The sequence below is a fragment of the Heloderma suspectum genome, chromosome 5, assembly GCF_057233095.1.
Source record: "Heloderma suspectum isolate Gila_16-S chromosome 5, 16-S_ref, whole genome shotgun sequence".
In the NCBI taxonomy this organism is placed as follows: Eukaryota; Metazoa; Chordata; class Lepidosauria; order Squamata; family Helodermatidae; genus Heloderma; species Heloderma suspectum.
The window spans coordinates 100,588,268-100,710,163 of NC_139462.1; the positions used below are offsets into that span (position 1 = coordinate 100,588,268).

The following is a 121,896-nucleotide window of genomic DNA, read 5'->3' on the forward strand; positions in this document are numbered from 1 at the left end:
ACATCTTTAATTCACTCCCAACAGGTTCATTACAGATGCAAACCCCCAAAAAATTTCAGCCTACAAAATAATAACAGCAGGGAATCCACCTGGGAGCTACGATGTTGCCAGCAGTTTTAACAGAGACTTGCTGGCTAGAATAACTTAGGGAGTGATGCCCCTCCCTTCCAGTCATGCTCCCCTATGTTGACCCCCACACATCTCCAACTGGGCCGACCATCTGAGCTCCACCTCTAACTTTTCCTGCCTCGCTCTGCACTGCAGTCTGGCATCCCTCAGGTCATGCCCCGCACTCCCCTCCTCCTCCTCCTCCTCCTGGATTCTCACAGAGAAGGGAGGGGGGCTTCAGGCCCAGCCATCTGGGTGCTAGCCTCCTGAGAAGCATGCCTAACCATAACTGAACTGGCTGGGGAAGATGCCTCCCCCAGTTCTTCCTGTTCCCCTTCTGAATCTGAACTGGTAACTATCCCCATGCGCTCAGAATCAATCCTGACAGCGGGACTCACCACCTATGCAAGGGAGATTTAACACTTCCTTGAGGAAGCCCTGAAATGAGAGGAAATGCTCCTTTCTGGAAGGAGGCAGATTGTGAGCTCTGCCGACCTGCCTCCTTTCAGACATTAGTGTTTCCACTTGTTTCAGGTTGCCCCAGAAGAGCTAAATGTCCATTGTGCAAGTGGTGGGGGATCCTTGCGCAATGCAATCAGTGGGGAGGAAGAGAATCAGCAGGGGAAGAAGCGCCCTGTTGGATTCTGCCCTATGGCCTCATCCATTGCCAGGGGACTAAGGCTTGCTGCATTGCATGGATTTGTGGTTGGAGTATTTGTGTGTATATATTATTACAACCTATTGTAAGCTGCCTTGAGGACCACTGGATTGAAAAATGGAAACTAAATCTTCCAAATAAATAATAAATCAACTATTAAAAGTTTTACTCACCACCACATGATGAGTTTTCCCCCTTTTTATGCGGGGATAAGATTTATACAAGTAGACGTTTGAATTGTGCCACAAGTGTTTCTTCTGCCACCACAAGTACATGGGTTGGGAGCCTGTAGCAGTCGCTTTTCACCATGCAAGGAAAAGAAAAATCATATGCAGAAAGAATTACACAGAACAAAAGCTGGGAAAGAGATTATTCACTGATTGTACATCTGATTCAGTTGGTCTTGCCCATGGAAGTTAAACATGTAAATCTTTAAGGTGGCACAGAAGTTTGTGTTTTTGTTAGGGATGGATGAGAAATTATCTCGGTCAAGGCATTTTTTTAAATGGATTTACCCATTTTGTACCTCCTGGGCCTTTCACAGAGCTGTGATGGAGATGAATTCTGAAATCCTCATTTTTACAAATTCTGATGCAGCTTGTTTTGGGGCAAATGTGCACAAAAAATACACATATTAGGGAAAAGTGAACATACATTTGACAAATGTGCACATGAAACTGTATTTTTCAGCCACGTAAAGTACGGGGGGGGGGGGATATGCAAACATTTAAAAATGCACAGAAAATGCATTATATATATATATATATATATAGTTGTATGCTGCACTTTGTGGTGGTTTTAATTTTTGTGTATTGTCCAGAGAGCTTCGGCTATTGGGTGGTATAGAAATGAAATAAATAAATAAATAAATAAATAAATAAATAAATATGGATTTTTTAAATTAAAAAAATCACAAGCTCATGCAGAAACAGGATGGAACGATCTTGATCTCAAGAAACCAGTGATTTCGGCAAGACCAAGATGAAAGAAGATCTGTCCAGCCTTAGTTTTTGTTACAGCAGGCTAACTTTTCTGAATTTCCCCTTGATTTTCGCCGTCATAGTCTACATAAATATTTACGTAGATTAAGAGGGCAAAAATAAGGAACGCAAATGGCGGCGTACGTGGTTTTTGGGGGTTTTTTACCCAGAGCCCTCCGCGGCTGGAAATCCGGCTGCGGATGGCTCTGGCCTGGCCAGGCCTGGCCAGCTGCTCCGCAGAGCTGCCGCGGAGCACAGCCGGCCTCGGAGAATTCCGGGGGGGAGGAACGGAGCGCCTCCCCCCCCGGCGAGGATTTCGGGGGGAGGGACGGAACGCCCCCCCCCCACCATCAACATAATCTGCAAACAGGTAAGTGACTTTCGTACATCCCTAGGTGCTGCTATCAAGAAGGCCCTGTCATGTGTTCCAGCAAGCTAAGCCTATGAAGGTAAAGGACATGGAGCAAGAGCTCCAATTATTAATATATTGTGTAGGAAGACTCATAGGAAAGATGGTTGTCCTTCAGATAACCTAATCCCAAGCCATTTAGTGCTTATAGGAATAAATCACCCAATTATGTCTGAAAACAAACAGGGAGCCAGTGCAACTCACACAACACTGGAGTACATATGTTCCCAAAGCTGACCCCGCTCAACACTCTGGCTGCTGCATTTTGCACCAGCTGGAGTATCATGGACAGCCTAACATAGAGCATAATTGCAGTAATCTATTGTGCCTGTGACTAAGGCATGTGTAACCATGGCCAGATCTGACTTGTAAAGGAAAGGGCACAACTGCCATACTAGGCCAATGGACAAAGGTCCAAACAACAGTCCTCTAATGCCACCTTCTGGGGCCTGACCTCAGATAGGGCCAGACCCAGTGCAAAACAGTGCCCCCTAGTCCCATCCTAGTCAGGAGGCCCAGAAAGTTACTATGATGAATGGTTCTGTAATCCCTCTAGATCCATCAGTTTCTTGAGGGGCATTATTGTAATGGGCCCTTCACCCCTGCAGTGGTTAGGAGACTCAGTGAATCAACACTCTGTTATCCATGACAAGGGAATCCTCTTGAACTTCCGCTCCCACAGATCACCATCATCCTGCCCAGCAGACGTCAAATCAAGAGTGTATCCTATAGAATGCATAGGACCAGATATTAATTGAGATAGGCCCATGGTTGGCATGGAGGCCATGAAATCCTGACCTGCACCAGATAAGGAGGCTTTGGCATGGATGATGAAATCCCCTAGCATGATCAGCTTGGGAGAAACCTACACGACCCCACAAGGCTGGCATCAAACTCCCAACATCAGATGCACACAATCGAAATTAGGAGACTGCCGGACAGGGTACCATGACAGGGGGATAGAATCATGATAGACCACTGTGACTGACTTACAGTGTCACCTTCTGTTGTACCTGGAATCCTGTAAGACAGAGCTGGGTCTGGTTGACTTCATTTTCTCCACCCAGTCAGATATCTTTAACACACTGAGCAGCATTGTGCAGTAAGCTAAGGGGCAGGAAGCCCAGACAGGTGAACAGAGAGTCAAGGGGCACATAGAATCACTTGACCATGCAAGGCTAGGCTGTTCTACTGTTCTCCTGAATTTGACTTTTATTGTCACTACTTGACAGTAAAAGGGGGGAAGAGCAACCAGGGCTGCACAGCAGGTGTGTGGGAGAGACTTGAATGCCACATTGATCTGAACTAACCACCTAGCAGAAGTGTCATCTCTCTCCAGCCTTATATTTGGATACAAAAATCATGTAGCAGGTCTGTAAAGTCACATAATTAGCATACCTATAATGAGACTGGAAAAGATGATGGCATTTGGTGGGCTTCCCAAAATGTGCCTTATGGTTTCTAAGCATTCACACTTTTCCCCCTGGCTACATTTTCCAAAAATATTCTCCATAACAAAAGCTTTATTGTGACAGCCAAGAATCTTCAGATTTCATCAAGAACACCAATGCCAAGAAATAGCATATTGGGTGCTGGCTATTTCTCCTACAGAAAAGAGAAGATCGCTTGGCAGTTGGTTGCCAGTATAGGTTTAATGTGATACACTATTTAAAACTGTACCACATGTGTCATGACAGAAAAAAGTTGGAAGAATATTTCTTAAGGTATTTATATGAAAAGGAGTTATACCGCTAAACTACAAGGCAGAATTTCAAAGGTAATTTCAGTGTAGGGATGCTCTGATACTAGATATAAGCTAATTAATAATATATAAGGTATATAATATACAACAGATAGATAGATAGATAGATAGATAGATAGATAGATAGATAGATAGATAGATATATTAATATAATTAATATATAATAAGATATAAGATATATTAGGAAATTTCATAGTAGGGATGATCTGGTTATATATATTGAAGAACATATATTTTTTCCTAATTTGCCAATTGCTTTATTAAATATTGATTCTTATTGTGGTTTGTGACATCCCTAGGGGACTCAGGGTCGGCCTGACCTTTGTCTATTATTATAATGTGTGTATGTGTGATAGTATATTGAAAATCCAGGCTTCAGCCCTAACTATACTTATGAGAAAGCAAGTATTCCAAGTAATTATGTTTAGGATCAAGCTGTATAATTTTAAAAAGTAAGAGAATACATGAAAAGAACTGGACTCCTTTGATAACATTGTTTCATAGGCAATCTCAGAGGCCTCCTCTGATAGTTTGCATTGCAAATGTGATAATTGATATTAATTGTCTCTAAGGTGAGTGCAGGAAGGTGTGTAATAGTATTGCTATGGTCTATCTCCCTTACATGCCTTGCCTTTGAAAAAATAAACAAAAGCATCAGGGTTGTCACATCTTTACATATTTGAATCATAAAGCCATGTTTCTTGGACAGGAGCCTTTTAAACAGGTTTTAGGTTTGGTATCCAGTCTCAAAACTGCTATATTTTACTCTCTTTTTTAAGGAAGTGTAACAGGATTCAGTGTAAGCTAGACTTTGGGCTTAGTTCTGGACTCAGACATAGATTGGCTGGGTGGTCTTGACCATGTACTTGTCTCTTAACCAGGCTCATTTATTTTAGCCAATCTGAAGTTATCTTATGATCAGCACCATGCTCTCTGCTACGCAGTGCAGTGATGATAAATGTTAACACATCAAAGGTGGTCATTCCATAAGGGGGGGGAGAGAGAGATAATTCAAAATTCTCTCTCTTATCTAGTGACCAAAGTATAAACGGTATGGAGCTGCCGCCATGATTAGTTCCTCTAAATTCTCTTTTTTGCATTGTCTAATAAAGGTGCAGCAAAACCTGTTTGGACCTCTAGAAGTTGTTGGAATACAACTCCCATCTTCCCTGACCACTGGCCATGCTGGCTGGGGCTTCTGGGAGATGGGAGTCTGACAACATCTAGAGGGCCACAGGTGTGCTAATATAAGCAACACTTGATGTGATGCCATTGTGTCTAGGGATGGATGGACTCACCTCTGTCCATCCCTGCCAGTTGCTTGCCAAACCATGCCACCAAGACATGGGGCAGGGCCAGTTCACTGTCTCTGATAATGCCTTTGGTTTGGTCCTGCATCTATTGGCCCTGCTTAGTGAAAGACTGATGAAAAAAATGAAAAGAGAAAAGAGTCTAGTCTATCTCCTCTTCCATTACACACTCTGCAGTTTGCCATTATACAGTCTTAAGAGGGTACTTCATGCCTGTATATCTCTCCAAGCAAATATAAAAAGGTTCACTAAAATTTCTGAGCCAGATTCCATACTAAAACTCCCATGGGACAGTCAGAAAATGGCATTTCTGTGATGTTGTTTTCTATATGCTAATATTTAAAATTACATACCAAATGGGCAGCTGCCAAAGACCACTAGGAGGATGGATTTGAGGCATTTTGAGGCATTTTACACATTATGCAGAAGGTGGTAAAAAACACTGAAGTGGTAGAATTCTGGACAGTGTTCCACTTCAGAAAGCAAGCCTGTTGTCTCACATTCTGAAGCCCCTCTTGTTTTCCCCTCTTGTAAAATTTGCTGTGTGCATGGTAAATAGCACATCTAGAAGAGAACTGTACTAGACTTTTCTCCCAAGGATTTTATTTAAGCACAGGAGAGCAAAAATATGCTTCCCTCTCCCCCCACTTGTAGCCTGAAGCGGTAAAACCCTGAATTCTATCACCTAGATTTATAGGGAGCTCACATGATCCATCCCATGCATTGAAAACATGTGCGATGGGGATGTGCTGGCTAGCTCCACCCCTGATACACACACCAGCATATCACATCCCCCTATGGCCGTGTACTTGTGTCCATGTGACGGCGCTTTATATACATATCAACACATATGCATAGGGCTCCTCCACAGGTGGGGGAATCCTCTGCTTTCAGCATGTGAGGTGTATTGTGTAAAAAAAAAAAAAAAAACCTCACCTATATACTGTGTAGATCACCTCAAATAAGGGCCCTTTCTCACATTATCTTTCTAGAGTTGCACCAGGTTTTGAGAGGGTCCACAGTCGAACCATGTTAATGGCTCCCCCTCCCCACCCCACATAATCCAGGGGGTGCTGAAGTGGCTTCCACACCACAGGGTAATGTCAGATGGCACTGTAAGACTCTCCACAGGATAGCATGTAACACAACACCCTAAATTATATAGCTAACTGGTGATGAACCTGCCACAGGCATGCTGTTTTTGGCAACCACAGAACATGCCTTTCTGTTCTCTGATGGAAACATTTCCCTGAACAGAAATTTTGCTTCATAAATTAATTTTGAATTAATTAATTTTCTCACTCCAGGAGAAAAATGGAGTGAGAAAAGAGGGTTCACAAACCATTTAGTTTGTTGTTCAGATATAACTCATTGTCTGTCGTCTTTATACCAAGTTTGATTGTTGATAAGTAAATGTGTATAGGGATGTTCGGACTGGGTAAAATCCATTCTGTCTGAGTTTCGCAGATTGTCAGGCACCTTTTGTTCCATTGTCCACCCATCAATGAAAGGGGGGGTAATTATTTATTTATTTGTTTGTTTGTTATATTTCTATCCCGCCTTTTTCCTCAAGGAACCCAAGGTGGCATACATAATCCTCCTCCTCTCCATTTTATCCATTTTTGTTTCTAAATTTTTGCAAATGCGCATTCGCACAATCTCGCCCATGCAAAAATGCACAAATTCCCCCAAAATACGCATTTTCACACTTTAGCCTATGGGAAAAAATGTGAATTTTTGGCTGTTTTTTTTTATTTTGCGTATTTTTCTACAACAGAATTTGTGCAACATTCAAGAAAGTTAGAAAACCAGTCCATAAGTCTGCGGAATCTGCCCAACAGGGGAAAAGACGATCTGCCGAGGAACCTGTGGGTCAGATTCATGAAAATCCAAACTCATTTGGTTCCATTGCAGTTCTCCAACATCCCTAAATGTGTACAAAGCAAAGGGACACATTGAGAGAGGTGGGTGTCTGACTGGGGAGTGGGGAAATCCCCAGTAAAATCTCACATTTCTGGGGATGAAGGCTCCATAGGTCTCCTTTGGAAATACATGAAATTCCAATCCAGTCTCTGGCTCTGCTATGGGAATAGCAAGCTCAGTGACCTCCAAAATGCTGACAGTCCCCTTGGCTTTCTCTTCACACCTCTTCCCTAAGGAGGATGAAGATGTGTAGAGATTTAATTGAATGTCTGAACAAATTTCTATTTGTATCGATACAGACATCCCATTGGCCTACCAGAGACTGTGTCCTGGAAGAATCCCCTACTTAGCAGAAGCGTGTAGCAGCTCCCGGCAGTAATAATCCCTCCAGAGGAATTTAATTTTTAATTAAGTGAAGCCAAGTGTTTACTCTTGTTCTATAGCTGATTAATCAGGGCATGGCTATTCGTGCAAGCAAAAGAGGCTGAGTTAGATAGACTGTACCTTCAATTAGATGAAGGAGAATTGGCATTCACCGTCATCTAGAGGGTAATATAGAAATGTAGCCCATCAGAAAGAGTGCTCCAGAGTGTACACACAGCACTCTTGAAAATGTTCATAAATTAATGGTAGGCTGGTAAGAACTTTAACCTAGATTTTTCCTTGGGTTTCCTTGAATCTCATTGTGTGCAACAACAGATCTACAGGTTTTCCATGCAACAAGAAGCAACTTAATTCTATAATTAAGGGAAGGCCCTCACATATACCCCACCCACAGAGAAGGCTTTGGGGCAAATATTGGGACCCATATTGCCCAGCCTGGCCTAGCTAAGCAGTTAGGAGATTCCATGATCAAATGCATCAAGGGATATTCTGCATTAGGGTTTCGTGATTTTAATCCAGCACCCAGTCCCACACAACTGGGCCTCTTGGGCCAAGAGTAAAGTGTTTTTCTAAGTACAGTCCCATGGGAATCTTGTTGTGATTCTTAACCTTCTGGGAAACATCTGTGCCAACATGTAGAGTGGTGAACAGCTGACAATGGAGGCTCTAGTGCCAAAAGAGGACCATGTAAATCAAGGGGGTCATAATCGTATTATGTTAAGAGCAGTAACAGCCATAAACTAAAAATGCTATCAACCCAGGAAGGGATGCTTGAAACAGGGAATGTCAGATCTCCCAGGCTAAAACATAAATACAACTATTTTGAGGCAATCAGTTCATTTCTCATGGACATATCAGCTAAATATCATGATGGTCATGGATGTGTTTGTAGCTAGAAACCCAGTTTTGAGTCCAGGAGATATAGATTTTTAGAGACGATTTAGTAATGTGTTGATATTTCCATTGTATTAAGAGGAAACATAAAATCTGAATGGACGTAAGCAGATAAACATGTGTAAAAATGCTTAACATGTATAAAAAGCAGTGCAAGGATCAAAGATTTTAGTTCTCCATGGGAAAATTCACCAACTTTGCTTGATTTGGGAAAGCTGGTAAGATGCCATATTTACTATGATGTTTTGCTTTTCATAAAACCTTGTTTCTAGAAATGTGTCTTCAAGTTGTTTTGATTTTTTTGTGCTGGCATTGTGTGCTTAGTGTTTATTCTATACTAGGGATCTACATAAAATAAGGAAAAGGCAGAAACGGCAAAAGCTTGGTCTCCGAGAGTCGTTACCAAACTAAAATTCTGTGTGTCTAATACCAGAAGTCAGTAAAAACCTGCATTTCCTGATGACAACTTGTGCTGGGAAAAACTGAGTAGGAGTGGTTCGCTGGTGGGCTAACCGCCTCCCCCAATACTGGAATTCCCTTTCATAGAATTCTTGGGCAAGGACAGATTTGTCACTGCTTGCTGTTCCTCTCCACAATTCAGTCCTTTGGGCTCGCCTCCTTCCAGTTAGTAGGTTCTATCCATGATCAGCCTTCTGTGAGAGGAAGGGACCTCAGCCTGATTGTTGGTGATCCTCCCCCTCCCCCACACACACCACAGTGCACCTCATTCAGCAGGGTCTCCTGACGCTCTGTGTAGCATTTTCAGGGGGCTGGCGAGGCTGCCATGGGAAGGAGAAGTCCACCTCTGTCAGCGCAGCTGATCCAGCTTAAATCTGGATCCTTTGTCTTCGGGGGTTGGGCTGGACCCAAGTATCATTTCTCTGGTCAAACCATTCACTGTGATTAGAAGCTAGAGTGACCAGTCACAAAACTACACACACCCTCCTCTCCCTCCTGCCTCTCCCCACCCTAGGGTTTTCTTTATATGGAGAGCCTGGGGAGAAATGTATCAATTTTTGGAGACACACTGTCCATGTCTATGTCCTTCTGAATCCTGAATCTTCAGGACTGTTCAGATTTGGATCATTTTGGAGGAGCCCTGTTTCATTCTGGACATCTCCCAAATCTGCCCAAATCTGCCCAATTCAGTTTGGGATGCAGATGACTCTGAAGCTGCATACCCCTAGCTTGGAGCTTTAGGATGTCAGTCACAGGACTTACATCCTTCCATATGGTATCACTATGGTCAGGTTTCGCTTTTACAGGAGGTGCTATATAAGTGAACTGGCCCATAATGGATCAGTATCAGTTCACACATTCAGCTGTGAGTATTCAGTGCTTGTAGATGCATGTCTGAACCGGTCCTAAGCATGAACCTGTTGATAGCTATGCCCATTTCTGAATTATTTTGTCTCCATTGGGAGTCACTTTTTTTACCCCTGAGAATGGTAAAGGAGTAACCTCCGCATCACTTTGAGGTTACCATGGTTTTCCAGCTCCCTAGACACCATTCTAGGGTTGCAGCCAGGAGTTAATTATTGAGTCCACGGGGAAGAGGAGTTAATGAACTGGAAAGCAGCATTGGAACATGGCCTTTGCTAACTTGTACATGCGTTCCAAATTCTTTCCAGTTGTGTCCTTGGAAAGTTATGCAGGTCTACTGTTGCAACACCTTTAGCTGATATTGCATCAGGATACGACAGCATCTTCAAAGACTTTGGGATGGATATACAGAACCTGACATTTCATGATCTGGCTCCTCTATTCTCCTAAATATCACCAAGATAGAAATCACCTTATTAGGATGCAGTGCATGGCCCACAACATTTCAACACGCTTCAGTTCAGAATGGCCAAGAAACAGAACCCAGGAGGATGGAGCTATACAGGTAAGATCAAGCTTGATTCTTAAGGAACAGGGCACCAGAGGCAGAGAACAGTTTAATCCCTGCCCTAATGGTGCCCTGAGTGTGTTCCCTTCCTTTCTCATACACGTGAATGGCTCCCATTCATTTCTATGGGAGTCATTCCCATGTGTGGCTGGGGAAAACTCTGTGGGTGGGAAGAGAGAAAGAGAACCAGAGTGAGGTAATGAGAACTAGGGTCGGGGGTTAATGAAGTAAGAAAAGAGTCAGGAGTTGGGGGAGGGAGATCCAGCACCAGAAGAGTGTTGAGGGGAGAGAGAAAAAGCTACAAATATTTCCAAGGAGAAGGGAGAGGAGAGCTGGAGTGAAGAAGAGTAGGATAAAAGGATAGAGTGTAAAGCAGTGAGGGAAACCTTCTTCCTGCCAGATCCATGTTACCTCGGTCAAAACCTATCAGGAGTCTGCGTTCCAGCAGTGGCACGGCCAGAGTTAAAATTAGCCAGAGTCAGAGCCAAAAGTGGTTGGAACCAGAGCCAAAGTAGACAGGGCTTCCACAGTGGGTGGAGTTTGCAAAGTGGGCCAAGGTCCACATGAAATAGGCCAAAGTCCACATGTGGACCTTGAGACATAGGACCCCCACCCCTAGTGTAAAGGGATTGTTGTTCAGTCGTTAAGTCATATCCGACTCTTCGTGACCCCATGGACCATAGCACGCCAGGTCTTCCTGTCCTCCGCTCTCTCCCGGAGTGTGCTCAAGTTCATATTCATTGCATCGGTGATGCTATCTAGCCATCTCATCCTCTGCTGTCCCCTTCTCCCTTTGCCTTCAATCTTTCCCAGCATCAGGGTCTTTTCCAGGGAGTTTTCTCTTCGCATTAGGTGGTCAAAATATTTGAACTTCAGCTTCAGTATCTGTCCTTCCAATGAGCACTCAGGGTTGATTTCCTTTAGGATGGACTGATTTGACCTCCTTGCAGTCCAGGGGACTCGTAAGAGTCTTCTCCAGCACCACAGTTCGAAAGCATCGATTCTTCAGCGCTCAGCCTTCTTTATAGTCCAGCTCTCACAGCCATACATTACTACTGGGAAAACCATAGCTTTGATTATACGGACCTTTGTTGGCAAGGCGATGTCTCTGCTTCTTACTATGCTGTCTAGGTGTGCCATAGCTTTCCTCCCAAGGAGCAAGTGTCTTTTAATTTCATGGCTACAGTCACCGTCTGCGGTGATCTTGGAGCCCAAGAAAATAAAATCTGTCACTGCTTCCATTTCTTCCCCTTCTATACGCCAGGAAGTGATGGGGCCAATTGCCATGATCTTCGTTTTTTTAATGTTGAATTTCAAACCAGCTTTTTTGCACTCTCCACTTTCATCCTCAACAAGAGGCTCTTTAGATCCTCTTCGCTTTCTGCCATTAGGGTGGTATCATCTGCGTATCTGAGGTTGTTGATAATGCTCCCGGCAATCTTAATTAAAACCTGTGATTCATCCAACCTGGCATTTCTCATGATGTACTCTGCATATAAATTAAATAAGCAGGGTGACAATATACAGCCTTGTCGTACTCCTTTCCCAATTTTGAACCAATCGGTTGTTCCATGTCCGGTTCTTACTGTGGCTTCTTGACCCTCATACAGGTTTCTCAGGAGACAGGTAAGGTGGTCTGGTGCTCCCATCTCTTTAAGAATTTGCCACAGTTTGTTGTGATCCACACAATCAAAGGCTTTAGCGTAGTCAATGAAGCAGAAATAGATGTTTTTCTGGAATTCTCTTGCTTTCTCCATGATGCAGCGAACGTTGGCGATTTGATCTCTAGTTCCTCTGCCTCTTCGAAACCCCGCTTGTACTTCCGGTAGTTCTCAGTTCACATGCTGCTGAAGCCTAGCTTGTAGGATTTTGAGCATAACCTTGCTGGCATGTGAAATGAGTGCAATTGTGCGGTAGTTTGAACACTCTTTGGCATTGCCCTTCTTTGGAATTGGAATGTAAACTGACCTTTTCCAGTCTTGTGGCCACAGTTCGCAAGGGATTTGAGCTCTTACCCCTCCCTCTTCTCCTGCTCACAACATTCATGAGCCTTTCACAAGTAATAAATAATAGACCCACCTGTACCACTGTTACAAAAATTGGTAATTAAAGGCCACTTCATACTTAATATTTTTTTTCCACATGGTCATGGAGATAAACTTGCTAGTTAAATGGAACCACCTTATGCAGGGGCAGAATTCCTCTGATTATGAGAAACAAAGAGCAGGGAATGGCCATCATCTTCATGCCCTGTTTGTGAACTTCCAGAGGCCTCTAGTTGACTGGTACTGGAAACATTATGCTGGACTTGAAAGACCTTTGGTGTGATTGAACATGATGGCATTAGCAAAGTTCTATATCAGAGAAGTCAGTGGAGCAAACCAGCATCTCAGTGGCCATATGGGTGCATTTGAAGGGGGAAAGAGGCCACGCATCCTCATGTGAGATTGGGGGAGGGGCAAATGTAACCCCACCCTGCATTATAGTTTGTGGTAAAGCAAACTCCAAGTGTAGGTGCCAAATGCAAAACTGGGCAAATCCCACACCATCTCCACCAAAAATGTTTGCATCACATTGCTGAACAAAACCCATTCCATTTTGATGTAACTCTGCTCTGGATTCTAAGGAGTTTTAACATCGATTTCAGTGAAGGAAAATAAGAAATTTAGAAACACACCGGGGAGAATTTGCATGCATGGCAGCAACCACATTTCACAGCAATTCTATGTATCACACTTTGGCATCAGTATAGTACACAGTTTTCTGTGTTTGTCCATGAAAAGTACAAAGACATTCATCACTTCACAAAGCCCGGCCAACTTGAAAGTATCGTGTTTGTACTTTCCCAATGTGTCATTTATAATTTCCCCATGTTTGGGGCTTTAAAGGCCTCATCTTTAATCCCTTATCTTTAATTTAGACAACTAATTGCTTCAGACAAATTACACCCTTCGCTTTCATATTTCCCTATATGCTAAACACTGATAAGTAACCTCCATTTATCAATGATATTCAGCTCCACATTAATTACATTTCCTAGGCACACAGAATTTGTTCTGTTGTTACACTTCTTTAGTGATGCACAAATGAGCCACATATTTAATTGCAACCTGATATAAAGAATTAAGCTGAAACCAAGTTGAAATATCGAATCCTTTGCAACGGTTAAACGAATGCATTCAAACTGAATGAGGTGGGGGGGGATTGGTATGAAGTGTGTTTTTATTTCAATTAAGTCTCAATATTGCTTGATGTTCAGCAATTAGAATTAAAGATTAGGCCACATGGTGCCAATCTGAATCCTCTTTGTCTGGCCCATGGGAGGGGCAAGGAGGCAATCCGGCCCCCAGAACCAACATGGTTCCACATACCTAATTTTAGGGGATGAGATTGGAGAAAATATTCCTAAAGAATTTGGGAAAATCTATAGAATAGAGCTTATACATTTTCTTTGAATTAAGGATGGGGGAGAAATTTGTTTGGTTGGCGTTTTAATATGAACCGATCTGATTCACACTCCCCAAATGAATACACAAATCAGAAAGCAATTATCATTTTGTTTCACACATCTCTCAATTTTGCGATGCAGTTCCCAGGACATAATGCGTACAAAAATGCATACATCAGGGACAATATGTACAAAAAGTGTGTTGTTGGAACTTTCTTGAAAAAAATCCTAGTGGATTGTTTAGTGGAAAATGCATACAAAAATGAGCCCAAATATTTGTGCATATGAAAATGCACACAAAATGCATACACATTTTAGAATGTGCCTTAAAAAAAATTGCAAACTGATGTAGAATTGGAAGGAACTTGTTGCTTGAAGAAACATTGAACATTATAGAAAGTGAAACAGAGACATTCATCCAACCCTTCTTTGAATAAGACAGTAAGAGAGAACTGTGAGAAAGTAATGCCAAGATGGTATCATTCCAGTTTTGATAAGCAAGATAAAATAAAATAAAAATTACCCACTTGTTGGAAATGTCAAAAAAGAAAAAAAGTACCTACTTATTGCTTCAATATTCCTCAATTGTAAAATGAGACCAATGTCCTCAAAACGATACAAACACAGAATAGTGCATATATGTGTAATGTATGTGTGATATATTTACATGCACTGTGGAGTTTGCCTCTGTGTTTTTGTCATCTGGGGCCATTTGTTTGCATGCACATTTAGTGTAGAATCCACCTGAAGTCCTACTTAGAGCAGACCCATTGAAATGAAGTTAGTCATGACTAACTTAAGCCCCATTCATTTGAATGGGTCTACTCTAAGTAGGGCTTCAGGCGGATTCTACCCATAGTTCACACTTTCTGAGCACCCAGCATAGTTGGGCAAATGCCAGAGCTCTCACCACCTAAAAGGCCCACCAGGTCTGATACCAGGACTTTTTAATGTAAGTTTTAACATTTTGTTTTGGTAAGGCTAGCACTGAAAAGGGCAGCACCAGCTTGGGCAGCTGCAGCTGCCGCCCTCTCTTCCTTCCCAAGTGCCTCTGGGCCCCAACCTCAATGTGACAACACTATGAGGGAGACCACAGACTTCATTTGGGTGAAAGAACATGGCAGCTACTGTAGAGTTGGCCAGCAGGGTGCTTATCCTTTCAGTGCCACCAAGTTCTTAAGAGGGGAAAAGTCATGTTGGTCTGGGTGGTCCCGTCTGTGCCAATATGACTCCATCCCTCTTTTAAAGACCCAGTGGCACTGAAAGGAGATGGGCTGTGCCGATCGACGTTGCAGAAGCCTCCCACCACTTCTTCCTGCTGCACAGCTGCAGCCTGCCCTGCCACAGTCTCTCCACCCAGGAAGCTTGCTGGGAGGCCCCTACAGGGGAAGATCGCCATTCAGCTGGCAGGCAGCTGGGCAGGTGAGGGGGACTCTTTGCCATTCACTGAAGAGGCAGATGGGGGATGGATCACCCAGGAGGTAACTGGGGGGGCGGGGTGGATCACCCAGAAGCCAGCAGTGTGGGGGATGAGGGATCCTCGGTTGGTCACCCTCAAACCAAGTGCTGGGCCTGCACTTGAGACACATTGGAGTCTGGATTGGGTGGCATAGCTACTGTCTGCCAGGCCAGGAGTCTGCCAGACTCAACCCCTCACCCCACCCACTCATGCTCAAGAGTGTCAAGATTTTCACCTGTGAAGTGTTCAAAGATTTTTTTTAAAAAAGAAGAAATCTCTTCCCCCTCGTCTTAAATGATGTCCATTGTCTCTCAGAATGGTAGCCACCTCCTTGCCCATTCTTGATGCACAACCTGCTTTATGGATGGTCCTCTTGCACATTTCCTTTGAAATGTGGAGGGGAGCATCATTCCTAAATACTCCCAAATATCCAAATGTATGAATCCACTACAGCAGTGGTGTTGAACCTCAGGCCCAAGAGCCAAATCTGGCCCCAGTCTGGCCCTCTGGGTTTTCCTAGAAGTCCTCACCCCCTTCCCCTGGCCCCACCCCTGCCCCCGCAGCCACTGATCATTTTGTGGTTCCTGGCGTTTGTGCCATTTTCCCCCAATCTAAAAGGTTTAAATGCCTCTCCTCAGGCTTAGTGACTGGAAATAAAAGCTTTAATCTCAAATATGGTGGCATTTTATGCATTTTTTTTACCCCCACAATTTTGCCTTTGGTTCCACCACCTTTTGCCTTGCCTACCACTGGAATGCCCCCCCCCCCCGAGCACCTCCAGAATGGAATTTGGCCCTTAGACTGATGAAAGAGGTTCAATGCCCCTACACCAGGGTTTCCAACTGATCAGAAAATAATTTATTGGCCCACACTTGTGCCATGAACGGCACCTTCATTTGCAGCCATATTAGGAGGTGGTGATGTTTACCTGTATGCTGTAAAACCCTTTGGTTGTTCCTACAGGTGAAAACAACTGCTCAAAGTTCAGCTATAGAGGTAAGTTCAAACCCTGGCAACCCTACAAGACACCACCTAAGTGGGGCCATTATACAGATTTTTAAAAGGAAGAAAATGCTAATCAACACTTAATGAACCATTTAAAAATGCATCAACTTTATAAACAAAGGACTTGTCTGTACTTAGAGCATTAAGAGCAAACTTCAGATTTTGCTAATGCAAGGTGAAACAGTTGTCAACTACAGCAGACAGCCAGACAGGTTACCTGAGGGAAGAAAGGGAGAACAACGCTCTATCCCCACCTAGGGTTGGTTTTGATTGGTATTTCTGAGATTAAACGCTGCATCTTCCAGTACCTTTAGTTTTCTAAAAGAAAGAAAGGAAAGCATTTTTTTATTTTCATTTATTTATTACATTTCTGGACCACTCAATAGCCAACACAAACTTTTCTTATAATGTATACAACCCCACCCCCCACCCCATCTCCTACATATTATGCAGAAGCCATATTCAAAGGCTGCAGTGGCTTCCTGGGCCCAATCTACATGGAAACAGTAGGAGAAGTGCTTTCATGTTATATCCAGATTCTCACGAAATCGCTTTTGGTCAGGGCCTCAGGTGTACATTAAGCAAAAAAAAGTGGAGCATACACTACCTAAAACCCAGCTTTCACATGTCACACAGCACTTGAAACTGCCATACACTTGAAACCAACATACTTCGGGGTTGGGTGGGCTGAGTCCAGCTGGTAGAACTGAACTGAATGTCATCAACATGTAGGTGCTGCTCAGCGAATGAGAGGGGCTTGTTCCCAGCCCCTGTCCATGCTCCCCTGCTCAGGGAAGTTTAATGGAAGCACTGAATTAAGCTCCTGTAGTTTGCCCCACACCTCTCCCCTCTCATCGTCTTGTGCATTGAAAGGTATTGTGCTATTGTGAATGAGAAAAACAGGCTACATAATCTGAAGGGGTAAAGCAGGTACTGCACTATTGTGAATGCTTGAAACACCACTACTGCACTATTAAGATGAGCAAAGGGCTGGATGTGCCTGATCTTGTCTGATCTTGGAAGCTAAGCAGGGTCAGCCGTGGTTAGTACTTGGATGGGAGATTGCCTGGGAATCAGGCTTCCTACATTGAGCAGGGGGTTGGACTTGATGGTCTTGTAGGCCCCATCCAACCCTATGATTCTATGATTCTATGATTACAGGAAAAACAGGCTACCTACTGTGAATGGGTAAAGCAGCTACTGCGATATTTTGAATGACTGAAACAGTACTACTGCGCTATTATGAATAGGAAAAACAGGCTGCATGCTGTGAATGGGTAAAGTGGCTACTGCGCTATACTACATATTGTGAATGAGAAAACAGCACTATTGTGATATAGTGAAAGGATGAAGCAGTGTGAAGTAGTGCTAAGTGAGAGAGAAAGCATGAGTCCAAAAGCACTCTACTGCAAATGGGGGGAAAGAGGGAAAGGGGGGGAAGGAGTGGTCCGATCCCTTGACCGCATCACTGCCGGGTCACAGCCAGATCATAGAGGCATGCCCGGGATTTAATGCAGGGGGACGAGGCACTCTGCAGCAGAACTGCGTAGGAGCCACGCTTAAGGAAGAAAGACGCACTAAAAGGACTTTCCAAAAATGCACTAGAGGGAAGCTGTGTGGTTGCTGTGGTTTGGCGACAGCATCATGTGTTATGAGCAACCATGAACTGCTCTTGCTTCGCACTAAATCATCTGTGCCCCTGGATTCTTCCTGGCATCCCAAATGCCAAAAACTATGCCACTAGCAGTGTCATAGGGGCCAGTGTTAGTCAACTGTTGGATGTTTCCCCCCACCCCCATGCTAATATATCCAGGAACAGAGGAGATAAACAGTGCATCATAATGGTTCCAAAGCTTTAAACCCAGAAGTTCCTGGTTCCAGTCTCCCTTCAGTCAACAGTCTGGTTAGGCTAAACCTAAGTTTCCTTACAGAGTGCATTTCCTATATCATAAATGCAAGTCAGTGTAGCTAGCCACCCCCACATTTAACCCGGGTGGCAGGAGCTAAGGTGCCCATTGTTAAGATAATAAAATCCAACCCTCTCCTAACACCTCCAGCTTGGCTATCAAGAGTAGCAGTGAGCCTTCTTCATGGCCGCTGTCCCACTTCGCAAAACAAACATACAACAGGGCAGGTGTCAGGTGGTAATGGATGGGAGATGGGAAACCACAAGATTTCTGGTCAGCTAGGGACAAAGCCCCATTCTTCTTTCAGAGGAAAGGTGGGGAGGCCACAGTCAGATGCTCAGCCAGTCTCACAGTGGCTCTCTGAAGCCTGCCAACATCCTTCCAGCAAGGAAGATCCTCTGCTGAGTTGGGAGAACAACAGTAGAGCATTATCTGAGCCTTGCTGGCTTTGCCCGATGCAAGAATGTCATTCCTCAGCTCCCAGGCAGGAACAGAAACAGAGAAGTCTTGCTGGACAGCCCTCCTCCTCTCCTACCTTACTAGTGCCTGAGGAAAAGCTCCTTTTCGCTACCCCTGCTCCAGGGGCAAGTGTAGAAACTCCCCCCTGGTCTTGCTTTTATTTCTCTCATCTCTCCCTCCTCTTTTCCTTAAAATACCAGGGTGTTCTGTTTATCTTCCCCCCACCATAAACAAGCACTCTGCTACAAGCTGATAAAGGCCAACATCACCCTTAGAAGTTGGGGTCCCAAAGTGCTGGGCTAAACTATAATTGGCCAGCGAGGTCTCCAGAACCTGCTTCTACCAGAGAAGTCCACTCTGGGGCCCTGGTACACACATGTGCCATAACAGCTACAAATAACTTTAGAAAGTTGGTTGAATGATGGCATTGAACACTGCAACTTCTGCACACAGTATATGCTACAAATGACCCATTCAACATGAGTATTGTCAGAGTCCCATAAGAAAAAAGTAGCTAACCATGAGGGGAATATGTCACGTAAACTGGAAGTGAGGTTGCTAGGAGTGTTGGGGAAGGGATATCAAAAATTAAGTTGCTAGAGAGCACTAGTTCTTAACTGGTAGATGCATATGATCCTTTAGCTTCATTCATGGCTTTAAAGTTTAAACTGAGCATCCCAAGAACATCTCTTCACAAGTTTGCAAACCTTTCTCAGGTTTGGTCAGTAGCACTTACCCATCACCTTCTCTTGTGCCCTGCCAAGATGGATGTTCGGCCAAAGTTTCCAACTGGTTGAGCATGGGTAGACAGGGTAGTACACAAAAGACAGCAAGGACTGTCTCTCTCCATTCCATTCCGTAAAGAAGTTTCCTGCTTGGACTTTCTCAGTTCCAACAAAGCTGGTACTCATAGAACAGAAGAAGTCACAGATGTGCAGAAGAAATTGTGCATGTATCAGCATGTACACACATGCATGTGTGACAGAGAGAATGGTTGTACTATGGGCTGAGAGTCATGCTGTATATGCAGAGTGACCCTCCAGTTAACTTTGAGGTGACTTGATCATTGATGGGTTACCGTGGATATTAATGGGCAATTTTTTTGCAGCAACAAAAACAGTTTGCTCCGAGCATCTAGAATGTATCTTCAGACACACCAAGAGACCAAGGTGTATGTAAGTTCAGGCAATGAATGGGGCCATTATTTATATTATTTTATTTCTACACTGCCTGTAAGGGCAAAGGCCTTCCCAGGGGGTCTTAGAGATGCACATCCCATACAATAATCAAACAGCAAAAATTCATAAAATCAATAAACACCAGTAATAATAACAGACATCCAGACCAGAAACTACTAAAATCTAGCACACAATTGCAGCTAAAAGTCAAGAACAGTCCAATAAAACGCATCCAAGAAAAGGCCAAAGACAACAGATGGGTCCTCAGAGCTTTCCTAAAAGTCTGTAATGATGGGGCTTGATGGACTCAAGGTGACAACCCTTTCCAGAAGTGTGGGGCCACTGCAGAAAAGCCCCTCTCTCTTATACCTGCTGATCTAACTGCCCTGAAAGGTGGGCACATGAGAAGGGCCTCCGTTGCTGATCTTGAAGTGTGTGCAGGCTGATTCAGCTGAAGAGCGGGGCAGAGTGGCAGCTTCAGGCAGAGTGAAATCACTGCTTCAGGCAGCAGATTTGCAGGGCCAGGGAGCAGCAGTGAGCTGTTGTGTGCTGTGTGGCCCATTGCATTCCCCCTAAGGTTTACCGACTAATATTTAGTCTTGCACAAGCTGCTTTGTATTCTAGAGGTCACGGGGTTAGCCCAGCTCCTTTCTTAAAGTTAGCAAAGAAAGCAGATTCAGATAGTATCCAAGAAAATGCACAGAGTCAAGTAATAATTAATCTGACAGAGAGACTTGTTTTTTATGTTTGTGAATGTGCCACTAATCTACCTTAATCACTCAGAAGGCCTGCGAACTGAACTTGAATCTCTCCAAGAACTGGTAATTCTTTGTTCAGTTTAAAGAAGGAATCCAGGAGTTAAAAGCCAAATGGTTATCAAACCTAGGATTTGTTGCTTGGTTGAATAATAGTAAACCCAGAAGGTTTGAAAAGGCAAAGTACATTATTTGTGCCCCATGTCGATGTGCAAGGCTTCATATGATTTAAGGAGAGGGGCAATGGTATTCCACCCTGCCCCACGGAAGGCCTGCCCTACTCCCAATGTCTGCATATTGCATATGTCTAAGCATATCTGCGAGTATTTTACAGGGGGAAATAGGGACATGTCTATTCTTGAGACTCAGTCAGAGTCCAGCAGGACAATAGCAGGGCCAATACAAGCCATTTCCCACAATCAGTAGGCTACTGTCAATTCAGCTAGGACAGCCAGTATTTTCCTGTCCCCAGGAAAACCCCACCCAATGGGTGAGAAGGTGAGAGAGGGGCCTAGAGGAGGAAGAGGGCAGGAAGTGTAGTAGCTGCTTCCTATCAGTACCTCAGTTTACTTACATTTAAAAGTATAGGCACTATCTCATTGCAATGATGGGGCAATTTTACCAATGGGCCAGTTTTTCTCCTGTTATTTCTGCATAGCCAATATAGTGCATACCAGCAAAAGCCAGGAAACTATCTCATTTTTCTTCTCCATTGACCACTGTTTTTCAAGTCTTCAAGCATGTTCTGATCTGTAAATTGATCAGAAACAGGGGGCCTTTGCAGGGATCAAATTGCAGCTGAGCTATCAGTTGTAAAGCATCAACTTTCTCACAGCTTAGATGTGAAGTTGCCCTTCTACAATATTAAGCATTAACCATAGTAAAGTGAACCTCATTGAGAGCACCTCAGTCACTCTCTTGGGAATAACTATGGTAGCAACAAATCCTGGTGGGAGATCTGCAATATTTGTGGACTGAAGCTATACAGCAGCACATTATAGCGGGTAAAACTAAGGAGTATACAAACCACTGCAACAATGGTTTGAACCAATCTATTTGAACAACTCCATTTGTTTCTGTCCAGGCCAGTTCGTATATAAGGCAGCCCCTGTGAGATTGATTCAAAAGCAGGCAGAGTTTCTCTGGACCATATTGTCCCATTCTGTGGTCCCCTGAAGCTCACAGGGGAAGCTGGTAGCAAGATCAAAGCAGAAAGCCAGATCGAGGCAGAAAAAAAAGTGGGACCTTAGATAGTTCTAAGTAGGTCTTGCTGACTGAAACACTTTCCTACTACAATAGGATGATGTTGTCTCAGCACACAGGTAAAGCCAACTCAAGTTTTATGTGGGCTGAAAGACCTGTAGTGTGGTCAGCTCCTCCCCTCCTGGAGGAGCTGCCTGGATTGTTAAACAGCCCTTGCCTAATCCTGCAGTCTGAGAATTCTGTGAGGCTGCTGAAGAGATGGAAGTTTTGCTGTGGATTCATCCTCTGGCTCAGAGGAAGATGGTAGGGCTGTGTCCTCTGGCCTGGAGATCCTGGAACAAGGCACAGACTGTCCTGCCCTTGAGGATCTAGCCTGTGCCTCATCCTCTTCAGACTCCTTTGCTGCACACTGGAAGGCAAGAGGGCTGGCTGTCATGACATATAAGGGGTGGCACCCTTTGTGTGAGTGGCATACATACAGCCTTAATTCTTAGGATGCATGGCCATTTTTTCAAGCCAGTGACACTGAAGGAATCGTGTCATCTTAAACATCACCTGCAGAGAGGTCCAAGTTCACACAATATGGCATCTCCATGCAAATCTGGCCATAGCAGAGCCTCCTTGTGGGGAAACTGGCCCTAATCTTAAACCTTTCTTACACAGGCGGCCATGCCGGACTACGCAGATTGGGTAATTTCTCCAGGCCTGTGAAAAGTTCTTTGAATTGCTTGATTACCATGATGAGCCACTGCACATGAACAAACCCACCACGCAGCAAGGATTTAAAGCCCCACCCTTAAACCTGAAAAAAGATGTTACCGTATACAAGTGTATGCTACTAAAAACAGCCCCTGCTCGTCTGTCTCTCCCCCACCCCCATAACATTGAGTACAATTTACATTCTAGTGGCTCAGTGTATATATATATATATATATATATATATATATATATATATAAATGCTTCCAATTTTGCAAATGCCTACTAAAGTAAATGTAATAATTTGGCCTTTGCAGTACAGGTGCAGCCATAATAGTAATAAGTGATGGATTTGAAAGCAGTAACATTTTATCACACCGAGTCCCCTGGCTTTTTAATAAAAACACTATGCACCATTTGCTATGGCTCTAAGATCTGTGACATACAGCATATTCAAAGCAGGGCTGAACCTATATTTCTGAATTTTTTCTCTTTTTCTCTCTGTCTCTCTCACACACACGCACACACACCTTAGAAAAAGAAACTCTTATGTGGATATTCTCCACCATTTGTTTGGTGGCGCCCGTTATTTCTCCCTAGCCCACCCCACAAAGCCCTGGGGGAAATGCTAGATCCAGGCCATTATGTAAGATAGAAAATGGTAGCCAGGCATCCAACGTAGTTGCTGTTGCCACTTGCAGCAGCAGCAAAAACAAAACAAAAAGCCTTCATGAGGAGCAGGAGGAACAAGAAGAACAGGAAGAGGAGGAAAGAAGTTATGCTACTGCCATTGCTAATGGTGAGCCCCACCCCTGACAAACTGCTAGAGAATTTTGCCTTCTTGTGGAGAAATATGGTGAAATGGTCCCCTCAGTTTCTCAGCTCACAAATAGGGTGGAGAATTTCGAGAAGCCATTTGTGCACTAAGTTCTAATTCAAACCTTGCTTCTATTTTCTACTGACACAGTGGTCATTGGGAAATGCAAAATTTGCAAGACATTCATGAGGGAGACATATGTGTGCTGCCAGCAATGTCTTTCATGTTTCCACTGCAGCTATGGATAGAGCTGCACAGGTAAGTTGCATTCTAAGCTGAAAATCAGTTTACCTTTTCTATTATTTTAATTTAAAAGCTCACATTGCTTGAGCAGGACCATCCAAATTCACCTCAGATTTCACTGTAGGCATAATATGGTAGCACAGAGATGTGTGAGGAAACTCCTCTAGAAGATTAGACAGTTCGCTGATCTAACTGAAATCCTTTTAACTTTCCTCAAAATGCCCACGTGTTTTGCTTAAGCAGGACTTTCCAAACTCAATGGCAACTCTCCTTGTCATAGAATTTCTCAGGCAGATATGCTGGAACATATCCTCAGTGCTGTTAGCACAGTCAGCATTCTATATATTCAGGTGACACTGGAGAATCTATTTAGGCCCATGCAAATGCCTGTTGACTTCAGTGGATTCTGGATATCATTCATCCATAAATATTAATGTAAATGCATCTAGTAAGTGGGGGATTTGCATTGTCTGTGTGGATGTTTAATATATGGTTATTAAAACTAAAAGCCCTTTCATAATTCCCTCATAATTTTAGTCTCACTGCCAGAAACTAGATACACTTCTCAAGATTTCCTGAAATTGCCTGCTTGCTTTCGATAAGGCTGCAGGAGACCTTCACGTATTTCATCCATGTGTTAAATTGCTTTTTGTGAAGATAGGTAGAATAGCTAACTCTCAGATGCGGCATATCAGCAAATTTAGGGCCAGCTCAGGTGTGCTTCACAGAGGAAGTTACCTCAACAAGCAAGGACTGTGCCACTTCGGTTTTCATGCTGAAGGGTGTGTTATGTGAAAAAGCAACCACATCAAGGGGCTTGAAAGCAAACCTTCTGTCCGAAAGAGAACCTCCTTCATGTGGAGCATGATTTTCATGCAGGGATCAGTTCCAAACAAACCACCTCCTATGTGAAAACTGAAGCGATACGTGCACAGCAGTCTTCCAATAAGGATGCACTGTTGAATTGGCCCAAATTTCCCATTCCCAGTGGAATGTTGCCTCCATTTTGTTTACTAGAAAGCAGAGCTCCTCTAGCTTTCTCTGTATAGTGAATGTTTGCTGCCTAGGAAATACACATTTGAACCAGCAGCTGCTGTACACAGGGCTGGCAGTGGCAGCAACACTCCAAGGGTGGCTAGGAACTGACATTTGAATTTCAAACAGCATCCAAAATGCCTGAAGTTCTGACAGCCCACCACACTGGGGAAATTAAAATGGAGGTTTGCAGACCCAACAGTCCAATGGAGGGTCTGTGGGGCAGGTGCCAGTACTAATGCTCCCTGCAGAGGCACTGGCAATAGAATCCAACTAAAGTCCTAGTTGGGGTAGACCCATTGAAATGAATGGACTTCAGTTAGTCATGACTACCTTAAGTCCCATTCATTTCAGTGGGTCAACTCTAAGTAGGACTTTAGTTGGATTCTGCCCCTGAACAACAGAGGTAGTAAATGCTTCTATGAGGAAGGGTGTTGTTCCTGCTGTTCTTCAAGAAACAATATTGCTGCCCTGGCCAATGAAATCTAGTTTAGACCCTATAAACTTCAACAACTGCTGTCCAGGCAGTCTCTAATCTCCCCTTTGAGGGCACGGTGCTGAAGAGGGTGATGGCTTCTCAGCTCTAAGTAGTTTTGGAGGAAACTGACTATTTGGATCCATTCCAGTCTGGGTTCCAGTCTGATTTTGGGATGGAAACAGCCTTAGTTGCCTTGGTGTTTGACTTACGCCAGGTAGGAGTGTAACCCTCATAGTCCTGCTGGACCCTTCAGTGCCACAGCTTTTGATACCAATGACCATGGTATCCTTCTCACCTACTTTCCTCTGCTTAAGAGAGACAGAGGGTAAAATCCAACTAAAGTCCTACTTAGAGTAGACCCATTGAAATGAATGGACTTAAGTTAGTCATGACTAACTTAAGTCCCATTCATCTCAATGTGTATATTTTAAGTAAGACTTTAGTTGGATCCTACCTTGGGGACCCAACAGTTGCCCTAGGAGGACAGTCACTGACACCGGGCCTGGCTGTACAGATCATAGCACCTATGCTGCCTCTGACCATGTTTATGTATATGGCTTTAAAAGGATACGGCTATCACTAGCTAACCATGTCCTCCCATATTCAGAGGCTTGTTGTTGTTCAGTCGTTCAGTCATGTCCGACTCTTCATGACCCCATGGACCATAGCATGCCAGGCCTTCCTGTCCTGCGCTCTTTCCTGGAGCGTGCTCAAGTCCATATTCATTGCATCGGTGATGCTATCTAGCCATCTCATCCTCTGCTGTCCCCTTCTCCTTTGGCCTTCAGTCTTTCCCAGCATCAGGGTCTTTTCCAGAGAGTTTTCTCTTCGCATTAGGTGGCCAAAATATTTGAGCTTCAGCTTCAGTATCTCTCCTTCCAAGGAGCACTCCGGGTTGATTTCCTTTAGGATGGACTGATTTGACCTCCTTGCAGTCCAGGGGACTCGTAAGAGTCTTCTCCAGCACCACAGTTTGAAAGCATCGATTCTTCGGTGCTCAGCCTTTCTTATAGTCCAGCTCTCACAGCCATATGTTACTACTGGGAAAACCATAGCTTTGATTAGACAGACCTTTGTTGGCAAGGTGATGTCTCTGCTTCTTACTATGCTGTCTAGATTTGCCATAGCTTTCCTAACAAGGACCAAGTGTCTTTTAATTTCATGGCTACAGTCACCGTCTGCAGTGATCTTGGAGCCCAAGAAAATAAAATCTGTCACTGCTTCCATTTCTTCCCCTTTCATATGCCAGGAAGTGATGGGGCCAGATGCCATGATCTTCGTTTTTTTAATGCTGAGTTTCAAACCAGCTTTTGCACTCTCCTCTTTCACCCTCCACAAGAGGCTCTTTAGATCCTCTTTGCTTTCTGCCATTAGGGTGGTATCGTCTGCGTATCTGAGGTGGTTGATAATTCTCCCAGCAATCTTAATTCTGACCTGTGATTCATCCAACCCGGCGTTTCTCATGATGTACTCTGCATATAAATTAAATAAGCAGGGCGACAACATGCAGCCTTGTTGTACTCCTTTCCCAATTTTGAACCGATCGGTTGTTCCATGTCTGGTTCTTACTGTTGCTTCTTGACCCTCATACAGGTTTCTCAGGAGACAGGTAAGGTGGTCTGGTACTCCCATCTCTTTCAGAATTTGCCACAGTTTGTTGTGATCCACACAATCAAAGGCTTTAGCATAGTCAATGAAGCAGAAATAGATGTTTTTCTGGAATTCTCTTGCTTTCTTCATGATCCAGCGAAAGTTGGCGATTTGATCTCTAGTTCCTCTGCCTCTTCGAAACCCAGCTTGTGCTTCCAGTTGTTCTCGGTTCACATACTGCTGAAGCCTAGCTTGTAGGATTTCAGGCATAACCTTGCTGGCATGTGAAATGAGTGCAATTGTGCGGTAGTTTGAACACTCTTTGGCATTGCCCTTCTTTGGAATTGGAATGTAAACTGACCTTTTCCAGTCTTGTGGCCACTGTTGAGTGTTCTAAATGTGTTGGCATATTGAGTGCAGCACTTTAACAGAATCATCTTTTAGGATCTTAAATAGCTCAGCTGGAATACTGTCATCTCCGCTAGCTTTGTTGTTAGTAATGCTTCCTAAGGCCCACTTGACTTCACTCTCGAGGATGTCCGGCTCGAGTTCAGTGACTGCACTATCGTGGCTATCAGGGACATTCAGATCTTTCCTGTATAGTTCTTCTGTGTATTCTTTCCACCTCTTCTTAATCTCATCTGCTTCTGTTAGATCCCTGCCTTCTTTGTCCTTTATCATGCCCGTCTTTGCACAAAACGTTCCCTTGAGATCTCCGATTTTCTTGAAGAGATCTCTAGTCTTTCCCATTCTGTTGTTTTCCTCGATTTCTTTGCATTGTTCATTTAAGAAGGCCTTCTTGTCTCTCCTTGCTATTCTCTGGAACTCTGCATTCAGTTGGATATATCTTCCCCTTTCTCCCTTGCTTTTCACTTCCCTTCTTTCCTCAGCTACTTGTAAAGCCTCCTCAGTAAGCCACTTTGCTTTCTTGCTTTTCTTTTTCTTTGGGATGGATTTTGTTGCTGCCTCCTGAACAATGTGACAGACCTCTGTCCATAGTTCCTCAGGCACTCTGTCTATCAGGTCTAATCCCTTAAATCTATTCCTCACCTCCACTGTATATTCATCAGGGATATGATTTAGGTCATACCTGAATGGTTTAGTGGTTTTCCCTACGTTCTTCAATTTAAGCCGAAATTTTGCAAGAAGCAGCTCATGATCTGAGCCACAGTCAGCTCCAGGTCTTGCTTTACTGACTGTATAGAGCTTCTCCACCTTTGGCTGCAAAGGCCATAATCAATCTGATTTCGATATTGACCATCTGGTGATGTCCATGTGTAGAGTCGCCTCTTGTGCTGTTGGAAAAGAGTGTTTGCTATGATCAGCCTCTTGTGCTGTTGGAAAAGAGTGTTTGCTATGATCAGCGTGTTCTCTTGGCAAAACTCTATTAGCCTTTGTCCTGCTTCATTTTGTACACCAAGGCCATGCTGGCCTGTTATCCCGGTGATTTCTTGACTTCCTACTTTAGCATTCCAATCCCCTATGATGAAGAGGGTATCTTTTTTTGGTGTTAGTTCTAGAAGGTGTTGTAGCTCTTCATAGAACCGATCAACCTCAGCTTCTTCAGCATCAGTGGTTGGGGCATGGATTTGAATTACTATGATGTTGAATGGTTTGCCTTGGATTCGTACTGAGATCATTCTATTGTTTTTAAGATTGTACCCCAGTACTGCTTTTCCCACCCTTTTGTTGATTATAAGTGCTACTCCATTTCTTTTAAGGGATTCTTGCCCACAGTAGTAGATATGATGGTCACCTGAATTAAATTCGCCCATGCTTGTCCATTTTAGTTCGCTGATTCCCAAGATGTCGATGTTCAATCTTGCCATCTCATGTTTGACCACCTCCAGCTTACCTTGATTCATGGATCTTACATTCCAGGTTCCTAAACAATATTGTTCTTTACAGCATCAGATTTTCTTTTCACCACCAGACACATCCACAGCTGAGTGTCCTTTCAGCTTTGGCCCAGCCGCTTCACTCTTTCTGGCGCTACTTGGAAATACCCTCTGCTCTTCCCTAGTAGTATATTGGACACCTTCTGACCTGAGGGTCTCATCTTCTGGAGTCATCTCTTTTAGCCTTGTGATATGTTCCATGGGGTTTTCTTGGCAAGAATACTGGACTGGGTTGCCATTTCCTTCTCTAGTGGACCACATTTTGTCAGAACTCTCCACCATGACCTGTCCGTCTTGGGTGGCCCTGCATGGCATAGCTTATGGCTTCACTGAGTTATGCAAGCCCCTTCGCCACAACAAGGCAGTGATCCATGAAGGGGATATTTCTCAAATAAGAGTTGTAAGGACTGGACAATAGGACCAGTGTTGTGCTTGTGGACTTCCATGAGGCATCCAGCTAGTCACTGTCAGAAGTTAGAACCAGGATGCTGAACTAAAAGGACTAGACTCTTCTTCTTGTGGACCAAAGGTTTATAGTCTATATGAAACAGGCAAAACAAAACCTGGGAGCTGGTCAAGGGCTGACCAATGGATAGTGAAGAAGAGAGAAGGGAAGTCAGATGGTGCTGATATAAAAGGAGGCTTGAGCAAATCAGGAAAGGCTTTATTACTCAAAATGTGCATGTTGACTTGGAGGATAAGAAGAACACAATCTAATTAATGTTTTTTGTTTTAATTTGTTTATCATAACATTTTGTAAAATGTTACCCTTAGACAGACAGACAGAGAGACAGACAGACAGACTGACTGACGGACTGACTGACTGACAGATAAATGGATAGATAAAATGACATGTGGTCCCATTGCCTCTATTTACCAGGGATGGTCCCAATTTTCTCCTACATATCCCTGGTAAAACAATCTCTCTATTATGCTTCTTGAGAAGATTTTGAGGATGCCGTTAAAATAATTTAGCCTGGGATCATACCTTTACTTCACCCCTCCTCCAAGGAGTTCAAGACATTGTACATTTCTTTCCCTCCCCCAAAATGTTATCCTCACAACTTTGTGAGGTAAATCATGCTGAGTGACTGGTCCAGGTTACCTAGTAGACTTTATGGATGAACTTGGGTTCAGCCATGATAACACATTAGCTCCCAGTCCTAAGATTTGGGGCCAATGGTTTAAGAAAAGAAACTGTCTTTAACTCTTGCACCCTGCAGCTAGATAGCTACAGCCCTCCTATTCAAATAAGCCTGGTCATATCTGTTTAGGCTTATTCTTAACGTATTTACTAGTAGGGCTGTACAAGAATTTCATTTCGGTTCACAGATCATTTCAACATGCCCAACTGGCAATCCCAAACCTGAAAGGCAGCATTTAAAAAAAAAAAAATCGAATTTTGATTGTGTCAAAAAATGCCTATTTTGAAAATGGCACACTTTAAAATGCTGTTTAAAAAAACACTTTTGCACACTTTAGTCAATGGGGGGAAGTGTGCACATTTGAACAATGAACACAAAAATGCACACCTTTTCCATTCAAATGAAAAGAAAAACAGTTCGCAAACAAGAACAGAAGCAAGATGAACTGAGCTACAAAGTGGAGTTTAGAGAATCTCAATGAACTCAAGCATCCCTGGTTCTCCCATCACTATTTCCCGCTTTACTAGCTATGCTAGTAGTGTCACAGTGTATCTTAGTGCCACAGTGTATTTTAGCACTCAGTTCCATGGTAGTCATATTTTTGTAACAGGTAGTTCACCCATCAAAGATTAGAAGCACACTTGCTCCATCTGCTGACAACATTAATGTAAAGCTTTTTTCATCCATTCCAAACCATGTACATAGGTGTCAGCAGAGTTAAATCAGATTAACTGCACAGTTAAATTAATTAACAAAAATTGAATTCAATTTTCATATCAAATTGACAATTTTTCTTTGTGATATGCCCAAACTGGAAGATGCCATGGAAGCTTTATGAATATATCTGGTATAGAATTTATAATGGGACTGGCTAACATCTATCATGTGCTTCAGCATCTGTTTCAATGGAAACATTTCTTTTATCATGTCAGCATAATATTAACTTTTGGAAGGAGATGTTATGCTGTTTGAAAAGTATGAACGTGTCTTAAATAATGAAGAATTAAACTAATTGGATGAAATGGAAATTCCATAAGGGTTTGTTTTTTAAATTCCTATGTTTATATTCAACAAGTCCCCATTCATTTTAGGCTAATATTAATTTGGAGGGCAGATTAAGCTAAATGCTGTAGACTTTTTTCCCCACAGCAACGGATTCAACATCACAGTCTAGGAACTAAAGCAATACTAACAGATGTTCTCAGGAACAATGTACTGTTATTACTATGTTAGATATAGCTATTTAAAAAATCACTCTTCAGTCTTTGAGCTCACTCCAATCTTTGAGCTCACTCCAATCTGCCCATACAGGTAAACAGAGTGGAGGGGGCTGTTTAAAAAGCTCCCCACCTGATTATGGAAAAGAGACTAAAAATAAGCTCGACATACAGAAGAATTAGAAAGAAAATATCTAAGCACCCCATGGACGTATGTCTCAGTCTATAAAGTAAAGCGGGTGGGGGGGGGGAGAATAGAGGTCAAATGTACTACCGTCTGTCAATAATTTGATTTAAATTCAATTATTTTGTTTGTTTGTTTGTTTGTTTTCTTTTTATCCTTTTTTCCTTTTTGTTTTGGAAATCTATTAGAAGAGGAAGAAGAAGAAGAAGAGGAGGAGGAAGAGGAAGAAGAAGCAGCAGCAGCAGCTCCCCACCCCAACTCCCACGAAGTCAGAATGAAGCCCACTCCTGTCAGGTAAATTCTGTGCTTTTCAGCACAGTCCTGTTATGCAATATCAGAACTGAAAGTCCTAGACAGCCTCAGGACAGGTTATCAAAGAAACGCCCTACTCCCTGCTGTCAGTTAAAATCTTCTACTGAGGATCTGCTCAAGATACCTCCCCTTAGCACAAATTAGGTTGGCACACTCCCTCTGGAATTCCCTCACTCCAGATATTTGCAGGGCTCCCTTCTTGAGGATTTGTAAAATATAAAAACAAAAACCATGATAAAACATTTTATCATTATTATTCTGCTACATCTTTGAGGAGGGATATGAAATGTTTTACAAGACCTTCGTTTATTCCACACTGAAGTATTTTTATTCCTGCATTTTTATAGCCTTCTACTATTTATGCTGGTTGAATGTTTGTATATTGGATTTTGTTATTTTATTGTTGTAACAACTTTGGGAGGCTATCACCCCAAAGACAAGAGATAAATGGTTGTTGCTGCTGCTGCTGCATAAATGGACAGAGTGACTTGGAGATCAAGGAGTGAGACTGAGGATAATTTCAGACATGACAATAAGTCTGGGGAACAGAAAGCAGGACTGGTGTGCCTTATTTCCCCTGCTTGTACTCTCATTTGGAATTAACCTGCTGCATCCCCTGCTCTTATGCATTTTCCTACTATAAAGTGAACTTATGCCGTACGAAATCTCTTAGGGAGCAATACTATGGCCCCTAGACAGAGTCTGGGGAGCCATAGGATACTTTGCATTCTTGGATCCAAGGTTGGAGGCACTGCTCCAAGCTCCCCACCCCCTCCCCCTCACAGCCTGTGTGGAGAAAACTGCTCCAGCTGCCACTCCAAGGTCGCAAAGGCAACCTCGGAGGGAAGAGAAAGGGAGTGGTTCTGTGGGTGGGGATGGGAGGAGACCGGGGTGGCCAGCTTACGGTGTGTCCTTCAGCTGCCCCAGCCTTTTTCTCTCCCACTCCACAGAGCCCCAGCTAGACAGGCGAAATTGCCCATGTAGCGAAAATGCAGAGTGGGAGCAGCTTATATTTTACCGCCATGTAAGTGTGTATAAAACCACAGTTCACAGAAAGACCACAGCACTCTGAGGGGGAAGGCTTAAATCTTCTTACCCCCACCTGATTTTTCCCAAAATCCCTTCATGGGGGATGTAAAAAAAAAAGGAAAAGGAAAAAGCCTCTTGTTGTTGTTTATTCGTTCAGTCACTTCCGACTCTTCATGACTTCATGGACCAGCCCACGCCAGAGCTTCCTGTTGGCCATCGCTACCCCCAGCTCCCCCAGGGTTGAGTCCATCACCTCCAGAATATCATCCCTCCATCTTGCCCTTGGTCGGCCCCTCTTCCATTTGCCTTCCACTTTCCCTAGCATCAGCATCTTCTCCAGGGTATCCTGTCTTCTCATTATGTGGCCAAAGTAGTTCCGTTTTGCCTTTAATATCCTTCCCTCAAGTGAGCAGTCTGGCTTTATTTACTGGAGTATGGACTGGTTTGATCTTCTTGCAGTCCCAGGCACTCTCAGAATTTTCCTCCAGCACCACAGTTCAAAAGCATCTATCTTCCTTTGCTCAGCCAGCCTTCCTTATGGTCCAGGTCTCTTAGCCATAGGTTACTACGGGGAATACCATTGCTTTGACTATGCGGACCTTTGTTGTCAGTGTGATGTCTCTGCTTGTAACTATTTTATCACGTTTTGTCATTGCTCTCCTCCCAAGAAGTAAACATCTGATTTCCTGGCTGCAGTCAGCATCTGCAGTAATCTTTGCGCCTAGAACGACAAAGTCTGTCACTGCCTCCACGTTTTCTCCCTCTATTTGCCAGTTATCAATCAAGCTGGTTGCCATAATCTTGGCTTTTTTGAGGTTTAACTGCAACCCAGCTTTTGCACTTTCTTCTTTCACCTTCATCATCAGGTTCCTCAGCTCCTCCTCACTTTCAGCCATCAAAGTGGTATCATCTGCATATCTGAGATTGTTAATGTTTCTCCCAGTGATTTTAACTCCAGCCTTGGATTCATCAAGCCCAGCACGTCACATGATGTGTTCTGCATACAGGTTGAATAGGTAAGGTGAGAGTATAAACCCTGCCGTACTCCTTTCCCAATCTTAAACCAGTCTGTTGTTCCGTGGTCTGTTCTTACCATTGCTACTTGGTTGTTATACAGATTCCTCAGGAGGCAGACAAGATGACTTGGTATCTCCATACCACCAAGAACTTGCCACAATTTGTTATAATCCACACAGTCAAAGGCTTTAGAGTAGTCAATAAAACAGAAATAGATGTTTTCTGAAACTCCCTGGCTTTCTCCATTATCCAGCGGATATTGGTAATTTGGTCTCTAGTTCCTCTGCCTTTCTAAACCCAGCTTGTACATCTGGCAATTCTCGGTCCATGAATTGCTGGAATCTACCTTGCAAGATCTTGAGCATTACCTTACTGGCATGTGAAATAAGTGCCACTGTTTGATACTTTAAACATTCTTTGGTGCTTCCCTTTTTTGGTATGGGGATATAAGTTGATTTTTTCCAATCTGTTGGCCATTCTTGTGTTTTCCAAATTTGCTGGCATATGGCATGCATCACCTTGACAGCATCATCTTGCAAGATTTTAAACAGTTCAGCTGGGATACCGTCATCTCCTGCTTCCTTGTTATTAGCAATGCTTCTTAAGGCCCATTCAACCTCATTCTTCAGGATGTCTGGCTCTAACTCACTGACCACACCGTCAAATCTATCCCCGATATTATTATCCTTCTTATACAGATCTTCCGTATATTCTTGCCACCTTTTCTTGATCTCTTCTGATTCTGTTAGGTCCTTGCCGTCTTTGTTTTTGATCATACCCATTTTTGCCTGGAATTTACCTCCGATGTTCCTAATTTTCTGGAAGAGGTCTCTTGTCCTTCCTATTCTATTATCTTCTTCCACGTATTGCTTGTTTAAAAATAATTAGTTATCTCTTCTGGCTAACCTCTGGAATTTTGCATTTAATTGGGCATATCTCCCCCTTTCACTGTTGCCTTTTGCTTTCCTTCTTTCTTGGGCTATTTCTAGTGTCTCAGCAGACAGCCATCTTGCCTTCTTGGTTTTCTTTTTCTTTGGGACATTTTTTGTTGCCGCCTCCTGAACAATGTTGCGAACCTCTGTCCATAGTTCTTCCAGGACCCTATCTACTAAATCTAGTCCCTTAAATCTATTCTTCACCTCCACTGCATATTCATTAGGAATATTAGAGTTCATATCTAACTGATCTGTGGGTCTTCCCTATTCTCTCTAGTCTGATTCTAAATTGTGCAATAAGAAGTTCGTGATCTGAACTACAGTCAGCTTCAGGGCTTGTTTTTACTGACTGCATAGATGTCCGCCACCTTTAGCTACAAAGGATGTAGTCAATCTGATTTCGGTGTTGACCATCTGGTGAAGTCCATGTATAAAGTCATCTTTTAGGTTGTTGGAAGAGAGTGTTTGTTATGCACAGTGAGTTGTCTTGACAAAATTCTATCAGCCTATGTCCCACTTCATTTTGTTCTCCCAGACCATGCTTGCCTGTAATTCCAGGTGTCGTTTGACTACCCACCTTAGCATTCCAGTATCCTGTAATGAAAATAACATCTTTTTTTGGCATATTATCCAGTAGGTGCTGCAGATCCTCATAGAACTGATCTACTTCTGCTTCTTCAGCATCTGTGGTTGGGGCATATATTTGGATCACTGTGATGTTAAATGGCTTACCCTGAATTCAAATTGAGATCATTCTATCGTATTTTGGATTATATCCAAGCACTGCTTTAGCCACTTTATTATTAATTATGAAGGGTACTCCATTTCTTCTGTGGTTCTCTTGTTCACAGAGTAGATCTGGTGGTCATCTGATGTGAAGTGGCCCATTCCAGTCCATTTCAGTTCACTGACACCCAAAATGTCTATATTTAATCTTGACATCTCCCCAATAACCACATCCAATTTGCCCTGGCTCATAGATCTTACATTCTAGGTTCCTATGGGGTGTTGATCTTTAGAACATCGGATTCATCGTTCACCACTGGCCACTAGCCATCCTTTCAGCTTTGAGCTAGCTGCGTCATCACATCTTGGGGCTAGTTGAACTTATCCTCTGTTCCTCCCCAGTAGCATTTTGACCATCTTCCGACCTGGGAGTCCCATCTTCTGGTAGTATACCGACATATCTCTGGTTGTACTGATCCATTTAGTTTCCATGGCAAGAATACTGGGGTGGGTTGCTGTTACCTTCCCCAGGGATTGTATTTAGTCTGACCTCTCTGCCATGACCTTCCCGTCTTGGGTGTCCCTTCACGGTTTAGCTCATGGCATCATTGAGGTGCTCAAGCTCCAGCACCATGACAAGGTAACGATCTCCTTTGCTGGAGAAAAGCCTCTACCAAATCTTATTTTAGGTTTTCTTGCACAGCAGGAAATGAAGTCAAAGTATTCCATCCTTTAATGTAAAAAAAAAGGGGGGGGAAGGACAAAATCTCACAAGCAGTTTCTTCAGTGGCTCTGAGATGTATGTGCATGAGGCAGAACATACAAGAACTACATATCATCAGCCCTATGAGGTTATATGACTAAGGAATGAAGAAAGAATAAAAGCTAGTGGTGTTACATACTTTTGTCTCTTATTATTTCTAAAACCCAAGATCCAAGCACATCTCTAATTGGGAACTGTTGTAGGGAAAGCACAAATTAGGAAAGCATAAATATATATATACTGCATATATATACACACACACACACATTGTAAGCAAATAACAGTTCGTTCGTACAAAATTCAAGTGTGTGGTTCAGAGCATGCTTGTGTGGTTCAGGCCTACATGTGTTGGGTCCTGCATACGTAGGCCCTGATGCAAATGTGATGTCCAATGAGCAGACGTTGGAGGAGGAGCTGAGGGGTGGGGTACAGGGAAGTTTCGGAACAATCCTTCTTCCTCCACTGTACATCCATTTGAATGACCGCATCTTGCTTTTGAGATCCTCTGATCTCAAGAAAACTTACTTTCCCCTAACACATTTAGTCCAAGTGAACTGATTCACTACCAAGTGATTCATACAAGATACAACCGCCTTCCCCAGCCTGGGCCCCTCCAGATGTGTTGGAATGCTGGCCGGGAATGCTGGGAGTCGCAGTCCAACACATCTGGAGGGCGCAAGGTTGGGGAGGGCTGGGATATAAGGAAAGTAGAGTGGATGGACCTTCAGAAAAGAAGGCAAGTAAATTCTTGGCCCTGATGACATCAGCAGCTTTGTTTCCCTATTGCTTAATGATGCTTCCCAATATATAGAATGCACCAGCAGGAAATTATTCTAGGGCAATGAACATTGCTGGAATATGACCAGCTATCCTGACGTCCTGCTTTCTTCCAAAATCTTGCCAATTCAGGTTAATTTCTGTACAACCAGATGGTCTCACTGTGCCTACATATTGGCCAAGCAGCACTACAGCAAATACCTCCCGTTACTGGACAGAGTAGAGATGAAAACTAATCTTCCTTTCCTTCCTGCTTGAGGTTGTTGAGGTTTTCTAAAGATTGCTTGCTTGTTTAATTTTATCCGTTATGTATTGATGAGATTGTATGCTCACACCGAGATTCTTTTTCTTCCTTTTTTGCCACACTGTCATGTCATTAATGCACGCATCCATGCTGGTGCCTTGTGCTAACTTGTAAGAAAAACGTCCATCTGGGAGACACGAAACTACAAACCCTATGCTCATCTTCATTAGGAAAGGACATTCTTGGCCACTTACACATCGCCAACAAAGAGGAACTGCATCACCAAAAAAGGGGACACATATGTACATCAAATTTGCATATGCTCATTAATATGTATAGCTGCAAATTGAGAAATAACGGCTATAGTTAAAAGGAGTACATTACATCTCACCATAGAGGAGACAGTTATGTCCAGGTGATCCATGTACCTGCTCAGTCTGCTATCCAGGTGTAACTGCTGGTGGGCAGCTTCAAGTCCCCTCCTCTCCATTCTTACAGTTCCTTACATTTAAACCAGACGTGGACTGAACAGCTTTTCAAATAGGGGACATCTTCAAATAGAGGACTGTCCTTTGTGAAGCAGGGCACACATGGCCACCCTAATTCTCAGGAGCTTCATTTCCAGTTAAGGATGGGAACTGTGCACAGGCCTCTCCTATCTCTAGTGTAGTGAGCTCCCCTCCCCATGACAGGCTATCCACTGCCCCTTTTGTTTTGTATGTGTAAGCAGGGAACTGGCTAGGAGCAGGAGCAAACACCATTCAAGGCTGTGCTGGAATTAGAGTGGCCATGTCTCCTATTTTATAGAGGACAGTCCTCTGTTTGAAGACATCCTGTATTTGAAGGGGTTCCAATCCTAATCTAATTTAAAGATAAAGAACCATAACAAGGGGGAGCAGGGGCCTTGAAGATACCCATCTACAGGTAGCAGCTGGATGGTTATACATATAAGTTAACATATTTTATGCAAATCTGTCTCGCTTTTGTCCCTTTTTGATGATGCATTTGCTCATTATTGGCAATGTGGAACTCTCCCAATTGTGAACCCCCAGCAGCCTCTTCCAGCTTCCTTTTTTATGGGCTGCTGGGATGCTAGAACCAATGAAATCCGGGAAGCTGGTGGCTTCAGCTGAGCCTGCATTCCAAGGCAGGGCAGAGCCACACAGAGCTATTGGCTCTAATATGCTTTGTGTGTGTATAGCTGAATCTGGCAAGGCTCCGCCAGTAAAGAACTCTCCTGCACATTCATTTCCATGGACATCATGCCCACGTTCCAATGAAACACTCTGTCGACAGAGAAGAGGAAGTGAATGTTGGTCTAGCAGAGCAGGAAACTGTTGTAAAATGGCTCCCAAGTCACCTCTAGGGAACAGCAGATTTCATGCTTGACTGCTAATGCTTTGCTTAGAGTGGTTTCAGTGAGAATTGCGTGAGCAGAGGTTTCCATTTTCAGTTCATTGTTTAAAAGCCAGCATCTGGTGGAAGGAATGAAAAGAAGAAATGAAAACACACACAAGAGTTAAAGCATGTATGAAATGAATGTATCTGATTCTGTGTTTATCCCTTGAGGATGCCTAGGTTGCATAATTCCTATGAAATCTTTCAAATAATGGTCAGTTTTGTAAAGGTTATGCAGTACTCACTGCTGTAGAGCAGCCTTCCCTGACCTGGTGCACTCTTGATGGGTTGGACAGCAACTCACTTCATTCCCAGTTAGTATGGCTATGCTGGTTGGAGCAATGGCAATTGCAGTCCAACTCATCGGGGCAGGGGAGGGGGGAACCAGGTTAGGAAAGGCTGCTGTAGAACACTGAGAAAAAATAATAATTTTGTTTTCTCTGGTTTCTTTCCTTTCCAGCCTGAAAAACCAGCTCATGCTTCTCTGAAGTAATATGTGGGAAATGTGCCTTTTCTTCCTCTAAAAGCAAGTGCAAAATTCCTGTTTGAGGTGTTCAAAATTTGTTTAACTCTTCGTCTTTGGAATGTTTTGTTTTGTTTGTCAGTAGCATGTTTCAGGACAGAATGATATTATCAGAGAAACATGGGCTGGCACTGAAAGGAGCTATGCTGAGTTTCTCCCATCCATCTCCAAAATATACAGCAAAAAATAACACCATGTACTGAAATCATAATGGTTGTTTCCTGTCTCTGTTTATTGTTAGCTGCCTGTCACTGGTAGGGACAGGAGAACACACAACAAAGACATGGGTAAGTTTTTATTAGGTATCACGGAGGGGAGGAGGAAAATTTGACACAGGGATACTGTTTTCTTTGGCAGCCTCCTGTTTCTCATATGGAGTGGTCCCCCTCACTTCTGAAAATGTGTCTTTCAGTCAAAGAAAGGGACATCACCAGAAAACCTAAATATAGATCATGTAAGAAATTTCAGCTGCAATCCTATACCCACTTTACCAGGGAGTAAGTCCCATTAAGTCCAATGGGACTTAATTTTGAGTATATACGTATATGATTGCACTGTTAGAGGTCTATACTTTCTGGCAGGAAACACCACATACCTCCCATGATACCCTGAAGACAGTGTAACTGGCCAGTTCATTTCTAGGGATGGTCAGATTTCATTCATGTATACATAAAAACTAGGGCTGGGCAGGGACCCCCCGATCCAACCTGGAAGCCGCTTTGCGGCTTCGGAGGCAGGCCCGATTTGGCTCAGGCTGATTTGAGGGGGCCCCGACCTGACTTGGCCCCAAACCCGAAGCAGGATTCAGATGCCGAACACCACTCTGGGTCCCCCCCGACGCCCCCGCACAACCCCCCAGCTCCTTACCTTGCCGCCGCCTTCTCCTCCACCGCCGCCACTGCCGCCACCTCTGCTGCTGCCTTCTCCTCAGCACTGCCACCTCTGCCGCCACCACCACTTCCATTTTTAAAATGGCAACTCCCTGCAATAAGAGTTGGTGCGTCCAGGCCTCAGGACCTGGCAGCAGCAGCGACAGCGATGATGGCGGTGGCAGCAGAGATGGTGGTAATGGTGGAGATGGCAATAGCGATGACGGTGATGGAGGAAGAGGAGAAGGCGGCAGCGACAATGATGATGGTGGAGGAGGAGGAGAAGGAGAAGGCGGCGGAGGTGGCAATAGAGGAGGTGGGCGACACGGGTAAGGACCTGGAGGTGCCGGTGCAGCTGGGCCGGGGGTGCCAAAGCTTCGAAGCACACAGAGTGCTTTGGAGAGCCCCTGACCCGCTCCGGGTTGCTTCGTGCCCCCTCCACTTCGCTTCGTAAGGAGCTCAAAGTGGCCGAAAGCAGCCTGCTTCGACTCGGGGTTCAGGCCTCAGGATGAAGCGGTGCCCAGCCCTAATAAAAACTACATTTTTCTCCAAATTACTCAGAGTTTACCTTTGTTATCTCAAAGTGGTCTCTCCAGCCCCATATCAAGAATATGCTTCTGTTTGGAATAATTGCTTTGGCTAATTGCTAATGTTGCAGAAGAGGAAGGTAAGCTTGTGCAAGGGATTTACCCTTTTCCCTCCTTCCCCCTGCAGCCCCCAGTAACCCCCCTCCAAAAAAAGACCCTTTCCAGAGGGTCATGAAGGCCTAGCAAACATTGTGGGCTGTGTCTTATGAGGATGCAATGGGAGTGGAATCTTGTACTGTGTGCCCTTCACCCCTGTAAGGCACAGCCTATGATGTTTGGAAGGTCCCCAGGACCCTCCAGAGAGACTTTTTGGGGAGGATGCAGATGGGAAGAGGGGAAGGAAAACATCAATTGCATGAGCTTGCCTTCCATCTGTGCAATGCTGGATAGCACTGGAGATGAGGGAGAAGTTCATCTGATCTGCATTTTTAAGCAAACTGGCCTAGTTTGCACTTCCTGGACTAATATGCAGATCAGAACAAAATTATCCTTCAGGTTGTACACTTCTTCAGACTTGGCAATGCAGTTGTCATCTCAAAACTTGTCTCCAAAAATACTTATATGAGGGCGCAGTACATACAAAAAAATGTGCATATTAAGGAAAGTAGCAAACAGAAATAAAATCAATGCAATTTTTGGTGCATTTTTATTTTAAAAAAATCACAGAATGATGTGGAAATTAGACAGAACAGACTTTTGACTGAATACAGGTGGAACCTTCACAGACCAGAAATAGACTGGTTTGTCAATCCCTAGATATCACCCATTATGTTTTCCTGCTTTGTATTGCATCATGTCTTAGCTGGGTTTAATGCATTGTGAATTCATAAGATCATGTTGGTACCTTGATTGAAACATATGCTACTTGCAATTATTATTTGGTTTTACCTGGTATTTTTAAACTTTTAAAGGTTTTATATTATGTTTTCTCAAGTTGTATTTTATGGTTTTGTGAACTGCCCAGAGAACCTCAGCTATTGGGCAGTATAAAAATGTAATAAATAACTGAGAGAGCAATCCTATGGCAGCTAGACAATGCCTAGACAGCCAAAGGATTTTTCGGTTTCTGGGAAGCAAGGTTATCCAACCTCAGTTCCCAGAAACTGCGCTCCCTGCCCCCTGCCCCTCATAGCTGACGTGGTTCTTTCTATGCTGCCACCATCTCCATGCTTGCAAATAGAGCGCAAAGAGGGTGAAAACAGGGCATTCCCAGGGGAGGGGAGGAAACTGCAGAAGCCACTTTAGACAGCTTCCTGTCAGGTCTTCGGGACCCTTCTCTCCCCCTCCATGAAGCTGCAGCTAGACAGCTGAAAACGTGTACCTAGCCACAAATGCAGAGTGGCTGGAGCACAGAGGAAAGGATCCCCTCCAAGCTCCATTCACCCCTCATTTGATAGGCGTCAGCCTCTGAGTTCAGAGGCTGATGTCTATCTCCATAGGATTGCGCCTAAAATAAAATTAATTATTTTATTCATGCTATACTGTGCTCTGGAGGAAGGCTGTCACTTTGGGGTCATACAATGCTGGTTCCAGGTTTGGGGAGGCCCTTCAGCAAGACACTCGAGCCCCTCTTCCTCACTGAGACTACCTTCTCACCAGCATTGTTACCAGCTGTTGTTGCTGATCCTCTTCCTCATTGTCATTACCACCTGCTTGCTTGCCAGGCAGACAGCCAATAAGCAAGCAGGTAGTGGCAACTGTTGGTCCCCCCATACCACCACTGTTGATTGGACCAGAGTGAGAGGTGGGTGAACAAGCAGGGAGCCATTGAGAAGAGCAGGAGCAAGTCCAGGAGGTGCTTGTCAGGAGACCTCCTGCTCGGTGTGGTCCCTTGGCAGGTGCCTGATCACACCAACCCTTGATGCCAGTCCTAGGGGCATGAAAGACTTCTAGGAAGTCTTAGAGATATTTTTAGATATGACAAGCAGTATATAAATCTATTCAATAAATAAATAAGTCCCAGTGAACTCAGTGGGATTTATTTCTGAATGAATATACACAGGATTGCACTGCCTACTTGTTACTCAGCAGACAATTGAACAGCAGGGCTATACAATACATAAATATACTTCTCTTGAGGAACAAACATACAGCACAAACTTAGGCATGTTTAGTCAAAAGCAAGTTCAACTGAGTTCAATGAGATTTACTCCCAAGTAAGTGTGCATAGGCTCACAGCCTTCGATCACCTGGCTCTTCACTCAGGACCAGCAGGCTTATCCTACTAAAGATTGCTAGGGGGAAAATGCAAAATATTTTAGCTATTAATTGTTAAGAAAAAACAAGCTACAATAGCTGTGTTTGTGTGATTAGAACAGGCTGCACTGATCCTCAGGCACATACATCCCTCCCTTCCCCCCACTAGTGCAACCACAAAGAGAAGATTGGAAGCTTCTGCTGCTGATTTTAATTAACCACAGTTTAGTGTGTTGTCCACACCCTAAACTATGGTTTGTTTAAACAAGCAAGCTTCATAACCTATAGTTTGAAGTTAGCTTGCTTCAAACAAACCATAGTTAAGATTAATCACAATCTGTCGGGTTTAGACAACTCAAGCTGCAATTAATCAAAACCACAAGCAAAAGTTTCTGAACTGCTCCATGTGGCCAGACCAGTGCAGGAAATACATGAGCCTAAGGCACTGATTATTCTATTTACCTTCTAGGATTCTCCAAAGACATGTTGCTTAGAGTTCTGCTTGCAGTTGCTCAAAATAGGACCTTCTTCGTAGCAGTGAGAAGCACTGCAACTGCCAGCATATGTACTCAGAACTAAGTCTCATTGTTTTCAATGAGCTTACTCCCAGATAAGTGGGCATCCTGTGGCCCTCTAGATGTTTTAGCCTACAAGTCCTGCGATCCCTCACAACTGGCTATAGTGGGTAAGGCTGATTGGAGTTGTAGGCTAAAACATCTGGAGGATCACATGTTGCCAATTCCTGGTGTATAGGATTGCAGCCTAAATGATAGAATTCACTTCCCACAGAAGCTCACAAGGCTAGTTCATAATATGGTTAAGCATGATGTCCAAACTGGGTCAATGAATTTCAGAAATGTATTTGCCCTTTTATGTATTCACTTTCTATTAATTTCTGACTATAGACCTTCTTGTAGCTGTTTAGATTAAGTGGATAACCCATTTAAAATCAATGATAGAGTCCTTTAAAAAAAAAAAAAGCATTTCCACATTCCTTTAGGAAATGGTAATCCAATATCATTGTCTGAAGAGAACAATAGTATATATAAACCACAACATATCTTTATTGTGTTTGTGATTAATTCTGGTGAAAAATTATTCACAGATCTTCTCAGATACTGAAATTAATTAAGCGACATTAAACAGCATCCTTGTACTGTACTGATAGATACTTTCATCTGTAGGGTTTCTCAAGAAAATCATCTCTAATTACTTAGGCTTTGTAAATAATCTTTCTAACATCATAGAATAAGCTTAATATATTATAAATGGGAATGTGTGGAGGAATTAAAAACCTTTAAATTTACTTTGAATTAAATGTTAGCTGAAATACAGTGACAAAAACTAAGATGTAGAAGAACCCCTCTGAGAAATGTCACACATTCTTTTGGCTTCCCTCAAAATTTTTCTTCCATTTTTACTTGAGGAGAAACCTCCACATTTATCTTGAACTTCCTTTAGGTGAAAGTTTACTGGCTACTGTAGCTGTAAAGAACTGTCTCTTTGTCTCTCAAAATATATTCAACCCTGTTTTTATTGACAAGACATGGGCTGGTCTTTGACCATAATAAAGTTCTATCTATCTGTCTATCTATCTATTGACACGACAGTCAATGACAGATTATTTACAGCACACTTATGCTGATAGAAGCAGATTTTTAAAAAAACATTGTGGATATATTTGAATGTGAATACTTTTCTGAAAGTGTATCTTACCTGATCCAGCTCTTTGCTAGAAGTTTAGATTATATGACATCTGTTAAGAATACTTCAACATGAATGATCCTGTTTTGTAAAAGCCTTTGGATTCTATTCAACCCTTCATTTCTATGATGGTCACCTCACTGAACACACTTTGCAGTGTCAGAATGCAGCCTTGATTATATTCGCAAAAGCTCATCTTAGTCTACTGTGGGACCAGTCACAATCACTTATTTAGCCATGTTAAAGTCCCTCTAGATAACATGGAAGGAATACGACCAGGGTATTTGAAACCTGACATCTATCATTCGGCTTAGGAGAGAGAGGAACTTCTTCTGCCTCCTTCCTGTAAGAGGGTTTTTTAAACTGCTAAAACAGCAGCCAGAGTTCATTGCCTAGACTAACTGGTGCCATATTATCTCAGGAGACAAGAAGCCAGCCAAGTATCTCTGATCAAGACTGAAATGCCCCTGCACACTCACTTATTTGTTCGAAGTGTGTACAAACAGGGCCAAGGTAACTCCCTCCAAACAGGGCTTTAAGATTTACCTTCTTCCCCATTTATTTCAGTTGACCTCACCACTTCAGTGTATAGTATTACTCAGAGGTTACATACTTTCCTTCTTGCATGCTGCTTCAGATTCATACACAGGCTGAGAGATTGCCAGCTGCAGCTGCATATCACAAGCCTTAACATAGCATGTCACTGAGTATCAGACATGTAAACAGGAAGTGTCTTCTGCCAGCTCAGCAACCAATGATGGCTCTCCCTATTGGGCATCAGAAGGTATCAGATTTTTAGAGTCTTGTGATTATCATCAGTTTGATTCCATGTGAAGGTGAAGTGCTACATGCCACGTAAGAACATAAGAAGGGCCATGGTGGATCAGAGCAAGAGTCCAGCATTCTGCTCCATCTAGTCCAGCATTCTGCTCACACAGTGGCCAACCAGCTGCCTGTGGGAAACCTACAAGTAGGACATGAGTGCAATATCACCCTCCCACCCATGTTCCTCAGCAACTGGTGTACATTGGCTCACTGCCTCTGGTTCTGGAGGCAGCACACAGCCATCAGGACTAGTAGCCATGGATAGCCTTTTCCTCCAGGAATTTGTCTAACCCCCTTTTAAAGCCATCGAAATTGGTGGCCATCACTACATCCTATGGTAGCAAATTCCATAGTTTAACTATGTGCTGTGTGAAGAAGTACTTCCTTTTATCTGTCCTGAATCTCCCACCAATCAGCTTCATAGGATGACCCCGATTTCTAGTATTTTGAGAGAGGGGAAAAAATGTCTCCCTATCCACATTCTCCAGACCATGCATAATTTTGTACACCTCTATCATGTCTCCCTTACCCTCTTTTTTTCCAGGCTAAACAATCCCATGTGTTGTGAACTTTCCTCATAAGGGAGCTGCTCCAGCCTTGTGATCATTTTAGTTGGACTTAAAGATCGTTTCTGCACTTTTTCCAGTCTCAGCACAGGCAAAACAAAATCACTGTCAGACTAACCAAACTACACCTTAGTTCTGTGCATTGTGTGTTTTAGAAGAGGCAGATAGAAATGGTCCAACAGAAAGTGGTCATAGCTTAGTGCTAGCACAGGCTTTTCATACAGAAAGCCCTACCTGGGACCTCCAGTGAAAGAATCTCAGGTGCATGGCTGCTGATTGGCCAGCAGCATCTGTGTGGCCTGCAGATCTCTTGCTCATGGCAGGGCACTACTAGCCAGTCAGCAGCCACCCCAGTCAGGCACCTGTGTGATGCTGAACCAACTTCCCCCTGCCTCCGATGCCTGCTGGTAAGGATATCCCTTTGTTCCCTTCCCCTTCAGCTGCTGATCTACAGTGGCAGCCACATACTACCACCACATATTTCACAGCTTAGTGGTGGCTTTGAAGGGAAAACTGGGTGGTCAATTTGGTAAACCAAATACCAAGAAAGATGGGGTGGCGATTGCTGGAGTTGTCTTTCATAAAGGGTAACTTTACAAAGCACTTTCATCTTCTAAATGGATGGATATAGGTCAAGGAATGTGTTTTAAGGCCATATTAGGTGCTAGAATTTTAGGAGGCTGCTTAGGCTACTTTCCATTGGATGTTTTTGGTTATGGTTGTTTGTTGTTGTTCTTGTTCTCTCAAATTTTGTTACGCTGTCTTTGGCTGTGTTTTAGTGGTGACTGTAGTTATTGTTAACCACTTTGAGGACTAAAAATGATGTAGAAGTAAATGATGTAGAAGTAACACTTAGCATTTATGCGGTGCTTTAGGGTGCCCGAAGGCTTTCGCATAAATTATCCTATAAATCCTTACCACAATCCTGTGAGGTAGGTCAGTATTTTTATTTCCCACAGATCAGGGAGACTGTGGCTGAAGAGAATGAGTGACCGGGTGTACAATTGCAGCCTTAAACTCTGAAACCAGTTTAAGATCTGTTTGAAACCAGTGTAATGAATGTGGCTTCCTCCAAACAGCCTAGGGAATGGTAGGTATGTGGGTTGCTGAGAGCTATTCATTCTTCAACACCTAACCCATATCACTGGGATTTGACACAAGTCCTGAGAATGAAGAAGGGTTTGTATATGTAGACATACCTTATTTGCAGCATCTTAATTATGCTGCCTGAGTACATATATTATTTTTGAAACTTTACAGGGAAATTCTCAATGGCTCCATTTCTCAAAAGACTATTTATCCTCTGCCAGGGAGGTAGTTTCTCTTTGATAACTCTAGCAGCCTTTCTTGCCATCTCCTTTGCTCTTTAAATTTATATTGAATCCTGCTGACGGTAGATAGCTCTTTTTTTATATCACCTTTCCCCACATCCATAGGTATGGCAGTTTGCCATTTGTCACAGTATCTCTTAGGGTTCTGTGACCTTTTCCCAGTGCAATAAAAATAGCAATGCGTGGCTTCACTGCTTCCAGATCAAATATCTCCAGACTCATCAAACAATGTTTCCTCCCCGCAATCAGTTTTGATCTTTGGCTATTGCTGTGCATGCTACACTCCTTGACAGGAAAGAAATAATAATAATAATAATAATAATAATAATAATAATAATAATAACAACAACAACAACAACAACAACAACCACCACCACCACCACCACCACCACCACCACCACCACCACCTTTGGGTTATCCAACAGCTGACTGGTTTCAGCAACACTAAGCAGGTGACAACACCAGCACTGTAAATAGTATGAGCCAATTATCAATTAGTGCTGTGATACGCTTTTCAATTTTTGGTTTTCAAGATGAAACCTACTTGTTGAAAGGGTGCAAAAAAGGTCTGTTCAAAAAGCCCAATACCCAATCTTCCTACCTTTTGCAATTTTGTTCATAGCTATTGTTTCCTTCAATACGCTGCTGCTTATGTATCATTTTTTAATTGAGAGGACATTGCCAACACACTTTTTTTTCCCAGCCTTGTTGCTGTGAGCTAATACGTCTGTTAATGCAGCCTTGTGAATCAGCCCACAAAGGTTACCAGCCTGCAAAAAAAGTTTCCTAGTTTGCTGGGGGCTGACAGGGAAAGGATGGAGAGCCTGCAGGGTTTAGGATGTGGTAGAACATCAGTTAAGGCATCAAGAGAGGTGGAAGAAGCAGAGTGGTTAGAGAGCAAAGGAGGAGAATTTATGGGGAAACAAAATGCCACCCATCATACTGACAAGGGCCCTGATAGTACTGTATAAAAATCCATCTGCAATTCACCTAGATGTCTCTTCACAAATTTAGAGTGCCTGGGTGAACGTCCCAGGGACCATAGGATGGCTCAGGAAACTCTTCCAAGGTCAGAGACATGCACTCTGACCTTGGAAGGGGGAGTCACTCTCCCCTCGCAACCAGCACAGAAAGAACCATGCTGGCTGCTTCTCCAAGGTCAGAAAAGTGACCTAGGAGGAGAAGGGAATAGGGGGTTCTGGTGAGTGGGGAGGGGAGGAGATCGGAGAGGCCAGGATACAAGTTATCCTGAGCCTCTCCATCCTCCTTCCCTCCCCCTCTGAAATGCCCCTGCTAGATGGGCTGAAAAGCCCATCTAGCAAAAATACCATTGATCAGAGGACAGTGGGCCAAAGATCACCTCTGCCGCTCCTCCCACCCTACTGGCTTCAGCCCAGCAGGGCATAGAAATCTTGGAACCTCCCTTAGTCCATCAACACTAAAATGGGAAAAATGAATAATGTAAGCCATAACAAACAGAGGTGTGTGGAAGAGTTCTGAAATGCATTATCCCCTTTCCGCATCAGGTCCCCAAAAGAACCATGTATGAAATGCATTCTAAATTAATTTTAAAAATTAAAGCAGAAGCAAATATATTTAGTTTAGTATCTGAGCAGTTGTAAGAGTCTCAGAGAAAACTTATTGAACTCTGAGAGTCGTCAAGAGGCTTGGCCATTCATTGGTTCCTTCCAAGTAAGTTTCATGTATTAGATTGCACATGTTTTCAGATATAGGCAAGATCTGCAAGAATGCATCTAGGTCTTTAAAATGTAACATGAAATATGGCCAGTGAAGATAAGGAGTACATCTAGGGGAGAAAACCAAGGCTTAAAAAAGTGAGTTGTGCCTGCTGCTATAGGTAAGGTGAAAAACACACACTCTGAAGTAGATACAACATGTGACCCCCCAAACCATATACAGCATATCAGCCATATATTATGGCTTGCCTGGTGCTTGCAACCCCCAGGCAGCACAACTAGGTTTATGGGCCACTAATGATGGTGGGGGGGTCAAGTCCAGCTTGGTGTGTCATAAGTTGCAGAGGCCTGCTCTAAAGTTACAAATCTCCTAGCTGGAGGACAACTTCTTTTGCATACTTCAGCTATAATGACAATAAGAGCTCATGATTAAGCAGCCAGGGGTCTGTGGGAAGGCAGAGTTCAAAGAGACTCACTCAACCACTAAATGAGGATGTCCAGTAACAACAAGAAAAGTACAACCCACGTACATCTTTCATGGGAAGTCCATGAGAATAGGATAGGAAGAGGTTAAATGGGAATTTGAGGGGGTTAAGAATGGGGCTGAGGCGCAGAAAGGGAGGTAAGAGACATGCTATGTTCCCAGGACTCGAAGACTGGCATTACCCCAAAGACGACTCTAAGCCTAGTGAGACACTGGGCACCCCACTCCAGGGAGGACCCTCAAGAATCCCTGATGCATACCTTGGACCAAAGGACTCAGCCGTTCTCGGCCTCCAAGAATGACTTTCCCAAAGCCTCTCAGGTCGCCCAGACACATAAGAGCTTAAGACTATAGAAATGAGCATGGGCCCTTTAAGGTTGTAGCCAGTATCCAGTGGGAGGTGGAGCTACTGAGAGAAATGAGCTGAGCAGAGCAAACTACTCAAGCCCTCAGTTGCTACTTGTCCTTTGCTGGAACAGCAGCTCCTTTCATAAGGAACTATCCCTTCCCAGCACAGTAGAGCCTGCATGGCTCTGTTCAAGGAGCTATTAGTCTCTGCTGTGCTCTGCTCCTATTTATTATTATTATTATTAAACTTATTAATCGCCCATCTGGCTGGTCACCCAGCCACTCTGGGCGATGTACAGCGTACAATAAAACAGTTTAAAACAATAAAATTCTACAGTAAAAACATTTTCTACAATACCCTAACCCACCCCAAATGCCTGCCTGAACAACCATGTTTTTAATGCATGATGGAAGCTCATTAAAGACCTCACCTATTTACCTCACATAACTGCTGACCAAATGCGACCCTTGCCTTGCCACTCATAGCTTCCTGCTACCAGAGCTTACTTGAAGACCAAATTGACCTGTCTCTTCTCCTGGGTCCCAGTCCAACCCAGGACAAGATGTTTTTGTGCATTGTCTCCCCTAAGGCACTGTTATGAGAGCAAAGGTGATACTGAAATATTATCTGCTCTTAATCTAAGCCATAGACTACAATTTTTTGTTTATTCGCTCAGTCGCTTCCAACTCTTCATGGCTTCATGGACCAGCCCACGCCAGAGCTTCTTGTCAGCCATCACCACCCCCAGCTCCCCCAAGGTCGAGTCCATCACCTCCAGAATATCATCCCTCCATCTTGCCCTTGGTCGGCCCCTCTTCTGTTTGCCTTCCACTTTCCCTAGCATCAGCATCTTCTCCAGGGTATCCTGTCTTCTCATTATGTGGCCAAAGTACTTCAGTTTTGCCTTTCATATCATTCCCTCAAGTGAGCAGTCTGGCTGTATTTCCTGGAGTATGGACTGGTTTGATCTTCTTGCAGTCCCAGGCACTCTCAGAATTTTCCTCCAGCACCACAGTTCAAAAGCATCGATCTTCCTTCGCTCAGCCTTCCTAATGGTCCAGCTAGTGCAGCCATAGGTTACTACGGGGAATACCATTGCTTTAACTATGTCGACCTTTGTTGGCAGCGTGATATCTCTGCTGTTAACTATTTTGTCAAGATTTGTCATTGCTCTCCTCCCAAGAAGTAAATATCTTCTGATTTCCTGGCTGCAGTCGGCATCTGCAGTAATCTTTGCGCCTAGAAAGACACAGTCTGTCACTGCCTCCACGTTTTCGCCCTCTATTTGCCAGTTATCAATCAAGCTGGTTGCCATAATCTTGGTTTTTTTGAGGTTTAACTGCAACCCAGCTTTTGCACTTTCTTCTTTCACCTTCATCATAAGGTTCCTCAGATAATATTTTTTCATCCATATTTGATAGCTACTAATTGGCTATTAAAAGACGTTCCTTTGCCAGGGTACATGTTGCCTCCTTCAAAAGGCAAAGTGTGGAGTCTGGACATAGAAGCGAGGAGCCTGTGCAAGTCTTCCTCGTAAATCATTGCAAAGTGGCATTACTTGAGCAAGAACTTATTGGGCTTCATAAATCTTTTAACTTGTTTGAAAGCCATTTTTCACAATGGCACACTGAAACGCCAGCAGCATTTTATACCAGATTGCTCTTTTCATAACCCTATACTTTGAAATGACACCATTTCCTGATTCAACACCCACGAGAAAAAGGACATTGGAAGAAAGAGGGGATAAACATTAAGAATGATTTCTCCTAATTTTCATTCTGCAAATTGTCACTGGATTAGAATACTCATTTGTATCTCCCCTAAATTATTTAAAGTAAGCTGAGCAATCGAAATTCTCCCACCTCCTAAATTATTTAGGGCATAAATGTTTCCTGTTGAATGCTTTTGTGGTCATATTATGTGTCCTACTCCTAAGCAAATAAAATTGGCTTTAATGCTATAATATAAAGCAAGAGCTAGAAATAATACATGAAGCTTCTGCCATTATCTTTTGAACCATGGGGGGGAGGGGGAGGGGGAGTGATTTTTTTGTTTAAAAAAATTGGATAATCTTGCAATGGAAAAAAATATGGACCAGGTGGAACTGGAACAAGGGAGGAAAAAGAAACATGATTTTTCTTAAAATCTGGTTGCCTTTTATTAATTGCAGTGAAATAAATCCGTATAGCGCACTGAGAATAGTTAAATATCGTACTATTTATTTATATTGATTTGGTGGGGGGAATTTTTAATAAATCTGCTTGGAAGAAACCCCTCCCACCCCACTGAGGACTGCACTGTAGGTGTGCTTAGAATATCAGCAGACCCCAAAGAGCTACACAAGAACAGAGCAGGACACTTCATTCTACCTATGAGAAATGAAATACTGTTAGAAATGGCACGTGTCAAGTACTTCAGTAAACTAGATACATCCAGTAGATTCTGACATATTCCAGTGGACACAGAAAGCTCCAAGATCTGTATCTTTGGATATCAGTTTTTAAGATTACCCTTCAGTCTAGGCTTTATCACCCAAGGTATTCAACCACACCAAGACTCAGATGACAGGTATAAAAGCATACATTGATAACATAATTTAGGGCAGTATCATCAAAGAGAATCATGAAAGACTGAACAGAGTGCTAGAAAGTACAAGAGTGAACAATCTGAAACTAATGCCAATGCCAAATGATGTCTCTAAATTACTTCGGTGAAAGACTAACCTCAGAAGAAATCTTGCCAAATGAACTGAAGAGCTATATTAAATATGTGAAGACTTGAAGACAAAAAAGGAGCTGAATGACTTGTAGGCATGCTAAAATATGTTTATACTTAATTTTGCAGCTCATACAACTTATCTGACACATCTTTACATCAAGTCATTATGTAAGGGTGAATGCCAGAACATGATCAGGATTTCAGTGACTTAAAACATATCCTAAAGCCAGCACAGTTCTGAAGTATTTTGATCCACTGAAGAAAATCAGACTTTCCATAGATGCCTCAAAAGAAAGACTAGGTGCGTTACTATCGTTGAAGCATGGAGAAAAGCATGGTCACCAGATCCCTACGCGAAGGACTATGGCAGCCACAAAACTGATGGGTGTATTGAAAAACAGAAGCTAAGCCTGGTCTTTGGACGAAGTTTCATAAAATATTTTATGGCCAAAAGCTATTAATTGCAATTCATCAAATGGTTCTATGAGATGAATGTCCACACATGTAATGATTGCTATTGAAAGTTATAACCTGTGCATTCCAATCTGACTGTCAGCTAATAATTCCTGGCGCTTTCTAGAGCAGTTACTCCATCCATATATGTAAATGAGAACAAATAATAAACATAGAAATCTGATAGACTTCACACACTATGTCTCCAGGTTTTTGACAAGAACATAGAACTTGAACTATAAATACAGAAATGCTGTAGTTTTACAAATTCCAGGGGAAGGAGCCTGGGAAAGGAGGACCAGCCAGCAGCTGCACCAGGTGGAGCCTGAGCCTGCGCCTGCTTCTGCCCCCGCCCACAGGTACTTAAGGCGGGGCTGCCAGATACCTGGGGATTAACAGGCCAGCTGAGGAGAAGAGGGGCTAGACACCTTACAGCTGTCCCCTCTTCTGGTTCTTCCCCCAACCTGATGGTTCCTGGCAGCCTTACCAGTCTGCCCTCGGGTCTGGTGGTGCTGCTGCTGAATGCCAGGTCGGTCCAAAATAAAATCTCCCTCATCCATGATTTGATTGTGGATGAGGGGGCTGACCTGGCATGTATTACTGAGACCTGGGTGGGGGAACTGGGAAGGGTCACTCTCTCCCAGCTGTGCCCTCCTGGGTACTCGGTGCAGCACCAACACCGACTTGAGGGTCGGGGAGGGGGGGATGCCGTGGTCTATAGGAATTCAATCTCCCTCTCCAGGCTTCCTGCTCATTCGAGCGCAGATCTTGAGTGTTTGTACCTTGTGTTGGGTACCCGGGACAGATTGGGGATTCTGTTGGTGTACCGCCCACCCCGCTGCCCATCAGACTCCCTGCCTGAGCTGACGGAGGTGGTCTCGGATTTGGTGTTGAGGACCCCCAGGATGATGGTCCTGGGGGATCTCAACTTCCATGCCAAGGCCGCTGTATCCGGGGCGGCTCAGGACTTAATGGCTGCCATGACAACCATGAGGCTGTCCCAACATGTCATCGGCCCAACGCATACAAAAGGACACACGCTTGATCTGGTTTTCTCGACTGGGCAGGAGGATGGTGATCTGAAAGTGGAGGAATTAACATCTGTCCCTTTGTCATGGTCAGATCACTTCCTGCTGAGGTTTAGACTTCTGGCGGCCTTTCCCCTCTGCAAGGGTGGGGGACCTATTAAAATGGTCCGCCCCCGGAGATTAATGGATTCCGATGGATTCCAGAGGGCTCTGGGGGATTTTCCTGCTGGTATGGCTGGTGCTCCTGTCGAAGCCCAGGTCGCTCTGTGGAATGCAGAGATGACTCGGGCGGTTGACACGATCGCACCCAAGCGCCCTCTCCCTCTGAGCAGAGCCCGGCCAGCTCCTTGGTATACACCTGAGCTGAGGGCAATGAAGCAAGAGGGGAGACGGCTAGAACGCAGGTGGAGGAAAACTTGTGCTGAGTCTGACCGAACACAGGTAAGAGCCCACTATCGAGCCTACTCTGTGGCGGTGAGGGTGGCAAAGAGACAGTTCTTTTCCACCAGCATTGCATCTTCTCAGTGTCGTCCAGCGGAGCTTTTCCGAGTGGTTCGCGGCCTGTTACATTCTGGGCCAGGGAGAGAGATGGTGGAACCCTCGGTAGCACGCTGTGATGAGTTTGCACGGCACTTTGAGGATAAAGTCGCTCAGATTCGTCATGAATTGGACACCACCATTAATGCAGTTCCCTTGGTAGAGGCGTTCAGAGCACCGTCTGGTCCAGTTTTATTGGATGAGTTTCAGTTACTAAGGCCTGAGGATGCGGACAAGGTGCTTGGCCAAGTCCGATCGACCACTTGTGTGCTTGACCCTTGCCCTTCATGGCTTATTAAATCAAACAAGGAGGGGTTGTCTGGCTGGGTCCAGGAGGTTGTAAATTCCTCCTTGAGAGAGGGAGTGGTGCCTGCCGCTTTAAAAGAGGCAGTAATTAGACCACTCCTGAAAAAGCCTAACCTGGACCCAGAGGATGTTAACAATTATAGGCCAGTGGCCAACATCCCCTTCCTGGGCAAGGTGCTTGAGCGGGTGGTTGTAGGACAGCTCCAGGCACTGTTGAATGAAACGGATTATCTAGATCCATTTCAATCAGGCTTCAGGCCTGGTTTTGGAACGGAAACTGCCTTGGTCGCCCTGTGGGATGACCTCTGCCGGGAGAGGGACAGGGGGAGTGTGACCCTGTTGATTCTCCTGGACCTCTCAGCGGCTTTCGATACCATCGACCATGGTATCCTTCTGGATAGGTTGTCTGGGTTGGGAGTAGGAGGCACTGCGCTACAGTGGTTCCGCTCCTACTTGTATGGCTGATTCCAAAAGGTGGTGCTGGGGGATTACTGCTCTGTGCCATGGCAATTGTGCCATGGGGTTCCACAGGGCTCTATTTTATCCCCCATGCTGTTTAACATCTACATGAAACCGCTGGGGGAGGTTATCCCGAGGTGTGGGCTGAGGTACCATCAATATGCAGATGGCACCCAGCTCTACCTCTCTTTTACATCAAAACCAGGTGAGGCAGTGACTGTTCTGAATCAGTGCCTGGGCCCGGTCATGGACTGGATGAGGGCTAATAAACTGAAACTCAATCCAGACAAGACGGAGGTACTGTTAGTGGGTGGTTCATCTGCCCGGCTAGGTGATATTCAACCTGTTCTGGAGGGGGTTGCACTCCCCCTAAAGGATCAGAACTGTCACTTGAGGCACAGGTGAACTCAGTGGCACGGAGCACTTTTTATCAGCTTAGGCTGGTATACCAACTACGCCCTTATCTGGACAGAGATAGCCTTGCTACAGTTATCCATGCTCTGATAACTTCTCGTCTGGATTACTGCAATGCGTTATATGTGGGGCTGCCTTTGAAAACGGTCCGGAAACTTCAGCTGGTCCAAAATAGGGCAGCAAGATTGTTAACAGGGACTGGCCTGCGAGCTCATATTACGCCAGTACTTTTCCAGCTGCACTGGCTGCCAGTCCATTTCCAGGCCCGATTCAAAGTGCTGGTGTTAACATTCAAAGCCCTTAACGGCTTGGGGCCAGGTTACCTGAAGGATCGCCTCCTCCCATATGTGCCTGCCCGGACCTTAAGATCATCCTCAGCGGCCCTTCTCCGTGAGCCCCTGCCAAAGGAAGTGAGGCGGGTGGCTACTAGGAGGAGGGCTTTTTCTGCTGTGGCACCCCGGCTCTGGAATGAGCTCCCTAGTGAGGTTCGCCTGGCGCCTACATTGTATTCCTTTCAGCGCCAGGTGAAGACCTTTTTATTTTCCCAGGCATTTTAGCATTTTAGCTTTCTAAATTTTTATCTTTGCTGTTTTAAATCTGTATTTTAAACGCCTGCACTGCTGCTAGGTTTTATTGTGGTTGTATTGTTATATTGTGGTTTTAATGTTCTGTATATTTTAAATTGTTTTATTGTGTGTTGTTTGGATTTAATTTTTGTGAACCGCCCAGAGAGCTTTGGCCATTGGGCGGTATAGAAATGAAATAAATAAATAAATAAATAAATAATAGGGTGATCCAAGAACTCAATCCCACCATCATCAGTCCAAGAAATCATTCTTGTAATGTAATATCCACATTACAAGAATGGTCAGTGGATTATTGGAGTGAAGAGCACATAAGCTGTGATTCCTGCAGTCCTGAAGAACAAATACCAGACTGTACATGAAGGACACCTAAGAGTGATTAAACCCATTAGTAGAGCTAATGAAGTTGTGTTTTGGCCACAGTTGAACAGAAATACTGCAGAGAGGTGAGCAATGAATGAAATAAGAAGTATGGAATGGGCCTAGGATACCTTAAAGATTGTTTCCTCCTACACGTATATCTCTAGCCACTGACACAGGACCAGCTATACCTTGACCCATGAGTGGAAGGGAGACCAGGCCGAATAGAGTGACCCATCCCAGTTTGTCCTTCCTCTTGCTGTTACTTTTCCATTGCCACCAGGTGGAATCCTTTATTTTCTCCGGCTGCCTCCACCAGTTTTAAAAATCTTTGGGTCTCTTGAAAATACCTTTATGTAGTGTGCAGTTTGGCTTTTAGGCATGAGGTGGGTAAACCAACAAGAAAATAGACCACAAGGTGTAAACAACAAAATTGATAGGGGGGAAAAATTTAACATCTAAATAGAGCACACACACATAAAACAAAATCATAAGAGCAAAACAGTAAGAACATAACCAGGGTTCAAATGCATCCAGCTAATTCCTATCTAGACTGTGTCCCTATTTTCCCTCCCCAGCAGTATTTTCCTGTCAGAGATCTCAGCTTCTCCAAGCATTCAACGTCTTCCAAAAACAGCTCTCTGATTTTATTTATTTATTTATTTATTTTTTATGCCGCTCCTCAGCTAAAAAGGATCCCAGAGCAGTTTACACATCATCAATTACACAAAACAGTCCCTGCCTGCAGGCTTACAATCTAAAAAAGTCACAACTAGGGATGTCAGAGAATTCCGCCACGGATCTCGGTGAGGCCGAATGCCAGTGCATTCAGCCCCCTGAACTCCATGGCGGAATGGCCTGCCACCCCCCGCCTCCCCGTGGATCCCCCCCGGGACGAGACTCACCTGGGGCGGATCTTCCGGGCAGTGGCGGCTCCGGCGCCACCATTTCCAGGCTTGTGTGTAAAAAAAAAAAAAAAGACATGATAGGCTACGTAAAGATTTACATAGCTTAGCATGGCTAGGTTTAAAAAAAAAAAGAAAAAAAAGACATGATAGGCTACGTAAATCTTTACGTAGCCTATCATGGTTGAGTGGGTTTAAAAAAAAAAAAACAAGTACGCAAATGGTGGCGGCTACGGCCGCCAGCATTTGCGTTCCTTCTTTTTACTGTCTTAATCTACGTAAATATTTACGTAGACTATGATGGCGAAAATAAAGGGGAATGCAAATAGCGTAGCAGGCACTATTTGCATCCCCTTTTGATTCACCATTTTAGCCTACGTAAAGATTTATGTAGGCTAAAACGGTGAATGAAAAAGGGACGCAAATAGCACCCGCTACGCTACTTGCGTTCCCCTTTATTTTCACCGTCATAGTCTACGTAAATATTTACGTAGATTAAGACGGCCAAAAAGAAGGAACGCAAATGGCGGCGGCCGTAGCCGCCACCATTTGCGTACGCGGTTGGTTGTTGTTGTGTTTTGTTTTTTTTTTACCCAGAGCCCTCCGCGGCTGGAAATCCGGCTGCGGACGGCTCTGGCCTGGCCGGGCTGGGCCATGCCGGGCCTGGCCGGCTGCTCCGCGGAGCTGCCGCGGAGCACAGACGGCCGTTCGGAACGCCTCCCCCCCCACCATCAACATAATCCACGAAAAATAAGTCACTTTCGTACATCCCTAGCTCACAACTAACTAACAAGGAAAACAGAATGGGGAGGGAAGAGGGAAAGCATTCATTGTTTTAGCAGGGATGGTGGAATGGCCCTACTATCCCTCTCATCTCCCTCTCTGCAGCCTACTGGAATGGCTGCTGGTGGTGACAGCTTCTCTTTCTTATTCTTCTGGCCTTTTTCTCCATTTCAGTCTTCCTTTGCATACTGAAAACTCGTTCTGGTCTCAACTGTTTATAAGTTAAAGCCATCTAGTGCTCTTGAAACTCTTGACCAATCAGGAGGACTCACTCTTACCACAAATTTCTTTTAATGAGCTCCTTGGAAACATGTCCACAAAAACTAAAACTACTCCGTGAAACCTAGAGTCTTGGCACCATAATGGAAACAAACCCACTACTACTGGGTCCTTCTCTTGATAACCATCTGCTGAACTTCATTAGTGGCACATGTTGTTTCTTTGGCTGCCTGAACTTTTGACCTTTTGGTTCCAGCAAATACAGGTTTTTTTAACCCTATAACATCCAAGTGAGCTACATACAGAATTATAAAACAATTCTGTTCCTTCATACCCACACACTGAGATTAACATCAGATGCCATGCTCATATGAAGTTTGATGGGTGGGCATGTAAAACACCAACCCCCAATTGTGGAATAGCCTCTCTGGGAAAACTTGCTTGGCTCAGCCATAATCTGGTATGGCCAAAACATAGCTTTGGGGAGTGGCTCTGAGGGATGCTGTGGTCTGATTTTTGGTAGGTTGATGGTGATAGGATGCTGAAGTATTTGTGGCTATATTGTTAATTATTAATTGTGTATTTTATTGTTGTTTTATTGAAATGCTAGCTACTTACAATATCTTTGTGACTGCAATTAACAAAGATGGGATATCTCAATTTCAAAAATGAATGAATAAAAATTTCAGAAATAATTTCAGAAATTTCACAAGGAAAAGATTAATGATATCACATGAAAAACTAGCAGTTCCATGGTCCAAATGATGACTTGGCAACAGATGGGAGTAAGCAGAGAGTCCAGTCCACATTCCATGGACTACCTGATAAGCATTGACCTTTAGGTGTTGATGTATCTCAGTGACCCACACCAGCAAGGCCCAGAGCTTTGGGTGATTCATGAGAACTCACAGGAAATCAACACCCATCAAAAGGTCTGTTACCCTCAAAGATTCACCCCAGTTCCTCAGTAGATGCCCACAATTCACCTTGAGAGATCTTTGGCAGCAACTCCGCAATACACTATCCACTTAGAGTATTCCTTTCACTTGATCTTAACATCTTGGTGATGTGTCCAACTATGTTTTAATCTATGGAAAGATTTTCTGTGCATCCAACATATTGGTTCATTATTGTCAGGCTCCTAGCTGACCTGTCCTCTTTGGAGTACTTTTTGAAGGAGGAGGATTGGAATTCTACAGCAAACCCACTCCCACAAAAGACATGGGCAGCCTGAGAAGTCCCAGCACAGGTTGCCCAGCTTGGGGTCCCAACAAACCTCTTCAAACCCATCCTATGCCCTGTCTTGATTACTGATTCTCCTCCTTTGTTCCATGGTTCCCAGGAGCATAGGCACAAATTGACCAGGTGGGAGACTCAGTCGTCATCAGAGCACCGCCTAACCACTGGAAGACCATGGCTGGTTTAAGATTGGGAAAGGGGTACGGCAGGGTTGTATACTCTCACCCTACCTATTCAACCTGTACGCAGAACACATCATGCAACGTGCTGAGCTTGATGAATCCAAGGCTGGAGTTAAAATCGCTGGGAGAAACATTAACAATCTCAGATATGCAGATGATACCACTTCGATGGCTGAAAGTGAGGAGGAGCTGAGGAACCTTATGATGAAGGTGAAAGAAGAAAGTGCAAAAGCAGGGTTGCAGTTAAACCTCAAAAAAACCAAGATTATGGCAACCAGCTTGATTGATAACTGGCAAATAGAGGGAGAAAACGTGGAGGCAGTGACAGGCTTCGTCTTTCTAGGAACAAAGATTACTGCAGGCGCTGACTGCAGCTAGGAAATCAGAAGACGTTTACTTCTTGGGAGGAGAGCAATGACAAATCTTGACAAAATAGTTACGAGCAGAGACATCACACTGACAACAAAGGTCGACATAGTTAAAGCAATGGTATTCCCCGTAGTAACCTATGGCTGCGAGACCTGGACCATAAGGAAGGCTGGCTGAGCAAAGGAAGATAGATGCTTTTGAACTGTGGTGTTGGAGGAAAATTCTGAGAGTGCCTTGGACTGCACGAAGATCCAAGTCCATACTCCAGGAAATAAAGCCAGACTGCTCACTTGAGGGAAGGATATTAAAGGCAAAATGGAAGTACTTTGGCCACATCATGAGAAGACAGGATACCCTGGAGAAGATGCTGATGCTAGGGAAAGTGGAAGGCAAACGGAAGAGGGGTCGAGCAAGGGCAAGATGGAGGGATGATATTCTGGAGGTGACGGACTCGACCTTGGGGGAGCTGGGGGTGGCAATGGCCGACAGGAAGCTCTGGCGTGGGCTGGTCCATGAAGCCACGAAGAGTCAGAAGCGACTGAATGAATAAACAACTCAGGAGGAGGGGAAATCCCAGCTGCAGACAATGAGAAAGCAGACCCGGCTGCAACTGCTGAACCAGGAAGAGAGGTAGTTGACAGCATGTATATAAGGCCTCAGTCTCCTCCCTGACCTTGGCTAAGTTAACAGCCCTCCCCCCCCCTCCACCCCGCGACCTTGCTCTAGGTATGTGCTGAGGACAATTACATGCTGACTCACAGGAAACGGTGAGATCTCATTGCATAAAAGACTCTAACAATTGTGTTTGTTTTTTTACAAATGAACTTTATTGACTGAATTAGATAAATGTGCTGTTTTTTCTTCATATAAAAGAGTATAACAAACTGTTGTGTTGTGATAATAAAACGAGGTGGCCGTGTGCATCAAGGTGCCCTCATGAGCTCAGGCAGCTCTTGCAGCGTTGCAACCCATTCTCATTGCAAGCGGTGCACTTGAGGGCTTTGAATGAGTCTGTAAAGCAGTTCCGAAACACCGACATCTTGCTCCCATGGCACGCGGAGCACGGAAGAAAACCAAAGCCCCCACAGGAGAGGCATTCATGGGGGTGTTGAACTCTCTGCACACACATGAAAAAGGAGGAGGAAGAAAACCTAGCATTCGTTATTTGCATTATATTCTGCATTTGGAGGGCCAAATTAAATGTGAGGTTAATGTGTGGATACACTTAACATGCAACTTTTTGTTATGTAAACTGAAGTCACCAGGAAGCCGAAGCAACCTCAGGACCATGGGGGGTGGGAAACTTAACTTTATTTTCAATTTAATTTAACTTTATTTGCATTTCAAGGGAAAATTCCATTGGCACCAATGTGAGCTTCCCTCAAAATGAAAATAGCAGCTTCACAGATGGGATTTTTGTCACACACAAAATGGCAAGGAAAGAAAGAGTTAAACTCTTTCTCCCCACCCTCCACCGTCCCAAAGGTGCTTAGGCTTCCCTGCAGCTGCAGAAAACCATGTGTGGTAGTTGCACATTAATTGCAAAAACCCACGCACGTTCGTTGCATTCACACAAGTGACCAGTGGAGGCTGGTGGCTCTGATTTCGGTGAGGCAGTGGATCCATTCTGGGTTTCAGTCAGACCCAGCCAGAACTCTAAAGAAGGTATCTAAGGTGCTGAAGCCTAGCCCCCAGATAGGTTCAGCACCTTGGATAGGTCCTTTAGAGTTCTGGCTGGTTCTGACTGAAACCCAGAATGGATCTGCTGCTCCACCGAAATCGGAGCCACCAGCCTCCAGTGCAATCAACATCACATCTAAAGTGGTCCTGAATCAGGGCTCAAATGTCAATACTGTTTCTATGAATCATGGAAATCTTTTGCTTTTTTACAATCACTGAACTTCATTTTATCTGTTTGTTCCCCTATTAAGAGCATCATCCAGTGGTTCATTACAGTTACGGTAGCCTACCTAAGAAAAACTTTACTGATTTCCTTTCTCAGTGTAATAGAAATGGCAATGAAATGTGAAGTGAATGTGGGGTTTCCTGCTTATGAGAAACATTTCCACAGGAAGAAATTGGAATTTTGGAATCGTGAGAGTATCAACATTTGTCAATGGACAATATTCATGCAGATTCTTGGTCAGGCTGTGCTGTGACCGTCTGCTCCCTCTCCCCAGCACTGCTAGAAATACAGGACTGGATAAGGAACACATGGCTGACGGACAAACAACCCAGTGGGTTGTTTGTATCCAGTACTGTCCCAGCGTTAGCATAACCCTTCCATTTTTATTTACCTTATGACTAAAACGTAAGAGCTTGTTTCTCCATGTTTTCCTTGTGTAGCTGGCATAGGGCCAAAACAGATGTGACGTTATTCATTTGAGGGATAATTGTGTGGATATTTTTGCTAATAACTAGCAGCCAAGGGGGAGGGGTGGGTGATTCTGATTGGGACTGTGGCATGAGAAGGGGGGTTAACCATGGTCCAGATCCGGGGTAGAGGCATAGCTACTATTTGCACTGAGAGGGAAATTCTCACTGGTGACAATGGCAGCTTCCCTCTTGATGCAAGTAGCAGTCATGGGGGAGGAGTGATCTGGGTGTCGAATGTAGCAGGGGCGGAGTTATTAAGGCCGCTCTCCTGCTGTGCCAAGGGTGCACAGCCTTTTCAGCCCAAGGGGCACACTGAGTGTCTGCCGGGATAGCAGGAGCCGCACATGTGCACACACACACTACTCACACACATTCTCACACACTCACAAACATACACATGCCAGTCACACTCATCCCACAGGTCCTGATCTTGCAGCAAGGGCATCTATTCCTTGTCACAGCAGCAGAGTACTGAAGCCTCCTCCTCTCCACCCCAATCTGATCCGCAAAGAAAAAAGAAAAAACCCCTCCAGAAATGGGCTTTCTGGTTCCTGCCATAAAAGCCTCATTCCTAGAATGTCTCCAGAGCATCCTAGGAGCTGGCAGAAAACTTCGAGCACTGATTCCTAGGGTGCTCTAGGGACACTCTAGGCATGCGGCTTCTATGGCAGGAAACACAGAGCCTGTTCTCAGAGAGGTTTCTTGCCGTTTTCACTCCCCCACATTTATTTTTTTTTTAGCAGTGGCAGATGCTTGGGGTCTGGGAGCCACTAGACATGGCTTGTGGGGACTGCCTGTGGGCTGCACGTTTTGCAGCCCGGCTCTAAGCCATGGTTTCTGTAGTTGCTATTTGCTTTTTTTACAAAATGAACGCAATTATTATAATTGCAAGAATAACATTAACATCTATCTTGTCCTATAGTGAGGCAAAAGCTTGGAGCTTTGTAATTCGAGTCCTCTTACAAAGAAAATGTAATACAGCTACAAGCATGCCCAAGAACAGGGAGCTATCAACACGCATTATCACCAACAGACAGGAGAAGCCAAACTGCAGTTAGCTTTAAAGCAAACATTTGTCTTATCAAACATAACAACCCAAAAGGCAACGAGAGTGACTTAGAATAGTTAAATAATGAGTTGTCTAGAGAAATCAAACATGCATTTTGCATATGTTTGTATCAATATAATAGTACACTGGGAGTACTGACAAGAAAATTGAGTTTCTGATGTATGGAAAATGAGATTTTAATGTGTAGTCTTTTATAACCTCATCAATTACCTCAATTTTGGTTAAGAGGTCTTGCAGTTCCCCAGATTCATTCATTGACAAAATTTTCTCCGCACCCTGTAAGGAAACAAGCAAAATCTGTTAATGTAATAACAGAGATATATAAGGGATTATTTTTTATTCTGAGTTTTAGTCCTGCCAGTTTAGCTGAAAGAAAAGGGAGAGACTTCTGCCCCTAAAAAGGTTTTTTTAAACAATATAATCATACTTTTTTAGTTGGCCCAAGCCTTGTTGGCTGAACCTAGGGTCATTTGTCACATATATATTGGGCTACATGTTCACTGCAGTTTTTATTCCTTATCTTACAATACATGCTTTCTTACAAAAAAAAAGGCGGGGGTAGGATGAAGCATCTTGTTAATATGTCAGAGAGGCAATTTCTTAAACATATGGTGCATCAGAGAATGTTGCTAAATGAGCATGAGAAAACTGGTATTTCTATTATTCAAGCATTTCCAGCACTGAATTGCGTACCTGGGTATATAATACCATGGGATGAAAGGTGATGAAAAATATAATGCTGCTAAAATCAAAATTCAGAAGTGAATAATAACAATAATTTAGGTTGAGTACATTGGACCATGGGGAATTTCTGAGCTTTGAAGCAAAGCCGTAATGAAGTTAGTCTTCATTTTTCTTCTTGAAAGTACAAAAGGCTATTGTAAAGAAAATGAAAGTGCTGAAGAAGATATTAAACTTTCCTTTGGAACCTTCTGCCAATCAAAGAGGACCGGTTGAAGAACTGAGCAATACTACTGGTCATTTGTATTTAATGTGTGTGTCATTCATTCTAAGAGCGTAGTGAAAGATTCAGTTAGGATGGAGCCAGAATTAGTTCACTTTAGGGCAGTTTGCAGCACTCTGTGTAAAAATGTTCAGGTAATCATTTACACTGATCTTATTTGCCCTCCGTGATGTCATCACTTCACCAAATCTGACTGACTGAGTAGCACTGTGATGTCTTCTTATTCACTGCATGATCCCTGACTAGGTGATATACACATGACTAATCCAGGAAGAAGGAAGATGAGGGAGGAAAGCAGCAACTGTAAGAAATAATGGTACCAAACAGGATTTTAAAAAAGTGAATATCTGAACAATCTAAGTGTTTTTCAGGGAATATTCTACCCTGTTGAGAGTACACGAGATAAGGCAGCCACCTGAATATTATCCATGTGTCTTCCCACTTCGTCAATAAAACTGTGGTAGGTGCATGGTTTAATCGTTACATAAAAGGAGCGTTGAAAAAATCAGACCAAAAGTTGCCACCCTTCCTGTGCTGTTGGCTTAAGAAGACTGGCTCACTTTTGGTATTGGAGCCCATATCTGCTTATAGCAACAAAGCACAGCAAGGGAAAGCAGAGGATATGTGGCACTGCTTCCCCAAGTGCTCCTTTTCATTTTAAAGAATAGACTCACCCATCCCCACTGTATAAGCGACCAAAGCAAACATGGGGATGAAATGCATGTAGTTGTCTACTCTTGTCTAGTTTGGCCCTCAGATTGCGAATTTCTACCTGTAAACTGAAACTGTAAAGTATTCAGTGCAGGCCTAGTCATTTCTGCCATGCTTAACATCTTTGCGACTCAAGACATAGTACCAAGAAGGGGTCCCACCACCGCAACACAACCAATCAGTGTTTCTCTAACTTTTTTTAACTTCCCTCCTCCCTTCTAAACTTAGGTTACCTTATGAAAAGCCCCAACCCAGTGCAAGAATGTGTGGATTGGGGTGGTAATCCCACACTGGCATTGAAAGAGGAATAGAATTGCTCTGATCTCCTTCTAAAGCCACACATAGGAAAACATGAGAAATAAATATAAGGGCAAAGCAGTAGCACTGTTTGAACTCTTCTTCCCAAATCAAATGCAGATGGAGAGGCAATAAGGCAGCAGTTTATCCCCACAAATGGAACGGGGACATGGGGATCATCTGCTAGGGGCCATTAAAGGCCAAAGTACATGCTGCGTTTAATGCGCAGACATGCAGCTGTGTCTCTGCATGTTCATCCATTAATTATGAGCATGGGAGGGAGAGCTGTTATCAGGACCACTCTATGGGGGGGGGGGCTATATCTTCCCTCTCCAGCTGTGTGAATTTTCCTTCAGATTGCAGTTGGAGAGGGAAGAGATAAGCTTGCCCTCCATCAAGGCTGCTGTCAAGAGTAGGCAAGGTCGGGCACCTGTCAAGCAGGCCCCCACTGAGAGGAGCCCCCTGGACCTGCTCCTCCTCTTCATCCTTACAACCTGCTTGTTCACCTGCCTCTTGCTCTGGCCCAGACAACGGTGGTGGTGAGAAGGAGGAGCAGTAGATGCCACGGCCTGCTTGGTCGCTGGTCCTCTGCCTGTCAAGCAAGCCAGTGGTAGCAATGCTGAGAATGAGGGGGGGGAGCAGTAGCCGCTGGTGACAATGGCAGTGAGAAGGCAGACTCACTGCAGGAGGGGGACCACTGAGGAGTCTTGCCCAAGCGCCTTACAGAACGTAGAGCTAATACTTCCCTCCATACATGGGGCAGTCGTCGTCCCCCCCCCACCCCGGAATTAAGTAAGGAAAAAGCAGAGACATAGCTACACACTATAATGCAACCAACATGTAGTTTGACTCTCACTCTACAGAAGCCTTGGCCAGTGGGAGGGGAAGGCACCACCTGCCTCAGGATCCTAGCTTTCCTTTCTTAGTATTGCCATCTTCTTGCCTGGTCAGAGCTGTACACACTTGAGCTCTTTCTTCCATCAGCTCCATCACTAAGCCATGTTGCTGCCTCTGAAACCTAGAGGTGCAGGAAGTTTCAGATTATGTTCAATGGCTTCAGACATCTAACTGCTGCATTTTGGAGAAGTCACCATTCATCATCTACCACCATGTTTAAGGGCTTCCCGCAATTTTACCAAGGCTTCTGCTTCCAGAGTCTTTGAGGAAGAATTCCTTTGTATATGTGTCCCCCTTTTTCCCCTTTATGTGCCAGTTCTATATATTTCATTATACAGCCACTAGATGGCACTGTTGTATTGCTGCAATAAAGCGCCCTTTCATCAGTAGGCCCCACGGTTCATAACTGGAGGAGGGAAAATGCCAGACTTCCATCATCATGAAAAGCACCGCAATAAATGCTACAAAGAGTAGGAGGAGGATGACACTGTATATAGGACCCGCGAACATCTGTGAGTGACCAATCATACGTGCATGATAAAATGCCTCATACAGAAACAGCCTAAATCATAAACATGGAGAAGTCTTCTAATGGCTGCATTTTGGACAAGTCACCATTCATCATCTTCCACCATGGTTAAGTCATAAGGCGATAAATGCAAAGACAAGGGCTCCCACAAAGGCATTATCATTTCTTCATAAATAATATTAACCCAGTATAAGTGCCTTGCTCTATATACCCTTTGTTGTCTCTGTATGGTTAAAGAAAGAGATTAGTACATTTAAGAAATCTGATGCTTGTGCTTTATTCTTGGAGAGTTTTAACAGATGGTTTGTTTTTGTTCCCAATTATGGCTACCCACTTTACCACTATTAGCAGTTTTTGTAAAGTTGGGAGTGGTCTCCTGCCACAGGATTTGCCACCACTGCTTTTGTTGCTATATGTAAATGTGTGATCAGCCCGCCATGCCTGTCTGACAACTTATTTTATTTAGTGCTTTGACTGATTACCTCAGAAATTTCAGAGGAAAGAAGACCTAACTGGCTTGCTGGCAATACCCAGGTTCTATTGTGTTCGGCTGGACCTGATTCATCCTAAGGGTAATTACAGAAATAATTTGGTATTTCTGAATTGCCTTAAAATTTGTGAAAGCAAGCTGGGTATATGGTTATGGTTACTTGACCTTTGTCATTGCTATTTATCTTTCTCAGTACTTTTCAATACCTTAAAATGATAAACGCCTATGTTCATTTTTATAGCAGGAATTCCTAGCTGGAAGAATTCCTAGCTGGAAGAATTTCATTAAATTTCCTTCATCGTTATCCCAGCAGAGGGCATAATTCATTTTCAGATATATGCAGCGCCTCTCAGCTAAATAAATGCTTCAAAGATGTACTAAATTGTGCATAATAATATGGACAGAGGCAGGCTGTCCATATTATTATGGACAGGCCATTATATTATTTATCTTTACTTGGATGTAGACTCAGTAGGTCTGTCTACCACTTTTATTTTAAAAAATAAGTTGATAAATCTTTTGCCTTTTAACTTGTTAATCAATCAATGGAATGTATTGATGGCAAAGCCTCAGTACAGTTGTCTTCTTGGGATATAGTGGGAAGTATCAAATAATTTACAATTTGGTATGAATTTTATCATGATTGTCCGCTCGCATAACGTCTCAGAATTTTAAATCATCGTACCCTTACAGCGAACCACTGTTTAACTGATTTTATATGTTCATTTGGAAAAACTCAATAATATTTTTTTTTAAATAAGCAGCTACCCCTCATTGATAGAAGGAAAGGCCAATTAAACTAAATTCCAACATCAATGTAAATGCATGTAACATAGGGGCAATAAACACTGATAGCTAGTTCACACTTGTAGAGAGGTGCTACCAATAACCTCCCACACAATATCTCCAGTGCTCCATCTTTTTCACATTCACATGGAGAAGGTAGCAGGTGAACCTACTGTAGTGTAGCTTCTTACACATGATAGCATGACTTCTGTCCTTTTTGAGACCCCTGAGACTGAGGGAATTGTAGCAATCTTATGTAACCATACTTGTAGTTCAGACACTACATCCTCTGTGAGATGGTTGTCCAATAAATACAGTATTTGCTCCGAAGTTCTCTCGAGTGCCACCACTGATTCTTGAAAAGGTCTTCACAGTAGCAGTGGTCACTCTGTGTTGCTACAGGGTGGAGTATTTGTCCAAATCAGCTTCCCCAAAGCAAATCAATTTTGCCAGGTCAGGACCGGCCTCGTTTCCCACAGCTATAAATCATTTCTCTTTCTCCATGCTCTTTTCTGTTAGAAGGCATAGACTAAGTTAACAGGACATATTGATCAGCTGCTGGAGAAAACACAGGATGATTTTTTTATATTTTCTGTGATGACAGTAATAATTTATCTATAAATGTATGAGTCAGCTTTCTACAGAATACCCATGGGGCCTTGCACTATAAAAAGAAAAATAAAACAAACCTGAACAGGATAAAAAATAAACAATGTTTTAAAAAATCCATGTGTTAGCACATGATACATCATCTCATAGGTATGAGAGTAAAGTAGGATTGCTAGGTTTATTCCAGCAATATTCCACTATCCAGATTAAAAAGAGGAGATCATACTCTGATATCTGCCCCACAGTAAATAAATAGATGCCATTCGTTTCGTGACATTCTAATAAAAGCAGCTGCAGCACACTACACTGTTTACCCAGCAAACCAAACTAACTGGAATTACACCATGCTCAGTATACAGGCTTTCAAGCAGAAAGAATGGAAATCTTCCACAAACAATTTAAATGCACAGAAAAAATGTTCAGAGTCATATATATATATATATATATATATGTGTGTGTGTGTGTGTGTGTGTGTGTATATATATAATGCACAAATAGTGCATGCATTCAGTTCATGGCAGATGTGCCAGGGGCACATGAACATTTGTATATGTGCATTTGCATATAATAACAAGATTAAACATTCACTGAAACATGGTTTAAAACCTCTTTTGATATTGGCGCCATCACTTAACTGTGAGCTTCTCCAGAGTACTGTAAAGGAAATTCCCATCTCCTTCACATGCAAGTCTTAGGGCAGGATCCAACAGTGTCGTTCCACAAACTCAAATAGCACTAGCGGAGCTCCACCAAATCTGTTTGTTGCACAAGCAGTTGCACATTACGCTTTCACAAGGGATTGTGCAAGCGTCATGCATAACTGGTTGCACAACCGGTTGTGCAAGCATTATGCACAACCATTTACACAACAATGCTTGCACAATTTTAACTTTAGTTGGATTCTCCTCTTGCACATAGCTCAGAACCTAGTTTCTACTAGCATAACGTCATTTGCACTAGGGGAACGACACAGCTGGATACTGCCCTTAAGAATCTTTCTTGGAATGCAGGCTTTGAAACATTTCATCGGACTAGACATAGAGCATTTTTCTACATGAGGCTTTTATTTCACGCTCATGATTTGTCACTCACGGAAGTCTGTGGGTCCTTTACATGACGTCGTCACCCTCCAGGGCATCTCCTGTACTTTCTGACAATTATCCCGGTTTTTAAAAGATCGAGAATAATGCAGTAATAAATGTTAATCCACTTTAATGGTCATGTGAAATTCGCCATTCCATTATAACACAGTGCCATCTAGTGGCTGTATAATGAAACATGTAGAACTTGCAGACAAAGGAAGTCCTGGGGGGGGGGAAGCATGTGTCAGCCCATGTAAGGAGCGAATCTTAATCCTGCAAAGAATCTGGAAGCAGAAGCCCTGGTAAGTTGTGGGATAAAAAGCTTGGTGTGGAGAAGCCCATAGTGTCTTAACACTGTGCTGCATGAATTGTTCACGTTTTACTCATTTCGTTTTCAGCAGCATCCTCTTCCAATATAAAATAAAGATGTAGAAAATCAACTCTTTTTCAAACAGAGGGTATACTGTATATGTATAGACTAGAAAATGCAGCTTGCAATCTGCAAGAATGGATGAATTGCTAACTTGACCTATTTTCAGACTCACTTTCCTAGTTGCCATTGCAAACCCCCACCCCACTTCCCCTAACCTGAGTCTGCTTTAAGCGTATGAATGAGGAATTCCCATAGCACACCATTCTGTATTAATTGTGGCTAGGTTTGTTGTATGCTAGAACGTTGGTTGGTGTTATGAGGCATACTTCATGTTCTGAATTTTGAGGGAATGAAGCAGTATCAGACATTTCTAGTAATCAGGGTGTGTGGCATAGATGGGTTTCAAAATTTCAGATTTCTATCTGGTGTGGAAAATCCTTAAATTTGGATCCTTTTGACAGTGAATGAGGGTCATTGGGGTACAAACATCTCTATATACAAAGTTGGTATGGAGAATGTTAATATACATGATGATGATGCAATAAAACAAAGAATGATTTCTAGAAGTGTCTGAAATTCACCTGTTTATTTTCATGGATATTTCTGCTGTTCCACACACTGGTATCGCATGTTCAGGATAAGCATCAACAAAAGCAGATACATGATTTTCACAAACCAGATCCAAATCACTTTTGTCATCACACGTGCATTATTATCCACAGTTCTGTGTCACACACGCTGAAAACCACAGATGGCGACACAGGCCAGAATCACTGCTGCACATTGCATGCGCAATTGGCTTCATTGCCCATTCTTCAAAAGCACAGACAGTTGTATTAATTAAAGCAGAATTGCATCTTTGTGGCACATTACAATTGGCTCAACCACACAATTTAACACCATTGTTTTTCCGCAGATCCAGTGATAACATTCTCCAGCTTGTTGCCTACTTAGAATAATTATCTGTAACAGTAAATATGCAGGTTTTACTATGGGAGCAATATGGGAAACTACCGTTTCTAAATAAAAATGTATGTTTTGTGACCTTTGGAATGGAATCATGATGACTGAAATCAGAATGTACAACAGCAGTTTGTTGTAAGACTTAAGAATAAGAAGTTGGCCTAATGGACAGAGGAAACTAGCCAGTTTTCTTAGGTATGGTTGTTTATAATGATGCCCCACTGAAGAAGATCCATTGGGTTGAAACATAGCTGGTAGTTCTTGAATAAAGTACTTGAATAATATTTTATATACATATTTTTATATCTGCATTTTATTAAGTCACTCTGCTTGAGCTGGTTATGAGCTGGTTATGACTGCTATATGTTCTTTGTGTTCCTTTACTTTTGATTTTACATTTTAGCGAAATGCAAGAAATGTACCTTATTTGGAAAGTTAATCCACCTTATTTTTTTATTTGTGCATTTCTAATAATTTCTCAAGCGTATAGATTAAAAGTTATGGTATAGGAATTTAACGGTTATGTATGTTGTACTTACCCCCAGATACTGGCCTTCAATGAACACAACTGGTACTGATGGGATTTCACCTACTCTTCTGCATCTCTCATCTAGTTCTTTTCCATAGTCACTGTTCAGTGCAATATTTTTCTCTTCAAATTTCACTCTGTGGTTTTGGAAGATCTTTCGAACCAACTCACATCTTTCAAAAGTTGTTCTGACCACACGGAGGCTGGTTGTGTAAATTACTATGCGGCCATATTCCAGAACTGATGATACCTGTAGAAGGAAAAACTTTTTTTTTCTTTTAGTGTCCCTTCCAGGTTAAAAAACAAAACACCACCCTTGGTAAACAGTCATAAAATAATTCATTTTTATATCAATAGTTTTCAGTTAGCATTTCATTTGTCTGAGAAGCAACGTGAACAGTAGGCATAGAGGGCCAGCCCAAACGCACAACCATTCATTTAGGGCGGTCATATTATTCGGGATGCTAGTGAAGCAGTGCACAGTCTCAGATGCACTCTGGGGTCCCTTGCAATGCTGCAGAGGATGCTGGGCACAGTTCCTGCATTATGCACAGCTACATTCAGTCTGACCAGAGTATCAACTTAGCAAAGAATCACAGAACTCATCTCTGTTAAGAAAACAACTGTCCTCTCTCTCATGCCAGGACTGCTACTCACAGGGTTAGGCCAAAATATTTGGCCACCCCATTTGGCTGCAACCAGAAACATGAGCCCCATGAGCCTTCGCTGTGTTGCAAGAAAGAATGCTGATGCAGAACTCTTGAATCATAAGAGGACATCTTCAGGGTATCTTCACCGCCATTGCAAGAGATTTTGGTATGGACTCAAATTGCATACTCGATTTTACCAGCAACCCCTGAGAGGGCCTTTTCAGTGGTGGTGCCCTGTCCCTCAGAGAAGCTTGCCAGGTACCTACATTCAGGACTGCATTTTATTTTTGTTTCCTCAGGCATTTAGGAACTGTTTTAGTGCTTTTATATCGTTGCATTGTTTTATCCCTGTTGCTGGTTTTATTTTTGGTCTTATCGTGGGCTGCTGCTGTTTTTATCTGACTTGTTTTATTCTCATTGTTTTATTGCTACTTTTTATTTTATGTTTTTAATTTGTACACTACCCAGAGAACCTCAGTTATTGGATGGTTTGAAATGTAATAAATCAATAAATGCCCCGAACAGTGTTGCATAAAGGTGTAGGGATGTACGAAAGTCAATTACCTTTCAGCGGATTCTGTTCATGGGGGAGGGAGGCGTTCTGTCCCTCCCCCTGGAATCTTCGACGGGGGGGAGGCGATCCGGTCCTCCTCCCGGAATCCTCGACGGCTGGCTGTGCTCCGTGGCGGCTCCGCAGAGCAGCCGGCCAGGCTAGGGCCGTCCGCAGCCGGATTTCCGGCCGCGGTGGCTGCTGGGTTAGAAAAACAACAACAATGGTATACACAAATGGCGGCGGCTACAGCCGCCGCCATTTCCGTTCCTTATTTTTCGCCATCTTAGTCTACGTAAATATTTATGTAGACTATTACGGCGTAAATAAAGGGGAACGCAAATAGCGTAGTGGGCGCTATTTGCGTCCCTTTTTGATTCGCCGTTTTAGCCTATGTAAATATTTACGTAGGCAAAAACGGCGAATCAAAAAGGGACGCAAATAGCGCCCACTACGCTATTTGCGTTCCCCTTTATTTACGCCGTAATAGTCTACGTAAATATTTAGGTAGACTAAGACAGCGAAAAATAAGGAACGCAAATGGCGGTGGCCATAGCCGCCGTCATTTGCGTACACTTTTTTTTTTTTTAACGGGATGTGATAGGCTACGTAGGTCTTTACGTAGCCTATCACGTCTCTGTAAAAAAAAAAAAACAACCAAACACCAGACTGCAAATGGCGGCGGCGGTGGCAGCCGGTCAGAAGACCAGCCGCCAAAGCCGCCGCCACCAGAGCTGCCGCCGGAGCTGTCGCCGCCCGGAACATCCACCCCAGGTAAGTTTCGTCCCGGGGGGGATCTGCGGGGGGTGGGGGGGCAGGCCGTTCTGCCACAGATTTCGGGGGGCCAAATGCACTGGCATTCGGCCTCCCCGAGATCCATGGCAGAATTCTCTGACATCCCTATAAAGCTGCAATCAGACCATCCATGGATCTCCAGACTCAATCGTTGATGGCATGGCCTCCTTTAGCACTGTTGCACTAGAGTTCTTCACGTTCCTATGCATGTCTCAGGGTCTATGGCTGCTTGTTCTAGTATTCTTGGTATGGTATCAGAGCTTGGTTATTATGCATGCCTATTACAGGTAAAGAGTTGTGGTGTTTGTTTTTATAGTGAGTATTACGCTCTAATAATAATAAAAAAGTTTGATGATGTAAAGATCAAGAATCATCTTCTTTTCCTTAATGGTTAATCACAGCTAGTCATTTATTGTGAGTAGATGGGGCAAAAATCTAAATATCCAGAACAGTTAACATAAGGAAAGCCACACTTTGCTTAAGCCCTTCTTTCTCACATTTATTTGCATTATCCATTTTTCAGCTATGTCCTTATTTCATTTCTTGTACACATATCACGTATGATTACATTTGATTGGAGCAGAGTTGAAAACGTAGAGTTGAAACAGAATGCCTCTTGCAACCACACCAGGAGTTCCTAATGTCAGGGCCAGCATCAGGCTGGAGGGAGCCCTGGGCAAACTGCCCTCTATCAGGCCTACCAGGTGGTGACCGCAGATGGCCTGACATCAGTACAGCTGTTGCTGCTGTGCAACCACCTGGCAACAGCAACAGAAGCAGATGATCAGGCAGCAGTGCTGCTACTGCACAGCCCACTAACTCACCTTCGTGATGGTGGTAGCAGCAGAAGTGAACTGCTGGCTGGTCAATCTGTGCCTGAAATGTATAGTCGCTGCTATATTTGCAAATCAAAAGCAGTTAGCAATGAAAGTGATGCAGAAGCCACCTGCTGTGGGGTTGCCTCCCTCTTGCTTCCAAACATCTGATGCTCCCAATGGTATGACCTCAGTAACACTGTGCTTCAGCCGCTCAGTGCTTGAGGCCAGGGTTTTGCAGAATGGTGCAAGGTCTCAGGTCCATTTTAATCTCCTCTGCATGATGTCCAAGTTCAAAAAGGGTGGCACTAGCTTTGCAGTGAGACTTCCACTCTTCTTGCTAGCAGGCCTTGCTCTGCCACAACCAATTCTGGCCTGGCATTTCGCTCACGCGTTGAAATAAATGCCATCAGTCACACAGGGAAGGAGAAAGTGCCACAACCAAGGATGTCGGGCTGCTTCCTAAAAGGGTCGCTTGCAGAGCAACAGCCTGCAGCCTTGCAAAACGAGTGACCCCTTAGCCTTAGCTCCTGTGGGATAAAAGATGATGGTATGTTATATACTATGTTATATTATATTATGTCGTGACAAACCATACAATGCGTCACTAGTGATTTCTGCTAATCTAGCATACACAGCTTCACATCCCTTCACACAACGTGTGTGGGTTGTTGCAATCACTCGCGGTCCTCGAACACCCTGCACATTTCAGTGGATGCTGCGTGGCTAGAAAGCAAAACGCCAGCCTGTCTAATGCTGTCTTACAGCCTTATGAAGAAGCCCTGTTGGCTGGTTTACTGCAGCCTTCCCCAACCCGGTGCCCTGCAGACACACTGCAGTGGAGGCTGGTGGCTCCGATTTCAGTAGGGCTGTGAATCCATTCTGGTTCAGAACCAGCCAGAACTCTACAGGAGCGATCCAAGGTTCTGGACCTATTTGGGGGTTAGGGTTCCACACCATGGACAGCCCCTTTAGAGTTCTGGTGGGTTCTGGCTGAAACCCAGAGTGGATTCAAAGCCCCATTGAAATCAGAGCCATCAGCCTCTACTGATTGGAGTTGCTGTCCAACACATCTGGAAGCCACCAGGTTGGGAAAGCCTGGTTTATTACATCCCTGCCCTGCTTACTAACCTAATTAGCAGTCTTGAGATGGTGAACACATTAATTAAAATTGCAACCAAGCAATAATAACAATCCATTAACAACTTAAAGCAGCAGGTACAACCACTGGCAGCGCTTCATCTAGTAATGTATCTATTTGGTAACATTATTTATGAGACATCATTCAGCCCAGCAAGGGCCCCTAAGGTGACTTACATCCTACAGTCGGGGCACTGCCAGAGAAAAGACCCTGTCCTAGGTTCCCAACCTAACCTCTCCTGGACATACAACAAGGCTGCCAAAGCAGATATTTAATCTACGTGCAGGTTCATAAAAGAAAAGGTGGTCTTTCAGCTATCCTGGCCGCAATGGTACTCCCCGTAGTAACCTATTGCTGCGAGAGCTGGACCATAAGGAAGGCTGAGCGAAGGAAGATAGATGCTTTTGAACTGTGGTGCTGGAGGAAAATTCTGAGAGTGCCTGGGACTGCAAGAAGATCAAACCAGTCCATACTCCAGGAAATACAGCCAGTCTGCTCACTTGAGGGAAGGATATGAAAGGCAAAACTGAAGTACTTTGGCTGCATAATGAGAAGACAGGATACCCTGGAGAAGATGCTGATGCTAGGGAAAGTGGAAGGCAAATGGAAGAGGGGCCGACCAAGGGCAAGATGGATGGATGATGTTCTGGAGGTGACGGACTCGACCTTGGGGGAGCTGGGGGTGGCGATGGCCGACAGGAAGCTCTGGCATGGGCTGGTCCATGAAGTCACGAAGAGTCGGAAGCAACTGACCGAATAAACAACAACAAAAACAAGGTAAGAACCAGTACCTACAAGGAAGGGCATAGTTCCACCCTTAAAATTGCCTGCCCACCCATCTGTTCCCTGTCGCTCTTACCTATGCTAAACACCACTAAATTCCATCCAAAAAAGAAAAAGGAATACCTCACTGAAGAAAACCACTGAGTATCTGAAATAGTCCTGATCTGGGGATGGGGAAGGGACTGGCCAGCATAATTTCTGTGGAGGAGAGTTCTAAAGGTGTGGTGCCACCACAGAGAAGGCCATCTGTGATGGATCTTCCTGAGAAAAAGGAATGACAAATAAGATCTTCTTTGTCAATCTCAAGAGGGAATAAATAGCAAGAAATGCTCCTTCCTGGAATGTTTATTTATTTAGAGAAATTGAATACCTCTCTTCATCTAAAAAGATTCCAGGATGGTTTACTCTAAATTGCAGCCAGAACCAATTGGTAATAAGTGCAACTCCTTAATAAGAGTAGGTTTATATGAGCTCTTCATCGATTTCTCACTTCTGCGGCCTGGAATAATAAACATTTCTGGACACTTTTCAAAGGCAGCCTTTCACAGAGCCCATCACAGCAATACAACCTGTGGGTTGCCACAGCAGGTTGTGTGGCAAAATACACTTTTGAACTCTGGATTACTGACTGGAGAACTGAGTCACTCACAACAGCTGTAACTCAATGGGAGAGCACAAGAAGGTTCCAGGTGCAATTCTTGACACCCCCAGATAGGTCTGGGAAGACTGCCCCTCAGTGTTGGCAAGACTGAACTAGACCAGTCGTCTGACTATAAGGCAGTGACCTATTTTCCGAAGTACAGGAATATAAAAAGTGAAGTAGCGTGAACCTTAGTCAACCTCATATGACTACATTGCAATAAAATTCTATTATCAGCATGATATATTTCTCAGGCAATATAGTGAACTGGCAAGAAATCCACTCAGTGATGTGGAATGTTAAAACTTCGCAGCATGGCCCAAGTTCCCATTGCGGTCCCAAAATTCTCAAGGAGAGGTAGGGTGGCCAGATATTGTGCAAGACGATCCACTGGGGTGGACGAGCCGCATGATAATTGAGCATCCTCCTGCTGCCCCGAGGAACTGCCATTGTGTGCAATGATATTGGCGGCAAGAGGCAGCAGGATGGGACAGGAACCGAGAGGGAAGCTCCATGGCATTTCTCTCTCAGCTCCAATCCTATCCTGCCTGTGCCGCAGCCACCGAGAGCAACTGTGCCAGTCTCTGCCAGGCACAGCAGAGGAAGGTGCAGTTGCTTGCTCAGCCATGGTACCCAAGCAGCAGACATCCTGCCCAAGAAGAGCAAATTTGTTCACCTTTTCTGTGATAAGAAGCAGCTGTCAGTAGTATGCTACCTAGCAGATACGGTTGAAAAAATAAATACACTTAATCTGTCCCTTCAAGGTAAAGGTGACATTTTAACAATGAGTGAGAAAGTAACTGCTTTTCGAAAGAAACTCGTACTATGGAGAGAACATTTTGAAAATGGATATTTGGCAATGATTCCATCGATTTGTGATTTTGTTGCCGAAAACGATGTAAGTGTCACCTATAAAAACTCTCATATCTGCACACTTTAAAAACTCGGAATCAGAATTTTCTACCCTGTTTAAAAACCTTCCAAACCAAGAGTTTTAGTTTGTTAAAAATATAAAAATGCAACACCTTCCGATTAGTTTGCAAGAACAACTGATTGACATCAGAGAAGATGGAAGCTGAATGTCAACAAAAACCTTTGCATAATTGGTGGATGGGACTGAAAAATGAGTATCAAGATTTAGTAAGTGCAGCCAATGATGCACTTCTTCCATTTGGATCTACGTATCTTTGTGAGGTGTATCTTTGTGAGGTATCTTTTCCAGCTATGACAGCCATTAAAACCAAGTATCAAAATAAACTGAACTTAGAACCAGACCTTCGAATCGCTGTATCTTTACACTGTAAAGTGTTTAAACCAAGATTTTCGAAAATAATGATTCAATCACATTGCTCTCCCTAAAAATATCAAAAAGATTATTTTTAAAATATTGATTATTTCATCTTTATCTCATCCTTTTTTAATTTCTATTTTTGTGTATGTTTTATAATGTAGACAATATATTAGTACAGTAGTACATGAATATAATATTTAAATAAATATACATATATTGGGGGTGCGTGCTCAAAAAAATGTACTGATAGGGGTGTGCGATCAAAAATGTTTGGAGACCACTGCTCGGTCCATCTCAGCTTTGTGGCAGTCCCTCGGCTGCCTGTGCTTGTGCAGCCGTTCAGGAGGATGAGATGGATAGGAGGACTTTCTCACAACCGCCTGAAACACTATTATAGAAAATAGGCAGCTTTAATAAACCTAGCTGGCATGTGCCTATTTCACAGCGCAGTCTTGGCCATTGAGTTCAGAAAATAATTTAACTGACATGAGAAACATCAAACAATACCGGTATGGCTGTGAGAAGAAGGGGACATTGCAATTCTATGCTTTATGTAGTGATAGGAAAAACTGCCAGCTCCATTTCTGCGGACTTTGTCTATTTCTGACCTTCAAGTCCGTTCCAGCTGGTCCCATGCCAGTTTTTTACAGGGGTTGGGGGGGGGGTGTATTTTTCTAATGTCATTTTGTGCATGTTTTTCAAATTGTATGGATTTTTGTATGCATCCACCCATTGACTAAGGCATGTTTCTATGAGTTCTTGACATGCATAAATTGTTCACTACACACTTTTCAAATGTGTCTATTTTATCAGACATATTTTTCCTGTTCCATTGAATGCATTGCACATCCAGAAATATATGGACTTCTGTAATGGCCCCAGGCCTGTAAACAAGTCACCAGGAGTTTTTAGAGGGGCCTAGAGATCCATAATGCTTTCTGCTTTGGTGCAATTCCCTTGCTAGTGGGCCTCTTGGCTGGTAAGATGAGTCAAAGGTCAATATCGCCACCTCAGCACATTCCATGCTAAAGAGCGCTGGTCTTATCAGGGCCTAGGATGTGCCTGAGAAGTGAAGCATGTTTGCCTTAAAGCTGAAGGTGTCTGTGCTGGGAAAGTTCTGATTGGTTTTCTTCTGAACAAGCACTGTTAGCCTGTGCTGGGAAAGTTGCAGATGAACGCTAATTAACACTTGCTTCTGTCATGCTGCCTCACTGCTGACATGTATAGTATAAACCTCATTTTACCCCTTGGCTCTGGGTTCAGAGAAGCTGTCTGATCCAACCACTGGGTACTAGGGATGTACGAAAGTCACTTACCTTTCCGTGGATTCTGTTCATGGGGGGGGGCGTTCCGTCCCTCCCCCCGGAATTCTCAACAGGGGGGGAGTTGATCCGGTCCTCCCCCCCCCCCCGGAATCCTTGAGCGCCGGCTGTGCTCTGCGGCGGCTCCTCGGAGCAGCCGGCCAGGCCAGGGCTGTCCGCAGCCGGATTTCCGGCCGCGATGGCTGCTGGGTTAGAAAAACAACAACAATGGTGTACGCAAATGGCGGCGGCTACAGCCGCTGCCATTTCCATTCCTTATTTTTCGCCGTCTTAGTCTACGTAAATATTTACGTAGACTATTACGGCAAAAATAAAGGGGAACGCAAATAGCGTAGTGGGCACTATTTGCATCCCTTTTTGATTCGCCGTTTTAGCCTACATAAATATTTACGTTGACCAAGATGGTGAAAAATAAGGAATGGAAATGGTGGCGGCCGTAGCCGCCACCATTTGCGTACGCCGTTTTTTTTTTACCCAGCAGCCACCGCGGCTGGAAATCCGGCTGCAGACAGCCCTGGCCTGGCCGGCTGCTCCGAGGAGCCGCCGCGGAGCACAGCCGGCGCTCAAGGATTCTGGGGGGGAGGACCGGATCAACTCCCCCCCATTGAGAATTCCACCGCCATTTGCGTACACTGTTTTTTTTTTACCCAGCAGCCACCGCGGCCGGAAATCCTACATCTTTACATAGCCTATCACATCTCTGTAAAAAAAACCCCAAACATCAGACTGCAGATGGCGGCAGCAGCCAGTCGGAAGACCAGCCGCCGAAGCCGCCGCCAGAGCCGCTGCTGGAGCTGCCACCGCCTAGAACATCCGCCCCAGGTAAGTCTTGTCCCAGGGGGATCCGCGGGGGGGGCGGGGGGGCAGACCGTTCCGCCACAGATTTCAGGGGGCCGAATGCACTGGCATTCGGCCTCACCGAGATCCGTGACGGAATTTTCTGACATCCCTACTGGGTACGCCTGTGTGCTGTAAGTACTCAATAAAGTCTCCTTGTAAGCAAACCTGGATCATCTGGCTTATCACTATCTCGGCACCTTCAAACCTTAGCAGCCCACAGCCGGGGCATACAACTTCCTAAGGCAATTTCTCACACATCCCTATTCTGGGTCCATCTTTGGTGCTGAAACAAGGACAAACAACTGAAAGATTTGCTCATCCGTTTCTTAATAAAAACTAAAATTTATATTGCACTTTAGAGTGTTCAAAGTTTTTCACCTTCACTATTTGTTGTAATCCTTGCAGCATCTCTGTAAGGAAGATCAGTATTATTACCCCCATATGGCAGAGAGATTGAACGGGGCTGAGAAAGAGGTACTTGCCTATGGCCAACTAGTAAGTGGCAGAAGCATGATTCAAAGCAGGAACAACCCAGTTCATAGCTCAGTCTCTTTAGCTACTACGCTATACCAGGTCATCCTCTGTGGCTCACACACCCAGACAGAGGCCAGATGAAACCCTCAAGCAATTATGGTGGAAATGTTGGGATACTGAGTATCCCAATCCCTAGTTTACAATTCAGCACCTTTCAGATCGACAGGAGCACTGCTATTTACTTCAGTAGGTTGTGAATTGCACACAGAGCTACCAACATTCCATCAGGCTTCAGCAGAGAAAGATGAACCAGGGCTCTGCTGAAAGACCAGATGCATCAGGCTCCTCTTGTCCCTGAACTAAATCCAACTGGTCATTATGGGAGCTACTTTTAACTTTAAGAATTTTGATGTCTAGTTTTGCATATTTCCTCATCCCTCCCCACCTCTTTTTCCTTTTCTGTCATTTCTTTTAGATTATAAACCTGCAAGAAGGGACTTTGTTTTTTATCAGTTGTATATAAGCTTCTCTGCAAGCCTTTTTGGCTGAAGAGTGGGATAAAAATGTTTTGAATGAATGAATGAACTAATGAATCATATTAAAGGTGGTATAAAAGAAATCAAACACAGAATCTGATTATTTCATGTAGTTTAGATTATTTCATTTAGCATAGCCCTCCATATTCTAACATCCTTTACTAAATGCCCTGTTCACTGTTATTCCTCTCTCTCATGGTACAATATTTTCTCTGTTCTTGATCCTGATACCCTTTGGTACATCAGTGTGGCATTCCCTATATGTAGCTTAAAACAGGATTTGAACCGAAGCTGCTGATCGGGGGGCGGGGGGGGATTAATTCTAATATTGTTGAATTACCTACTTGATAACAAATGACTTCTCAGCTGAGCCATTCAAATCCAATTACAGAGACAAAGATGTTTTCTTTCTTGTGGTTAATCACTGGGTGGAATGGAAGCGAAAATCACTATATGCAGACAAGGCTAAATTCATTTCATCATCATAGTTTACAGCAGTGCTATTAGCAAAACACTTCCCAATGTTGATTTGGAGTAAGGGTTCTAGGAGGTGGGTGGTGCAATTTAATTTGCATCCATGGTTCACATACCACCATCCTTCATGATAAAAAACAGAGCACACGATGCGTGGGACACCCATTCCACAAGATACCTTCGGGAATGGCTGGGAGAACTATGAGATGGTGTGTTCACATAAGGAGGCTTGACAGATAGACCAGAAGTGGCACTGTACTAATCTGGAAGTAGACACAGAGTAGAGGAGGAAAGCAGTGACTGTGCGTGGCACCCAGGGAATGCGGATGGGACTGTATCAGCGGTGGCCTGAGATAAGAGGAGGAGCGCATTCCTGGAAGCCTATGAGGAGCCTTATGAAGGGCCATGGGGTGATAAATAGGGATGCTGGAGAAACCCACCGCAGACTCAGATGAGGCTGGATTCTAAAGAATCCAACCTCCAGAGTCCACGGTGGACCGGCCACACTTACCTCTGGGTGTGGAGGAGTTCCTTCAGGGTGACTCTCCAGCTTCCTAAAAAACACGATACACTAATGGTGCCTTCCATTAGCCTATCATGGGAAAATTACAGCCATAAATGGTGTATTATATGCCATATGTAAACAGCTGCAATTTAGGTAAAAATAAGTGCTTTATGGCCGCAAATGGTGTAAAATGCACCATTTACGGCTGTAATTTTCCCACGATAGGCTAACGTGGGAGGTGGTGGGCTCTCCCTAGGGAGGTGGTGGGCTCTCCCACACTGGAGGCATTCAAGACGGCGATGCTCTGACTTGGATTCCTGCATTGAGCAGGGGGTTGGACTCAATGGCCTTGTAGGCCCCTTCCAACCCTACTATTCTATGATTCTATGAACGGCAGCCGTCATTAGCGTAGTGCATTTTTTAGAAAGCTGGAGAGCCACTCCCCAAGTGGCCCAAATTGCCCCGCAGCGTCCGTCCCCCCGGACCGGACATCCCTAGTGATAAATAATGATGCAGGTGCTGTATATCCAGGTCTGTCTGTTTTCTTTATGAGATTCAGCTGCCTGTAAAAATTCCATTTCCTAATGATGGGCCTGCACACATTTGTTCAACCGCCTGTGTGTGCCATCTCCTGCAGTTCTAGTCTCTAGGCCCCTCAAGGCCAGAGCAGAACCCTTGGTTATTAGGCTGAATTACTTCAGCTGGAATGCTGTGAGGACTTTCCACCCCACCCCCTCCTTTTCCCGAAGGCTGAGGCATATGATTCAGCCAGCTAGGGACTGGCTAAGGAGGCTCGCCTCACATTTGTCAAAGGCTTGTGGGTATAAAGCTCGAGGAGCCAATGCTGGTCTTTGCCTTCATTTAGTTTTATCTCTGACTTGCTTTTCACTTGTGACTCTCAGTGTCACAGTTTGGGCCTTGTTCTATGTGAAGACCCATACACTGGTATGTATGGACAGGTGGAGTTAAATTTTCTTATTTCCTGCCTTTAGTATTGTTTCCATATGTAGTCTGGTTCTTGTGTGCCTATTTCTTTTTCCCTCTTCCCTGATGTAAATAAACTTAACCCCTATATTTCAAGTTCTGTGTGTGCTTCCTTCCAAGTAAGCCTTAGTACTAAATCCAGAGCCTTCTGTTTGGGTGTTGCTGCTGTGTAAAGTTTCAGGCTTGCAGCTTGAAATAGACGGTGCTGGCTTGGGCCCTTATTTCCAAGCCGTAGGGGTGTCCTGTGAAGTCTGAGAGAGTCTCCTGGCTCAGGCTGAAGTGGATGTAAGTGGTGGTGGCAGCCGTGATGGCCCAGGCCTTTAAATAAGTTGCCAGTAGTTTTAGATGGGCCTTGAGATCCATACTGCTTTCTGCTTTGGTGCAATTCCCTTGCTAGTGGGCCTCTTGGCTTGTGAGATGAGTCAAAGGCTGATATCGCCGCCTCAGCACATTCCATGCTAATGAACTACGGTTAATCTTATCAGAGCCTAGGATGTGCCTGAGAAGTGAGGCTCTGTTTATGCTATGTTTATGTCTGTGCTGGGAAAGTTCTGATTGTTTTCTTTTTGAACAAGCACTGTTAACCTATGCTGGGAAAGTTGCAGATGAACGCTAATTAACACTTGCTGCTGTCATGCTGCCTCACTGCTAACACGTATGGCAGAAGACCCATTTTACCCCTTGGCTCTGGGTTCAGAGAAGCTGTCTGATCCAACCATTGGGTATGCCTGTGCGCTGTAAGTACTCAGTAAAGTCTCCTTGTAAGCAAACCTGGATCTGGCTTATCACTATCTCGGCACCTCCAAACCTTAGCAGCTCAGGGCTGGGGCAGCCTACTGTGGTAATTGTTTATCACTGCCTACACTGTAGGGAGCGAGCGTGACACTACCACCCCCGCCTTCACAGTGAACCTGGGAGATAAAAGGGATGCTGATGGGACATTAGTGCACTTACTTTCCACCAGCGCACAAGGCTATATCCTCATATCCCTTATGCTGTCACCCAGCCTTCCCCAACCTAGTGATCTCCAGGTATTTTGGACTTCAGCTCCCATCATCCCCAGCATGGTCAATGGTTAGGAATGGTGGGAGTTGTAGTCCAAAACATCGGGGGGGGGGCAATACTGCTGTAACCAGATGAATCTAGAATAAAAGGCATATGTGGAGGACTGTTCCTAAATGGCTATCTGGAGTAACAACTGCAAAATGGATCACTTTGCTTTTATTTTTGGCATGCTTTGCTGATCAAACCAAGTTATTACTAGTTTTCAGGATAAAATGTAAAATTAAAAGTTTGGTCTAGTTGCTCAGGAATGGGACTGTTCCAGACTGCTTATTCACTCTAGTCACAGTAATAACCATTCTCTTATGCAAGGCCTCCGAATCTCAATGCCCTTTGCAAAGTGCAGTGAATAAAATCTCAGCAGCCACTGCTTTATGGCTCCAGTAGAAACAAAGCCCAGCTCACACGCTTCCTTGCCCTCTACTTTCTCATTTTTTTCCATCTTCAACATAAAATTCATCTCAAATGCCAGGAAGAAGGGGGGAACCATTGTGCCAACTGTGTCTTCTCCCTGCAGATATTGTGTTATATACTGGAACATTTCACACAGTAAGTGTAACCCACTAGAGAATTCCTTGTGATAATGAAGGCTAGAGGCAATGAACAGAAATCTGGGTCACAAGCAGTGAACAGCAATTATCAAAATACTGTGCCAACCAACTACTTTATTACCCAGTGAGTCTAATGGATGGGCTGTAAGAAAATGTTTACCAAGTGAGTTTGTTGACTGGGTTAACACTTAGACTTCAACCTGACAGACATGGGTTCAAATTCCAGCTCAGCCAGGGACTCAATGGGCATCTTTCAGTCTCTGAATTTCAGTTCTTCATCTATATAGCTGAAATACTAACACTATACATAATCCAGAATCATTGCAATGTGATGGGAAATGTTCTTGCTTTCCTGGCGCCTTAAAATATAAATATAATTAAGTTATTAAGCCCACACATGTTGACTTTGCACCGCCTTGAAAAACCTGTTTGTCATCCTCACTCCTCCAGCTGAGTATACCTTGTTTTTGTTGTTTCTTCTTGGCAGCTTTAAGGGCTGTTTCAATTCTTGCTCAAATGATATTTCTGTGTAGGAGAAAGCATGGAGACTGTGTATAGACTGTCAGTCATATGTGAGGATTGTCTGCTTTTCTGTGAGCCCATATGACAGGAAGTGACTGACCTCAGCTTTCTAGCCACTGTCACTGAGTGGCAGGCAAGAGGAGAAGGATGCTGGATAGGGCCAGCCCAAGACAAGTTGTTGCCTGAGGCCACCCACCTAACCAAGTCAAGATGCATAGTACTCAAAGCCAGCCGAGTTATTTTCGTGCATAAGACAGGAACTCCCACAAGCATCTCTTCCCGGCAGTAAAAATACAACAGTAATAAATTAAGGGTGCAATCCTATGCATGTTTAGAAAGAAAAAAGCCCTACAGCTCCCAGCATTCCCCAGCCGGCATGGACGTTTTTCTGTCTAAACATGCATAGGATTTGTCAGGGAGAAGGCCTCATGGGGCCAAAGATATGGTGGGAAAGGGTTAACTTTGTCTTGTATGATTTTAGGTTGTACTTTTAGTGTTTTATGGTAGGAGGGTGTAGGATCCTGCAGGAAGATTTGCAGTTCAGGCCACCTGGAGGGAGGAGGAGATGTGGGCCATGCCAAGATTGAAGCCACCTTATCAGAACTCAAGGCTGAAAACCAGCTCAGCCTCCCAAAGGGCCAGCACAGCTGGAGAGGTGTGAAAAAACCCGCTCATCCTCCTTGAGGGAAGGGAGGGGGGATGACAGAACTAGAAGCTGAGCAGGGAATTAGATAAAATTCATTTATCTAAAATTCAGCCATTCTTTTTTGTCCCTTGGTTTCATTTGGTCCAGGTGGAAGGTGCTGGAACAGTGGTATTGACAAAGGATCCTACCATGAGGTGTGATCAGGCTAAGTTAGGTAGTCTTTTATTGTTTTATTCTATGTTGGGTTTCCTAACAGGGAATTGGTACTTGTGGGAATTCTAAACTGTACATTGTTTTGTTTCTCTTCCCATTCCCTTACCCCTTATTTGTAAATAAATATCTACCTCAAACTATTGCTGCTATTTCTTTCCTGGGTCAGTGCTAAATTCAGTGGCTACTGCCTCCTTCACCAGGTGGGAAGGAGGCTGGGGAGTTCTCTTGGGTCTGGCAGAGCCACCTCAGAGCAGTGGTGGCAGTGGATCAAGGGGGGCTGATAGAGCCCTGGGATCCTGGCTTCCTTTACAGGACCGCACCCTAAATAGCTAACCATTTGCTGCCCTTTCAGGAAACGCCAAATCTGCTGCCTGCCTAATAGTAGAGCCAGCTGTGGGACCGAACCAGTATAAACATTTCTCTTTGGTCCCATCCAGCTCACCAGGCATCCAGCTTAACAGCCACTACTTCTCCTCTCAAGGCAACAGGCAGCACAAGGCCTGCTCTATATAATGTTTAATTCTGCTGCTGACAGGCATAGCACAGTGTGCCTGAAGTCTGGGATACTGCATGCCCTAAAGGGAGAAGCAAGTACGGGGACTAAGTAGCCATGCGCCGGCCTGGTTCACTGGTAGACAAATGACACAGAGGATGTCTTTGTACTTTCTACATATGGAAAGCAGGATTGCACCCCCAGTCTCCACACTTGTTTTTTTTTTTTTTGACGCGTGTGCTGTCTAAGTAGGAAATTCATCACATTTCACGCAGTCCCATAGTCATGCCATACTACCTTGCAAAAGATCCTGGGTCAGAATGAAAGCAAGAACTTGGCAGCTTTCACATACTAAAAAAGGAAGTGCAGCTTTCTACTTCAATAATCTCTTTGCTGATCTCAGAACGTCAACTGCATCCTATATAAGTAAAAGGCTCTGCTGTGGGTTGAACATCTGAGTCCACATTGCAGCAAGGCCATGACTTGCTTTGTTGCTATTAAGGCAGAAATACTGATCCAATTCATTCACACACACACACACACACACACACAAAACGTTTCATCTGTTTTCTTCTCTGCCTCACATTTTGCATTTATATTTCTAGGTAGATTCAGGCAGTTTCATTCCAGAAAAATGCAAGAAGAAGCTCATCAGGGTGTGGCATTCCCTGTCTCCATACTTGATTTACCAACCTTCTGAGATAGTATATATATTAATTAAAGCAAGCATCACTGCTTCTAACCCCCTTAGTGTTATAGATTGCAATCAGTGAGCAACCAGCAGGTGCTAGGAAAGCTGTTATCAGATAGGCTGAAGTCTGCTGAAAATTTACAGCATTTTTTCCTTGGCAGTTGATCTACTTTTTCATCCCAGATTAATTATACTTTGGCGTCTGGGGTAATAAACCCATTTTTCTCTCATCCAGTATATACATAAGCTCTGGCATTAATGAAAGATGTTATCTTTCTAGATTGCTGGATACATAAACTAGTTATGGAAATGGAAATTCATTCATCCAGCAGGCATTGAGAGGTAATGTTAGAGGCAAGCAGGGCTGGGCCATCAACAAGCATGTGGGCAGCTGCTGACTGGCCAGCAGTGTCTTGCATGGACACAACAAGGGCACAATCCTTCACATGTTTAGACAGAAAAAAGTCCTACAACTCCCAGAATTCCCCAGCCAGCCATGCTGGACTGCACCTTAAGGCACTGACATCAGTGGGCCATACTGGGAGCTAATGGCTAGTCAGCAACCATGCCCTGGCTGGTGTTGGCCCAGTCTCCCCATTTCCAATGCTGCTTCTAATGCTGCCAGCCAGAGAGGATGGGGCCCTTCCTGCTCTCTTGCCACTCAGCAGTGGTGACCAAGCACTACCTCCATCCCATATCTCACAAGTTGCATTGGCAAATTTCAAGGGGAAAAGAGTTTGCAGGTTGCCACATTGGCAGCCCTTCAGACGATATTGTTTCTCAGAACACCACACACCGACCAAACACCACAAACAGAGCTTTCCTATCCCCTCAATGTACAATCAGTAGTGTGGTGAAGCTAGGGCTTGCTGGGACACACTGTGCCAGCATTATTGTTGTTGCTGCTGCTGCTGCTGCTGCTGCTGTTGTTGTCAGGGATGCTGACATCATCTGCCACCTCCTGCAGAGTTCCCTATTCTCTCTGACCTTAGCTGTGATTCTCACAGTAGCGGGGGGGAGGGCTCTTCACAACAATGGAATGAGAAGTGCATTCGATTACCCGGAAGCAGCTGGTTGGCAGCGGATTGGTGACGACGTCATCTCTTGTGAAGGAATTGAGACTGCTCTAACTTCACACTCAATCGCTTGTGAAGACAGCCCTTGGGAGGAAATGAATTTTTCCAGCAACAATGACCTGGTTCGCACATAACAGCAAGCCACTGTGGGCGAATTTCCCCACAGCACCTGCCATTTTGCATTGTAAAAGTTCAAGCTGCGGCAGGGGCAGGCCACAGCTTCTTGTTACATGTGAACCCAGCAAGGGTGGGTTGTTGGGGTGGTAAACAAGCCACCCAGAACCCAGGGCCTGTTTTAGGGTTGTGGGTGCCTTGTTAATCACCCCAACAACCCACCCTTGCCGGATTCACATGTAGCAACAAGCCGTGGTGCACCCTCTGCTGCAGCTTGAATTTTCAAAATGGTGGCCAATGTCACAACAAAAGCCCCATGGGGAAATTCACCCATGGTGGCTTCTCTTTACATACGAACCCACTCAATATATTGTTTCCTATTGTAATGCAAATTATTTTCAGGTGGCTTGGAACATTTCTACACCAGGCTAAAATCCTGAAGCCCTCTTCATGCGATCATGCAGATATACCATATAGTTCTACCTTAACTGGGCTCCCATAGCATCAAGAGAAGTCATAATAACTAGCTTTGCTAAAAAGGAGTAAAAGCTGAGGTTTTCCATTAGTTTGCAATGTCTTCTTAAAGATTTTCCCAAACCATAAGCAGTCATCACAATAGTGACTTCTGTGCTGTGCCATTAATAAGGCAAAATAATGCTCTATCTGTGCTCTATCTTTAGACTAGCAAAGTGCTGATGAAGGGTTGACACAGTGCTGGAAATTGCTGACTGCAGTGCAACTGCTATGTCTTTGAGCAAACTCAAAGTGCAGGCATAACAAAAAGGACCACTTGGTAGGTTATGATCCTACACGAATGCACAGGGCTGCCCCCGAGTTAACCACCAGAAGGCTCAGGACTGTGCAGTCTCCTTCCAGCTTAATTAACATAATTGGAACCATACTTCCTGACTGTTCCTCATTATTTAATCATTCCTAGAACATGGATAAGGCTTTTCATCTTCAAATTGATTTACAAGCATGAATAAATTAAATAACATGGACCATCTTCATTTCTGCCCCACCCCCATCAAGTACCTGTTCTATGTTATGTACTTGTAAAATGCTCTCTCTTTTCGTTAAAGCATACCTCTATAAAAGAAAGGCTTGGCCCCTAGAAGACTAATTTTTCTGGCAGGCATAATAAAGTATAATACATAAAACAGAGGATTGTGAGTTAGAATGTGTCTTTCATATACTAAACAGTGGGAAGGAGAAAGAAGTTAACAGCCGTATTCTATTTATGAGCCAGCTATGTGAATGAGTCTTAGGTCAAGTGATAGATAAGGGCAAACCTTCTGCATACTCATACTATTTTTTGTTCATGGTATGGTTGACATATTTCTCTGAAAATTCTGAGGGGTGATTTCTCTTTCATTTCCAAAGCAATGGTGCTAAAATGCTTTCCACAGCATCGGCTAGTTATCCAGATGGCTTTTTGTCATCTTTCCTGTCAGGTGTGAAATGACTCTCTCTCACTAGGTCTACAGTGACTAGTTTAGTTGATTTTGGAGAGGAGAAACTGTGAAAGGTTTTGTGGCTTCTGCCTTTGAATCTACTGCGTATGACTCACAAATGAATGTTGTGTTTATCTTGAGAGGAATATTTTCCCTTGTGTTGTATCCTGTTTACTCTGAAAGTGTTGAGATTCAAATGGTAGGAAACAAAAACGCATAAAATTCATGTCCCACCTTAGCCACTGACTCAGAACCCATACAGATGAGCAAACTACCTCAAGGTGAGCCTTCTCACCACAGCGCAGCTTAGCTGCCTATATTGCCCTGCAAGTACTTACTTACTTATTTATATTCATTCATTCATTAATTCATTTGATTTGATTTGATTTGTACGCCATCTTTCTACCAAGAAAAATGGCAAGGCGGCTTACAATCACAAATAAAACTTGATTAAAACAATAATAAAAATGCATTAAAACACAGTTAAAAACGCAACAATAACAAATAAAAACAGCATTTAAAAAGTAGTACAGATATATGGCAGAATGTGTAGTATAATGTTTGCCTGTAGGGACTCTAACTGTGGAGGCTTTGGGTAACTCCGCTTTCCCATCTGTCAAATGGGAATTTATATTGGCTTACCCAACGGATTTGTCCCCTAAGGATGAACCCAATGAAGACTGCGAAGCACATTAGTAGTGTCATCTACATGATTTTTGATAACAACACTAGATTGCAATTATTTTATTAAATTAAAATGAGATGTTTTCCATAGTTTTTTGTTTAAGTCATAGCTTGCAGAGTATGTTTGCTCAGAAGTAAGTCCCATTGAGTCAATTGGAGTTACTCCTTCCCAAAAGAGTACTATTCAGGCAGCAACCTTCATCTCTCAAAATCAGGCAATGTAAAATTGCAAAGTCAGATCATAACAGAATCAACTTTGCACCTATACGTAAGGTATATGTATGTTTTTGCTGGTGTGTATGTGTTTATATCTACAAACTTATATTGGTTTTTATAGCATTTAAGAGTCATGCCATCCCCAAAGAACACTGAGAATTGTAGTTACGTTAGGGTGCTAAGAATTCTCTGTTAACAGATCCTCAGCCCTCCTCACAGAACTACAGTTCCCAGCATTTCCTGAGGAGAAGGAATAATTTAGATCTGTAACAGAGATACACCCTTAGTTTGCACAAATGTAGACTATTAAATTATCTCTGCTAGTTGAACTGAGGCAAAAATGCATGGAGAAGGTGTCCCAGTTTCTTATGATTTCTATGCAGTTATCTACACCTGATTTCCTGAATGAATGAATGCAGGCGATCAGAGAGAAGTTGTGATAAGCCACTCCTGTAATATCTCTTGACCTGTAGAAAGTGGAAAGGAAATGTCATCTAAATTTGGGCCTGCCATGAGGTATGTTAATGCCAAACATTTCACCGACTTGTTTCTGTACAATGGGACCACTGGAGGCCGGTGGTTCCAATGTCAGTGGGGCAGCCTGGTTTCAGTCAGAACCAGTCAGAGCTTTAAATGAGCTATCCAAGGTGTGAAGCCCCTTTAGAGTTCTGACTGATTCTGGCTTAAACCCAGAGCAGATTCACCGCCCCACTGACATTACAGCCACCAGCCTCCACTGACTAGGGCCTTGAGCCAGGTCTTTGTGTGTAGTCTCATGGCCTTCCTCACTCACTCTATACAGTGACCCTAACATGAGCTTAATATGTATTTAAAATATTATGTTCTGTGCCACCTTTCAACAGCTCAAGACAGCTGACAACAACAGTAAAAAAAAAAAAAGGTTAAAAACCCAAGAAGGCCTCCTTACATAACGTGGCCACCTTACATGTGTAGTCTGAGGTCACTTGATGTAGCCATTTGCTGAAGCTATGCAGCCCTAGGAGCCCCATGTACACTGCCTTGAGTTGCATGATGGAAGAAAGGCAGGATATAAAGGCAGCACTAAAAAAAATGCATGTTTAAATAAAATAATAACCATGGAATCTATCACAAAAGATCAAACAATGATCCAGCAAAAAACAAACCAACTAATCGACTAGCAAGCAAGATGAACTAATATGCAAAAACCCAATAACTAAGCAAACCAAAAAAAACCAGCCAGCAAGATTACAGGACAAATGAAAAAGGTTTTCCTTTGAACCTCTTCTAAAAGTCATCAAGGAAGTACAGCAACACTACAACCTTCATTTGGAAGCAATATTGTTGTTAAATCCAGAGAATTCGTTATCAGACAATGGAGTAATGGCACTGTGATTCAAAGTCCTTTACTGTTAAGTAGTTTACTGATGATAAAAGAAAAAAATTCAGGATGCAATGATAACTATTATATTCCTACCATTTTCTATCACCTTTTCTTTTTCTTTGTTCCCAAATAGAATCTAATTTCCCCTAGTTCTTCTATCATCTGTGCCAACTGCTACTATTTACTTAGCCTTTATATCTCTCTCTCCTGATAACACCCTCCTGCAATATAAACAATCCAAAGAATGCACCAAAAGTATAACCCTGTTTCTCTGAGTAACAAAAGAAACCCTGCTTATTTATTAATGATTTATTCATTTCATTTCTATACCGCCCAATAGCCGAAGCTCTTGTGCTGTTACTTGTTTAACATTCATTTAGGGGCCAGAAAAGTGCTAGGTAGTGTATACATCATAGAAGCAATATGGTCCTGCACTTCTAATTCACAAGCAATTTTAAAGAAACAGAACTAACCAATGCTAATAATTGCTGACACTGCTGTTTATTCACAGATACGCAAGTCACAAATATATTAATATGGAAAGTGGGGGTTGTGGATTATGTTTTACTTTCAAGGAAATATAATGAAGTCCATCTTTAATGTCTATAAAGAAGTCTTAAGGAGGCAAGCCTATACTCACTTATCCAGGAGTAAATCCTACTGAACTGAATGGGGGGCTACTTCTGAGTAGACATGTATAGGATTGCACTGTAAGAGTATCTACACTCCATGGTCTAAATGCATAAAATGATGCATTTAGAAAAGTTGTGAACAACCTATAAACAAATCTCTTGTTATTTGCATTATTGAGATCCTGATATAATTAGCAGGCACGTCTATAACTTCAGAGTTCAGTGAACAATTATATCCAGGGGTAAAAGTTCCTGTGTCCCTGCTGATAGCTGAAGAACTTGCACTGGCCAGTTGATTCAGCTGCAGTTATAAAAGTCAGCTCAGGTTAGCTATGCTGAGCTCACAGAAGATCTGATATCAGGAAGCTTCAATCATGAGCTCTCAGAGAGGATGCCAACACCTGCAAAGGTTCTGCAAGGGTCACAGGGAGATCCACAATGAATCCTTAGTACCAACGGGAGTAACAGACCTACAGCCCAGTTGTATGCATGCTTACTCAGAAGTCCCACTGCGTTCAGTGTGGCTTATATACATGTACCAAGCCATGTTCAAGGCGTTCTTGCTGGTTTAAAAGGCCCTAAACAGCTCAGGACCAGGTCATCCAAGAGACCACCTTCTCCTTTGTAGGCTGCCTTCAGTTGTTACGTTTTGAGAGGGAGGCATGGCTGACGTTCATTAGGTCATGGTGTAGAAGTGGGCCTTCTTCACTGTGGCCCCACCGTGGGGAATGGTCTCCCCATCGAGATCAGGCAGGTTTCTAACATGGAGTGTTTCTGCCAGCAACTAAATACATACTTGTTTGCCTGGACATTTTCTTGACCACTAGCATTACCAACGACCCTTGGTTATTTTAACAAAATATTGTATTGGATTATTATTGTTTTATTGATTGGTGTTATTGTATTTTATTATTATTTCGCTTGATGAACCACTCTGGGATTTTTTTTCAAAGGAACAGCAGTATAAACGTTATCTGGAATAAAATGAATAAATAATGTACATCTGCACAGGACTTCACCATTTACTTCTAAGAGTGAACGAGGTTGTTGGCAGGATTCAGGTCTGGTCCTCAGTATTAGCTCACATCAATAGTATGATCAAGGGTGCCATTCATGGAGGCACCCTTGATTAGGTGTCAGGATCAATTTCAGCTCTGGCCACCTGACTGGTTCTATAGACTGACTACAGCAGTGGACCCCAACATCTTGGCTCCTGCAGGCACTTCCAATGGTGCCTGTGAAGAGGTCCCCAACTTAGTGCCTGTGGGCACCCCCCAAATTTTTGTTTTATACTTTTAATTTTAAATAAAATCTGTTTTTTAAAATATATTACATGGATTTGTATGAAATGCATACAGCTTTCTAGCAATTATACATAGGCTTCAACAAAAGTGGACCAACAAAAGTGGACCAACATAGGCTTCAACAAAATCAGTAAATAATTGAAAAGAGTGTGTACATCAGTGAATATTAAAGAGTTTTTCAGTACAAAATTTATCTGTGTAATAACCTCCTCCCCAAAAGAAGCAACTACTGGACACTGCCAAAACATATGTTTAAAAGAAACATTAGCTGTATTACACTGCCAGCAATTAGCTGAATTGGACAATCCCTTATTAAAGAGACATTGCTGTGTCCAATAGATACAAAACAAAACATTTTGCTGAATAAGACACAACCTAAGTTCCATAGACACGACAGGTAGACACCAAAGCAGCGATCCACTGATAAGGCATTTTGCGGTGGTGCCCACAGCAGTTTCTCAAATTCCCAAAATGTGCCCACAGCAGGGGGTTGGACTCGATGGTCTTGTAGGCCCCTTCCAACCCTATGATTCTATGAGTTCTATGAGGTCCAAAAAAGTTGGGCACCTCTGGACTACAGTTATGATAAACACCAGAATGGGTCTATGTGCTAGATATGCATACCAAAAGCACAAGTCCCTTTGCCTCAAAATGGAAAAGTGCTTGCTTCTTCTATGCTTGATAAAATTGCTATATTGTGAAACATATACAAAAGATGGTAAGAACAGCAGATGTTCTTGAACTGTACTGCTTTTCCATAATTTGACGGTATGCGTACAAGTGCAAGTGTTTCGACCTTGCCCAATCTTGAGTCTTCCCTTTCTGAAATGCAAACTGTTATTCTTCAGCATGTTCATGATTTAATGTCTGATTGAGTCACCAACTGGGCTCCATCTGAGTTCTGAATACCACACAAGATTTACTAGGTTAACTACAATGAATTGCTCCATTCCAACTAGTTTTAATCATTTAGATTTAACATAATAACATGAATTTATTTCCATATCACAAGAAGCATCAGCATCAACCTTTTTTTTCCTTCCCCACCCTACATTTAACATCCGGCCTGATGAAGAACTCTGAAGAACTCAAAAGCTTGCTCACTATTTTGTGACATTTTGGTTGGTCCTAATAAAGGTATTGTCCAACTGTGGGTTTTGGTATTATTCCCATGTGACAGAAGAGAAACATGGCTTTAAAAATAGTGATTTGTCCAAGGCTGGTGAACTGGGATTTGAATTCAGATTGCCAAATTCCAAGTATAGCACACCCATCCACTAGAGAAGAATGACTCTCTTGGTTGCAGAAGCTAAGAACTGTAACATATAATGGCATCCAAGATGCCCCTTGGTTTGGTGTGGCAGGCTGAACAACAATTATATCCCCTCATTCTAAGTCCCAAAATATAAAAGCATGAAGGAAGGACCACCTAGGAATTGTTACATCACCTTTTCTTCTGACTGCTTCAGTTCACACCAAAAGGATGTGGAAAGATGTTGTCATGGCAACTGCATCTCCCTCCTCCTTGAAGCAAGCAAAGGAAGATGAGGTGGGCAGGGGTTTCTATAGCAACCTTTCCACTCCAGACACTAGCAGTAATCAGAGGGAAAGTCTGAAGGGATAAATTACACTCCCATCCCATCCTGGCATTAGTAGAACTACTTTCTAGGAAGATAGAATAGCCTTTTGTGGCACATCTATCTTGTAAAAAGCCAGATGTAAACCACTGTTGTGCCAAATTTCTGTAATGTTTGATTTTTGAGGCAATTGTTGCCATTTTGAAGGGCCAGAAAAGATCTCCAAGCACACACACGCCCACAAATATAGTCCACTCTTTTGCATTTTTTCATGCCTGTTAGCAACCATTGTTCCTCAATGTACTGCTGCACTGGTGATTGCCATTGTTTTACTTGGAAGATCGTCTACACTGTCTGACCCCAACCTATCAGGCATTACATGATGTATATGAATACATCACAGAGCAACATAGCCAGATTTGGAGAGACATCAGTGGGGGCGCACAAAACCTGCAGACCCTGAGGTCTTTTTTTAAAGGAAAAAAAGTGATTGAAAAAGCCATGCATTGAATTGCACAAGTATCTGAATGTTAAAAGCTGTGCCCTCAGCACATCAATACCTGGAGATTAGATAGATAGATAGATAGATAGATAGATAGATAGATAGATAGATAGATTCTGGTGATAAGAATCATTTTTGTTTTGCTAAATATCACTTTTAACTTGTCTGCTATAACTACGAGGAAGGATCAGACACACACTAGCAATGGGCCTTAAGAAAAGGGGAACCCAAGAAAAGAAACTTGGAATGGTTCCATATTGTGCCAGACGTTTCCTGGAACATATTCTCTCACTTTGCGAAGTGTTGCTTTCTCACTTTGCTAATTGTAACCAGGTGAACTGTGACCTCTCTTATTTAGAGAGAATTAAAATGCAGTGTTAGGCACAATGGCCCTTACAAACACCAACTCTGTTACTGGGCTTTTGAAATCAGATGCATTACTTTCTTCTATTAATGTTTCCAAAGGTTACATGATAGATGGGCTCCGTTCATGTTTAATAAAACATACAGAATTAGAGCCAGATTTAGGCATGTGCAATTGGGCTGGTGGAAGAGGGTTTCCTTGCCCCCTCCTACTCATAGCAAACCCTCCAGTCCCCTGGAAATGTTACACTGAGGGTTGGGGTGAGCTGTCAAATGGGGTGAGCTATGGGCAAGGGGAAGGGGGGATCCCTAAAATCTGGTGGAAGCCCCCTCTGTGAGTGCAGCCTTTCCATGCAGAGAAGTCCTCTCCTGGATCCAACCCACAGGGTTTATTAAAACCCATAACTCTTCAAATGGAAAGCTTTTTATGGAGCTGCATCCAGTGGGATTTAGAAGAAATACGGTATAATTGGGCTGATTTTCACACATGTATTCATCGTTTGATGGCTTTCAGCAGAATGCATTAACTTCCTCCATTGAAACATTGCCTTTGTGATGACATGAAAGGTCAGACTTTTGAAGGGCCATTTTGCATACTGAAGCTCTAATCCAGTTGTCATAGACTGTAGGTTTTGCATTCCATGGTTATTTGACCCCAACCTTTACATCTTGTAATCTTCAAGGCATCACCAGACTCTTTGTTGTTTGGCTATTCCCTATGGGAACAGCTGCTTTGACATTCTGCATCACCACAGACCTCTCTGGATGCAATGTGACACCGGGGCTGCCTTGTATCTGTGGATAGGTCCAAACAACCTGATGAGGAATATTTCTTAAATGCTTGGTGGTGACTGGACTCCACAGAATTTCTCCCAAGTGGATATACTTTAGAAATATTGTTAGTTGGTTAGTGGTTGAATTGCAGATTCGCAACAGAGAAACAACTTATATGAGCCCTCATTCTGTTGCCACTAGGAACTGACCATGTCCTTCATACTGCTTCTCTGCTTCTCTCACCATCCCTTCTACCCCTTTTTGTTTTCAGGAGATTGCCCTAGCTGTTGAGTAGATGGTCCCCTGAGATTCAAAGCATTGGCAGCTCCAGGTTTTTGAGGGCTGTTGGGCAAGATGTTGACCAGGTTCGCACAATCATGGAGGGAAAATAAGCCATGGCGGCTTATTTTCCCTCCCTGCGCAACCTGATCACAAACAGCGTAGTTAGCATAATTACCCTCATGGAGTGCAAGTTGTTATGACCTCCCAATCCAGCGAGGGTAGATGGCTGGGATGGTTTACAAAGCACCCTGCAACCCTAAAACAAGCCATTATGCTAATGAGGTGGCTTGTGACCGGCACACACACGTGGGGAGGGAAAGTAAGCCACCCATGTACAAAACTGAAAGTAGTCAGACACTCCTTATCAACCTTTCCCTTAGCAACCTTTCCCTGCTGGTATCACCCAGAACTGATTCCCCCATACAACCATTTCTAAATCACTTTAGTTCCTCCACGCATTACACCCTCCATGATCATGCGAACCTGCCCACCCTCAGTGTCCCCCCCCCCATTGAGACTGATCATGCCATCATGGGTTAGCAATCAAATAACAAACCTATGGTGGCTTGTCCTTAGGGTGGCTTATTGTGACACGCAAACCAGCCCAATGAGTCTTCCTTCTAGACACCATTATTACCAACTGCTATTGCTCTTTATTCTCTTTGTCATCACAGCTACCACTTGCTTGCTTGACAGGCAGAGAACAAGTAGGCACTGGCATCTACTGGTTCTCCTTCTCACCACTACCATTCTCTGGGCCAAAATGAAAGGCAGGTGAACAAGCAGGTTGCAATGGTGAAGAGGGGGAGCAACTACAGGGCCCCAGCCAGTGGGCCCCAGCTGCAGTGTGGCTCCTTAGCAAGTACCCAGCTATGCCTACCCCTGATGCTAGCCCTGATTTGGTGTAACAAACCAGCAAGTGGAGGCACCAGAAGTGGAGTAACGTCAAATAAGGTGATTTTTATAGCTGCCTGCACAATGTTGTAGAGCTTTTCTGCACAAGGCTGTTAATCATTGTATCTACTTTCAGTTTCATTGAAGAATTAAGATCCAAACTCTACACAAAGAGCTTTTCTTTTCCTGCTTCTCCATTACATATCCTCTAGGTAGAGCTGTGCTATAGTGGAAGAGTGCAAATACACAAGTAGAAACAGCACTTCCAAAAATAATACCCCATTTTCCCAGTTCTAAAAAGAAAGAAAAAATGGAAAAGTGCTCTGAATAAACAGAAGCACAACTGGGAGATCACAACATCATCTGTAGAACACATAAACAACCATGAGTCAGGAATCTTGAGCACACAATAAATGCCTCGTGTAGGAAAGCTCTTAGGAGTAAATCCAAAGGTGTTTGGTTTTCTAGGGGTGGGGCTATTTGAACTGTGAAGGTGTTTTTAATTGCCTAGTGATGCCTCTTTCAAAGCTATATTTCTCGATGCAGTTGCCTACCTGGAATTCAGTATGTATGTTGGAGCGCTGAAACCACATCCACTCACCCACACCTTTTGCATACAAAGTAATATATTCTAGGAATGCAACTGATGCAATGTGCACATCCACATTGCAATGCTTATCCAGGACCATTGAGTTAAGCGGAGGCATATGTCTTTTGATGCATACTGGGGCTCACATCTCCATTGTTGCATGCGACTAGGGACAGAGCCAATAAACAGGAATAATAATCAACATATTAAGGCTTCAAAAAGAGATATTTAAAATATTTAAATATTTAAGTATTTTATTAAACCAGAATTAAAATTAAACAATCAATATTTTTAATCTTGTCTATTTTCTAAGAATACAAATGTTTTGGGTTTAGTATGAATAAACCATAATTTCCATGACTTATTTTTCTAGGATTCCTATTTTTAAAGTAGCAGATTGCAGGCTAAATATAGAAAATGGGGGTGGGGAGAGGAAGTTCAAGTGGAGCAATTTCATTTTTCCTACAATTAGTAAGAATCAGGCCTTATTAAGAGAAAGAGTTCTAACTATATTTTCAGATGCTTTTCCTGTATCAGATTTTGGCTGCAATCCCATACACACATAACCAAGAGTAAACCCTACTGAATACTGTGGGATTTACTTCCAAGTAGACATGTATAGGATTGTGCTGTTAACATTCTTATCTGGACAAGTTGATGAAAGTATATAAATTTTACATAAAGGGGATAGAAGATATGCTGGTTAAACCTGCTAACAGTTATATAATATGACTGACTGGAAGATGATATATCCACATATTTCCATTCTTAATCCATTTTCAGAACCTGAAAATTAATGCTTCACATACGTAATCATTCCAGGATTTCACATGATGTGCAAAAAGCACACGTTATTTTTAAACTGAAAATCACCGGAAGGAAAAAATGATGAGAGAGATGCATAACTTATTTGAATTACGGATTTGAGACATCTCACAAGGAATTACTGTCATCTTCATTAAGAAGGATGGACACAATCCAGCCAAAGTTAAGCATATTTAAATCCCATGGATTTCAACGGCAGAGAGTGACAGGGCAATCTTTTCCATGTCAACTCAGAAGAAAGTCCCACTGAGTTCAATGGGACTTACTCCCAGAGAGTAGTGCATAGGATTGCAGCCTTACTTAACTCTCCCACAGAAATCAGTGACTCTTAAAAATACTTAACGGAGGCTAGATCATGTCTCTGTGCTTGTATAAGCCAAGAGCAGTTTTCAGGGATTAATTTGAGCCAGAACTCACTAGGGTTTAGCACTCCCGGGGCCATGTTAAGTAGTAATACAGCAGAACGAGCCTCTGAGCATCTGCAGAACGCTTTTTCCTCACTGTTGTGGGCCACTTCAAAGTTCAAACATGACAAAATTCCTACATGTTAGAAAAGTATTGCAAACACTACGTACTCTCCTTTACACTTTAAAGCTAGGTTTGCATAGCAGAAAAGAGACTTGGCAGTAAACTCAGAAGTCCACAACACGTGTTTCCTCTGCTATGAATCAACTCATACAAGCCTTACACAAGTTACAGTTTTTGAGCCCCAGCTGTGAAAAATCTGAACAACAACAATAACGAGGATGAGGATGTCTTGTTGTGGGGACAATATGGTTTTTTACTCTACAGAATTGGCCCATGTTTGAAGAGTTCATGAGTAACCACACCACATCTTGGATTAAAAGGACATGCTTTCAGTACGGAAGCAGTCCAGTTCAGATGGCAGATTCCAAAGGGAGTGCCATATTTAATCTCCAATTTACACCTTTTTGGTGTAATCCAATTGACAAAGTATATAAAACATGATGCTAGGTAGTTGGGTACTTTGCCCACCATGCATACAATAGCCAGGATCCAAAGAACCATTACTCCAGTTCCATGTGCTCCAGGAAACATTGAGCATGTGTTCCTTGAAACCAGCTCCCATGCCACATGGCATACCACTTGTGAAATGGAGGAGGCTTTAAAGAAAAAAAATGTCGGAACTCCCAAGAGACATGGCGAAGCTGTTGGGAGAACTCTTTGGATCCTGGCCAATTGATGTACAGGTGTATGTCAATTCCTGTTATTTCCTCATTGACTCTGCCACATTCTGTCTGAACTAGGGATCACAGGTATTAGGCATGCATGTGGTGTACTAACAATGTAAACATGTATAACCCAAGTCACACAACGTGATGTTCATGCTGCCTCCATCACATGAATGACTACTGGGATTCAGATGGTTTGAACTGGACTTCCAGTTTGTCTCAGTATCCTTCGCTCCTCCTTGAACTGTGATGTAATTGCCCGTATGTTTACAAATGGGATAAAATGTCTGGTGCAGTTATTAGAAGCATGAGGCTCACTTTGCAGCCCCGAACAGTGTGTTAGGATAGGATCCAACAGAAACAAAGAAGGCTGTACATCCCAAAAGTACTTGAAAATATTTTTCATGCAACATTTTGGTTGACAATCTCTTCAGGTACCATTGAGGTGTTCATCTTTGGTTTTCTTGGGTAGGATTAAACCTGCAGGCTACCTGTTGGCCATCACTGATATAAACAATGTCAAAGAGTGTCAGTGCTATTCAAGTACAAAAATATCAAAGGTTGGCATGGATCTCTGGATCAAAAGGTGTGAGTGCAGAACCTCTCATATCATAAATTAACCACTGGGGTATTGTTATGGAATGAGCTCTGAATTTTGAGCATGCACAGACAACTAAAAAGCAAGGAGTGCACCTTGGGAGATACGAAAGTGGAGAAAAAAAGTAGCTGTAAGTTAGGAGCAAAGCTAGTTCACTTACCTCAAACACTTTGGTTAAATTGTCAAAGAGTACTTGACCAGCGCTGACTTTGTGCTTGACTCCTCTAACTGTACCATTTTTGCTGAGGATGTTGACTCTTTTAGTGCCAAATCCCCTCTCTTTGGCTGCTCTCATTAATACGAACAGATCATCGGTCTCATTCTCGTTTTCATCACATTCAGATCCAAGGTTTCCATTGTGCTGTCCATCAGATTCACTCAGTCGGCTGTTTGGGTCAGTTTCTGTGCTGCTAGTGCATTCAGAATCCAGGGAATCAGATGGTTCTCCATCAGCATACACCTCCTTTAGCACTCTCCCGCTATGAGAAGATGCAATTCGAAATCGGACTTTCCTCGGCTGCCTCTCACCCTCGCCCTTGGTGTCGCTCTTAAACATTGTCCCATCCATTGATATAAGCCGCTTACATCGTCCTGGTCTAGGTTGTCATCGCATTTGCCAGTTTCTCACACTTAAAACAATATCAAAGTTGTTTTCCAGTGACAGCGGCACTGCTCATATGAAGCTCACATCTAAAGGAAAGAGGATTCCCAAGAAGCTACAGTGCTGTTCTGCCATTAATAATGAATGGCTGTGTGTGCTATGGTTACCTTTAAACTAAAACCTGTAAAATGAGATCCTCCATTAAATATGAATGATCCATTGTGTACTTTTTTCAGCGGCAGAAGGCGGAAAACACAGAGAAAGAAACGTCGTATGATTAAAAAACGAACAAACCTTGAAGCTATATCTAAGACTTATGCATGGGTTAATAGAGAAAAAGAAGTAGTAAAGATAAATTAAAAAATCTTCCTGAGCTCCGGTTTCCAGAGACCTAGTGTGGTGGTGGATCCCTCATGTGCCGATTGGACCTATCTGAAAGTTGATGTCCTCAAATGACATGTTCTTGAGCAATCTTAGACCAGTCACCTGTTACACCTTCCAACCCGAGTCTTCTTGAAATTGCTCAAATGGCAGCTGGTAGTATGTAGTACGTTGGTTCACCACAACTTGAGGCAGTTGGGTTGCATGGACCTAATTGAAAGTGGCTATCATGTCTTCAAGGGCCGTCTTCTAGAGCGATCTTGGGCAAATCTGCATGCTCCCTGCCTGCCATCTGCAGTGGCACTGGCAGCTATTCCCATCTCGAAGTCTTGCTCACTGTGAAGTTGGGGCAGTTTCGGACTCCCTCTTTGAACATGTCTGTGATGCCGCCTCTCTCCCTTCCTTGAAATGTCTCCTCAGAACCCACCTTATTCGTATGACCTCATGCATGTTCACTCAGAAGTAAGTCCCACTATATTTAATAGAGCTTGTAAGTGCATTTGAATTGCAGTTAGCCAGTGCAATCCTTGGCCACCTAATGCGAAGAGAAAACTCTCTGGAAAAGACCCTGATGCTGGGAAAGACTGAAGGCAAAAGGAGAAGGGGACGGCAGAGGATGAGATGGCTAGATAGCATCACCGATGCAATGAATATGAACTTGAGCACGCTCCGGGAGAGAGCGCAGGACAGGAAGGCCTGGCGTGCTATGGTCCATGGGGTCACGAAGAGTCGGAAACGACTGCATGACTGAACAACAACAACAAGTGCAATCCTAAAGTGAGAGGGATACAGAATTTTATTTTTATTTTTGTCCTTCCCATTGCTTCCAGTGGGAAGGAATTTACTACACCTGCGGCTTTTCTGCACAAGGCTGTTAATCTGCTATATCTACTTTTGGCTTCCTCACAGAACTGAGATATCAGCACTACACAAAGAGTGTTTCCCTTCCTGCTTTTAAGCTACATAACCTCTAGATGGCATTGTGGTATAGCAGAATCATGCAAATACACAAGTGTGTTTGTGGGGGGGTTACTTTCAGTAATAATACTGCATTTTCCCTGCTCTAAAAAAAACTGGCTGAAATGTCTCTTTAAAAACAGAAGCAAAACCGGAGGGTCACAATGTCATCTAAAGAACCTGTAAACTGTGAGTAGGGAATAACAAACACACAATAAATGGCTCATGTAGAAAAGCTTAGGTCTTGAGTTGGCATAGTTTCCAGCTCTGGAGGCATGTTGGGGGAATGAAGTGGCCTAGGATCCTGTGGATTCTTGGCTATCCCAATACACACACACCCCAACTGGCCCATTTATGGCCCTACAATGGCGGAAACATCACCAAGCTTTATGCATACATAACAGCATTTCCCCATTTTCTTTCCTCCTTAACTTTGTCTCTTCCTCCATCCCTCCCTCTTCCTGTCCCGTTCCCCCCACCCACCCTGGCCTATTTTAGACTGAAAGCTCCTTGGGAGCAGAAACCTGTCTATGTTACCTATGTAATTCTATAAAGCATGCCATGTACATTGATTGGGTAAATAAATAAATAAATGACATATTTTTGGTCTAATGCCAAAATCAAAGGAAATTTGGAAGTAACTTTGGAGGCAACATATCAGAGTTTTGAGAGAAGCGAAAGAATTTCAATAAGACTAGCACAATTTCACACGTCTCTATGACAAACTGTTTTTAAAATGTATACCAACAATTTTCCTACTCTTATGTTTCTTTTAATTTTAAAGCTTGAAGCTTTCAATTAAAGTGAAAAGTAAAATTGAGATTAGGGTTTTCAGTTATTTGAAATATACATTGATTTCAATAACCTGAATGAATCCAATACATCTTTCTTGTATATTGATCATTTTTTCAAAGTTAAAAGCATTTGCACATTTCCATATTTGTATGATGCCAGTTTCACATCATTAATTCATGTAAAAATTGAAAACTTCTGAGTGATGAACTCTGCTTGCATATTCTCAGAGAAAGCTGAGTTTGGCTCTGGATGGAGGATTGCTATAACTATTATTTAGGAGTTAGAATTGTTGACCTTTAATAATACTTTGGCGAGGGTTGTATTACTTGTGATGGCAAGGGATGTTGTAATTACCAGACTAAAATTTTAGGGTACAACTTGTGTGAGAAAAAATTGCAAGACTCGTAATAAGAATTTAAGCAACTCATAATTCTAGGGATGTCAGAGAATTCCACCACGGATCTCCGTGAGGCTGAATGCCAGTGCATTCAGCCCCCCGAAATCCATGGCGGAACAAAGCCCCCCTGCCCCCCCGCCCCGCGAAAGGCGCGCGAAATGGGACACCTACCTGCTGCCGTTCATGCTGACTTGCGAATGGTGGCCGTGTCCGCAGCTGCCATTCTCTTCATCACTATAGCCGTGATAGGCTATGAAAATACTTACATAGCCTATCACGGCTAACGCAGGGATGCCATTTGCGTCCCTACGGAAGCTGTGATAGGCTGTGTAAGTATTTACGTAGCCTATCACAGCAAAAAAAAGGGAACGCAAATGGCGGCGGCTACGATGGCCAGTTGCGTTCCCTTTTTTTTTGGCCGTGATAGCCTACGTAAATATTTACGTAGGCTATTATGGCAAAAGAGGGGCGCAAATGGCGTAGTGGCCACCATTTGCGTTCCCTTCTCTTTTTTTTCACCGTAATAGGCTACGTAAATATTTACGTAACTTATCACGGAAAAAAAAAGGGAATGCAAATGGCGGCTGCCATAGCCGCCGCCATTTGCATTGGCTGTTTTTTTGTGGGTTGTTTGCCGTGATAGGCCATGTAAATATTTATGTAGCCTATCACAGCAAAATACAGGGACGCAAATGGCAGCGGCTACGGCAGCCGCCATTTGCATCCCTGCAGGCTGCCCAGTGGCCGGATGTCTGGCTGTGGGAGGCCCCGGCCGGCGGCTCTGCGGAATTTCCGCGGAGCCAGCTGGAGAGAATTTAGGGGGGAGGGATGGAACACCTCCCCCCCACCGCGAATGTCACCCTTCGAAAAGGTAAGTGACTTTTGTACATCCCTACATAATTCATGAACCATTTATGAGGCAAGCCCCATCACCCTCACCGAGTTCTCCAGCAGCTCAGAATGCTTCCCAGCAGCAAGGAATGTTCCCAAGCAGGAAATGGGGCAGCATCCCAACCTTAATCCTAAGGCCTCCGCTGCCAAGGGGCTTTCCCACCAACAATTCCACTCCCCTTACTAGAGTAAATTTGGGAAAGAACCAGGGGGTGGGGTCTGTACGGGCTGAAGATTAGAAAACACCAGGCCTCATTATGCTCAACATCCCTTTGGAAGCACAATATGCCTTCAGTTCACAATGAGGCAGAGCTTAAATGAGTTCATTCAAGCTTGATCCAAATCCCAAATAAACTTATTTGAGATGGGTGGACCCATTCTGAATTGAGGTGGTGGAGCTCATACATGACTAGTTCTTACCTGACTCCAGTAGTGAGGGAGCAGCAACCTTGGACCTCCTTCCTGAGCTGCTGAGTCACATGAGAAACCTGGGACCATGCCAGAGGACCCCAACTTCCTGAGCTTTTCTACACGAGGTTGTTAATCCACTGTATGTGCTTTTGGTTTTGTCACAGAACTGAAATCCAAGCGCTACATGAAGAGTGTTTCCTTCCTTTCCTGCTTTTCCACTGCATAACCTCCAGGTGGTGCTGTGGGATATTGGAATAATGCCATGAAACAAATAGAAAAAGTGTTTTCTTTCACTTTCATAAATAATACCACATTTCCTCTTTTTAGTTTCTAAAAAACCTCACTGAAAGTGCTGTTTAAAACAGAAGTAAAACTGGAGGGTCACAATGTCAACTAAAGAACGCGTAAACAAATGTGAATAGGGAATGACAAGCACAATAAATGCTTTGTGTAGAAAAGCTCCCAGAATGTTGACAAAGGAGTAGAGAGGAGCTGCAGCCTGGCTTTCTCCCACATGATTTGGAGCTTCTCACTCTAATCCAGCATTGCAACAAAGAGCAGCCCCCATATCACCAGAGTAATATAATAACCCACCCTTAGCATTTATATCAGGCTTTCCCAACCCAGCACCCTCTGGATGTGTTGGACTACAACTCCCATCATCCCCAGCCAGTACACTCACCAATGGCCATGTTGGCTGAGGATGACAGGTGGTGTAGCTAGGGATGCACGTATCTTGTAAAATCCATTCCCTCTGTGTTTTGCGGGTTGTCAGGTGCCTTTCGTTCTGTCAGCCACTCATTGAGGGAACTGGATTTTTTCCAACTCACCCAAATTTGCATAAATTCACATTTGCACAAATTCACACTTGTGGGAATGCCCAACCACCACCCCTGCACTAATCCCTCCCCAAATGTACATTGTCATGCTTAACCTACAGGGGAAACATGCATTTTCAGCCAGTGTTTTTTTTTATTTTACATATTTTTCTATGACTAAATTTGCGTGAAATTCCGGAAAGTAAAAAAACTGATCCTCAGGTCCATGGAATCTGTGTGAATTGGGAAAAGCCAGTCCACTGCACAATCCATGGGTCAGATTCACTGAAATCCGAATTCATGTGATTCTGTTGTGGATTTTTCTGACATCCCTAGGTGTGGCCCAACGCATCTGGAGGGCACCAGGTTGGAACAGGCTGATGTATATAAATCTTTCTGAGTGTTTAAAGGGCTTCACAGGGCTCTTTATGACAAATCTTTACAATAAGTTGGGATGTACGAAAGTCACTTACCTTTCGCAGATTATGTTGATGGTGGGGGGGGAGGTGCTCCGCTATTTGCATTCCCCTTATTTTCACCATCTTAGTCTACGTAAATCTTGACATAGACTAAGACGTGCCAAAATAAGGAACGCAAATGGCGGCGGCCGTGGCCACCGCCATTTGCGGACGCACATTGGTTTTTTGGTTTTTTTAAGTCAGCCATGATAGGCTATGTAAAGATCACGGTTTTTTTTTTAAACCAAGCCGTGATAGGCTACGTAAATCTTTACGTAGCCTATCACGTCTTTTTTTTTTTTTAAACTGGAAATGGCGGCGGCAGCCGATTGGAAGACCAGCCGCCACCACCGCACCACCGCCGCAGCCGCTGCCGGAGCCGCCGCCACCAGGAACATCCGCCCCAGGTAAGTCTCATCCCAGGGGGGGCGGGAGGGCAGACCGTTCCGCCCCGAGATCTGTGGCGGAATTCTCTGACATCCCTATAGGTAAGGACACAATCCTATGGCCACTAGACAGCAGCTAGATGGCCATAGGATTGGTCAGTTTCCAGGAACCGACTTCAGAGCCTGCCCTCTGAGGTCGGTTCCCAGAGAACCGCCTCCCTGTCCCGTCTCCCGCCGCCTCGTAGGTGGCACAGATTGTCCCCGTGCTCTGCACTCGTAAGAGCAGCGTGGAGCAGGGGGGAAGAGGGCATTCTCGGGGGCGTGGAGGGGAGTTCGTAACTGCTGACACAACACTTCCTATGTGTCTTTCCAGCCTCCCCACCCTGCGCTCCAATGTCCTGCAGCTAGATAGCTGAAATTGGCCAGCTAGTCACAAATGCAGGGCGGCTGGAACACGGAGGAGATTATCTCCTCCGTGCTGCTCCCGCCATTCATTGGATAGGCGGTTGCCTCCAAGTTCGGAGGCACCTGACCATCCCCATAGGATTGCTCCCTCCTCCTTACAACAACCCTGTGAGGTAGTACAGGAAATCACCCCATATCAAAGAAGGAAGACAGAGATTAGGAGATCTGAAGCAAGGTTTTCTTGACTTATATCACATGTCACACTCTTAGCCATGACAGTACACCTTAAAGTTTCCAAGCTTTGAGGCAAGATTGATTTGCATGTTTATAGCATAGGGCTTTGTTTTTTTGTTTTTCCGTTTTGGAGTAGATATTAGGGGTATACATGGAACCTGGCTGCTATAGAGCAACGCGGGCTTCGTCCAAGGCAAAGCAGGGCTTCCCCCAAAGTGCTTAAAGCAAACAGGGCTCCCTTGGAGCTCTGTGTTCACCTTGGAGAGTCAGAGGACACAGAGTCAGTATCAGACAGTCTGTTAAAAATGGTTACATTTCCCTTCCAAGCTCTCAATAAAATGAAAATGGCAGCCGGGGGGGGGGGCAGGGAAAAGAGTGACAACACAATATACAATTAAAAGCAGCAGAGGCTAGAATCAGGCATAAGAAGAACTAGAAGTATAAAGACAAAACCACTTAAGATACAGAGGAGATACAGGGGATTAAAAGGCCTGAGGGAATAAAAAGGTATTTGCCTGGCACCGAACTTATCTGGGGAGAAGAAAATTACCCCCAATCGAGTTCTTTAAAAAAAAAAAAAAAAAAACGGGGCAGGGGGAGAACTTGGGTAAGTTTTCCAAGTTGATCTGAGGACCCAGCCTATAAATTACAGGCATTAATGTCTAGCGATGTTAGAGAATTCCACCACGGATCCCAGGGGGGCCGAATTCCAGTGAATTCAGCACCCCGGAATCCGTGGCGGAACAGAGCCCCCCACCCCTCCACCCTGCGAAAGCCCTGCAAAGTGGAGCCTACCTGGCTGTGGCTCCGGCGGCGGCAGCTCCAGCCACTGCTGGGATGCTGCGGCCGCAAATGGCAGCCGTCATAGCGGCCGCCATTTGCGTCCCTATGCCAGCCCATAATAGGCTACGTATATATTTGCATAGCCTATCACGGCTAAAGTAGGGACGCAAATGGTGTCCCCTATGCCATTTGCATCCCTGCTTTAGCCGTGATAGGCTACGTAAATATTTACATAGCCTATCACGGGCTTGCATATGGACGCAAATGGCGTCCCCTACGCAGGACGCCATTTACGTCTGCACCAGCCCGGTAGCAGCTGGAGGCCCTGCTGCAGGTTGGCCTGGCCGGTGGCTCCGCGGCCTGGCCATGGAGCAGAGCCGGCTGGGCAAGATTCCGGGGGGGAGGAACAGATCGCCTCCCCCCCATCAAGGATTCCGGGGGGAGGAACAGATTGCCTCCCCCCGGCGGAGCAAGGTAAGCGGGGTTTTGTACATCCCTATTAGATGCATTAGATAATATGCATATGTCACGGCAGCGGCTCAGTTGGACTTTCAAGAACCACACTGACATGGTCTGCACTCGCAAAAGCTTTATTCAAGGGGGAGTATTGACATGGCAATGGATCACTCACTCCTCTACAATTGCGTGACCCCGAGTGGAGCTTCCAGCACCCTAATATAGGCAGTGGTAAATAACTACATTTATGTCAAACTACATTCTTCCGTGCTCCCCAGACCTGTATTTGCTATTCATCATAGTGGTTTCTCATAGAAAGCAATAATGTGTTACGCTTCTCTACTTGAAGCCTAAAGGTCACCATGTCAGACAGGAAAATGCTAGCTTGACCACAAGCTCTGTGGGAAACTGCAGAAATCCACAAACTACATCTTATTGTCTATCTTCTCTCCAAGCAAAAGTCTATTTCTGCTTCATTGACTATGCTAAAGCCTTTGATTGTGTGGATCACAACAAACTGTGGCAAATTCTTAAAGAGATGGGAGTACCAGACCACCTTACCTGTCTCCTGAGAAACCTGTACGAGGGTCAAGAAGCAACAGTAAGAACCGGACATGGAACAACCGATTGGTTCAAAATTGGGAAAGGAGTACGACAAGGCTGCATATTGTCACCCTGCTTATTTAATTTATATGCAGAGAAACGCCGGGCTGGATGAATCACAGGTCAGAATTAAGATTGCCGGGAGAATTATCAACAACCTCAGATACACAGATGATACCACCCTAATGGCAGAAAGCAAAGAGGATCTAAAGAGCCTCTTGTTGAGGGTGAAAGAGGAGAGTGCAAAAGCTGGTTTGAAACTCAACATTAAAAAAACTCAGATCATGGCATCTGGCCCCATCACTTCCTGGCATATAGAAGGGGAAGAAATGGAAGCAGTGACAGATTTTATTTTCTTGGGCTCCAAGATCACAGCAGACGGTGACTGTAGCCATGAAATTAAAAGACGCTTGCTCCTTGGTAGGAAAGTTATGGCACACCTAGACAGCATAGTTAGAAGAAGAGACATCACCTTGCCGACAAAGGTCCGCATAATCAAAGCTACGGTTTTCCCACTAGCAACATATGGCTGTGAGAGCTCGACTATAAGGAAGGCTGAGCACCGAAGAATTGATGCCTTCGAACTGTGGTGCAGGAGAAGACTCTTACGAGTGCCCTGGACTGCAAGGAGGTCAAATCAGTCCATCCTACAGGAAATCAACCCTGACTGCTCATTGGAAGGACAGATAGTGAAGCTCAAATATTTTGGCCACCTAATGTAGGTACGAAAGTCACTTACCTTTTCGCAGCTTGGATTCGCAGTGGGGGGGAGGCGCTCCTTCCCTCCTCCCAGAATCCTCCCTGGGCCTGCTCCACTCCGCGGCGGCTCCATGGAGCTGCCAGCCACGGCTGTCCGCAGCCGGCGTTCCGGCCGTGGACTGGCTGCTGCGGATGCAAATGACGGCTGCCGTAGCGGCCACCATTTGTGTCCAGCAAAGCTGCCGTGATCGGCTATGTAAGTATTTACATAGCCGATCACGGCAAGCCAAAAAAAACACAGCGTACGCAAATGGCAGCAGCTACAGTGGCCGCCATTTGCGTTCCCTATTTTTCGCTGTTTTAGCCTATGTAAATATTTACGTAGGCTATTACAGCGAAAAAAAGGGGAACGCAAATAGTGTAGTGGGCGCTATTTGCGTTCCTCTTTTTTTTTGCCTTAATAGCTTACATAAATATTTACGTAGGCTAAAACGGCTAAAGATAGGGAACGCAAATGGCAGCCGCTGTAGCCACCGCCATTTGCGTATGCTGTTTGTTTGGGGGTTTTTTGGCTTGCCGTGATAGGCTACGTAAATACTTACGTAGCCTACCACAGCTATGATGAAGAAGCAAATGGCGGCCACAGGGCAGCTGCCATTCACAAGTCAGCGTGGATGGCAGCTGGTAAGTGCTCCGTTTCGCGCGCCTTTCGTGGGTTGGGGGGGCAGGGGCTTTGTTCCGCCATGGATCCCGAATGCACTGGCATTCAGCCTCACCGAGATCTGTGGCGGAATTCTCTGACACCCCTAACCTAATGCGAAGAGAAAAGTCACTGGAAAAGACCCTGATGCTGGGAAAGATTGAAGGCAAAAGGAGAAGGGGACGGCAGAGGATGAGATGGCTAGATAGCATCACGGATGCAATGAATATGGACTTGAGCACGCTCCGGGAGAGAGCGCAGGACAGGAAGGCCTGGCGTGCTATGGTCCATGGGGTCATGAAGAGTCTGACACGACTTAATGACTTAACAACTGAACAACAACAACAACAAGTCTTCTGATTTGCATTCTTGCCCTAATCTTATTATGGCTGCTAACTTAAAATGGAGTGTCTTTGGCCAAAGCTAAATGTCCATTACAGCCATGACACATAGGTGTTCTGGATTGCCTCACAGAAACTCCCTCCATCTGTTGCAATTCTGTTCATTTCTTTGTGTGTTCTAGGGCAGTGCACTAAGCCCAGCCCACCCCTCATGCCTTCACCTGAGCTTCACATGACCGTTGTCCCCTTGTGAACATATAGGGAAAATATCAAGGCCTTTCTTGTTTGGGGGATGGAGTGGGGGGGGGATTTCTTAGATTTCTGGTGGAGATGGGTAGTTACAATTTTATTGCTACCTCATACATTAGTTCCTCCCCCCCCCCCGCCTTTCTTTGAAGTTTTAAAATGCAAAACCACCCCCACTGCTGAGATAAGTAGCTTGGTTGAGATCAGCAGCAGCCCAGCTGCCATTTTGAAAATGGAGGTGAATGTGTGTATTACTGAGACTTGGGTGGTGAGCTGGGTTGGGTTGACCTGGTGCAGCTTTGCCCACCTGGATACTCTGTGCAGCACCAACATAGGCTGGAGGGAGGGGGAGTTGCCATGGTTTATGGAACCTCCATCTCTATTCCCAGGAAACCACTCCACCTTGGAGCAGGCCTTGAGGGATTGCACCTGATGTTGGGCCATAGAGACAGATTTGGGATGCTGCTAGTGTACCACCCACCCTGCTGCCCATCAGTCTCCCTGACTGAGCTGTCAGAGGTGGTCTCAAGTGTAGTGTTGGAGGAACCCAGATGGTTCTGGGTGACTTCAACTTCCATGCTGAGGCTGTCTCTGAAGTAGAGATGGGGGAGAATTTCTCCCCGAAACTTCGGGGGGCCGAGTGCCAACGTATTCGACCCCCCGAAGTAGTTTCGGGGAGAAATTCTCCGCACCCCCCCCGCACCATCCCCCCGGGATGGGACTTACCTTTCCCGAATGTCGCTCCCGGTGGCGGGTCGCAGCGGCAGTTCGGCAGGGCTTCGACAGGGGCAGGGGCGGCAGCCGGTCTTTCAACCGGCTGCCGCCGCCGCCATTCCAAGAAAAGAAAAGAAAAAAAACGCCCCCGTGATAGGCAACGTGACGATTAACGTAGCCTATCATGGCTAGATTTGCAAAGTCAGCCGTGATAGGCTACGTAAATCGTCACGTAGCCTATCACGGGTGACTTAAAAAAAAAAAACCGCGTACGGCTAATGGCGGCCCCCATTCCCGTTCCTTATTTGGTTGCTGTAGTCTACGTAAAGATTACGTAGACTACGGCGAAAATAAGGGCAACGCTATTTGCGTTGCCCTTATTTTCACCGTAGTCTATGTAAAGATTTACGTAGACTACAGCGACCAAATAAGGAACGCGAATGGCGGCTCCCTATGGGGGCCGCCATTTGCGTACGCGTTTTTTTTTTAAGTCACCCGTGATAGGCTACGTGATGATTAACGTAGCCTATCACGGCTAACTTTGCAGATCTAGCCGTGATAGGCTACGTAAATCGTCACGTAGCCTATCACGGGGGCGTTTTTGTTTTTTTTTACCTTTTTATTTTGTGGCCGGGCGAGGCGAGACGCTTCCTCCCTGGCCTGAACTTCGGGGGGAGCAGCGAAGCACCTCCCCCCCACCGCGAAGCAAGCTGCGAGACCAGGTAAGTGACTTTCGTGCACCCCTACTGAAGTTCCAGCTCAGGACATGGTAGCCTCCATGACAACCATGGGGCTATCTCAGCTTGTCATTGGCCCAACACATGAAGCAGGGCATACTCATGATTTGGTTTTTTCCCAAGTTGTGTGATTTTTGTCTGAAAATTGGGGGGGGGGAGTAGCCCCATTGTCATGGTCAGACTATTTCCTGGTGAAATTTGAACTCATGGTGCTACTTCCCTCGTGTGTGGGGGGGGCATTCAGATGATTCTCCTGAGGAAACTGATGGAATCCAATGGATATCTGAATGCTCTTGGGGATTTTCCAGTGGAGAGAGCTGGTGATCCAGCTGAGGGCCTAGTCTCACTGTGGAAAGGTGAGATGCGGAGGGCCATCAACTTGATTGCACCTGAGTGCCCTCTCTAGCACTGTAGAGCTCGCTCTGCTCTTTGGTTTACTGGGTTGCTGTGGTCAGTGAGACAGGCTGGACATTGGCTAGAGTGCAAATGGCACAAGACTCAAAGCAAAGATGACCAAGCACCCTCTAGAGCATATAATCGTGCCTATTGAATGCCAGTGTGGGAAGCAAAGAAGGTTATTTTGCTACCTCCATTGCATTCTTGAGTAACCATCCAGAAGAGCTCTTCTGGAAGGTCTGGAGGCTGTTAATACCCTCCCCAGCAAATGGGGCCCTGGCCCTCTCAAGGACCTGCTATGATCTTCTTGCATCACACTTTGAGGACAAAATTGCTTTTCTCTGCAACGAACATGATGCTGTTGTTAGCACAGTTCCAGTCAAGGTGTCTGGTGCCACCATCTGCCTGCTTTTGTGAGATCAGTTTCAACTGCTGCAGCCTGATGTCATGGACAAAGTGCTTGCAGCATTGCAGTCAACCACATGCCTTCTCAATCCCTGCCCCTCCTGGCTAATAAAAGCTAGCCCAGGGGGTATGATTGGGTGAATCCAGGGAGTGGTAAATGCTTCCCTTTAGGATGGGGTGGTTCCTGCTGTCCTTAAACAGGCAGTAGTGTGACCACTCCTGAAGAAGCCCACTCTGGACCCAGCAGTATTAGACAGCTACCACCCAGTCACAAATACCCCTTTCTTAGGGAAGGTACTTCAGAGGGTTGTGGCAGAACAACTGCAGGCACTCTTGAAGGATACTGATTATCTAGACTCATGCCTGTCTGGGTTTCGATCTGGTTACAGAACTGAATCAGCCCCCTGATGGATGACCTTTATCGAGAGAGGGACAGCTGTGGCCTCTCCTGAACAGGGATAGCTTGGCCACAGTGGTCCAGGCACTAGTAACAGGTCTGGATTATTTAAATGCACTCTATGTGGGGCAGCCCTTAAGGCTGCTCCAGAAGCTGGAGCTAGTGCAGAATGCAGCAGCTTCAAATCTTCGAAGAGTCAAAAATTCAAAGATTTGAAGCTTCACATCTTCAGATTTTTGAATCTTCGAAGATCATGCCTGAATGTAAAAAACTATCACGGAGAAGCCACGATTCTTCAAAGATAACGCCTTAATTAAAAAAAAAAAATCCGAAGCGGGGGATAGGAGGGGGTAAAACTTAGTCTCATTTGAAGGGATAGAATGACCCCCTGCTCAATGCAGGAAGTCTGATTCCCAGGCGGTCACCCATCCAACTACTGACCGGGGCCAACCCTGCTTAGCTTCCGAGATCAGACAAGCGCACACACATCCCGCCCTTTGCTTGTTGCTGAGGAAACATTGAGTGCTGAGGAAGCTATGCGATCAGTAGCCAGAAGATGACATGGGGCCGCTGAGAGCTGTGAGCATGGTGGGCGTGGAATCAGCAGAAACAGGAAGAGTTTCTGAGCCTCCATCTTTAAGAGCAGGAAAACAGCACAGCGCTCAAGTGTGAACTGAGCTCGCGCATTCAATGAAGCACCACAACAGGGAAAATGGGTGAGTATGGATAATCACATTTAATGCGAGAGCGTTTCACCCGACAGGACACCGAATTCATTGCAATGGCAGGCGCAATGTAGATCGGCCCCCAGTTATTTATCAATAGCAGCAAAAAATCACACAGAGACACCCTAAATTATACTGCTGAAATGAGGAAAGATTGGGGTAACCAGTAGTGGATATTTGCATGGAAGGACCGTGAGCTTCATTTGTTTTGAATACCAGAACTAGGGATGGCGGAGAATTCCGCCACGGATTCCAGTGAGGCCGAACGCACTGGCATTTAGCCCCCAGGAATCTGTGGCGGAATGGTCTCCTGCCCCCCTGCCCGCCCCGCGGAACCCCCCGGGACAGCACTTACCTGGGGCAGATGTGGCGACGGCTTCAGCAGCAGGTGTGGCGGCGGCGATGCGGCAGCGCGGCGGCAGCAGAAGGGGCGGCAGCAGGGGCGGCGGGGGTGGCGGGGGGGCAGGGGCGGTGGCAGCAGCAGCAGGAACGGCTGGTCTCCTGGCCGGCCACGGCTGGGCGCAGCTTACGCAAATGGTGGTGGCTACGGCAGCTGCCATTTGCGTTCGCTATTTTTAGCCGTTCTAGCCTACGTAAATATTTACGTAGGCTAGAACGGCGAAAAATAGCGAATGCAAATGGCGGCCACCGTAGCCGCCACCATTTGCGTACGTGTTTTTTTTTACTTTGCTGTGATAGGCTACATAAATATTTACGTAGCCTATCATGGTTAAATACAGGGATGCAAATGGCGGCGGCTACGGCCACTGCCATTTGCGTCCCTGCTGCCCAATGGCCGGATGTCCGGCTGCGGGTGGAGCCGGCCGGCGGCTCCGCAGAATCCCCGCAGAGCGGAGCCGGCCAGGCAGGACTCCGGGGGGAGGGGCAGAGAGCTTCCCCCCCCCGTCGAGGATTCCGCGGGGAGGGATGGAGCGCCTCACCCTCACCGGGAAGCAGATCCCCAAAACGGTAAGTGACTTTCGTACATCCCTAACCAGAACTGAACACAGCTCACAGTCCTTCCACAGAGAATTCTGAGCCCTCCTGGGCTCAGAATTTTTTAATCTTGTGGGCCAATGTACACATTACTTTAAAACTTGGAGTCAAGGAGACACATCTGTCTCCCACCACTCAGAAATGCAAATTTTCAAGACTTCAGGCCAAACTACATATTATATGCAAATTCTAGAGTGCACATGAATGGGATTTTTTAAAAAGCCCACCCCACCCCCACCCCAGTACCCTTAAAGTTAAAAGGAGGACAGTGGTTTACTAGGGCAGATATTAGATAATAAGGACACTGGAACATAACCTTTCTTTCTGTGAAAGACAAGAATTGTAGAAGAACTGAAGACACTCTCCCTTATAAAACCCACACAAATAAAACAAGTTCAGATAAGAGCTGCACATGGGAGTGAAGGTGAGAATGACATTTAATGTTTACTGTATCTACAGAAGACATTTGGACTACTTTTTGAAAGCATTGTTAAAATGCATTTTATAAGAGTCTAGCTGCTAAGAGAAGTGTGACATAAAAATTAAAGGTATCATAGAGCTGCTAAAACAACTTCTTTTAGAATAGAAATGGAAAGAGGGATTTAGATACTGGAGAAGAGGCAGTGTTAAAATGAAAAATAGGCCAAGAGGAAAGAGAGGTTTTAACAAATTTGTTTCTTTTTATATTATTTTCTTGCACTTGGGAGTCCTTATGCATTGCTCCCACCCCACCCCACCCCAACTTAGAAACAATCTTTATTGCAGAAGAACCATTTCTCACATCCCAATTTACACACAGTGTTTTAAAGTCTGTTTTAGGCTTACGGCCAATTTATACATGTGTTTCCAAGATGGCAGGAACTGTGCCATTTCAGATCTAGCTAATGTGTACCAATGTGTTGTGCTTGCTTCTTCCATATGATTGGGTTCCTAGAGTACAGTGGTAATGTCTAGAATCAGAAACCACATGGGCTGGGCAGACAGAGAGGGTGTCCCCCCACACACACATGGGTTGCCGAAATCACATGGTTAGTGCACACACAAAAACTACGAGGTGGAGAAGTACAGTTTCCATGGTCTTGAATAGATAGCTTCTATAGATAGAAGCTATAGATAGCTTCTGGTGCCCTGAGTGCACAGACGTGGGTGACAATCACATCCATGCAAAGGAAAATACATACTTACATGTCCCTTCCTGGTCTTTGTGACTCTCAGAAGGAGCATTTCTGATGGTGCTGCATGTTCCTGTGGTTCACCTTAGGAGTACAAGCAACAGAGTACAAGACCACTCCAAGGTCTTTGAATGTGGATTGCTAAATAAATACATCGTAAACAAACAAACAGAGCATTTAGTGCTGCAGCAATCACCTTCTGGAACATGCTCCCAATTGAGGTCAGACAGGTGCCTACAGTTCTGACTTGTAGGCATCTGCTTAAGACCTGCTTCTTCATGCAGGCTTTCCCTGGGGTGTGACCCAGCCAGTTACAGTTCAAGTTTTATTGTTGTACTTTATTTGGTTTATTACTGTTCTGTTCATTCTCATTTCTTTTGTATTGTGATATTACTGTGGTTTTATAGTTTTTTTGTTATTTATTTATTTAGTACATTTCTAATCTGCCCAATAACTTATGTCTTCTGGGTGGATGTTTACCTGTATGGTAAGCTGCCTTGGGAGCCCTTGTGGCCAAAACTCAGGATATAAATCTTGTAAATTCAATCCAATTCAATTAATAAATAATACGGAAGAAGGCACATCCTAAGGAGCATGTGTTGCAATAACAGAATTTAGTGTGTTAATGTGCGCACAAATGCACTAAAGTGTCATTCATGAGGCTCATCCCTTTCTCCCCATATCTCTGGAAGATGAATCTCGGAGGCAGGATGCGGGGGAAATGTACCTTGACTCTACTACACACCACGGGCATGTAAAAGCGCTCCCTTGAAAGATAATAATTTGAGGTGAACACTAACTGGAAGAAACTAGAAGTCAGTTTCAGTTGCTGAATATCCCCCTCATCTATATTACAGTGATGATTTTCTCATTGGTGTATTTAAATTTAATTTTAAAGGCACTCATTATAAAATGTTCTGCATTTTTCACATTGTCGATAGCTGCTTCCTGTAAACCAAAAGAGGACATGATATTTCAGCTGTAACATTGTCCAGGGCACATCCAGCCATGCAGTAGGGATTTCATTAATTGTTTACGTTTTCTCTGGCAGCTGACATCCCTTAGAAAGGAACAGCAGCTGCTAATCTAAAGTCTGTTGGTCTTATCCTGTATACATTTCTTTATTGTACTGTATTAATGGCTGTTCACTCTGTGGTATTAACATAGGTACTTTTGCAGGGGGCCCTTTCAGATGTTATGATGAAGATGTGGAAGTTGGGAACATGCAACCACCACCCTCTCCCCCCAGCATTCATACAATGTCTGGATATGGCTTCTGTTCCATTGTAACCAATAGGATTTTGTAGTGCTCAGTTTTGGCTAGATTGTGCCCAGAGAAAATAATGCATACAAAAATGTAAGTACCGAGTATACACAAACAAAGCCTTTAAAAAAATCCTGTGCATCATACCATACCTGAACATTAGTCAAAACAAAAACACAACACCTGCCAGGTGTATCTATGTAATTATTTTCTTTATCTATTGAACATAGGAAGCAAATAAGCCATATTAATGTAATACAAAGAATCGCTGTTTAGGAACAATGTTTCCTATTCTGCACATGTGTTTAATGGTTAGAATAATGTTTAAAGAGTGCATGTTTAATTATTTGTCTTTTGTTCTCTTTTTGCCTTTGTTATGAACTGGCAATGCCCATTTCCACGAGTGGAAGGGAAAAAGGGCAAAAATTGCGTTGGCTCTATTGTTTTTTGGCTCTTTCTTTCCTATGGTCTTTTCCACTGCTACCAGGTGGAAGACTTTAATTCAATGGCTGCCTCCATCAAACCAGCTCTCTAGGTCTTCAGTAACTACTTTAAGTAGTGTGGGTTTTGCTATTAGATGCAGGGTGGGTACTTTCCTGGCCCAACACTCAAAGATACTTTCAGGTACAGCACACCTTTACTGAGAGAGAGAAAACAACGCTGCAGCGGAAGGAGTTCACCTTATGAAGTGCGAAAACTCCTTCAGCCATGCTAGGCACAGATAGCTGTTTATTTGGAAATTGATTACAGCAACTTGATTACGCGCAGAATGCTTGTTGACACAAAAGGAAGTCTACCTTAACCACAAGTTCTTAAACCGTTGTGTGGTTTGTCTGGAGAATGGTGCCATACTAGCAATTCTGTCTGGCTTGCTTATTTAGAAACTCCTGCTGATTTGGCAAATAGCTTCTCAGAACCTTGAAGATATTGCATTTTTCAGAAGAAAAGGTGGGGGTGTCATGTACACATTCAAAAATTCCACAGTGGAGACACTCAGGCCTAGCCTTTGGTCGGCTCTAATATGCCCCCAATCTATTACAGTTGGCCATAACAGTACCCAAAGAAAAAGAGACCATAAATTAACATCTAAAGTTCTGTTGTAGAAAAAAATGTCAATAGGAAAAAGATCTATAAAATCTAAAAACAAGCACATATGGCCATGCCCCTTTCCCTGGCTTTGCCGTTCCCCCCAACCGCCAGTCATTTGGTGGTTTCCTGGCTTTTGCGTGTTTTTTCCCACATTCCAAAAGGTTGAAATGCCTGCTCTATAGGGATGTATGAAACACTTAACTTGCTCCATTCCGGGGCATCCATGGTGTGGGGGAGACACTCCATCCCTCCCCCCAGAATCCTCCCGGCCGACTCTGCTCCACGGCAATTCCATGGAGCCGCCAGCCAGGGCTGGCCGCAGCTGGAATTCCGGCTGCTGCTGGGCTGCTGCGGCCACAAATGGTGGCCGCTACGCCGGCCGCCATTTGCATGGCTGCCAAGCCATGAAAGGCTACGTAAGTATTTATATAGCCTATCACAACAAAAGGCAGCCATGCAAATGGCCTTTCCTCACCATTTCCGCCCCTGCTCTTTGCCGTGATAGACTACGGAAGTATTTACGTAGCCTATCACAAAGAAAGACAGCCACGCAAATAGCGGCTGCTACGACGTCCGCCATTTGTGGCCACAGCAGCCCAGGCCAGCCAGTGCCACCACTGCTGCCACATATGCCGCTGCCGGAGCTGCCGCATCCGCTGCCAGGTACACTCTGTCCCGGGGGGATCCCGCGGAGTGGCAGGGGGGGAGGCCGTTCCGCCACGAATTCTGGGGGGCCAGATTCTAAAGAATCCAGCATCACTGGAGTCCGTGGCAGAATTCTCTGACATCCTTACTGCTGTATGACAAAGGCCTCTTCCAGATGGAGGGCTCCTAACACCACCAATCATTGGACCTCCACTGTGAGGGACAAGCGGAATTTCCATGTACTGCTCACACTGTTGGGAAAAATGGCTGCTCTATGCTGCAGTGTTCTGTCCACACCAATAAGCAGGGATGTAGCCAAGGCTCTTCCCTCCCTTTGCTGCTCTGTCCCTCCCACCATATTCTTGATGCCAAGGGATTTTTTTTTAATTATTTATTATTATTTTGGTTTCTTCCTCTTGAATTGTGCCATTCTGGAAGTCCAAAGGTTCACTGCTGCTCACATGTATACACTCATGGCCCTGATTTGGATCAGGACCATGGTGTTCTGGGAGGGGAAGGTTAAACCTTTCCCCCCACCACTAGTTTTATCCCTGATATTCCACCACCCACCCCCATAAAGGTGGTAAAAAAAGAAAAAAATATCCATTGGAGTCATTTTCTTTTTTTAACCCTCCCAGGAGTGGGGGAGAATAGAATTTCAGGGGGAAAATTGATGGGGGGGGGAGGTTTAACCCTCTCCTCCCAGAACACTATTGTCCCGATCCAAATCAGGGCTACTAGCTCTTACACTGGAGTAAAAGCACAGCAGTGAACTT

General features: G+C 44.1%; 1 protein-coding gene across 1 annotated transcript; it reads right to left on the reverse strand.

Moving 5' to 3' along the window:
* Positions 1-60,859: 60,859 nt before the first annotated feature.
* On the reverse strand, positions 60,860-102,586 carry GRXCR1 (glutaredoxin and cysteine rich domain containing 1). Its single transcript, XM_084859779.1, has 4 exons — positions 102,179-102,586; positions 71,611-71,850; positions 63,581-63,646; positions 60,860-61,042 (listed from the first exon to the last, which is right to left on the reverse strand). Exons 1-4 carry the CDS (start codon positions 102,584-102,586, stop codon positions 60,860-60,862), a joined length of 897 nt encoding a protein of 298 aa, XP_084715905.1.
* Positions 102,587-121,896: the final 19,310 nt, after the last annotated feature.

Excerpts from the sequence above, each read along its gene's own strand:
- GRXCR1 (XM_084859779.1), bottom strand. The coding sequence starts at position 102,586 with ATGGATGGGACAATGTTTAAGAGCGACACCAAGGGCGAGGGTGAGAGG. Across the intron at positions 71,851-102,178 it reads ATTTAACCAAAGTGTTTGAG|GTATCATCAGTTCTGGAATA; the intron begins GTAAGTGAACTA and ends TTCCTTCTACAG. Across the intron at positions 61,043-63,580 it reads ACCTCTTAACCAAAATTGAG|AGAGTTCAACACCCCCATGA; the intron begins GTAATTGATGAG and ends ATGTGTGTGCAG.